Source organism: Lynx canadensis, chromosome C2, assembly GCF_007474595.2.
Source record: "Lynx canadensis isolate LIC74 chromosome C2, mLynCan4.pri.v2, whole genome shotgun sequence".
In the NCBI taxonomy this organism is placed as follows: Eukaryota; Metazoa; Chordata; class Mammalia; order Carnivora; family Felidae; genus Lynx; species Lynx canadensis.
In genome coordinates this window covers 25300974-25445152 of record NC_044311.2, presented here as the reverse complement: position 1 = coordinate 25445152, position 144179 = coordinate 25300974, and the positions used below count along the sequence as shown (strand labels likewise).

Sequence of the window (144179 nt, the reverse complement as noted above, 5' to 3'; positions counted from 1 at the left end):
GTAAAGATCATACATGGGAAAGAAAATAGATAAAGTCGTAGAAACTCCAAATGCATGAATATATAAGAATCCGATACATTGGGCCCAGAAGGAGCACCCAGGCCCAGCCTAACACCCTCAGAGCCTTCCACCATCAGCTATTTGTTGAATATCCACAGGAAAGAAAATGCAGAGATGAGTATAGTATGCAAGATCCTTGATTGAGTGTCTTGGAGAGACATTCGCAGAGTTCACCGGGTTTTACGGTGTCGTTAATCAGAGTGATCCCAGTGAGTGATTATGCCTGGTGCTCATGAGTATATATGCATGTGCTCACATGCACACACACACACACACACACACACACACACACTTGTCAAAACACTAGAGGCAAATCCTGCCAAATTTGTGACTCATTTAGCTTGAGCTCCTGGTCTAATCATAGCTTGGTTTTGTGATGACATTGCAAACAGGGAGCTAAAATAAGATCAAGCACAGGTCTGATCATCTATAATTTTAATAACAGCAAACTTTGAGTTTGCACACTTGGAGTTTACGTGCCTGTGGAAGGAGGAGAGAGAATATAAGAGGGAACTAGTTTTAGCAAATCTCTGACTAGCCTTTAGCACCTTACAGTTGACAGAAGTCTTCCATCCAGATTCTCCTTTTGATCCTCACCGCATCCCTACAAGGTAGATAAATCCCACGTCCTCTTTCTGGAGGAAGAAACTGAGGTGCTAAGAGTTTGAATCTCTGCAGATCCAGGGGAAGGTCTGATGTCTTCAAGTTCATTCACTTCCTCCCTCTTGACCCTCAATAATGAAAAAGTCAAGTACAATTAATTCTTTAAAGGCAGCGACCCAACCTTCTACCTTGGAAAATTTCCTTGAAAGGGTGTTGCACAAATCAATAAATTTTGCCTAACCTGTTTACACAAATGCCATTGCCAGCTGTTAGAGATTCTCATTTGTTGTTGGGAACATGCAGACGACAGGCTGTGGACCAGACCTGAATGCTCAGCGGACCCTACAAGATACTTTATTTTCTAGAACATGCTAAGAAGGGGTTAATTGCTAAACGTTCAAAGAAATTTAAGCCAGCTGAAACATCTACTAAATCAGCCGTAAAACGAAATGGCTGTTTTTGCCAACTGTGCCCTGACTTGATGAACTTGATGTGCCTTTCCCCAGAGCAGCCGGTCCATTTGGAATGATCCCCAATTCTTGGGGGGAGAATGTGGCATGTCGGTGCCTTGCTACAGCATGTGCATCACTAAGGGCATGTCTCCAGTGCTCTCGGCTGTCCATTTGGCTTCCTGAGACAGTTCAACCCTTCAGCTGCACAGACATTGCCATGGGCCATCCTGGGAACCGACCCATCTTGGATAAAGACAAGTCTTGCTGTGGGTTGGAAGTAATTTAAATTAAAAGCTGCCCTGTGGGGGAAACCCTGTGAGTCCTCCCCAGATAGAAAGGCATCTTTTAAATTTGTGACCTCTTTCTCAGTGACTGGCTCCCCCCGCCTTTTTTTTCTTGCTTGTCTTCGTTCCATCCTAGCCCTAGGGGTAGGCCACCACCACTTCTGCATTCCAGCCATAGAAAGGGGGAAGGGAGAAGAGTCACAGGGAAGGGCTAGACAGTTAAGGTGGGGCTTGGGGGAGCCGGGGTACAGAAGGGGACCTGAAGCCGTAGCCCATCACCTTGACGGAAGAAGCCCAGCAGAGGCGAGGGAAGGGGGGCTGGGTGACGCTCAGATGCATGGCTTACGCTGACAACGGGCAGCAGGCAGCCGGACTCTGCCGGAGCTCTCCCAGTGCTCCGTCAGGAAGCTGCAACACCCTGGCAGCCATAGACAAAATGAGCAAGACTGTGTTCCAATAAAACTTTAATTGCAAAAACAGACAGCTAGCCCACAGGCTGTAGTTTGTTGACTGACCCCTGTTCTAGAAGAACATGTACGATGAGAGATGTAGCAGCTGTTTTTGAAAAACAGAATCTGCTGCAGTCCATCCCCTGCCCAGAAGGAAACATAATTCCTTCATATCATATTAATGTCATGGGTCTTGGAAAATTCCTCTGGTAGGACAGAGATCAGGCTGGCTCACAGGACCTTGGGAAAGTTGAATGGCTTTTTGACACTTTAGCACACCAAGGAGACCTCCCAGTCCAGCTGAAGTCTTATCTAAGCCTATAAAACTGTTCTGTTCCCAGCTCCCTTCCCATAGCCATGGCAGCACACATCCTAGGCCATTATCAGGAGATACAGAAGGAGCCTGTGCTACCTTTGCTCCCAGTTTGGTGACCTTCATCTTTGGGGTCTCCGGAGTCCGCTCTTCCTCCCTGGGGCCCCAGGCATCCTGTCCCCTCCACCTGCCAGCCAAGAGCCCTGGATCTGGAGCTGGCCACCAATATCTTGCCACCAACAGGATCGCTTGCATCCTCCCCCAAGTGCAGGACCAGACAAATACCAAAGCTGCAGGAAGGTCAAGGTGAAATATTTGAAGACTAAACAGAAATGTGGACCTTCACCAGCTTGTTGGGGAACGCCAGGCTCCAGTCTCTCGTCAGTCTTGTCTAACCTAGACACAAAAGGGGTCAGAGAGTGGCCAACACAGCAGCCCCCAGGACTCTGGGGGCAGTCCTGGCTGCGTTGCTCTGGCTCCTGGTTGCCACCCCGTGCTCCCCCTTAGGGCTTCTCACACAGCCATCTTCTGGAGCCGAACACTCCGCTCCGATCCACTGCCTCAGTTAAGCCAAGAAAGGAAATGTCGTAGTTTCCTCCCTCGCCATCTGTCTCAAATGCTGCTTTCGTTCTGTTTTCTATATTCTCCTTCTCCCACCCTTCCTCCCTCTTTTGCCCCAGCACTTACACACGCACACATTCCCTCTTTTCACACATCTCTCACCCAGAACGAGTAGAATCAGAGGCCCGAAGCCCGCAGCTAAACCCGCATTAACACACAGGAACTGATGATTTTTTTTTTTTTTTTAATCTCCGATGTTGAGTTGTGTTACTGCTGAGCACAGACAACAAACAGCAATTGCCACTCCCTATAAACTTGGGGGTTTGTCTACTTTCCTGTGGTTTTTCTGAGCCTTTTCCCCTCCTACAGAAGTTTCTGTGACAAACCGACTTCTTTATTTGACTAAATATGTTTTTCTCCTACATCCGATTATCCTGGAAAATATATGCAGAGTGGAAAAGACCATGCAGTTCCCTCCCATCTAGGTCTGTGTGTGAATGGGTCCAGGAAGAATGAAGACAAAACTGTGATTTCCTTTTATGTGGGCTCTTGGCACAGGGACTTACAGGTATGGGACCTGGATCTTGGACACAGATCTATTACAAGTCAGACACCTATGGATGTCTGGTAACAACCACCATGCCTCTTGGGGGACCCCCACTTCCCCTCAGTCGATTCCACCCCCAGATGGCAAAGACTTATTGAAGCATTTTGGCTCAGGCCTGGCGAGCAGGCACTGATGATGGACTGGCAGGACGAGACGCCTCTCTTCCAGCAGATGGATGGGACCTGGCGTGATACAGAAGTTCAGACTGGTGACTCCTCCACTCTGTGCTCTCCGGGGACGCTGTTGCCTGGGGCAGTCGGAGGCGCGCACCTGTTGGGGGAACCAAAATGTTTAATTACTGGGGCGTCTCTGGCAGCAGCTAATCACGGTGATACTCTGCCACGCTGGCTTGAGGAAGGTCCCAAAGGCTGTTGGCCAGGCATCAACCCTTTAGATAATGTGTTAATCTGGGTTCTCCTGAGAAACAGATATATACCAGATCTCTCTCTGTCTCTCTCTCTATCATCCCTGTCTGTCTCTGTCTCTATTATCTATCATTAATCTATCTATCTACCTCTATCTATCTTCTTCCAATATAGAAGGAATTGACTTATATGATTACAGAGACCGAGAGGTCCAAAGAGCAGCAGTCAACAGGCTAGAGACCCAGGAGACCCAGTGGTGTTAGTTCCAGCCTGAGTCTGAATCCAAAGGCAGGAGAAGACCAATGTCCCAGCTTGAAACAGTCAGAGAGAAGTCCCTCTTGCCCAGACTTTTTGTTTTATTCAGGTCTTCAGTTGTTTGGGTGAGGGCCACCCACATTAAGGAGGGCAATCTGCTATCCTCGACCCACTGATTCAAATGTTAAGCTCATATAGAAATACCCTCACAGACAGACACACCCACGATAATGTTTACCCAAATATCCGGGCACCCCATGGCCCAGTAAAGGTGACATAAAGGTAACCATCCCAGTCGCTGAACTGAGGGAGTATCTTAGGGGAAAGCTGGGATTTCCTGGATGGTGGTGGGCACTTGGGAGCTGGAGATAGTGATGACTTACCAGCTGGTTCGGAAGGATTTTGATATTTTAACAGATGCTTTGACCGTATTGTGTTTCAACTAATAACAGGGCTGCCTGAACATGCTTGTGTGCATCAGGCCAGGTCAGTGGTTATGAATTTTCCTGCCCACTACGTAGCAATTCCCAGAACATCTTGGAAGCTCCAATACATGACTTAGGCTTAGTTAATTTAAGCCATCCATAGCTGAAAGGAGACATGTAAAAAGCAAATATGGCAGAGGATTGATTTGGGCAGCAGTGGTTGGAATTGCCCATTTCCCTGGGCTCAGTGATGGCATCTAGTGGCAGAGGTGACAGCTGTGCTGAGTATCTACCACGGGGCAGGTGTGGTTCTAACTATTCTCACACCTGTCATGTCCTTGGGCCCTGCAGTCAAACTGAAGCCTGAATCCTCACTATGGTTTGGTCTTGGGCAAGTTCCTTAATGTCTATAAGCCTCAGCTCTGTGCTGTGAAAAACTGCCGTAGTGATTGATGATGCCTACTTCATGGAGAGTCATAGGCAGAAATGAGAATTCGGGCCAGAAAAAAAGTTCAGTCTGGGCCCTTCTGGGAGGTCATCAGAATATCCCACCAGACTTGCCAGAGCTCCAGTCTGACACTAATTATGTCGTCTGAGTCCAGGAACAGGGAACTCAGGAGAGTGGACACCAATCTGTGAATATTGGGAAGGTGTTATCTTTGATAATGAAGGGTTATTCTGGAACTTATTTCGACCTCCTTTGAGTTTGGCTCGTATGAAACTCCATTCCTAGCCTATGGTCATCTCTGGGTGTTCTAACAAAATTGAACTTCTGATGCTTCGAAGTTTAGAAACAATGGAGCAAGATGCCCTCCAGAACATGTGGCTCATTTCCTGAAACCAGCTTGAGGGGTCGGCTCCCGCTGGAAGGTGTCTGCCTCCCTTTACCTCCTCTTCCTCTTCCTCCTCTCTTCTCTCTTGCTACATCTCACCCCTTCTTTCTTCTTCATCTTCTTTATCCTCCCTTTTTCCTTTCAGTTCTATCTTATCACTGTAAGCATTTATTGTCTCTTGTTCCTCTTCTTCTATTCACCTTCTCTTTCCTCCTACTTTTTCTCTCTCCCCCTCCTTTTCTGTCTCTTGCTGTTTCTGTCTCCCCACACATATGCACACAAACACCAGTTGCTAATTGTCACCTGCACCTGCTGCTTTCAACAAACCAGAAGATGCAGGCAAAGACAAACTGCAGAAAAATTGTGTATAGATGCCATTCACTTTACAAATACTGAAGATTACTTCATACTTTTTTTCCAAGAGGACTTTGAGAAATGAAAGGCACGAGATATGATTATCTTTAAAAAAATTTGTTTTAATGTTTATTTATTTTAGAGAAAGAGAGACAGAGTGTGAGCAGGGGAGGGGCAGAGAGAGATGGAGACACAGAATCCGAAGCAGGATCCAGGCTCTGAGCTGTCAGCACAGAGCCCGATGTGGGGCTCGAACCCATGAACCATGAAATCATGACCTGAGCTGAAGTTGGATGCTTATTCAACTGAGCCACCCAGGCACCCTGCGATATGATTATCTTGATGATTGTTAGCATTTGTAATCATGGCTCACCTCACTTTGGCACACCCTGACATTTCACTAGAATCTCCATACATCACCAACACCACCCTGGACCCCCAAATTAAAACCATTCCTTAATGAGAGTTCAAGAAGGGAGACAATGGATGGAATTTCAGGTCACTAAGCCATGGAGATGTGTGTAGAAGGTACACAGCTATTTATAGCCCCTGTTTTACCCCCTGAGGGACTTTTCGGGGGGGGGGCTCTTTGGAGTATAATAGTCATTGGCGCATTCTACCATGGCAAACTTTGCAAGGAGTTCGGTGAGCCTGGAGAATTCTGTGTGATGGAGGGGAGCCCCAAGCAGCCGTAGAAACAACAACTGCCATTTTTACAACACTGTTAGATCTCAAAACATGTTCATCTAATGACCTTGGAAAGTCTGCCTCTGCAGGGGCAGATGGGGAAACTGAGGCTCAGAGGGGTTAAGTTTTTCAGCCAAGGCCATTTAGGACACTGATAAGGGATGAAACGCAAACCTACTTCTTCAAATTCCAAATATTCTTTTTTTTTTTTAACATTTTATTTTTAAGCAAACCCAACGTGGGGTTCAAACCCATAGCCCTGAGATCAAGAGATGCATGCTCTACCAACCAAGCCAGCCAGGTGCCCCACCCCCACCCCAGGTGCTAAATATCCTTTTAATACTTCTTCAAGTATGTTACTTGAGATTAGCCCAAATGTATATCCCAAGCAGTGGAAGTCACATTTCTTCAGCTATACAAGCGCAATTTGATGACAGTTATTCACCCCATCTCCGGCAGCTGAGGCCCTCTGATTCCTCTGTAGAGAACATAGAAACACCAAGGTGTCAGAGAGTAAGGACTCAGTGACTGTCTCATATAGGCCTGAGGAAAGAGACCTGAGTCTCAAGCACAGTGCTGTGTGGCCACTCATCAGACCTCCCTCCCAGGCTGAGTGAAATAACCCTCATTCTCCTCTTGCTCTGATTGTAAATTTGCCAATCTTGGGACAAACTTAGCTCCTCAGGCAGGAGTATTGAGAAAGTGGAAACCCTCATTATGAGCTAGAAACTATCCAATCCCTGACCTGGGGAGCTTCTCCTTGCTGGAAATGCATGGGTTTGGTTTATATCACTGTCTTTCCGCATCCGGTTAATTCGAGAGCACTGACACAGTTGGGCTTCTAAAATTCAGCGAGGCTGAAGACCACTCACTGACCAGTGGCAAGATGGAATAGACTGGTACATCCTGGGGGCCTGCCAGCGGTCAGCAGGCAGGCCTGCAGGCAGCCTGGCTTTATCACACCCTTTTGCGACAGCGTTTATAACTGCAACAATCTGGAAGCATTAGAAATGCTAGGGACGAAGCAAACTGTGGTAGAGATGGGCTGAGTTGTTCACGGGAGACCCCCAGAGAGGAGAAGATAAAGGAGGTGCTATGTAGACAGGACCTTTGACTGTTATGACAACTGTGAAGCAGCATGAAAGGTGTCTGACATGGTGCTAAATAGAAAACAAAATCAGAGCCTGAAATGATAATGGCACATAATTAAACACCACTAAAAATGTATGAAGGCATCAGGATCAAGACTGGAAGAATGGAGGTGAGCAAACAAAAATGGTTGATTGTTATATTCTGAGTGAAAATGTTTGAAATATTTTAAATGTTTCATTAGCCAGTTTTTACTGTGCTAATGCTGCCTGACAAATAGCCCCAGAACTTCTGATGGCTTATAACAACATATTTATGTCTTGCCAATTGGTTTGCTGAGTGATTGTGGGCCAGATGTAGATCAGCTTGGCTAGGCTGGACTCCAGACTTCAGCTTTGGTTCGGCTTAGTTTCATTTTGAAACTCTGACTAAAGTCACCTTGGTGACCTAGGGCATGACATTCTCATTGCAGAGATCACATGATCAAGAGGAACATGTGAAAACATGTGATGCCTCTTAAGATATTGTCTCGGGACGGGCAAGTGTCACTCCTGCCCACATTCTATTTGCCAAAGCAAGTCATATATGACCAAGCCCAAAATAAGTGGGATGAAGAGGTGGATTCCATTTGGTGAAGCTCTTGAATTGTGTCCACTAAAGTCCCTATGGAAACCTCTTAACCGCTAGCACCTCATAATGTGACCTCATTTGGAAACAGGGTCTTTACAGAGATATTCGAGTTCAAATAAAGTCATTAAGGTGGGGCTTCATCCCATAAGGAAAGGGAAGCAAAAATAATATAAAAACAGGGAGGGGGACAAAACAGAAGAGACTCATAAATATGGAGAACAAACTGAGGGTTACTGGAGGGGTTGTGGGAGGAGAGACGGGCTATGTGGGTAAGGGGCACTAAGGAATCTACTCGTGAAATCATTGTGCACTATATGCTAACTCATTTGGATGTGAATTTAAAAAATAAATAAGGTGGTCCTTCATCTAAAGTGACTGGTGTCCTTATAAAAAGGGGAAATTTGGATAGTGAGACACAGGCCGAGAGAGGACAATGTGAAGACACGGATAGAAGATATTTGCAAGTCAAGAAGATCTTCCTTTCACGGCCCTCAGGAAGAACCAACCCTGTTAACACCTTGATCATGGACTTCTAGCTTCTAGAAATGTGAGAAAATAAATTTCTGTTGTTTAAGATTTTTATTTTAAATTTAAAAAATTCTGTTGTTTGCTCTGGCAGATTAATACAGAAGCCATGGCAAGAGAAGGAAGGGAAGGAGAATTAAGGACACATAATGCAATTTGTGGCAATGTTATTACAATAACCATTTAAAAATTTTAAATGTAACGTAGTGAAGAGCACACTTAAAGTCCTTTCCTTGGGCGCCTGGGCGGCTCAGTTGGTTAAGTGTCTGAGTCTTGATTTTGGCTCAGGTCATGATCTCTCAGTTTGTGGGAGCGAGCCCTGCATTGGGCTCTGCACTGACAGCATTGAGCCTGCTTGAGGTTCTCTCTCTCCCTCTCTCTCTGCCCCTTCCCTGCTTGTGCTCACTCTCTCTTTCTCTCTCAACGAATAAATAAACTTAAAAAAAAAAGTCTTTTGGGGCTCCTGGGTGGCTCAGTCGGTTAGGCGTCTGACTTCTGCTCAGGTCATGATCTTGCGGCTTGTGGGTTCAAGCCCTACATCGGGCTCTGTGCTGACAGCTCAGAGCCTGAAGCCTACATCAGATTCTGTGTCTCCCTCTCTCTGTCCCTCCCCCACTTGTGCTCTCTCTCTCTCTGTCAAAAATAAATAAACATTAAAGAAAAAAGAAAGTCCTCTTCTCATTATCAATAAGTCTATAACAATAGCACAACAACAATGAAACACTTAAAATCTAAGCATTACCACATGCCGCGAATTATCCTAGGCTCCATAAATATGTAAACTTATTTGATCCTGAAAACAAATTAATATCTCTAAGTAGAAACTACTATTACCTTCAACTTAAAAATAAGGGAACTGTGGCCCAGAGAGGTTAGGCCACTTCCTCACACATCATAGTGGTAGAGTCGGAATATAGCCCAAGAGAGTTCTGTTTCCAGAGCCTGAGCCCCTAACCACTTCGCTATATAGCAAAACTACATTTTTCCCTTTGGTGCTATTCAGTATATTTGAATGATCTGTCCATATCAGGCAGGCAAATTTTATTTCTTATCACGGCCCACAGTCTTACATGATCTAGCCCCTATGCAGTTCGTTGGCCTTCCTTCCTTTACCCCAGCCATACCGACATTCTTTTAGTTCTGAACATGCCAAGTTGGTCCCTGCCTTCAAGCCTTTAAGCTCTGTTCTTTCTGCCTGGAATACCTCCCCCAGATCTTTGCCTGGAGGCGCCTCCTTGTTATTTAAATCTGAGCTTAGAAGTGACATTCCCCAGGGAGCTCTCTGCCACCTTAGCCCCTCTTCCTCTCACCACATTGTTTCCTTTGTGTTCACAGTCCCTATCAATAGCTGGAATTATCGTTAAAAATCTTACCAAAAATCTTGTTCATTATCTATCTCCTTCTCTCTAGAATATAAACCCTGTGAAAGAAGGGGTTTCATCTATCTTACTCATGACATATTCTTAGTAGTTAGAGTGGTTCATGGAACAGAATATGTGCTCATTAAATATTTGTTGTAAATGAATAAAGCTCCCACTTGGCCATGACGTTGAGTGGAAGCACTCACCCTCAGAACTCTTGTCTTCTGAACGGCACAAGGAGATCTGGAGATGCATAATCCACATGAGACAGAATGATTCCACTGAAGCCAAATTGTACTTCCAAGCAAACACAGTCTTTAAGTCTTAGTCATTGCGGTTGGAGGCAAGTGAAGTCATCCATTCCACCCCACAAAAGGTCAGAGATGCATATGAAAACGGTCATATTAGATGCATGAAGACTGGATATCGAGAGTCGAGTTTCCATAGATTTGGCTTCACAATAATTACTGTATTGGATGAAGCTGGGTCGATCTGAGTCTGTCTAGAGAAGGTGCTGCTTCAGTTGTCTGGGCCTGGGTTAGCTTTGGACAGTTGAGCCATCTGGAGAGGGTTAGGGCTCAGCGCCCAGGGTCTGATCTCCTCTTGGCTGCGACACCTCATTGCTCAGCCGCTTCTTCACGGGCTGGATGTCTGTTCTCTTGAAGGTGTGTGGGAGGACCAGGACTCTGAGTTGTTTCTAGTTTCTCATGAAGCCATCCAGAGGACTGAGGTGGGGGTATAAATCACCAAGCTTCTGAGAGTGTAGCTCTAACCACAGTCCTAAGGGCCTGGGCTGACTACAAGACATCTCAGCCTGAATCCTGAAACTGTTGGCTGATGATCCAGCCGTCAGCAACCCCATCTCACCCCCCAGCCTGATGTGAGACGCTGCTTCTCTTCTGCACAGGCGTTCGATGGGCGAGTGGAGACTAGAATGGCCACAAAATTAGTTAGACCCGGCCTCTGTTTTGGAGTGACTTTGCAGTGACTTGTTAGATGAGAAAGTCACTAGTGAGTTAGTCACTAGTGGTTCACATTATCTTTTCTTAAAGAACTCAAGACTCTTAGCAGAATTGGATAAATGTTGATCTTGATGAGATGTTAGAGATTAATAATTTGAAGACTACTTAACTTTCTGAAGAGAATAGAGCCATCTACTTTTGAAGATGGCCAGGATGAGGGGAAGGGAAGGGAAGGGAAGAGTTCTGGGCCCCACATCTCTGTCATTATGGAGGGCTGCCTCCCAGGAGAAGAGGCTTGGGGATCAGCAACTCATCCCCCAGGCTGAAGAAACCCACTCAAGATAGCTTCGGTTCAAAAAAGGAAAATTTAAATAAGGAGCAAGTTTATCATTCTCCAAGGAAGTCTACTGACATTAGTAGACATTCATCTCGTGGTTTCTATGCTCATTAAAATTTTTTAAATTTAATTTTTAATTTTTTATAATTTACATCCAAATTAGTAGGCATATGGTGCAACAATGATTTCAGGCGGAGATTCCTTAGTGCCCCTTACACATTTAGCACATCCCCCCTCCCACAGCCCCTCCAGTAACCCTCTATTTGTTCTCCATATTTCAGAGTCTCTTCTGTTTTGTCCCCCTCCCTGTTTTTATATTACTTTTGTTTCACTTCCCTTATGTTCATCTGTTTTGTCTCTTAAAGTCCTCATGTGAGTGAAGTTATATGATTTTTGTCTTTCTCTGACTGACTGATTTCACTTAGCGTAATACCCTCCAGTTCCATTCATGTGGTTGCAAACGGCAAGATTTCATTCTTTCTGATTGCTGAGTAATACTCCATTGTATATATATACCACATTTTCCTTATCCATTCATCCATCGATGGACATTTAGGCTCTTTCCATACTTTGGCTATTGTTGATTGTGCTGCTATAAACATTGGGGTGCATGTGTCCCTTCGAAACAGCACACCTGTATCCCTCGGATAAATACCTAGTGGTGCAATTGCTGGGTCGTAGGGTAGTTCTATTTTTAGTTTTTTGAGGAACCTCCATACTATTTTCCAGAGTGGCTGCACCAGTTTGCATTCCCAATGTTAAAAATTTTGATTGAGGTATATGTATATACAGAAAAGTACACATATCTCAAATGTACAGCTTGATCTTTTTGTTTTCAAACTAATCACACCTATGGAACCAGCACCAGATGAAGAAACAGAATTATTGCTTGTATCTCTGCACACCTTCTCACTCGCCTTTCCACTCACCTCCCACAGGCAACAGCTCTCCTGACCTCTAACATCTAGATAAATTAAGGGCCACCATGAGGTTGATGCTGAGTGCTTCAAAGTCGTCTCAAGATAAATGCGTTTTGCCTCCTCCTAGTTTTATTGCTTTTTCTTGTATTTACTATTAGACCTCCCTGTGATAAATAATATAACTGAATTAGAATCTCACTCACTGCTCAAGTTCCGCTGACTTAACAAATCTATGCCTTTCTGCTGCTACTAATAACAGTTAAGACTTCCAAAGTGTTACCACATGCCAAGCATGTTCTGATTACTTTACATAAGTTGACTCATTTAATCTTCATGACAGCCTGTCATGAAGTGTTTTTATTATCATCCGCATTTTAAAGGCATGAACTTCAAATGTGTCCTTATTGTTGCTGCCCATCACATGGTTATTAAATCACACAGTGATTCCACATCTTTTCCTTCCTTCTCAAACCTCCAATTCTGCCCCCTCCATCCTCACTCTTAGCTGAGGACTCTGTTCATCACAATTAAAGAAGAGCTTCTGTGAACTCCCACCACTATACTTACCTACCCACCAGCCACCATCTGATTTCCCACCCAATACTATAGATGGATTATCTGTGCTCCTCTAGAAAGAACGATCTTGTTTGTATAGGAATTCCCAACCATTTTCCTATACTCAAAGACCTTACCCCAACCATTTGTCTCTTCTCTATATCATAATTTTTCACTATCTTGCAGATCATTCCTATTTATACAAATATGCTGTTATTTTCCCATCAAAAAATACCTGCTTTTGATTACATTTTATTTGCTTTCCTGTGCAGAAAAATCGGAAAGATTTTTCTAAACTCACAGTATCTAATTCCTTTCTAACCACTCTCTCTTAAACCACTCCAGGCAGGATTTTGCCCCTACCACTAAATTAAAACTGTGCTTATCAAGGACAGAAATGAATGTGTTGCTAGATATAATTCCTGATTCTCAGTCTTTTTTCTTGACCCATCAGTAGCTCTGGGCACAGCTGATAATTCCCTCTTCCTTGGTGCCCTTCCTACGCTTGGATTCCAGGCCGCCACACTCTTCTGGTTTTCTTCCTGTCTCTTTGTTTGCTTCTTTTCACGCTCCTTTGCTGGCTTTGTCACTTCTTTCTAACCTTTTAACACGAGAGTCCTTAGGGATCCATCTTTGACCCTTTCCTCTGTCTGCATTCACTCTCTTGATGACCTCATCCAGTCTCATGGCTTTAAACATCAACTCTATGCCAGTGACTCACAAATTTATATACCCAGCCCAGATGTCTCTCCTAAACTTCAGAGACATACACACAGATGCCTTCTCCACATCCACACCTGGGCGAGTAATAGACATCTTAGACTTAACATGTATGAAACTGACTGTCCAAGGCTGTGGCAGCAATATATGGTCACAGTTGTCCTCTGACCAAGAGGAGGTAGCATGGAAGCAGTGCTGCTGACACATTGAGAATGACAGAGTAGAAGATGAAAGAGTCAGTGTCTTTGAAAACACTGTTGGACCATTCTGTGTGAGGTCATAACTTAATTTTTGAGTTGGCTTTTCTGTTGCTTGTGGTCAAAATCAGTCTAATTAATTACATATCCCAAGCTGGAGGGCAATTTAATGGAGATCTCAATATTTCTTTTTCTCAATATTTCTTTTTCCTGATTGTCTTCCTCAGTCTGTTCCCCAACAAGAGACCAGAGACAATGCAAATACTTTAATGAGAGGAACATTTAAACAATTACATAGGAGGCAACCTGAGATTTCCCAGCGACACTTCTTTCTTCTTGAGAGAAGATAGCCTTTGCTTATTTCCTTCACTAACAAAATGCTGCCAGTTAATGTGATGAGTTCATTTCAAAAGTATGGCTAGTGTATTGGGTGTGTAATGAGGCTGGTGTAATCCTGGAGTGGGAGCTCCACATATGAATAAGAATTTATTCTAAACTCAATTTTCAAATATTCCCAGCTCTAGTGAGTGGGGCAAGTGAGTGGGGCAAATTCTAAGTATCAAAGTTAGGACTTAGGTTCTAAGGATGGGGGCTTGTGATAAAATTCAGGAAGATAGTATAGCCACTAGCTTTAGAAAAAGGACATTGCTAAGGGACTAAATATGAAAAATACAAGACCGCAGCAACGGTATAACTTTTCTGGAAGCAGTTTGGTGATGTGTATCAAAGTCCTTAACAATGTTCATATCTTTTAACTCAGTAATTTCACCTTATTGGAATCTAGAACAAGGAAATAATCCTAATGAAGAGTAATGACATCATATCCATCCCCAATCTTCTTTGGGTCCATTTCTTTTGGATGCTCAGCTGGAACTGTTCTCAAGCAATTTGATAGCACTTGCCATAAGAGAAGCTGAAGACAGAAGATGAGAGGTCCTTAGAAAATCAAGAGGAAAAAAAAAAGAAAGTCAACAGAAAGAATATGCATCTCTCATTTGAGTCTACATTCTGTTGCTTTGGGAAAAAATTATTGCTTGCTGTGGTGAAATATGCTTTCCATTAGGTAAATCACTGGCGGCTGGCTGGAGCTTCTATTGCTGGAAAGGCTGAATGGGATTATGCTCACAATTCTATTCCACACGGTCGCAAGACAAGAACCTTCCCGATCACACTTTAGAGTCTGTGACTCTTGAGCATAGCCAATCTCTATTAACATCTGACAAAATATGAGGCTCTAGGGTTTCAAAGACTGGGGAAAGAGACTGGGGGCTGGGAGGTGAAGTATGGGTGTGTATGAGAGAGAGGACACCCTTGTTCTCTAAGCAGTCTTCTCAGGCATGCTACTTCATGGCTCCTGGGGCTTTGAATTGTCTTCTGTGCACTTTCCTCACAGCTTAACTGGAATATTTATGTGTCCAGAGAGGTTCCTACCTCACCCTCTCAGCTGTCTCTCAATTTCCTGGGGATGCGTGTGAAGTTCTTACCACTTACTGCTGGTGTGTACAAAATATTAAAGCTTCTCAAACTTCTCAGGAGATTTGGAGTGTTAGGGTGTCTTCCTCAAGGTCACTTTCTATCTCCTGGCTGGGCTCCCCACTGGTAAAATAACATAGCATTAGAGGTTCTGTATTGACTTGGGTGACTGTTGAATTAAAGAGAGACAAGGGGATACATCTGGGAGATCCAGGAACTTTGGTTCTGGTGATACAAGGAATAAGAAAAGGACTCTTAACTCTAGTGAGGAAAGAGGAACTCCTAACTTATCAGAAAAGGCATCTTTTCCCACTGGTTGCCAGAGGAGGTCTATAGAAGACACTGGACATCTGTGCATTGGACGGAGCTTCCAAACCAGCCCACTCACCCTCCTTGGCAGCATTCTCCAGACTCCCCCATGCGGTAATGCAGTAGACATGAGGGTCACCACAAAGCTATGCTAGCCCAGACTATAACCTCCCGCTCAAAGATCTCGGGTTTCTGCTGGGAATCGGAAAATTACTAAGTGATAGGATTCCTCTTTCCCTGCCATGGCCAGCTTCTTCATCCACCGCAGAACCCACAACTTGGTATACATACAACAGGATCTTCTCCCTAGGAAGTTCCGCCCCACAAATTTAACTCACATATGTTCTCTGCAAGATTGTCAGTGAGTCAAAAAAAAAAAAAAATGGATTTAAAGAAAAGTATGGAGAGTTGCAGTAAATTGCCTCCAGAATTTGGAGACAAAGTCAGGAAAAGAGAAAACTCTCAGATAGGAACTAGTATGATTTAATATAAGTGGAGGAATGTGGCCTCTTCAGAAGACTTCAGAAAGTTGTAGGGTGCAGCCTCATCATTTATAGACTTTCAGAGTTTGGAAGGAGTAGTATGTGAGAGTGCCTGAGCCATACTGAGCACATTGTAGGTCATCGACAAGTGCTAGCATTTTTTCAGTCGCTTCTAGTCCAAGATGCATCTGAGGTGTAAATCATTTTGGACCTCTGTGCTAAATCATCTTTTCTTATATGAACATACATATATTTCTCTGTAATTTCCTTTTTAAAAACATGTTTATTTATTTATTTTTGAGAGAGAGAGAGAGCATGTGCATGAGCTGGGAAGTCGCAAGAGAGAGGGAACGAGAGGATTCCAGGCAGGCTCCATGCTCAGCACAGAGCCCGATAAGGGGCTCGATCTCAGGACCATGATGAGGTCATGACTTGAGCTGAAATCAAGAGTCAGACACTTATCCAACTCAGCCACCCGAGTGCCCCTCTCTGTAGTTTCCTTTTATTATCTTATATCTATTCCTGGGGGCTTTACAGAATAAATTTTATCTCTTTTCACCATGACATACTTTAATTTTTTTTTTTTTTTTTGAGAGAGAGAGAGAGAGAGAGAGAGAGCACAAGCAGGGGAGGGGCAGAGAGAGAGGGAGACAGAATCCAAAGCAGGCTCCAGGCTCTGAGCCATCAGCACAGAGCCTGACATGGGGCTCAAATTCACATACCGTGAGATTGTGACCTGAGCCAATGTCAGACACTCAACCAACCGAGCAACCCAGGCGCCCCCACCATGACATACTTTAAAACATCTGAAGGCAGCCATTTTGTTTCCCAAATATTCTCTTCAATGTAAAAGTCCCCAAGTCCTTACCTATTCTGCTTATGACCTACTTCTGAGGCCTTCATCACCAGTTCACTCCCTCTGAATATACTTGTGTTTGTCTTTGTTCTTCCTAAAAGGGTGACCATGAACTGGATGCTATACTGTAAGAGGAATGTTAAATAGCACAGAACAAAACAGGACTATCACATTTCTCATTGTTATTTGTACAGGCTGTATCAAATTTGTTTCATTTTCTGGCTTGTTTCAGAAACTGTCACTATGATACCTCATACTATCTTACTATCCATGAAAATCTTCAAAGATTTTTAGCTATTTCCCCCATCTATTGGTAGAGATTACTAATTGTTCACCAAAAGCTATTTTCCTCTTCTTCCATTGTAGTTGGATACCTGGCTACTCAGCTAGAGATTACATTTCCCAACCTCCTTTGCAGTTAGGGGTGGTCATGTAACTATATTCTTGCCAGTTGAATATAAATGACAAAGATGCACTCAACTTCCAAGTTTTGGCCTTTAAGCATTGCCTTTGTGCTTCTCCATGCATTTTTCCCCTTCCCAAAGATGATACCTGACCAGGCCCGTACCCAGGCTCCAAACATGCAGATCAGGATCATACACTAAGGGTTGGTAGAATTGCAAGATTAGGGAGACTGAGGCCCTCAATGATCAGTGGAGCAGAAAACTGACCAATCAGGACCTTTAACGTTGGGATTTGTATTAGTCAGCTGCTGGCATAACAATGTTGCCTAACAAACAACCTTAAGAGATCAGTGGCTTACAATAAAATAAAGGAGACAGGATCTTAAAAGCATGACAACCAAAACTCATTTCTTTGGCAGGGTCTGTGGATAAGAGGCATTTTCAGAGAAAAGAGTGAGGCTAGATGCACCCTAATCATCTTGAATTTCTGGAGCTGCAAAGTCATAGACCAGATTGGATTATGCATCCTTACCTAAGTACTGACAATGGGGGAGACTCCACCTGCACAGAAACCCCGCTCTTTTGGGGGTAGATTGCTACATTGGTGGCCTCCAATGAACCATGCCTCTTGGTGTTTATACCCTTGTGTACTCCCCTCCCACACTGACTCTGCACTTAACCAGAGACTTGGTTTGGTCATTGAGACATTAGCAAAGTGATGCAACAGAGGCATGATAAATGAATTCACATTGGAGTTTGTCCTCTTGAAATTCTCCTTCTTGAAAGTCAACTGCCATGCTATAAAGACATTTGGGCTGAATTACCCAATGGTGAGAGGTCCTGGAGGATGAGAGTCCATTTTGGATGTCTCAGATCCAGCCAAGCTCCCAGCTGAATATAGCCCATGAGTGACCTCAGCTATACCATGTGGAACAGAAGAGCAACTTAGCTGATACCAGTCGTCCACAGAGTCATGAAAAATTATGAATCACTATTGTTTTTAAGTCAGTTTTGGGAGCAGCTTATAAAGCTACAAAGGATAACTGAAAATGTCTCCTCTTTAAAATTTTCTTGGCTACAAAACTCATTGGGAAATGCAGATGTCTGGTCTGAGACCTTTGGAGAACATTTTCTGGCACTGAAGGGTAGCCAAAGGGCCCTGGAAGTGGAATCTGGAAATGTCTCTGTTCTCCTGAAAATTAAAAATATTTTACTCACAAATCCTGAAAAGAAAAAGAAATCTTTAAACCATGAGATATAAGAATGTTCTGCTAACTAGCCAGATAAGACCAAGTTCTCACTCAGTGCCCCTCATTCCTCTCTCACATATCTATTTTCTTCCTCAATAAATACATAATTTAAGGGAAGGCTATAGATTTTTTTTTGGTCCTCCTGAGACACCAAGAGAGGCAACTGCCTTCAAATGCCTCCTGTTCTATTGCCCAGTCTCTTGTGAGGTGGCTCAGTGCGTGATGGGCTGTATGTCCCTAAAGACCGAAGAGGAAGTCTTCCTGGTTAATGCTAGAGAAAGTTACCCAGAGAGATAAAAATCACCATCTTCTGAGCTCCTTAGAAGTAGGACTGGATATGACATCTCAGGAATATTTTGGGTTTGTCCTTGGCTGAAGGTATATGACTCCCTACTATCCCCAATTGCTTATAGATTCTATGACACTAAATGAGGATGTGTGGTTCCAAGTATTGTTAAATGTACCAAGAGGTTTACATTCCAAAGCACCAAGACCGGCATTTACAATCTCTTCTTTTTAAGCATGTGTACTGAGCAAGCTCTGAACTTTGCCCAGAAGCAAGTTTTCATTTATTCATTAAACAAATATTTTTATTGGGTAGCTACCCTGCCTGGATAGTCAGCAGGGATCAATTCAGTGGCCTAGTAGATACTTGTTTGAGGCTGTTTCACACATTCTCCCCTTTGGAAGAGCCAACCAAACACACTTTTTTTTCCCTTTTTCTTTTTCTTTCTTTTCTCTCTCTCTTTCTTTCTTTCTTTCTTCCTTCCTTTTTTAGACTTTCTTTTGGAACCAGTCCAATGAGGCTTCTCTCCTTCCTCAAGCCAAGGGTGAGCCCATGATCTAAGCCAGGCCAGTTAAGTGTTTTCACTCTGGATTTTATTTTATTTTTTATATTTTTTTAATTTTTTTAACGTTTATTTATTTTTGAGACAGAGAGAGACAGAGCATGAACAGGGGAGGAGCAGAGAGAGAGGGAGACACAGAATGTGAAACAGGCTCCAGGCTCTGAGCTGTCAGCACAGAGCCCAACGCGGGGCTCGAACTCACGGACCGTGAGATCATGACCGGGGCCAAAGTCGGATGCCTAACCGACCAAGCCACCCAGGCACCCCGGATTTTAAATCAAAACAGATTATTAAAGAAACTGAAAATAAGTTGGCATTTAGGGATCTCACACCCCAATCAGGCCATTTTTACCAGAATATTTCCTGCCATTTTAGCTTCCTGCTTTTTAGAGCTGCCTTGTTCCTGCTTGTTTCCAAGACCTGTTCTCTGGTCTGACTACTAACTCCAGACGTCCTTCCAACAAATTCCCTTTTTCTTAGATTAGCCAGATTGATTTCTGTTACTTTCATCCAAGACACCCTGATGGATACAAAAATGAGTGAAACAGACATAATCTCAGCTTTCGGAGCCTAACAATTGGGTCAGAAGACATGCGCTAAACAAACGAAAAATACATATTACAAAGAGCTGTGAAATAAATGGAAGAGAACAGAATAGAAGAATGACCTGATTGAGATTGTGGGCTGCTGAAGGCCACAGTGAGATCTTAAGTGTGAGCAGGCTGAGAGAGAGAGCAGAGAGAAAGGGCTTTTCCAGCAGAGGACAGGAGACAAACAAAGGCCCTGAGGCAGAGAGAAGTTTCTTGCATTCGGAGAAGGATTGGCTGGCATCCTCAAGAAGGGTCCAAGCTGAGGCTGGAACGATGGGCTCAGGCTGAGCATACACAGTCTTAGAGTTCTAGAGAGAACTTAAACTTTGTTTCAAGACAATGGGAAGAGACTCTCAGAACATTTTAAGTGTGAGTGAGATGATGTGGTTAGATTTTTTAAACAATCCCCCTGGCTGCTGTATAGTTGGCTTACAGGACAAGACCCAGGGAATTGCTGAATGGTCTGGGAGGGCGATGAGGCCACTTCGGCTAGATGGTAACGAGGGAGATGAAGGGAAGCAAAGTCCTAGTAGGATTTACAGGTGCTTTGTGTGCAGAACCTCCTGCTCCAGGGCGTGACGGCCTGTGGACAAGGACATAGTCCTGCTCATTTCTAACATCCCCTGCAGTACCTAAACGCTTTGTGCTTCTGCAGAATTTCACAATTTACAAAGTGCTTCTTTGTCCAACTCTCCTTTCATCCTTGCGGCAACCCTGAAGGGGTTACGGAGAATAAAGTAACAAAGGCCTGGAAGGAGAGGTTAAGTGATCCAGGCACACAGTTGAGGGCAACCAAGCCACTCAGAACCTACCCCTCCCCACGACACCCCATTGCACCAGCTCAGTGTCTAACCTATAAACTGTAGAATCCGCAGGAATGTTTGCAGATCTGGAAATAAACTGAGATGTTCTCACTGCCCTTTGGTGGTCCACCTGAACCTGGGTGCTGTGAGATGGTCTTAGAACTTTGTCAGCATCTGTCTCCACTGTCAGGCTTGGCCCAGCCCACGCTGAGCACTTTTTGGCCAAGTCATACATTCCTATCCCCTTTTATCTCATTCTGCCTGGATTCGTGGAATCTTTTCTATCATCCTTCCCTAGAATGCCTACTTCCCTTTGCCTAGATTAGTGTCTAAACTGGCAGGCGGCATTGGCATCACTTGGAAACTTGTTAGAAATGTAAACTCTCAGGCCCCACCTCAGACCTATTGAATTAGAAACTATGGGGGTGGCCCAGCCATCTGTGCTCTAATAGGCCTGCCAGCTGATTTTGATGCATGCCAAAGTTTGAGAACCACTGGTTCTCTTTCCAGGAGCAGCCCCTGAAGCTGCAGACAGCTGAGATCAGCGAAGGATGTGTTTTCTATAAACCCTAGTCAGGGGCTGAAGTCACCGATGGATCTTACCCAAGCTGTGGGCCTATGTGGCTGAAAGGTGGTGACAGCTCCAAGCTGAAGAAGCTAGTGAAACTCTGAGGGGTCTCTTGCTTCCGTGGGCGGCACCAGATCCCAAGGAGGAGGGCTGGAGGAGGGTGAAAGGGAACCATTGTCTATCCTTCCTGCCTTTGTCCTTAGCACTCATGCCTCCTTTGCCCACCAAACACTTGCGGAGCCTCCATAAGGTGCCTGGGACTGTGATGGATTCGGGGAGTACAGATGAGAGCTTTCTTGGGAACAGGGATCAGTCAGGCAGATAAATGACTACAGGTGACACCGTGAAGTACTCTAGCGGGGGGGGTGTGCATTAGTCACCTCAGGCTGTCATACCTGAGACACAGACAGGGGGCTTAAACTTAAAAGAAATTTCTTTTCTTTTAAATTCTTTAAAATGTTTATTTATTTTTGAGAGAGAGAGAGAGAGAGAGAGAGAGAGAGCAAGTAGGGGGCGGGCAGAGAGAGAGGGAGACACAGGATCTGAAGCAGGCTCCAGGCTCCGAGCTGTCAGCACAGAGCCTGACGCGGGGCTTTTGAACCCACGAACCACAAGATGATCGTGACCTGAGCCAAAGTCGGACGCTTAACCGACTGAGCCACCCAGGCGCCCGGACATTTATTTTCTCACAGTTCTGGAGGCTGGAAGTCTGAGATGGAGGTGTCAGCAGTCGGGCTCGGTTTCTCCCGAGGCCTCTCCCCTCGGCTTGCAGAGGGCTGCTCACTGCCCGTGTCCTCTTCACAGAGTTTGTCCGGGCATGAGCATCCCTGGTGCCTCTTTGTGTTCTGATCTCTCTTATGAGGACACCTGTCAGATTGGGTCGGGGCCTTGACTGTCTGACTCACTGCTTCAAAGTCCCCATCTCCAAATCCAGTCACATTCTGAGGTACTAGGGGTTGGGGCTTCAACATATGAATTCACAGGGGACAGCCGTTGGCAGGGTGTGACCAGTATTGTCCTCAGTGGAGTAGGACACAACTGCATGAGGGGGTCAGAGAAGGTTTCCCAGAGAAGGTGATATTTAGGCTTCGTTCTGAAATATGTTCCCAAGTGAACAGGGAGCTGGAAGCGAATTCTGGACAGAGCAAAGATACTCTGCAAAGACAGGGAAGTGGGGCCAACCTGGTGAGCTTGGAGGAAGGAAGAATTTCAATGTAGCTACAGCGTGTGGCCCATGAGGCTGCACCTTGCTGCTCAGGTCAGGGGAGGCGCAGTCTGGAGTCCTCAGTAGCTTTGACCATTGCCTCAGCTGTGTTCCTTGGTGACAGGTGGCAGAGACGGACTCGGCAAAAATGGTCTTTGGGCAAAATGGTCTTTAAAGGAGGACATCAGGGAGCTCAGAAAATTGCTGGGAAGGCTGAAGAGCTTCGCACAGAAATGGCGCTCCCGGGGACCGTGTACCAGGGTTGTGGGACTACCCTGGCGGGATGATCTCATTGGAACAAACAAGCTCTGGCCGTTTTCCCTGCCCCTGAGACTCTCCACTCAAGATTCAAGATCCGGTTAAAGAGACTGATACCACCGAGTGTTGATGACCGTGTGGAGCGACTAGAATTCTCTTACACGGCCGACGGGCACGTGACCCGGTACCAAAACTTCGGACAGCAGGCAGTGTCTACTAAAGATGAACGTACTTATGTGCCCCATGACTCAGCAGTTCTGTACTTTCAGATGGAGGCGCTGGTGGTGACGCTTGGAGGAATCAGACTGTATCGAGTCCTCGCACGATTTACTTGCCTTTCCTTCAGCCTCGTCTCCTCTCGGAGCTCTTTCATGTAATCGGGAGGCATGCCACGAAATACAGTGCGTTTGTTTGTTTGTGTTTCTCTGTTGTTATGAGCCACCTCTTGTCTCGTGGTCTGTTGTCCCCGGGGCATATCACACCAGTCACTAGACTCCACATGGTGACAGTTTTCACTGGCACAGTGGGTAGGCTCATTGTAGAAACAGAATAATTATAAATGGTTCACATGAACCAAAACCTGGCAGCAGCATCTGAGGGGTTCTCTGTATACTGCTGTGCCTCTGGCAGGAGCTGAAGACCGCAGAGCTGGTCCTTGTATCTGGCGGGAGCTGAGCACATGTAATAAAATGGTAGTTTTGAGTGGAACGGACCCCCCTTTGATTTGCTTGGGGCAGACTCCGTGTGACTCCTCTTCCTGGTCTGATTCCAGGCTGGATAGCTCAACCACGGCTTCGCTCAGCTGAAAAATAACGTAGACTTGCCTCTGCTGACATCTTGGCCAATTTTTCCAGTCTTTGAACTACCATCCTGGACAGTTTTCCTGTACGCGTTGTTCACGGGACTTCTCCCTTATGGTCATTGTTGGAGTGGCTGGACAGAGCAACATGCCCACCATTGGCTTAGACCAAAGACAGTTGTCTTTTGTTACTTGTGGTAGTTATGGTCTATATAGTCATCGGGACCACTGAATCAGTGAATACTGAAACGTTGTTCTTAGGGGAAAACACATACACATACACACACACGCACACACACACACACACATCTCACATAGATTGTAATTCCTAAATCCTAAACACAATTTTTCTTGGTAGATTCTATTTTCTTAATTTACAAAAGAGAGAACGAGGTTCAGAAGTGTGAAGTGACTTGCCCTAGGCTGCCTCGCTAACAGGTGCCAGAGTTGGGATTCAAACCCTATTCATCCAGCCCCAGAGACAGCTTCTTGAACTACATTGTGCTGCCCTCACCCCCTCCGTCCTCTGCACACCTCTGTGTGAGAGCCAGAACAGGAGGGCAGAGTGCTGCCTCAACCCACCTCAGTCAGATCTGTGCGTATTGGGTCACTCAAAATTTCTGGTTCTCTGCACATGTCAGCAAATGACAATGAAAACACTGCAAGTGTTTGGTTTGGGGGTTACAAATAAATTTTAGCGAGTAAGTGCTATTTGCAAATGTGGAATCCGTGACTAACAAGGATTGACTGTATACATTGTTCATATTCTTCATGAGAACTTAAATCTTCCACCCCTCTTTCTCTCCCTGTCCCCTCTCCCCCACAGTAAGCTATGTCCTCAAGACTCCAAACATTTCAATAGTCATTGATGTTTATTAATGATTTTCCAAAAATGTCTATCTATGGAAGCTAAAGCTAGCCTTAAAGAGACAGATGGACATATGCGGTTATATTTGACCTCGATGGGCCCAGCCAGCACCATCCCTCCTGGCTTTGTGAAGGTATGGCAGACCATGGGAATGTCTGTGGGCCGTATTTATTTGGTCTTCAGAATAAATGGGGAAAATGAGGTACCAATTTCAGGCAGGGGAATTAGACTGCTTAGAAACATGTAGAACTGAATGAGGGTGATCTGCCTGAAATGGACAGACTATTCTGCTAAGGCAGAATAAATATTGTGGGATGTGAAGAAACAAAAGAATATCTAAGTACTTGTATCTTGATAAATTGTGCAATAATTCTTATACCGTTATCCCCAGCCCTGCTGTTCTATTTCAATATCTCTTTACAATGGAATAGTAATTTTTCCATTTTATAAGGATGAAAAAATGTCTTTTTTCACCAGAGTGTATTTTTTGAGCTAGTCAGAAGTCACGCACCATCATATCCTCAATACTATTGGCTAATAGGTTGGCCCCATCCAGCGTGGGAGGGGACTACACAAAACCATGAAAAGTGGAAAGTCGGAATTGTGGAGGGGCTCTGGAGACTGGCCACCACAACTGTTACACTAAGTCACCCTGTGCTCAACGACTGCCATGGGTTCCTTACTGCCTGGCTGTGTGGCACCAAATCAGATCCTGACTGAACCCCTTTTCATCAACCCCAGTTCTCTAGACCCCACTTCAGAAGCTCTGGGTCATGTAAGGTTTTCAGCCTGCTCCTCCCCCCATGTGACATCCCACCTCTGCCTATTTGTTCCCACCAGCTTGAAGCATCCTTTCTACCCATCTTCCCTAAGCCAAGACTGTCTTCCTGTGGCTAGAGCTCTAAACAGAGTAGGGACATGTGCAAGGCTTCTGGGAGAGAACTGATCCTACAGGAGGAGGGGGCCGGGCTTCTAGACAATATGAACCTTAGAGATCTAAGGGCAGAGACCACTCAGAGCCAATGGGGGGGGGGGATGGGGGGAAGGAGGCTGCTGTCATTCAGACTTGCCCTCAGCCAAGTCCCTTGGGAGTTTCTATCTGAGTGCTGAAGGAGACTGAGAAGCTGGGAGCAAGGAAACACTCCAAGACTTCTCTCACCACTCATGCTATGAGCCACAAGGGTAAAAGCCACAGGGAGTTGGTCCTCATGTAGCAAAGTGTGAGGCATCAGAGTCATCAGAAAGGAATGCCCAGGGGCACCTGGGTGGCTTCATTGGCTGAGCATCTGACTCTTGATTTTGGCTCAGCTCATGATCTTGCAGTTCATGAGTTGGGGCCCCACGTCAGGCTCTGTGCTGACCAGCATGGAACATGCTTGGGATTCTCTCTCTCCCTCTCTCTCTCTCTCTGCCCCTCCCCTGCTCATTCTCTCTCTTTCAAAATAAATAAATAAACTGAATGAGAGAAAGAAAGAAAGAAAGAAAGAAAGAAAAAAAAAAAAAAGAAAGAAAGAAAGAGGAAGAAAAAAAAAAAGAAAAAGAAAGAAAGAAGAAAAAAAGAAAAAAAGAAAGAAAGAAAGAAAGAAAGAAAGAAAGAAATGCCCAACCTAGTGTGCATACCCTGGAAGGATCTTCTCAGGCACTGTGGGCACTACCAAACAGAGTCAGAGCAGGACCAGGGAACATGGCGGCTGTCACAGGGGGGTCAAGAGCACTTTTCTGAGAGCACATCCAAGACATCCTCTGTGGGTTCCCAGAAGTGATTGCCCTACCGGAGGCCAGATGTCCTGAGAGAGAGAGAGACTTGGACAAACGTGGGGTTTCGTCGTTAATGTGACTCTGCTGGTACTCCCCAGAGGAGCCCAGGCTCTGACTTTTCCTGCTGAGGCTGAGTACAAGCTCCTCCCTTTGTAGTGCTTTGGGAGGTTTGAGAAGAACAAGTGAATTGTGAATGCAGGAATCCCCTGTCCAGTCGATTTCAGTAAACAAAGAAACTCATCTCCTGCAACCTCCCAGGACAAAACCCTTTGGGGGGGGGGGGGGGCGGTCCCTGTGCTGATGACTGGGAGGAAGCAATGTTTGCAACCCCAAAACAGTTTTTTCTGAAAGGTGGGGGTAAAAACAAAGTTGGGAGACCAACTATTCCTTAACCACTGCAAGCAAAGGAGAAAAACAGGAGGTGTGGCATTTCCTTCTATCACTGAGGATGGAATCGGCATCTTCGTTTATCATCCGTGGTAATAACTAGAAGTAACCACAACTGAGCTGGGTCACAAAGAGTCCTTGACTGCCAAGAGATTTCGATCTAGTAGGGAAGACTCTCAAAGCAGTGTTTGCTGAGTGAGGCCCAAAGTCGGGGTGCTAGGGGTGATGGGGAAGGAGGTGCTGGGGCCTCAGACAGGTGCACAGATATCGGTGGCAGAGGTCCCAAGAGGGAGACATCTCGGCAGGCTGGATCCACGGGCCCTCGAGGGAGGAGGTCTGGGGGCACGTCTGGCAAGTGGGATTTAAAAGGGGCGGAGGGGTTGACTGGGTGGCTCAGTCCGTTAAGCCTCCAACTTCGGCTCAGGTCATGATCTTGCAGTTCGTGAGTTCGAGCCCTGCATCAGGCTCTGTGCTGACAGCTCAGAGCCTGCTTCAGATCCTCAGTCTCCCTCTCTGTCACTCCCCCACCTGTGCTCTGTCTCTCTGTGTCTCTCTCAAAAATAAATAAACACTGTTTTTTAAAAGGGCTGGAGGGGTGTGGAAAGGAGGAAGGGGAAAGGCATTGACCTCATGGGCAAGGGCCCAGAAGTGTCCCTTTCAGCCCAAACCCAGTTGGTAAAACCTCTGCCGGTACCTGAGAGATATTCAGTCAATGCCTTTCTTTTGCTGTGAAGGTGCAATTACGGGGCCCAGCTCAGAGTGAAAGCTGCGTCTCACACATCGCCCCTCCTCCTTGTTTCCGTGAACTCATCTGCACACCAATCAATGACAATTATGGCCACTCACGAACTTTAACTGTCAGACTAGAATGGCAAATACAATAAATCTCCACTGTGGCAACTAAATACCGATTTTCTTCGTCAGATGTCTCATCACTTAGAGTCAGGAAGCTGCAGATGTGAAGTTTGCTCCGGCAGACCTACCAGTACATGCCAGGAATGGGTCGGAAACTCTCCTGGAGACAATTGTTCTTCATATGTCGTGGAACAAAGTGGCGGCCATGCAGCAACTGCAGACTTACTTGGTGGGAGGCAGATGCAGACGGACTGGACGGCGGGGGGCCGGGTGGGGGGGTTGGGATGGCAGCAAGGCCCAGGCATTGGGACATGACGTCCACGTTTACCAGGCCCTGATTTTCTAACGGGAGCAAGACCAGGTTGCTACGATCTTACGTGTAGGACTTATTTGGTGTCATATCGTGTCTCGTCCTTACTGTTCCTCACCAGGCCCAGGTGTGCTGGGTCTTCTCGAAACACAGCAAGGTTTAGGGCAAGCCACCTGTGTATACCCATTAAGGACAAAGCGGTCCCACCCATCTTTGCCGAGGGGACGGTGGAGAAGAAATGTGGTTATAGGTACATGGAGTGCATGTGAGGGTTTCCCCACCATTGGTGCCTGGGGACTTCATTTTCCTTTACTTCAGTGTTTCCCTGAGTGAATACGGAGTCACGGTGACTGAGGCCAGGGTGCCCACATCAATCCACTGAGTCTGGGTTTCCGGTGTCCCCACCGGAGAGTTTTCTCATTGAGGGTTCTGAGATCCAAAGGATAAACATCGTTGGTCTGAAATGTCTCTGTGTACTATCAACATTAGGGTGGGGGTGGCAGGAGGGCTCAGCACATGAGTTAAAACAAACGTGGGAGTGAGAAGAAGGAACTACCCACCAGCCCACCTCCCACCTGGCTTGGCCTCATTCCATCTCCCAGAGGCCAAAGACACCTGGCTGGGATGCTTCTGATGCTAGATAGTTCTGCCTCTTTCCAGCAGCCTGGAGTTCTAAGTGGAGATGATTTGTCCTGAATGAAATAATTCTGAGGGACACAATTTAGACACTTAAAAAATTATAACAAATAGTTATAAACAAACAGTGTTGTTTCTCTAGCTGCAATAGGAATTTTCTTTCCTACATTGTTTTTCTGTTACATTAAACCTACATTCCCTTTTCTAGTCATTTAAAAGTCAGTGGTGGGGGGCGCCTGGGTGGCTCAGTCGGTTAAGCGTCCGACTTCAGCTCAGGTCATGATCTCGGGGTCCGTTGAGTTCGAGCCCCGCGTCAGGCTCTGTGCTGACAGCTCAGAGCCTGGAGCCTGTTTCGGATTCTGTGTCTCCCTCTGTCTGACCCTCCCCCGTTCATGCTCTGTCTCTCTCTGTCTCAAAAATAAATAAACGTTAAAAAAAAATTATAAAAGAAAAAAAAGTCAGTGGGATCTCTCATGCTCCTGGCTTCTGGTCAGGTTTTGCTAACGAGGACTGCTGGGAGGAGATTGGAGTGAGTGGGAGGGCCAGGGGGGTGTTTATTCTTTTGGCTCCCTCCTTGCAGAGTCTCTATGGGCTGACTGTCCCTCGACAGGAGTTCACAGCTTCTGCAGGAAGCCCTCATCACTCAGCATGTTCTTCCTCTGGACTCTGCTATGTCCATCTTTACCAGTCCCTGAGCAACATTCTCCCTCCTGGAACCTTCAGCCCTAGAGGTGGTGCCAGTGTCCTGGGGTTACTAGCCTCAACATCCTGCATGATGCCTTGGAGTCTCCTTACGCACTCTAAAAACAGGATCTTTATCAACTCTCCTCATATCAAGAAAAAAAAAGTTAGCGAGGTTCCTGAAAGACTTAACTATGAACAGTAGAAATCTGCCTTCCATTATCACTCAAAGTAAAAATGGTTGAATTCATATTTCAAGGGCAAAGATGACTATTTTTCTCTTTATATGATCAATAGCCAGCACCGAAGCAAACCGGCCAGGAACCAAACCACCAAATATTTTATCCCGTTTTCTGACACTGGCTACAGATTCACAACTAATCAGGTTAAGGGAAAAATACAGGGAAATGTTTGTCCAGGCTTAGCAAGAGTCAGGAGCACATGCTGTGTACTCTGGAGAGCACATGGCTTGCGTTGGTGACAGGCGACTCGAAGTCTGCTTCATTTCAACAACTTTTCAGTTGTTGAAAATCATGTCAAGTGTAGATTATAAAAAAAAAAAAAAAAAAAAAAAAGACCACATCCTACATGGCCTGGCCTGATCTGGCCATGCTTTGCTCTCTTAACTTCAGACCGTCAGCCCTTCTTTTAGTTTTTCACACAAGCCAATCTTCCTGCCGAGGCTGTTGACACATGCTGCCCCTCTTCCTGCCACACTTCTGTCTCACTGTCCGCTTGGATAGCAGGTGTTCATCCCTCAGGTCTCAGCAAATGTTATTTCCTTCGAGAGTTCTATTGGACTCATCAGTTGGGAAGTGTTGGACTACAAGGGAGGGCAAACTCAGCTTCTCCAGCTAAAACAAACAGGTTTTTTTTTCTTACTTAAGAAGAGGTCGGACATACATAGTTCAGGGCTGACACAGCAGCTTGTTAATGTTGCTAGAATCAGGCTCTTCCTGTCCTTCCATTCCTCTACTCTTAGAATACTTGGCTTGCTGCCTCATGGTCACAAGATGACTGCCATACCTCCAGGCATCACTCAAATAGTTTAGTCTGAAAGAAGGAAGAACAAAAAGCAAAGGCCATTTAATCTAAGTCTGTCCATCTTTTATCCAAAAAGCAAAAATTTTCTAATAAGGCCTAGCCAACAGACTTTGACTTTCCTATCATTGGCCAGAAATGACTTTCATTTCATTGGTAAATGACCTCCCTACAATCTGTCACTGGTCAAAGGAGATGACAGGTCACTGACTGCTTAGAACCATTTCAATCACCAACTGGGCTTGGGGAAGGGCCTATACATCTGAGACAAAAGGGTTTCCAAACACTTAATCAGTCACATTAGTGACAAATGGTACCTATCCAACCTGACCACCTAACGTAAAGCAGTTTGTTACACTCGTAAGGCGCTTCCTGCATTATATGTTCACTTATGTGTTGCATGTACGATACCTAATTTCACCACCAGACTTAAAAACCGCAGGAAAGGAGATACTATGCTTGCTTTGTCCATCACTCAGCACCTTGCATAACACCTGGCATGTGGCCGGCTCTACAGACATATTTATTGAATGAATTTCAACTTTTTTATGTTTTATTTATTTATTTTTTTTGAGAGAGACAGAACAAGCAGGGGAGGGGCAGAGAGGGGGACAGAGGATCTAAAGCGGGCTCGGTGCTGACAGCAGCGAGCCCGAAGGAGAGCTCCAACCCACAAACCGCGAGATCATGACCTGAGCCGAAGTCAGACGCCCCACGGATGGAGCCACCCAGGCGCCCCTATTGAATTTCATTATTGAACGAAGGCGGTCATTCATTCAACACACAAATACCTCCCGTGGTGGAAAACAGGATCCTTCTCTCCCTTGGCAGTACATGATGTCTCTTTTCAGAGAATTCCTCTGAATGTTCTGACTCCTGTGTCTTCCACCCCACATAGAAAACTAGTGTAATCCCTCTTCCCCATGGCAACCCTTCACATACTCCAAGGTGCCTATCTTATGAGGTCTGCAAAATCTTTTTCTTCTAAGCACAGCCTGTAGCAGGGTACCGAGTGAGCTCTCCCATAGTCTCAGACTTACATCCTCCTGACATCAAAGCAGCCAAACGAGAGAGAAGCGAGGAGTTCAATTTGCTTGTATACAAGTTTCTTTCCCTGAGACAATCATAACACTTTGTCTCTTTCGCCTTCATTTGGACTGGTTATAGTGGACCAGCTCTCACTTGGGGGTTTTCTTCAGAGCATCCATGTTTTAGCATCATTTCCCCCACCTCTTGTGAACAAAGTAATAGCCAAATTCTATCGTGCTTAAAAATGTTGATGCCAAGGATGGGTTTATGGAAGTGTATCTGAATAAAAAGAACTTTTCTTTTTTTTTTTTTTTTTTTTTTTTTAAATTTTTTTTTCAATGTTTATTCACCTTTGGGACAGAGAGAGACAGAGCATGAACGGGGGAGGGGCAGAGAGAGAGGGAGACACAGAATCGGAAACAGGCTCCAGGCTCCGAGCCATCAGCCCAGAGCCCGACGCGGGGCTCGAACTCACGGACCGCGAGATCGTGACCTGGCTGAAGTCGGACGCTTAACCGACTGCGCCACCCAGGCGCCCCAAAAGAACTTTTCTTAATTGATGATTTGGGGTAGCTAATGTCATAATGGTGATCCCACTTCAGTAAGATGGTGGCTCTCCTTCTTCATGAGTGGTGTATTAGTCATCAACCATTGTAATGTGCTACATAACAAGCTGCCCCCAAATTGGTTTTAATGCCCGTGAGTTGACCAAGATAGCTCTATTTCAAGCTGAAGATCAAATTCACGTCTGCCCCTCATGTCTCATTCTGGACCTGATATGAAGGGACAGCAGTGACCTGGGGCATGATCTCTTGTGATGGAGATCAGAATCTCCTGGAGAAGCAGGCAGAAACACTATGTCCCTTAAACGTAAGCTTGTAATGAGCAAATTTTTACTTGCACTCACATTTCATTGGCCAAAATCAAGTCACATGGCCAAGCTCCACATCAACGTGTGTGTAAGTAACTCCCTTCAAGGAGTTGGAGTAAAGGCAGTGAATATTTGTTATAAAGTGATCTGATCTACCACAGGTAGTCGGGGGAGTCCTAGGCTGGAGGGCATCAGCCTGGGCAGGGTCCTGGAGACTAGGGCTCCATCAAGTAGTGGTGGGACACCAGGGAGCCTGGGAGTGGATGGATCCAGAGAATGAAGCAAACCTTGTTTAAGGGAGGGTACAGAGAGCCGGAGCCAGAGAATTCAAAACCGGTAAAGTCCAAAAGGTCAATGGTATATCCCATAAGAGTAGGAGCCTGGGAAGCCTGCAGCATCTTGGAAGGCACATGCTGCCTGGTGTAAGAGTACATAAACCTGTTGGGAGGTTGTAAAACATACTCCCAAGATTTTTCCCCACCCCTCCCTCCATTTGTCTTTTTCTTCACGTTTATTCTTCTTTCTCCTCTTTTTGCACTTCTCCCTGGGACCCACTCTTTCTCCCTCTTACCCTGCTTTCAGACCACCCTTCTCCTTTCGGCCATGTTACTTCTCCCAGGCCTTGGTGATCTTGGGCATGTTTTGGAGACGCTGATCACTTGTGTTGCGTGAATGAAGCTACGTGGCTGCAGGCTTTGTGACTCTATCCTGACTTGGAAGTTGGGGATGGATAGTCCCTCGAACTAACCTGCTTGCAGAGGCCTCTTGAGGCCCTGATATCAGTTAGAGCACGACTGACACCTCAGTTGTTTGGAGGCTTATCGATTCTACCGCTGCATGACAGATGCATCACTCCAAAGCTCAGCGCCTTAAAACAATAAGTATATATTTCTCATGAGCCTGTAGGTCAGCTTGGTGTCAGGGATGGGTAGTTCAGCCTGGTGGTTCTGCTGTTCTCAACGTGTCTCGCTCATGTGCAGCCAGCTGGTGGTAAACTGATCTAGGATGAAACTGTTGGACGTGGCCCTGCTCCACATGTCTCTCTTTCCCCTCCTGGACTAGTGGGAAGACTCAAGCATACCCTTCTTTTTTTTTTTTTTTTTAATGTTTATCTATTTTTGAGAGACAGAGACAGAGCGGAGAGGGAGGGGGCAGAGAGAGAGGGAGACACAGAATCCGAAGCAGGCTCCAGGCTCTGAGCTGTCAGCACAGAGCCCGATGTGGGGCTTGAACTCACAGGACTGCAAGATCATGACCTGAGCTGAAGGGGGACACTTAACCGACTGAGCCACCCAGGTGCCCCCACCCAGGTGGTACTTCTTAAGACAGTTGACTGAATGCAAGAGAACAAGAAGAAACACTTTTTTTTTTTAATTTTTATTTTTTGCTAGTTTATTTTTTCGAGCTAGAGAGCACGAGTTGGAGACGGGCAGAGAGAGGGAAAGAGAAAATCCCAAGCAGGCTCCACACTGTTAGCACAGAGCCTGGTGCGGGGCTCGAACTCACAAACTGTGAGATCACGACCTGAGCTCAAATCAAGAGTCGGTTGCTTAACCAAAGGAGTCACCCAGGAGCCCCCAAGAAGAAGCACTTTTAAGGCCTCTTCAGGACTAGGCCCAGGATTGGTATAGTGCCTACAGTTTGGAGGTCACCAAGACTACCCTCAGGTTCACCAGAAGGGGTCACAGAACCGAGCAATGCTGTTACACTCATGGTTACAATTTGCTAAAGCAAAAGGATACAGATTAACTCAGCCCTGGCTCAAAGGTCAGAGTCTAAGAGACTCCCGGCTGCAAGCTGCCAGCTGACCTCTCCAGTGGAGTTCTACACACAGACAGTACGTATTTCTCCCAGCAACAATGGGTGACAACATACGTGGCATATTGCCGAGCTCACCCAAGCCTTGGTGCCCAGGGTTCTTACTGGAGGTTGGTCACTTGGCTTGGCTGACTGCAGTGTGACTGACCTTAGTTTCCAGTCCTTCCAGAGATCAAGCTAATACCATGTAGCCCCCATCATTAATAACACTGTTAGCATGACTATCTGGCCTGGCCCAAGGCCTCTCTCCTATGAGGCAGGCTATTCGGAGGACTTAGAGGTTACCTCCTGGGAACCAGGTGCCGCCCAGGGCCAAAATTTCCTTTGGAATGTTCAGGATTTGGACCATCGCACTTGCTGAGTTAATCCTTTATTGCATGCGACCTCTTCTGTCTCATGCTATTGGTCAAAGCAAGCACATGACTGGCCCAGAGTCCCAGTGGGAGGGCACCCCAGTTTCACAGCAAAGGGCAGGGATGCAGGGAGAAGTGGAAAAGCAGGGCCAGCACAGGGCCAGCCATGGAAGCCCATCATGGTCTCATCATTCCCAGGACGCAGCACATGTGCTCATGTGCTTCCTATGTGCTGTTCTCTACTTTCCCGCAACTCCCCAACTACACGGAAAGTTTCAGCTCAAGTTGTAAGATTTCCCTCTGCCCTGAAATCATCCCTGACCATCCTCAGCAGGGGCCTCCTTTTGAACTGATGATCAAGCTAAGGAATTATGGTTCTGGTGCCCAGTGCTCTGAGATGGGGAAGTGGCCTCTTTGCTGCTCTCTTTCTGATTCTTCTTCTGTCCCCTTCTCCTGATCATCCCTGAACTCAGTTTCACCCAGGACAATAGTTTACCCAGCCCTAGACTTGCTTCTGAGCCTCCCTGGACCAGCCATCTGCTTATGTTCCTGACAGACCTGCTCTCTGCCAGGAGTGGAAAGTGCAGATCAGTTCTTCTGATGGCTGTTTCTAATCCCCAGTCGTCACATTACCCACTTGGTTCTTCTCCTCCCACATGTTGAAGCTATTTCCACCACAGCACTGAATTAGTTAGAGCCCTTTACGTTCCATGCCCCATTGCTCAGGCTTGTAAAATGCTTTATGAGCAAATATATTGCCTTCTCCTTGACGCCGAAGGTGCAGAAGTGGGTTTGCCGTAAACAGGGTCTGACTCTGAGCAACTCCCGAGCCAGTCTCAAAGCCAAGCCAAGCCACCTGGTTATTTTATCCAACCCTGAAGATGTCGAATGGCTCTTTGCAAATATCACCTCCCCTTCCCTGAAGCCTGCTTTAATTTCATGACGGGAATGATTTCTCTCCAGTCTGAGATCTCATGAACGTCTTCAAACACATTCTTCCTGGTATTATTTCCTTTTCCACAAATGCCTCATCTCCTCTTCCATGTTGTGGGTAATCAAAGGCCAGGAACCACCTCTCCATGGAATCCAAGGTCTAGTTCACAGCTGGTTCCCTGTAGATGTTTGATGAATGACTATTTGTTGATAGCTGGTAGATGGCCCTAAATAGCCCCTGTCCCAAAACTGGCAGGAAGAAGAGGTCAGGTGAGCTCTGTGTCCAACCCAACCCTGCAGGTCCGGAGCCAACGAGTGAGTGGGGACAACAGGCCACTGAAAAGGCTGAGGTAGGGACCTGACAATGCCATGCAGGTGGCCAGTTGGGAAACAGGGAAACCAGGCTGCAGGCTCCCTAAGGGTGGGAGTTTGTTTTAGTCACCTTTATATCCCCGGGGCTTAGCAAAACACCGTGCACTCAGAAATCCCGAGACTAAACAAAGCCACCCTTGAGGAGGAAACCCAAGCCAGAGGAGCAGGAAATACAAGGCACCAAAATTAGAGATGGAACTGAAGCGAGGGGGTTCTTCAAAATGACTTAAGAACCCTGACGTGGGGGTGAGAGAGTGGGTGCAGAGTGAAGCTGGTAGGTTGTATTTTCTTCCACTTCCTCCAGGGCTGGGGGACCCATCAGCGCAGGCTCCATCTGGCCCCCAGAGCCACCTGGAGCCACCTCACCCACCCTGGTGCCATGGTTGCAGAGCCACCTCCAGGGGCCAGGTGAGGTGTGGGAGAAGCTTCTAGAAGCTTCTAGAGAAGCTCCAAAGCAGCACTGCACAAACTTTAACATGTGCATGGGTCACTGTGGATTTTGTGAAAGTGCAGGTTCTGGTCTGGTAGGTCTGGGGGGGGGGGTGGCCTGAGAGCCCACACTTCTCACAGGCTCCCTGGTGATGCCGCTCTTGTAGCTCCAAGGTCTGTATCTGAGCATCAAGGGGCCAGACTAGCACTGGTTCCCCATGCTGGCTGTGTGTTGTCATCGCCTCCTGGAACTTTAAAAACATCAACACTGGGTCACCTGGGTGGCTCAGTCAGTTAAGCGTCCGACTCTTGATTTCAGCTCAGGTCATGATCTCACAGTTTCGTGAGTTGGAGCCTCTCATTGGGCTTTGTGCTGGCAGTGTGGAGCCTGCCTGGGATTCTCTCTCCCTTTCTCTCTGCCCCTCTCCCACTCCTGCCGCCTCTCTCTCTCTCTCTCTCTCTCCTCTGAAAATAAAGAAATAAACTTAAAAAAATATCAGTACTTATTGCAATGGTGGGAAGACCTGCCATGAGGTCGGTTGTTCTCCAAACTGAGAAGCTGGTATGGCAGCATCAGGAGCGCCTGGGAACTTATGAAAAACGCGAAGGCTCGGGCCCCATCCCAGACCTCTGGAATCAGACACTCCAAGGGTAGGGCCCAGCAATCTGGGTTTTAACAAGCCCTCGAGGTGTATGCTGAAGTTTGTGAACCACTGCGTGCATTGCCTCCTGATGTGATGTGGAAGGTACAGAACATCCCCAAGAACCACCTATGTGAGGTTCTTGCTGGATGTATTGGAGCTGAATCTTAGCACAAGGAAACCGCGATTCTTCTCAGGCTTGACCATGCTATGTGCTTGTGTGGAAGAATACACTTTTTTCTAAAGGGAGGCATGCTGCAACATTTAGGGGCAAAGTAGCAAAGTCAGGAGCTTTCTTTTGAATGGTTTGGCTACACGAAGTGTGTGTGTGATGGCGTGGGGACGGCAAGATGTTAATAGCTGGTGAATCTAGTTAAGAAGTTTAAAGGAGTCAAACAAATTCTTCTTCCGCATTTTGTGTATTTGGGGAATTAAAAAATACAAATGAGGAAGTATTAACCGTTTTGGGCTGTCGCTCTAGTGTTTTCTGATTCATTTAGTTTGGGGTAAAAGCTGAATATGTTGTAAAATCTCCCTGTGGTGATTCAAATGTGTACCCAGCATTGAGAACCTTGACTTTATAGTAGCTTTTCTTAGACTATGCCATGAAACCACCTGGGCCGCTGGTTTAAAATGCAAATCCTGAGCCTAATAAATCTACCAGGTCTCTTGGGCACAGCCTCAGGCAAGCACCAAGAGGATTCTGACGCTAACATTTGAGAACGTTTGTCTGAAACATTCTGTCAGAATATTAGGTCACCCCAATCCAGATTGCTAAGGACCCAGGAGGTAAACTGAACAAGTGAAGCAGGCTGGGTGTGAGGCAATAGGGAACGGTGGGGACTAACGCAAACAGAAGAATGCATTAAAGCTTCCAGATGGCTGAGAAGAGTGTGTTGTCAGTGGTGTTCAGAGTTACCAGATCTTTCTTTCTTCTTTCTTTTTCTTTCTTTCTTTCTTTCTTTCTTTCTTTCTTTCTTTCTTTCTTTCTTTCTTTCTTTCTTTCTTTCTTTCTTTCAAGAGGCACCAGAAATGTAGGTTTTAATCTCTCAATTTACATTGGTGAATGACCCCCAAAATATATTCAAACACCTTGCAATCTAAACAAAACATGTCTGAGGGTAGTGCTCAGTCTCCCGACCACGCATTTGCAACCACTGACACGGACTTAGCTCATAGCACGTACTCTGAGGGCCGTGAGTCAAGGATTCTCCAGCTCAGCAGAGAAAACCACAGCTTGCATTCTCCATCATGTTGCCATGTGTCCGATCCATGGCTTCCTCTGCAGGAATCCTCCCAAATATCCAGTCCAGAGTTCCTCTATTGTTCCCTAAGGGTATGATGTGTCCACACTCTCCTTTCTGGGGGATTAGCTGAGTCCGAGAGGAACATTTAGCAAAGGTGAGCTTCTGTTTGAGAGTTCAGGGGCTCAGCCTACCATGTCCCTCAACCAGCAGCACAGGGGTGTTCTAGGACACCACTTTTCTTTTTAAAAAATTTTTTGAGTATAGTTGACACAGAAGGTTACATTAGTTTCAGGGGTATGACAGTGATTTGACAAGTTTATACATTCTGCTATGCTCACCACAATTGTAGCTATCATCCATCACTACACAACACTGTCCCAATACCATCGAGTGTGTTCCTTATGCTGTGCCTTTTATTCTCATAACTTATTCATTCCATAACTGGAAGCCTGTATCTCCCTCTCGCCTTCACCCATATTGTTTATCTCCCCATCCCCTCCCCTCCAGCAACCATCCGTTTATTCTCTGCATTTATAGGTCCGATTCTGCTTCTTGTTTGTTTGTTTAGTCATTTGTTTTCTTGAACCACCGTGACTCTTCCTCACTGGAACCATTACAGAACAAACCATTGGAAAGTTGCTGAGCCTGACCCTGGAGTTGGAAGGAGAACTTGAGTGGATAGCACTTTCATTCCAAAGGTTTTTCCCTTTTTCTGTGGCTCCCAATCCAACGACCACATCAACTGTCCATAGATCTCAGGATACCAGGCTCTGGTCCCAGCACTGCACTACCCTGTCGTGTGAGCTCGGGCAAGTCCCATGTCTCTCTCCATACCACCAGCTCCTCCTCCGTGAAAGATTATCATCATTGGTTTTTAAATTTTTTTTTTCAAATTTATTTGTTTATTTTGAGAAAGGAGAGTGTGAGTGGGGGAGGGGCAGAGAGGGAAGGAGAGAGAGAATCCCAAGCAGGCTCTGTGCTTTCAGCATGGAGCCTGACATGGGGCTCGTTCTCACGAGAACTGTGAGATCATGACCTGAGCCAAAACCAACAGTCAGATGCTTCGCCCACTGAGCCACCCACGTGCTCCATCACTGTTTTTTCCAGTAGCAGAACTCATTTATGAAATTCTGATGAAAGTGTACAACAAAACCCAAATATAAAACAAAAGCAATAGAGAGTTCAGTTCTTCCAAGGTTGATCGGGACATGTCAATGCTTGCCAATCGCCTCATGGAGCCATAAGGTTCCAGGGAACAGAGTTTTGAAACTACAAGTTTTGCTTATTTTCAAGCAATTTTTCCAATCTGGAGCTTGCTTACTTTTCAGATTTGGAAATGCTATGTGAAAGATGTTCAGAAGTCATTTCCTCTAAATCTCCCACTGGTTCATATATTAACAGCGACTTTAGGAAAAGCCACTTCTCCCAGGCGTTCAGTGAAGCCCACAGTTACACAGAACTATGCTAGATGCTATAAACGAGACTAGCTATGGCCTCCAATTCCCAGGTGTTAGCACTCTAAATCCTGGCAGGCAAAAGAGGAGAGGGATTTTGGACAGATTCTAATTCTGTATTTTATGACCTATTCTAACCCCTGACCTCTTTCTGATAAACATAAAAACCTCACAGACTGAGACGTTAGGTGTCATCCCCACCCTGATTCGTGAAAACTTTTGTCTTGCTTTGCTTTCTGTAAATTATATTATGACAACAATAGGTATTGTTTTTTCACGTTCCAGGTAATAATTACATAATATAATAACTGTATTATTAAGTGTATTATCAATCTTGCTTTTTCCAAAACAGACAAGCCCTACCAAAGAATGTAATATATGCCCTCTACCCTTCACCTCTCCCCACTCATTGAGAATAACTGACCCAATTTATTCTTCCTCATTTATGCTTATAGCCTTGGTTCCCTTCTAAAACGTGAAGACATTATATGGGGAGTGAAGTGGGAGTGAGGAGATTGGTGGGGATTTGGGTGAAATGAGATTAGCCTTGAGTTGTTAATTATTGAAACCAGGCTATTGGTATATGGAAATCCTTTAAATGTTCTCTCCACTTCCATATGTTTTGAAATTTTCCATAATAAAAAGGTTATATAAAGAAAATGTTACTTACCTGTGCGTTGAAATGGAGTATTTTACCCCATTGCAACCCTAGAAACACTTTGAACAGCACCCTCACTTGTGCAGCCGTGTCTGACATTGGTTCCAACGCTGTCTCCACTCCCTGACTCTACCCATTTTGTCATAGCAGAATCTCACAATACGCCCCGTGAGGACAGACGAGGAATTGCAACAGTCCAAATCCCAGATTGGAAGAAGCCTCAGACTCTGGGTATTTACTCCTTCACCCACCTCTTGCCAGCTGCAGGTGAAGCTGGTCTTAGCCACTGAAAGCCCTCTGTAGCCCTGACTGCAAAGGGTTAAATTTCTGCCCCTGAAATGACTGGGTTTCCCTTTGGTCGGTGTTGCCTTTCAGGCTCATGCCTTCAGGATGACTCAGTAGACCAATGCGACCATGAGTTTTTGGTTCCTGAATATATGTAACCAACTCAGATTACCAAAAGTTGAGAACTGACTACATTAGGCTTCTCCATCCAGGTTGAAACAGCTCACCTGTATCCCGAATGGTGGGGAAAAGGCTTCCGTGGCACTGGATGCCTCAGAGGTTAGGCAGTGCAGTCTTGGGGTGGGGGTGGGGGGCGGAAATTGGAGGCTGCTACTAACTAAAGAATCTGTGGGACTCAAATACAGAGGGGAGGGGGCAGGGCACCAAAAGGACTGACACCTGAATAATCCATCTGTAGCAAAATGGCTTCCAACTAATTAAACATAGAAAAACCTCTTTTAGAGAAGATAATCCTATTGGATCAACTTGCAAGATTTTTCCAGCCAGCTTCTGCCTCTTGGAGCTTCAATTAAAAGCTGTTTAGCAGATGGCAGTTTCTGAGTCACAAAGTTAGACTCTCTGGCAACCATGTGTGCTTTTGGTTTCCCAGGGGATCCTGGCCACATATGGCCCTAGAAGAGGTGCGACAGCTCTTTCTTGGCACACAACAGAGAGCTCCTCCCCCACCTCAACACACAGCTGACAGGGATTTCAATATAACCATCAAGGGTGATTAGCAGGAGGGATTTTCCAGATAATTCAGGAATTCAGGGAACAGAGCTTGAACATCATTTGTACAACCCTTTCTTTTTATAGAACGGAGAAACTGAGGCTCAGGGGAGTCCTGCAATCTAGCTAAAGTCACCCAGGAATGGATAAACAGGGTCAGGACCGGCCTCGTTCTTGATTATTAGAGAGACAACTTTTCTGTTTCCTTTGGGGACCTAATTCATTGCCGATCCTTTCCTTAAACCCACAGGCTCCTAAAGGATATTTTACCAGCCATCTGACAAATTGGCTGGGAGAGGGGCTTGAAAAGTTTACTTTGTCCACCTCTTACTTCCCTACGGGACAAAACCTCTGAAGTGGAACCCCATTGCCCTCCTTTTCAGAGCTTTCCATTCATGTTGAAGTCACAGCTTCCTTGGGTTCTGTCAAAGAGAAACAGCCAAACCACTAGCTAAAGGCAGTAAGACATACTTTATTCAGTACTACTGCAGTAGGGGAGAGGCCTCTGCCCGGCTTCGCTGAGATGAAGGGCAGGCGGCTTTTTAAGCGCTGGGTGTGCCAAAGGAAAAGCACTTTGAAGAGTTGGCGTCAGGGCAGGATAACTGATGTGCCGAAAACTGGGTGACAGGGCCCTACCTTTCTTGATGATTACATTTCAACGCGATGGCTCTCGGGTCCTTGAGAAAAACGTTCCTAGCTTGTGGAAGATGCAGCACAAAAAGAGAAAAGATTTACAACTGCAAGTTTTTGAAAGGAAATGCTTCTAAGAAAAGGGAGGCCAGGAGCCTATAGTCAGGTTTTAGAACAAACAGTAAATTCTTTTGGCAGCATTGAGCTTTCTCAAGCAGGAATTTAAGTAGACTAGGGCCATCATTCTAGGAATGTGCCCTTGAGCTGTTAGAAACGATGCTAGTGTTGTGCGAGCCTCTTAGTGTAGAGGGCAGACAAATAATTTGTGTTGGGTGTTTGCGGTTTTCACGGGCCAAGGTTGAGGCCCAGTCAAGAAGAGGGCTCAGAGGAACAGACTCAAGTCTGGTCAAAGACAGAGACTGTCAGCGCTGACGAGACTTGCAGTGCTCTGCCAGTCAGAAAGTTGATTCAGAGAGTTCCCCGTATTTGTGACCATAGTTTAAACCTATTTCTTCCTGTTCTTTACCAGAGCTACAAGTTGGTTCATGATCTGTTTTGGAATGGTTCTTCATATATTTACAATCAATCTTTTCCAAACTGGATTTTAAGTTGTTTGAAGACACGGCCTATGTATTACTTTTTAAAAATATTTATTTATTTATTTTGGTGGAGGGGAACGGGGCAGAGAGAGAGGGAGAGAGAATCCCAAGCAGGCCCCGCAGTGTCAGCAAAGAGCCAAATGCAGGGCTCAAACTCACAAACTGTGAGATCATGACCTGAGCCGAAATCAAGAGTCAGATGCTTAACTGACTGAGCCACCCAGGTGCCCCAACATTTTTAAAAAACCTTCCATTGCACCCTGTAAGTGATTGAACTGATAATCATTCATTGACCCACCTGGAAGATTACAGTCCGTTTTCAACAATGTTAACCAACATTCCAGGGTCCAGATCCTGTTTCTATAGCCATCTCTGTGACTTTTTTTTTTTTTTTCTGAACCCTCTTCCAACATGGGAGGCCAAAGTGAGGCTCATCCATTCTCTTTCAAAAAGTCCCCAACAATTTAACTCCTCAAACTCTTCCAGAGCACCAGCTAAAGGCCAAACACTGTCCTGGAAGCTGGGGAGGAAGAGATCAGTGGGTCAGGGTTTCTGTCAGTGGACTAGTGGGGAGACTGATAAGTAAATCAACCAATGATCCCAATACTTGGTGAGAAGCTCAGTGTAGAGGTGTGTGCACAAAAGAAGGTCCCTTCAGGGGACGCCTGGGTGGCTCAGTCGGTTGAGCGTCTGACTTCGGCTCAGGTCATGATCTCGCGGTTCGTGAGTTCGAGCCCCGCGTCGGGCTCTGTGCTGACAGCTCAGAGCCTGGAGCTTGCTCCGGATTCTGTGTCCCCCTCTCTCTCTGCCCCACCCCGCTTGTGCTCTGTCTCTGTCTTTCAAAAATGAATAAACATATAAAAAAAATTAAAAAAAAAAAAAAAAGAAGTTCCCTTCAGTTTGTATGGGAAATGGTTAGAGAAAGTCTCCCAGAAGAAACATGATCTGCTTGGGTTAGGCCCCCTCCAAGGAGAGCCTGAAAGGAGAAATCTTGGACAAGTGATTTATTTATTTATTATTTTTTTAATTTTATGTTTAGAGTGTGGGATTTTTAAAAAAATTTTTAATGTTTATTTTTGAGAGAGAGAGAGAGATAGAGACAGAGCACGAGTGGGAGAGGGGCAGAGAGAAAAGGAGACAGAGAGTCCAAAGCAGGCTGCAGGCTCTGAGCTGTCAGCACGGCCAGTGCCTGATGCTGGACTCAAACCCACGAACCACAAGATCATGACCTGAGCTGAAGTCGGACACCGAACTGACTGAGCCGCCCAGGAGCCCCATTGGACAAGTGATTTATTGAAGGAGATCAGAAAAATTCTGTGAAGAAATAAGGGAAGCATGACAGAGCAGGGGGAGCAGGTAGGCAGAGATGTGATTTCAGCGGTGGAGTCTAGCCTTAGTTTGATCCCAAGGGTGTATCTGGAAGGTAGTGTCAGTTGCACCAGAGTTGCCCTTCATGGAGTCGAAGAGGCCAGACTTCTGTACTCCTTATCCGTCAGTCGTGGGCTATAGGCTGCTCCCCGGGAGGAGGGTGCCTAACATCCTGCATAATTCTGGGAGAAGGAGCTCTTGCTGGCTGCGGGTGAATCTGTGGGAAGGGATGTAGCTTTCATCAGCTGGGATGAGTGTACCTGCCCGACTAACAGGGATCTTGGTGGGGTGCGGGCAGCCTCCACTACAACACCTGAACTGACCCCTGAAAGAGGAGAGTACTCAAAGTTAACTATAGGGAATATACGGGACGGGCAATGATAGGGCATTTCAGGGCAAACTTACAGAGGGAAGAGAGAACACAATGAGTCTAGAAAGGACAGAGGTTTGGTGGCTGTCTTAGCTCAGGCTGCTATAACAAAATAGCCACAAACTGAGGGGCTTGTAAACAACAGACATCTATTTCTCACAGTTCTGGAGGTCAGAAGTCAGAGATCAGTCCAGTATGGTCAGGTTCTTGTGAGACCCCTCTTCCGGGATTGTAGACTGTTGTTTTCTTGTTGTAGCCCCACATGGAAGAAAGAGGGCAAGAGAGCCCTCTTGCCTACTACTTGTAGTAGTAATTACACTACTATTCACATTCCAACCCCCCCCGCCCCCGCTTCTGCCATCACACTGGGGGTTAGGATTTCAACATACAAATTGGGGCAGGGGCACAAACATTCAGCCCATTGAACCATAAATGGAACACTGGATTTAAAAAGCAGGGAGTGTACGGGAGCCTGGGTGGCTTCGTCGTTTAAGCCTTCGACTTTGGCTCAGGTCATGATCTTCTGGTTCGTGAGTTCAAGCTCCGCATCAGGCTCTGCACTGATAGTGCAGAACATGCTTGGGGTTCTCTCTTCCTCTCTCTCTGCCCCTCGTGCAGTTTCTCTCTCTCTAAAAGTAAATAGATTAGAACTTAAAAAAATAGGAGTGCCTGGGTGGCTCCATCGGCTAAGTGGACAACTTCGGCTCAGGTCATGATCTCATGGTTCATGAGTTCGAGTCCCACGTCAGGCTCTATGCTAACAGCTCAGAGCCTGGAACCTGCATCAGATTCTGTCTCCCTCTCTCTTTGCTCCTCCCCTCCTTGTGCTCTGTCTGTCTCCCTCTCAAAAATAAATAAACATTAAAAAAAAACTTAAAAAAAATGAAAATGAGTAAAAAATAAAAAGAAGGGCGTGTGTGCAAACACCAGCCAATAAGAGTGGGCAAGAACCCCTTCCCCATCTTCAGTATTTAATGTCTACTTTTCTCCCGCCTCCAAGGAGACTGGAGATACAGACACTGGGGAAACTGAGCGGAGGATGGAAGAGGTGTAGACAGAAGGATTACCAGTGTTAAGTTATGTGACATTTGAGTGGCTCCAGTTCACAAGGTTGTCTGTTCCTCCCCCAGTAGTAGGAGATACTCATCAACTCTTCTGAGGCCCAGTTCTTTGAAGAGGCATTTAATTTGTTCACCTGCAGTCAACACCCGAGAAGCCCAAAGACAGTCATTCATACTCTGTGATTGTTTGCACGGCCCGTCACTCTCATCTGAGGCAGTTAGCTGGTTCTGGCCCTAAATCCATCTTCCTCTAGCCAAGCTCATTCATCAGGACCTTGAGTTCTGCCTGGTGTTCACAAATTGATAAATTGGTGTTTTGTTCTGTTTTGCTCCTTTCTTGAGAAGTTATTTCCCTTTGAAAAGTTTCCACCCATGAGAGACGATACTTGTTTTGGTATGTGATTACAGCTAAATCTTGTATAAATGCATTGATGAAATTGCTTGAACCAAGAATCTACCCTGAACCTAACTCTTAAAGGTGTCAAAAGATTATAAAAGGCTTTTGTTGAGATAGTGTACACCCAGACATGATTGGATGGTTGGCAAATGCAAACCTACAAAATGGCAGCCAGCTCCACAGATGTCTTATGTGAGCAATATTCCTTCCTCGCTTTTCTAATAACCAAAATAATTTTTTGGATCCTCAGGAACTGGTCTGATTTTCATTTCCACTTCACTGGCACTCCCGTGTACTTTCCGGGTTTTTGTATTCATCTATTCATGCCATAAATCCATAAAGCAGATCGTTTAAAAAATACTTATATATCACAATTGGGACAGTTTTAAGAAATAAAAACACAGTGATGTTCTGATTGTCTATTGCGGCATAACAAACCATCCCAAAGCTTAGCCTTAAAACAATGACGACGGACTGCATCATCTCGGCCCTAGTTCGCATTGGCTGGGGTGGCTCCAAAGCTGGGAACTGGAATCATCTGAAGGAAAATGCACTCAACTGTCTGAAAGTTCATGACGGCTATCTGCTGGGACCTCAGCAGGGGCTATCAGATGGAACGCATACGCATGGCCTCTCCATGTGGCCTGGGCTTTCCTGAAATATGGTGGCTGAGTTTCTAGGGTGTGTGAGAGAGAGCAGAATAGAAGCCATATCATATCACGCACCACTTACCCAAGCGGTTACAAAAGCTCATCCATTTTCAAGAGGAATGGATATAGACTTCTTGACGGGAAGAGTGTCAAAGAATCTTCAGGCATATTTTAGAATCAATATAGCTAAGATGACCATATAATTCACTGTCCAATGCAAGACGTTTTGAGAGCAAAAGCGGGTGCTTTTCAAGCATGAATAAAACTGTCCTTGGTAAACCAAGACAGGTCACCTCTACTACAATGCTCTCACCAGGCTCTCATAAATCCCTTTGCTTCTAACATTCACTGTGTCATTTTAAAACATACTCTTTACTAATTGAAATTTGTGTTTTAAAATCTATTTTTTGATAATTTCTTGTTTCTAAATCACAACTATTACCTTCAGGTTGCTTGTTCATGATGAATCTGGAGCTTGATGGTTACAAATCTTGTCCCACTATATCCTTCCTGCTAATTGGGACAGCTTCTGGCACTGTGGATAGAAGTGCTTGGAATGCCTTCTCTCTCAGATGAGAGAAACCCAAGCAGTGGAAGAATTTGCTTCAAGAAATGCTTTTTTAAAAACCTCATTTTTTGGCTAAGTGGTAAAAAAACACAGTGATGACTCATCAGTTGAAATCAGATCCTTCATCCCAAAAAAGTGTTTTTATAAGAAGTGGGTGTTTTTTTTTTTTTTCTTTCCCCAAAGGCAGTCTGCATAATATTTGGTGCTTCTCTTTTCTGAGTCATACATTCCATCTCAGTGGAAAGTGACAGTTTCAGACTTGAGCCAATAACATTTTATTTTCAGAGCTGTGCACGACGCCCCCTTATCCAGGGATCTGCTTTTGCCTTCATCCCTGAGAGGAGTTCAGGCACGGACCATTCCACACCGACAGTTTCCCTTTCCCCCCTTCCCTTGGCCAGTTATTAACCTGTTTTTCTAAAGACCCTGGAGCAGAATAAATGCCTAGAGAGAGCATTCAGAAACAGCACCTAGTTGTAAATAAGCATGGCAAGTTTATTGTCCTTCTAGAGGCAACCACAGTCAAACACCGTCAATCTCTCTCTCACAATCCTGGGTCTCCACGCAGGAGTCTTTATTCACAACCTCCCCCCCCCACCCCGAAAACATTTTCTTTCTGTTGTTTCTTTCTTGTGACTCTGCAACTCTGTGTCGTTACTGAAAGAAAGTGATGTGATTCATTTCTGATCCATGAAAGCAAACATCCCATCCTGTTCAGTTTGTCTTCTTGGAAGCCTCCACAAATACCTCCTTGCTAGAAAACAAAAATGTAAAACTTGTATCCATTTCTGTTCCAGAATGAAAGACACAGGAAACTTATGAGTCTGGAGCTAAGGCCTGAGCTTCACAAATTAAGAAGGTATTTAAGAGAGCTTCAATGAGAACATTAAGACTAGGAAACCCGAGGGGAAAGAGTTAAAAGAGCCAGCAGGGATTGGGAACAGCAGCATCCAACAGCTGCCTGGATGGCAAGTGGGACTGGACTTAGGGTGACCGACTGTCCCAGTTTACCTGGACTGAGGGGGTTCCTGGGATGTGGGACTTTCAGTTTTTTAATCCAGGAAGTTCTGGGAATACCGGGACAAGTTTGCCACCCTGACTGGAGCTCTCTTTCCTAGTCAGGAGCTACCCCCACTGTTGTGCCGCAAAGAGCCAGGTTCTGCTCTGGAAAGGTAGGAAGGGGCAACGATGATCCCAGGCCAGGAACTGGAAGGGAAAGAACAAAGCCAGAGGCAGAGACTGACATTTAGACTTCCAGGTTCAGTGTGCTAAGTAAGGGATGTTTGGGATAAGAAAGGGGCAGTGGTGGGGCGCCTGGGTGGCTCAGTCAGTTGAGCATCCGACTCTTGATTTTGACTCGGATCATGGTCTCACGGTTTGTGAGTCTGAGCCCTGCATTGGGCTCCATACTGCCAGTGGGATTCTCTCTCTCTCTTCCTCCCTCTGCCCCTCCCCAGTGCTCTCTCTCTCTCTCTCTGTGTCTCTCTGTCTCAAAGTAAATAAACAAACTTAAAAAATTAAACAACACAAAAAAGGTGCAGTGATGAGAGTGAACAATCCTGTTAATGGCTCAAAAGCACCGGGCAGAACTCCACCCTGTAAGGAAAGGACCACTCAATTAGGTGAAATGAACAGATTCCACCCGAGCTTTTTTTTAATTTTTTTTTAAAATTTTTTTTCAACGTTTTTTTTATTTATTTTTGGGACAGAGAGAGACAGAGCATGAACGGGGGAGGGGCAGAGAGAGAGGGAGACACAGAATCGGAAACAGGCTCCAGGCTCTGAGCCATCAGCCCAGAGCCCGACGCGGGGCTCGAACCCACGGACCGCGAGATCGTGACCTGGCTGAAGTCCGACGCTTAACCGACTGCACCACCCAGGCGCCCCGCACCCGAGCTTTTAAACTCCCTTCCACGCAGCCTTCCAAGAGTCCTTGTGAGTTAGGGGTAGGCTGGGGCTCTAGCCAAATCCCAGGGCTCCGCTCCTGTTCCTCCCACACGCTGTGGGCCCTCCCTCTCCATCCATCCCCAGAGGTTGTGCATTCGTTATTCAAAGCTCCCTTTCTTGTGCTCACAGGCCCTCTGCACCCCACACGGCTGGAAGCCAGGAGCACAACCCAGCTGGGCCCCCCTGCACTGAAGGAACTGGAGAGGCAGTTAAGATCATCAATAATACGGAGTCTCCTCCTTGGTCACTTCTCTCTTCAAGAAAAACAATATCAAAAAGTCAGAAATAAAGCAAAGTAGATACATGACCCCTATTGTCAAGCCTACCTTGGGGTCCTCCGACTTTCTGGTCAAACTTCGTTTGACTTGCTATTTAGTCTTGAGTCAATATTTTATGACTCTCCAAGGTTAGCTATTAATTTGTTGAAAATCATTAAGGTACAAATGGTTTTTATCCAATAGTGATACAAACGATTGTTTTCCTGTAGAGAGAAAAGTGACATCTGTTTGATAGAAACTATAATTCTAAAGGTTATGGTTTTATTGCCTTGAAAAAAATAACTAGTTTGTTTCTAACTTAGTGAACTTCTTCCATATTTTTCTTGTACTTCCATATATACGTTATCTTGTACATCTTATACACCTGGTTCCTTATTAATGAGTTAAGATAAAACTGTGAAGGGCACCTGGGTGGCTCAGTCAGTTGGGCATCTGACTTCAGCTCAGGTCATGATCTCGTGGTTCATGGGTTTGGGCCATGCGTTGGGCTCTGTGCTCGCAGCTCAGAGCCTGGAGCCTGATTTGGATTCTCTGTCTCCTTCTCTCTCTGCCCCTCCCCCACTTGTGCTCTGTCTCTCTCTCTCTCTCAAAAATAGATAAACATTTTAAAAAAACATTATGTAGGTATTTATCCAAGGGACACAGGTATGCTGTTTTGAAGGGACACATGCACCCCCATGTTTATAGCAGCACTATCAACAGTAGCCAAAGTATGGAAAGAGCCCAAACGTCCATCGATGGATGAATGGATAAAGAAGATGTGGTATATATATATATATACACACACACAATGGTGTATTACTCGGCAATGAAAAAAGAATGAAATCTTGCCATTTGCAACTACGTGGATGGAACTGGAGGGTATTATGCTAAGTGAAATTAGTCAGAGAAAGACAAATATCATATGACTTCACTCACATGAGGACTTTAGGAGACAAAACAGATGAACATAAGGGAAGGGGAGCAAAAATAATATAAAAATAGGGAGGGGGACAAAACGTAAGAGACTCTTGAATATGAAGAACAAACAAAGGGTTGCTGGAGGGATGGTGGGAGGGGGGGATGGGCTAAATGGGTAAGAGGCACTAAGGAATCTACTGAAATCATTGTTGCACTATATGCTAACTAATTTGGATGTAAATTAAAAAAAATAAAATTAAAAAAAAGAACATGCATAGCAATGACTTTCTTTGAGAAAGTGCTACCAAAATTACAAGCTGACAGGCTAATCAGGGTGGCTTAAAGCACAAGTTCTATTTTCTGTTTTCATCTTTTTTTTTTTTTTTAGCATGTCTTGTTTTAAGCAATATGGTTCTTAGGTAATTTGACTGAAAGGCTTTCCTTTCCAACATAAAACTAGAAGAGGAAATTCAAATTAAAAATTATTTCCTTTCTTTGAAAAAGAAAAAAAAAGCATCACCATATCACTTGGACACAGCAATTCCACTTCTAGAAGTTTATCCTAATAAAATATGTGCCAAAACGTAAAATAAATAAATAAATAAATAAAAACACATAAAAAAACATTATGTACTCATAATGTATTTTTATGGGAATTATGGTTTTTTTTAAGCATTTTAATAATTATGCCCTGGGAAGTTCTCCCCACAGCACCTCTATTTTTGGTTCTCCTTGGACCCACAAAAATACAGTCTTAAGTCATGAGTCCTCTTCATCTTTCTGTTCTTCAATCACTGATGACACCCTGGGCCTCCCTCAGGGTTGCGGTAAGGGGCACCTTCAGGTTAAAAAAAAATTTTTTTTAAAGGAATTATTCAGTTGCAGAGTTATAGATAATAGGAAAATCAGGATGCTAAGATGTCCAGCAATGGAAAATAAAAAATTGTGGTACATCAACATTAAATATTATGCAGCTATTAAGTATAATCATTGTCAAGACTATTGCAGCAACATGGAAAATGCTGAGGTGAGCTTGTGAGAAGACAGTATTTAAGATAGGAACTGGAAGTTAAGACAAACATGAAAATATCTGTGAGGAGGTGCTCGTAGGAAGATTTCTCATCCCCCCCCCCCCAAATTTTATGTAAGATGCTTTTTGTCCTTTCAATGAAAAAAAAATTCTTTTTTAAGAAAATTTAAAACCCAAGCAACCAGGACATCATTATTATGTGATATTATTGATGTCATTAACACCAACGTGGTCATAAAACTATCATTAGGAGATTTCACTGAATAACTCTCCTGAAATCTCCCCAAACTTGCCCATTCTACCACTCTTTCACCTCTGAATGCTTAGGAGCTCTAAGGTCACTTTCAACTCAATCATGCTGTGTGACCAGAACTGGTCACACAGCATGATTGAGTTGAAAGTGACTTTAGAGGCAAAGCTCTAAGGAAAGGCAAAGCTCTAAGAATTAGAGCTTGGTGGGTAGGAATTGGAGAGGTGAGCTTCCAAAGGTTTATGAAAACAAATGAGACCTCAACTCTCAGCCTCACGGACAGGGATGTTAGCAGCTCTGCCCACAGACTCTCAGGTCCCCTTTGGGGGCAGTCATGTTCCAGCCCCATATCTACGCTTATGGCACTGTTCTTGGTGCCCAAAACTCTACCCAGCCCACCCAAATTCAATTTTGGGTCAGAGCTGCTGAACATGCACCCTCTAGACCCCAAACTGGGACCCAGGACCAATATCCCTTTTGCCCACCCTGCCTTCCCACAGCTTGGAACATCTATGCCTGGCCACGGAGAGCCCTTCCTGACCATAGATGTGGCATCTGGTTGTCCTTCTGAGGACAGACCTTTCCCTCCCCACCCTCTTGGAGAAAACCACAAAAACAAGACAGGATCCAGCTGTGTTCCAAGGGGAATATTTTCACCCTACTCCCACTTCATTAAGCTCTTTGGCCCAGGACACAGGCAATGGGACATTTATGAGGCTTCCCAGAGGTACCCATGCAACAGGCCCAACTACCTGCCAGCTCCGACCTCACTTGAAGTTGCTTTTGGTTCTCCGGCAGCTGATGTTTTAAAGCTGGCTCATCTTCTAAGTGCATGTATTTACAAACAGACTGTATTCATGTTCCTTAAAAAACTCCCTCCTTCTGAGTCCTTGACTCAGTCTGTGTTCATTGAGTCAGAGTCATATTTTGTTTGATATGTTGGTGCAATCTTAGCTGTTTTTCAAGCACAGATCCCAAGCATCAGCTTCTGATGGGCAGGGACATAGTTTACATTTCTTGATAGCCCAGGAGTGAACACAGAGCCCTACAAAGAATAAATATCTCTTGGAAAATTGGAAACCACTCAAATGTTCATCAATAGGGAATGGATAAACCAATTATGGTTTCTTTATACAACAAAATGTTATTCAGCTATAGAAAGATGCACTGACACATGAAACAACATGGACAAATCTCAAAAGCATGATATTGAGCAAAAGAAACACACACAAAAGAGCATATATGGTATGATTCCATTTCCATGAAACTCTGGAACCAGCAATGCTACTCTGTGATAGAGGTCTATTACAGACTGAATGTTTGTGTGTCCCCCCACCCCCACCCCAAATTCCTGTGTTGAAGCCTTAATTCCCAGTGTGGCTATATTTGGAGATGGGGCCTCTAAGAAAGAAATCAAGGTTAAATGAGGCTATAATGGAGAGGCCCTGATCCAATTAGATTAGTGTCTTTCTTTCTTTTTGTTTTTAATGTTTATTTATTTTTGAGAGAGACAGAGTGTTAGCGGGGAAAGAGCAGAGAGAGAGGGAGACACAGAATCTGAAACAGGCTCCAGGCTCTGAGCTGTCAGCACAGAGCCTGACATGGAGCCAGAATCCACAGACCACGAGATCATGACCTGAGCTGAAGTCGGATGCCCAACCGACTGAGCCACCCAGGCGCCCCAAGATTAGTGTCTTTTTAGGAAGGGAGACCACAGTGCTCACATACATACAAAGAACAGGTCATGTGAGGACACAGTGGGAAGGTGGCAATCTACAAACCAGGAAGAGGGCTCCACCAGGAACTGAATTGGCCAGAACCTTGATCTTGGACTTTGAGGCTTCAGAACTGTGAGAAAATTAATTTCTGTTGTTTAAGCCACCCAGTCTATTGTATTTTATTACGGCAGCCCTATGACAAGATGAAAATAGTGGTTACCTCTGGGGAAGTTGGTATTGACTGGAAAAGGACACAAGGGAATTTTCTAGGGTGAAGGAAATGTACATCTTGATAGGGTGGTGGTCACATGGATACTTACATATGTATATGCAAAAAAGCATCGAGCTATACACTTAAGATATGTGTATTTTACTACATGTAGATTGTAACTCAATAAAGAAATGAAAAAAAATTGATAAGAAAGGTTATCCCTTCACTATAACTCACACCCTCTAACTGATCAACTTGGGATATTGGTTTATCAAACACCCACTATGGGCAGATTCTTGCAGTAACCACAGATATAATGACAGAGAGGGGGAAAGGGAGCTTGGGCCCTAGATGTCAGGGAGTTTTTTCAACTCCAAAAGCAATATCTGGAAGTCCTCAAGTCACAGCCACTGTGGCAAGTTGTACCAAATGCTAACAGCTCATTAAGAGACTTTTGACACTCTGGAAGTCACATTAATTCCTTCATGCTTCTACTGAGGCAGCTGTTGCCTGCTCCCTTCAAGAACCAGGCAGACCCCTGATCTGTTCATCTGCTGGAAAATACCACCAGGAAAAACAAAAGAGAAATGGGAAAGCTGGTGTAGAAAGTCTTGGTGAGATATTAAACTGTGAAATTCAGACCTTAAACACTCCCTCTACTCAAGCAAAAGAATCTGCAAAAGTATTTACGCCCACATTTCAGCAGTTGACTTTTCTGTAGAGTACAGTATTAATGGAGTTGTTAGCAACTTGGGGCAAAAATGAGAAATTCTTCCCCAGGTTGTTCCCACTCCTTTCTTTCCAGAACTTTGGCCATGCCAGTGAAACGCAGTGAGATACCACTGAAGAAGCATTGTAAACGAGGGGCAAGATTGACATATTGCCTCCCAGGGAGAAATGTGCCATTTCCTTTCCAGGCTCTCTGCAATTACAAAAAAAAAAAAAAGTTGTTTTCGTAAAGTCACTGACATTCTAGAAAATGTGTTCCACCGCGTGTCCCTTCTATGTTCTTAAGAGAACATCGTTGGTTGATCACAGCACTGTTAATCATGGAGTCCAGTTTCAGAGGTAGAGACGTGCTTGAGCCAAATGGTGCTGGCTCATGACAGCCAGTTGTTAAATGTTAGGAATCTTGCTGGCTGGTTGCTAAACATGCTCATTATTAAAAATTAAATTATATAAATTTATACTTAGATGAACATTAAAAAAAAGGTAATGGGGTGCTCAAAATTCATCATTTCCTAATTATTTGACTACATTTTATTATTATTATTATCTATGTACCTAAGGTTACTTACATATATGGTGTCTGGAAACACTATACAATGATGTGCTGTAAAACAGTCTCAGGAACCGTCCCTGAGGTAAAATCTCTGCCATTTTATTGTCTTGTCCATAATGGCGCCCCTGGCGAAAGCCGCAGAAGGCAATTTGTTGGGGTAGAATGAAAGTGGAAGGGTTGCCTTTGGGCTGGGGTGGCAGGCAGGGTGGGCTAAATAATTTGCAGGACCCAGTGTAAAATGAAAATATGGGGTGGTTTGCTCAAAAATTATTAAAGATTTCAAAACGGCAACAGCAGAACATTAAACTAAGCATGGGCCCTTGTGATCACAGCGCCCCTTATGAATGCCCACAAAACCAACTCTGGTAGCAGGTCACCGTTTGCCTGTGGGAATCTTGTGTTATCTGAGTGTTTGTAACGCAGGGGCTGCCCACTTGATTTTCAAGGACAAAGTTTCCAGGCAAAAGTCTTGAAAGCCCATGCCCTAACTTTGGAGGAGAGCCATGGTCCTGGAGAGGCCAATAGAATAGATCTCAGGGTTTGAGGAGGTTCCACTTCCCTGAAGCCCCAAAGGTTCCAGAGCCCTGGGCCCCTACTGGAATCTGGAGTGGACACAGAGATGTCCCGGGGAGATAGGGACAGAGGTGAAGGCAGAGAAACTTGCCCTTGGCAGTCCCTCTAGAAAGGAGGTCACAGCTGAGCAGATAAACACCCACAGGAAGCCCCAGCCCTGCTCTGCCTCAGAACAAGTCCCAAGTGTCTCAGGTCTGACTCTTCCTCTTTGGCCAAGTCACCCCTTTCTACTCTCTGATGCTGCCTTGAGAAGAAGCCAAACCAACAGAATGACCAACTTATCCCTGGGATTTCCTAGTTTTAGCAATGAAAGCCCCATGGCTTGGGAAACTTAGAACTGAGATGGTTGGTCACTCTACAAACCAATGTCACAGCAGGAGGCCCCATTCTGAAAAGGCTTAAGTCCTTCCTGTGGGCAGACGTCTTCCAAGACTAACTGGCTAAGTTCCAATAATTCGATGCAACAGATCAACTCCTGGTTTACTATCTCCAGGTACATTTTCCCTCATTGTTCACCAGGATCTTCCATCATTCACAGCCAGATATAGCAAGGGCATCCTACTAACTATGGCTATGATCGATGATTGGTAGCAGCTACCCTGGGTTTTTCCTACCTGAAACAACCCCACCCACGCCCTGGGCAGTGGTCCTCATCTCTGGATACACGTGAGAATCGCTTGGGGGACTGGGTTTCAATGTTGTTCAAAGCTCCCAGTCATTCTGATGCACAGCCAGAGTTAAGATTCACTGCCCTAAGGACCTGAAACACTGGGCGCTCGAATGTCTCTATGTCCAAAATACAGTTTTCCGAGGAAAACCTTGCTTCTATCCATGGTCCGCTCCAGCCCACCTCCCTGTGAGTGTGGAGTGGATCTCCACAGGCATAAGTCCCAGTGTGAACCATAACAATTTTTTTCAAACCAAAGAGAATATAACACTTATATTACATTTTCTTGATTGTCAAAACATTTGATACTACTCGTAACTGACCAACATGCACATTTTTTTCTCTAGGTACGTGCTGTTTAAAGATTAAAACACTGAAAAAAAAATAATAAAGATTAAAATCCTGGATCCCAGGTTTCATAGACAATGACGGGGAATCTATTGATTATACGGTTGGAATGTTCTTATTCTATGAATATTGTGATTCTGATGAGTAATCATATTTCCTTCTTTACATTGACTGCTAGGAAGATCAGAGTGGCTCACTTTTAGCAATTGCATAGACTTCATGATCTACGCTTCATACGCTAATTTTACTTCTGGTGTCATGTTACTCCCTAAGCTGACTTCCCCTTTGACCCAGCGTCCTTAGCTATTTATTCTGTTCAATAAAATTGAATGTACACACAAGCTGCCACAAACCCTTTCAGAAGAAAGTCCTAAAATACAAACAAATAAAATGCAGATGGTAATTACTATTTTTAGGAAGAAGCAGAGCATAAAAATGTTGTTACAGACTCTACAAAGCAGTTCATGCTGATTCTTGTGATGCAAAGCTTCCAATTTTTAATCCAAAGCTACCTTTTCAGGATGCATGCTTTCCCCCACAACTCATGCAGAAAAAGGACTGATGCCCAAATACCCAATCCAAGAAACGTCCTTTGGCCTTTCTCTGACATTGTCTTCTGGTCTCTCCAAGAGGCCCAGTAAGGAGCAGAGGATTGCCTTCAAAGCACACTTATCTTCCCCAATCAAGGACACAATTGTGTAGATTGGTTGCAAGCTCAACTATGCACTTTGTGAGAGTGGTTTCACTGCTGGGTTGGAGAGCTACCACAGTCAGTTCTTCTAATTAATTTATTTGATTTATTTACAGAGTTGTGAGAGAGTCTTAAAATCAATATGCAAATATAATTTAAAATGCAGACCAATATTTTGAGCCAAGAGCATGGGCATTTTTAATGGGAATGCAGGGTAGTTTTATGCCTGAAGCTATGGCTCTTTGTGGCTGGTGACTTGGTTCTCCATGGGGTTGTATTTGCAGATGCTAGGAATTTGGTTTCCAAGAACTCTCTTGTTCGGAAAGCAGGGACGCTGTGTGGGTTGTTTAAGATTTATTCACTTTCCTCCAGCTGCATGACAATTCAGAGGTTCTATATAAATGGCTCAAGTAAAATCTCCATTTTATAATGCATGTCCAGTTTCCATCAGAGAACGTTAGCAGTGAGAATTCTCTGGGAACATCTCATCCTTTCCTTCTGTGAATATATGGAAGCATTTCCAGGACTACATAGACAATGAGTTGCAGAATTTGGACTGGGATCCAATGTCCACCACACTTGTGAGCAACCCCAGATGAGGTGCATAAACTTCAATTCTAGCCTCTAAGACAATCTCTCAGAAATTTCCTCCAGACTTACCTCCAACTTACTCAGTATACTCACAATGTCCTTATTTAAGAATTGCAGGGGAGCCTGGGTGGCTCAGTCGGTTAAGTGTTCGACTTCAACTCAGGTCACGATCTCGCGGTCCGTGAGTTCGAGCCCTGCGTCGGGCTCTGGGCTGATGGCTCAGAGCCTGGAGCCTGCTTCCGATTCTGTGTCTCCCTCTCTCTCTGCCCCTCCCCCGTTCATGCTCTGTCTCTCTCTGTCCCAAAAATAAATAAACGTTAAAAAATTAAAAAAAATAAAAAAAGAATTGCAGAATTACCTGGGGGGGGGGGGGTCTATGCCCCAAACTGTCTAGATACATTGCCTTCTGAACATGAGGCCTACTGGAAGGCTCCAGCAGGCCATGAGAGTTCTCTGTTCAGGGAACCAGCCCTGCCTCCTCTCTAAAGTCAGGGAGGGCCTACATTTCTGCTTGCTCCACTCTTGCTGATTGGCAAACCGCTGTTGTCAAGAGTCATCTCCAGCCTATACACTTTCTCTCAAGGATCATCTCATGTTTGTAAAGAGATCACAAAAGATTTTCAAAAGCCTCCTTTAGAGACAGTCCCACTCTTGTGAATTGGGACACTGTGCAAAGGACATCCAAGGAGCAAATCCCAGTCCCCCATCTTGGGGACCATTGACCTCTTTATCTTTCTATACCTGAATGTCCTATAGCACCTGCCCTTCCCCTTCCAGGTGCTGCACAGTGTAAGGAGAGTTGGATGCTGAACCAGAAGCATCCAGCATCTGGATCGTGTCAGACCTTTGCATATCAGACTATATGTATTTTCTAGTCTTTCCCTAGGGACTAAGATTGGGTTGCTCACAAATTCATCTCCTCTCTAACCTTTTGGATTTTACACTGTCAATGTTCACAGATTAGCTATTTCCAATGCCTTCCCATCTCAAATGGCAGATAAAAGTGGAAGAACTCAGGTTCAGCCAAACTGTGGAGAAATCACGAGCTGTGGACATGTGACCCATTGTTTGGGTGTCCAAGATTGTAGTAACGCTGGCTAGGGTTTATTTCACACATCTACCCTGCTGTGTCCAGCTCTGATCCGGTCTACGGAAGGGAGGCAGAAGCTTTAAAAAATGAAGATAAACAATGAGGTCACAGGCCAGAACAGCCAAGTCCTCCTGGACTCAGCCACAAAACAAAACAAAACAAAACAAAAAACAGAAAAAAACAAAACCACAACAGTCTTTAGATCACTATGAGTCAAAGAGTCATGTCTGGTAGGGTCAACTAGGCTGGGACTCACCAATTGGGAGAGTAATGGCTAAGAGCAATGGCTTAGAATTGAAGAATATATATGTATTTCCTGGTGATTCTGCCCTTCTGGTTGACCACTGACCCCTGACTGAATAGGTACTCTGCCATTCCCCACAACCAGTGACCTCTCCCTCCCTCTGTGTTGCAGAAAATGCCAGATGGTGGCTAATTCCCTAGTCTCTGCTTCCACAAATACTGCCATGGCAAGCTCCTTCTGACAATCTCTGTTCTGTGTGCAGGTGGAAGGTTGGGCAGGCAGCCCTGTCTCAGCTATGGAGTGGGTTGACTGGCTGTGCAGACTAGCAGATGCCAGACAAATAGCCCAGTAGGCTCAGCTATTTTTTCACGAGAAGAAAAATGCCAGCACAGTGACAAGAAATCATGGAGAACTCCACCAGCCATGACAAATGGCTATCCTTGGACATCTGATAAACCTCGAGGCAGGAGAGAGGTGAGCTCACTAGACAGACACAGAGGTGCTTTGCCACGCGCACGTCAGGGCAGACTTCTCAGCATCTCTTGACTGTCCCGGGATGCCTGAGATTGTACATGAGATAAAGATACATTTTCCTGGGCTCATACCCAACAGGTGGAGTTTTGCACATCTTCCATCAGAGAGGTTGCAAATTGGCAGTCTGTGGGCTGAAGTTGGCCTGCCAACATGTTTTCTTTGGCCTTAACGGTGTATTTTAAAATGTTTGAATTCGTTGCCAACTTTTACTAATTGGGGATTTCACATTTTTAAAAATATGAATTTCCCACTTTTCTTGAAAGATCAGGAGATTTGAAAAGGATAGGCCTATTTTTCCTGCATGGCAAAAATTGGCTGTACTGAGCGACAGCTGTTCTTGTCCAACCGGGATAGGAACTTGCCAGCTCCTGCAGTCCCACCTGGCCTATTTCTCTTGCTTTTGTGACCTGCCTGACTTCTGGAGGCATCTGAGTTTACAGCCCCGGCCGTCCTGTCTGTTACAGATCCCCCTCTCCCACTATAGTAGAAACCCAGGCTGAATGTCAATTGCCAGGCTCTGTACCCCTTTGCCTGAGGTTTTTCTTTGGTAGCTACTCCCTCTATTCCCTAGAAGGTCATAAATTGCCCCTTCCCAACAGTCTCCAACTGATGGGAGTTGGTGCATGCAAACCCCAGCTTCCTCCCCCTGTTTGGGATTGTTCTGAGACACATGTTGTACCCTGGGTCCCAGAGGTCCCCAAGGATATTAAGCTCTAGTTACGCACCGTGGTAACTGCCTGGATGACATACCCTTTAAAGGCTACCTGACTTTTCCTGTCTCTCTTATCTCCCCACCAGTGTTTTTCCTTTCCTTTCCTTTCCTTTCCTTTCCTTTCCTTTCCTTTCCTTTCCTTTCCTTTCCTTTCCTTTCCTTTCCTTTCCTTTTCTTATCTCACCTGAATAAATTAAGTGTACAGTTTATCATACAATAATGAGAATTTGTAGTAGCTACGCTTTATGCAGTTGTCATGAACACAGAAGTAGCGAATACTGAATTGTTGCTTCTGGGGTTTGGGTTCCTAGGCTTTTGGTCACAATGTTTTCATCAATCAATCAATATATAACCTTGTTTTTTGTGTTTATGTTCAAAGATATGTTATTCAATATATACTACTGATTCATAAACATTGGACTCGTCACTAACAGCACTATAACTCATGACTGAACGAAGCTTATTTAATACATATTTTCTCCATGAAGCACATCACAGCCTTCTTGGGCTTAGGAACACTTGACAGCGCTTAAGTAATAGGCTTGGGGGCACCAACGAAAAGCACAAAAATGGGGAAAATGTGGCACAAAATAGAACATGAAAAAGGATACTTGGTTACAATATAGGAGCTGAAACAAGAAGGCAGAGTGTTACCATGTTTGACTTCAGCTGGCAGTGGACATATCAGGTGACCCCATCTTTTTTGTCACACTCTGCATGTCCACAAGTGAATGTGAAAGTGCCACGGATGTTGATTTTGAGGTTACAAATATTATAATAAGGAGGCAAATTCACAAATATCTGTGAATAATGAATAATCAGCTATACCCCAGAGTCAGCTTCTGGGGGACCCCAAATAAAGACAGCACCACAGAAACGCTTTCTTCCTCAAATAACTCAGTAGCAACTAAAAACACTGGGAGAAATATTACACTATGGTTTTCAGGGATTGGCCAACAGGCAGCACAGGATCCCCAAGAGAGGGGACCAAACAAGGTGAGTCCTAAGATTTCCCCACAGTATTGCCTAGAGACTGTTTCCAGGTTGCACTGCAGGAAAGAGGAACCCAGGCGGAACCTGGGGGTAGCCGTGAGTTGAAGAGACAGAGCTGGGGGACCAAGGAGGCCAAGCTGGTTGGAATTTACAAGGTGAAGTACTGGAGAGTCAAGAGCTGTGTGCAAAGAGAGCTTCAGAGGTTTGCAAGGATCTGTGAGTCTTCATATGAGCTCTGATCAGGACATGTGTGAGAGGAAACATGAGGAAGAAGGGAACAGAGGGAAGAATCCTTAGAGCTTACAGAGGGTGGGGAATATTAGTGTTCCCACCAGCCAGAGTGGAAAACCTTGTAATTCTGGGGGCATCAGGCAGAGAACTCAAAAGGGTCTTGCTTCGGTAGTGGGGAGAAATTGGCCCTCATCTAAAGACTGCTCGGAGGCCAAGCTGTTTCTGAGTAAGTGTACTACCTTCCAGAGCAATGCTCAATAATACAGAAATACAAAAATATCCAACAACCAAGAAGATAAAATTCACAGCATCTGGCATTAAAGAAAAAATTACTAGGCATGCAAAGAACCAGTAAATTATGACCTGTAGTGAGGAGAAATATTAATAGAAACAGACCAAGAAATGACACAGATAGTATTAGTAGACAAGAACATGGAAACCATTGTCATAAATACATATTCCCAACATTTGAAAGTGGAGGACAGATTGAGCATCTTAGGTAGAGACATGGAAGATATAAAAAAAGATCCAAAGAGAACTGCTAGTGATAAAATTAGAATGTTTGAGATGAAAAATGAAAAAATACACCGGATGGGGTTCATAGAAAATTAGATGCTACAGAAGGAAAGATTATTTCACTTGAAGACAGAGCGACAGAAACTAGAAATAGGAAATCAGATTCAGAGAGTAAAAAAAGAGTAAGAGAAGTCAGAGGCTTTGTTAGAGGGTGGCTTCAAATTGCAGGTCATTTAGGCCCATCCCTGGAACCCGGTGGTATGCGGGCACTTGTGGTCCTTGGGAGGAGACACAATGGAGAAGCTGGACCAGGGGCCAACTTTCCCAAATACCCTGTCAAGGAGAAGGCACAGACAAGCCTCCTGCCACGCTTGGCTTAAGGTGGCTTCCAACGCTCCCTAGATTCCTTCCTTCAGGCCTTAGAGATTCAGTGGGGAGCTGCCTACTATATAATTTTAAGGGATGTTCTTCCCAGGAAATGGAAGGAATGGCTGTGGAATTTTCTGTCTCTCCAGTTCCTTTCCTTATTTTTGCCCTCCCAAAAACATAGGAACCTTTCGTTTTAAGTCTGTCCACTCATTAATCAGAAAGGATAGGTGACAAGAACAACAAAATGAAGATGAAAGAAATGTCCTAAATACCACCCTAAGTTTTCACAGATCTTGTTTATACTGGATGGTAAAATATAAAAATGGCAGTGGGTTTGCTCTTTTCAATGGACATCTCTGATGCTAATAATATACACTGAGTAAAGGCTGAGGCCATGCAGAAATGGATATTCAAACACTAGTAAGACACCAGCTAACTTTCTTTTGATTATGAAATATCTCAAACATATTGAAAATCATGTAATAGACACTCACGTATTTACATTCCGAGTTTTTAAAAAGTTGATTTGTGCTCATATGGGCCTCAGATCTTTGGTTTTAATCAATATTTGACGTTACGGAACAGCTACATCCTCCTCCCCTACTCTATTCCTTTTTTTCCTCCATTTCCAGTAGTGCTCATCTCCTAGAAGTGTTTTACTTTTTAGTAATTTTTATGTTTACCACATGTGCTTAATATGTGGTATTATTTTGGTTATTTCAAAAATGCACACAGGTATTACACTGTCCCATTACAACGTAAGTTTTCACGCGATATTATGTTTTACAGATTTGTGTGTGTTGATGTAATTCATGTAGTTTTTGTTCACTCATTCTAACTGCTTGTATGGAACTTCATTATGTGACATTATGTGGACATTTGGGTTATTTCCTATCTTCTGTCATTACAGTGCTTCAGTGAATATCCTTGTACGTGTGTGTGTGTGTGTGTGTGTGTGTGTGTGTGAACATGTACAAAAGATCTTCCCAGAAGTGCGAATGCTGGGCTGTCCAGTGCGTGCATCCTTGACATTACTGGATATTGACAAAATGCTCCTCAAAGACACCAGCTTACACAGCCGCCAGTAATGTGAACCGTCCCTTTCCTCCCCATCCTTGACTGAATTAGTATCACCAGGCTTTAAAAATTTTACCAGTCTGTATCTGGACTCGCTGTTCTGTTCCATTGATCTGTTTCTCATTCATTTGCCAATACCACACTATTTAATTATTATAGCTTTATAAATTTAGATATCTAGGGAGAGACATCTTATTCTTCAAACTTACCCATTCTTGGTTCTTTACCCTTCTGTAGGAATTGTAGGACGGCTTGTGAAGATCTATGGAAGCTCAATTAGGACTGTGAATAAAACGAGAGTGAATTTATAGATGAATTTGAGAAGAATTCACATCTTTATGATATTGAGTCTTGTCACCCAGGATCATGCTGTTTCTCTGCAGGTTTGCTTTTATTCCTTTGATAAAATTTATATCTTGCCCACAAATTTTGTGAGACTTGTTACTAGGTACCTTAGAGTTTTCGTTGCTCAGATACCATTTCTCACTTACCAGGTAGGCTAAGATTAAAAAGGTTAATAACATTCTATACAGGTAATACCATGGGGAAACAGACATTTTTATCTTTTATTGTTGCAAGTGTAAATTAATTCAACCTCTTTGGAGTACAATTTTTAATAGCTTTAAAGTTTTTAATGCACATTTTATTTGACCCAGAAATTCCACTTGCAAGAATCCACAAATAATATGCACACATATGTGAGATGTTGTGTGTGTAAGGATACGGAAGGCAGGATTATTATAAAAGCAAAAATTGGTAACAACCTATATGTGTATTGGTACAAGACCGGTTAAATTAACCACTGAATTGTTTATCCAGTCATTGAAATACTATGTGGCTATTAAATAAAATGAGGCAGCTTTATAATGTCCAAGATTTTTATTTTTTTTCCTTCTTCCTGCTTGCTTTAGGTTTAGTTGGCTGTTCGTTTTGCAGAATCCTAAAGTAGTAGGTTAGGTTATTGATTTGAAGTTTTTCTTCTCTTTTTCTTTTAATTTTTTTAATGTTTATTTATTTTTGAGAGACAGAGTGCAAGTGGGAAAGGGACAGAGAGAGAGGGAAACAGAATCCAAAGCAGACTCCAGGCTCCTAGCTGTCAGCACAGAGCCCGATGCGGGGCTCGAACTCACGGACCGTGAGATCACGATCTGAGCTGAAGTCGGACGCTTAACCGACTGAGCCACCAAGGTGCCCCTCTTCTCTTTTAATATAGGCCATTACAGCTATAAATTCCCCTCTATGTAGCTTTAGCTACATCCCATAAGTGTTGGTATGTTTTATCTTCATTTTCATTTATTTTAAATTATTTTCTAAGTTCTCATACGATTTCCTGTTTGACCCATTGGGTGTTAAGCAGTACATTGTTCAATTTCCCATATTTGTAAATTTCTAAATTTCTTTCTGCTATTGATTGTAATTGGTTGGAGAATATATTTTGTACGATTTCAATACTTTTAAATTTATTGAGGCTCATTTTATGGTTTACCATGTGTTCTATTGTGGAGAATGTTCCATGTGCACTTGAGAAGAGTGTGGGCTTTGTGACTGATGAGTAAAGAACAGAGCCACCTCTTAAAATTCCTTTCATCTCTTCTCCTACTGTTGTTTTCTGTAGTTATTTTTGGGCATCTCATCCTCCAAACTTGACATCTGTCACTCTCATGCCCCATCCGTTGGGCTTTCTTCATGTTTTCCCTTTTCTCCTGTCTCACCTCTTTGTTAGACGGATCGACTGAGCCTCTTTCATGGTGGATCCCCCTCCTCCACCCCTTTCTCCTCTTTATTCTCCACTTTTCCCATCATTCAGATTCTCCCAGACCAAACTAGAACCTGAGAACTGACCAACACGAGAATCCATTTCTCTTCCCCATGCCTCTCTAGTTCAGTGTCTCTCTATCCATTTTCCTAAAACTGCAGCACAAAAAGTCCAGGAACTGGGTTGATAAGGGAGAAAGCTCTCCATATGATCAGAATTCTCCATGTGGTTAAAATGAGCTGATGAAGACAAAAATTTTCCTTCTAAACCCACCTTCCATGGATCAAGACCCAGTGGGAGGGTCATGGCAGGATCAGCTTCCTCCCTCAAGGTCACCTGCTGAAGCTCCTTCTTAGTTCTGCCTATATGTCACAGAACCGAAGGCAGGGCTTTGAGAGTGACAGCCTCAAAGTTGGAACCAGTTTGGCTTTAATTCATTATTGACACACTACTAAAAAGCCCTTTGGAAATTACAGCACCAGCAGGTGCCAAGCATGCAAGATCCCACGCAGCTTTCTAAGATCTTACAGCCTGTGGATGGGTGGAGAGATAATTGCACTTTCGTTGTTCGTCAGCAGGCCTGGAGAAACGTCAGGCCTTTACATTTTATTTTGTTTTCTTCATATTTACCCAAATATTTGTACACATCTCTATGATTACTCCCAGCAAAGTATGCGGCTGTAATTGCTTGTGGACCTCTCTACTGACCATATCTTATTCATTTTTTTATCCTTCATGCCAAGCACCTTGCCTGGCACATAATGAATATTCAGTAATGTTTTCAGAATGAATGGAGGCAACATAATAATAAATACACCCAGTAGGGTTTCACAGTGCTTTTCCAAAAGAGTAATTATAAGTACTGCAAACCTCATTATTTTTTTTTTCAACGTTTATTTATTTTTGGGACAGAGAGAGACAGAGCATGAACGGGGGAGGGGCAGAGAGAGAGGGAGACACAGAATCGGAAACAGGCTCCAGGCTCTGAGCCATCAGCCCAGAGCCTGATGTGGGGCTCGAACTCACGGACCGCGAGATCATGACCTGGCTGAAGCCGGACGCCCAACTGACTGCGCCACCTCCAGGCGCCCCAAACCTCATTATTGGTCACTTGACTCATCTCTCTCTGAAATCCACATCGAGCCCGGTGCAATTATTCTTCCAAGTACTCTCAAAAGTTTAGCAGCATCTTTAATCCCTTCAGCCCCAGTTCAATTCAGTGTAATTATCTGCAAAGTCTATCCCACATGTATTCTACAAATGCATAGGCACGCCCGCAGACGCATGCACACACACACACACACACACACACACACACAAGCTACACATTTTCAAATTTGAGTATTGAGGGTGGTGCATTCACCCTGCTTTTTACACCAGGACAGAAAGTAGACCTTTGCTTTCAGAATTAGAGGAATAACGAAAGACAGAGACACGTTGTTCTCCTAGATCTCAGGCCTTCAAAGCACCTGGAGCTCAAATGGCGGGATAACTGGTGCGTTTGCTCTCCATCATTTCTTCTGTGCCCTAGGCCTTTCCCCATTCTGGCAAGTGGCACCTTGGGGAAAAGAGGATGGCACTGAAGAATGTTGCTTGCAAAGAATTAAATGCTTGGCCTTGGAGGTCTAATAGACTAAATAGGGACAGAAACCCAGAAAATGGAAGAACACCTGAAGAGTATCAACAGTGCCTCCCTGTTCTGTACAAGAGCCAAAGGTCCCCAAAGTACAGTCTGCTGAGAGTAGATTGTGGCATCAGTAGCGACTGATTTCACCCAGAGAGGGCTCACGTGGCGGGTCTGAGGGTGGTTACGAGAATCTTGGTCCCCATTCAGAAGGACAAGAGAGTCATTGGCAGCTGAAAAGATGGAAAAAATAAGAAGAGACTCTTCTGGAGTGTTCTCACAACATGAAGCCAAAATGCACACCAACTGAATTTGTATGGAGTCACTTGCCTGGTACATTGCTGCTGGGAGCTGGCAGGAGCTGTCTGAAGTCTTGTTTCTGGGCTCAGCATGATCTTGATTTGGGTCATGGCCATTGCCCAAGTCTAGGCTTCCCCAGGCAGGCAGAGTCAGTGCTGCCACTCCCCCACCTATCCGGATGGATCCACAGGGGATAAGCTTAGTGTTTGTGATCTCCCTCCCTGTCTGCCCCTGGCTGGTATCACTCAGCAGCCTGCCGAGCAGCAGGGGGAATTTTCTGAATACTTAGGAGAACAGTTGTTGCCTTAAAAGAAATACATAATCATGACTTGAAAACAAAATAACGGGATCTTTTTTAAAAACTTTTTTTAGTGGAATTGGGTGATTAGAATGAATTCCAAAGTACTGTTAGGGTCACTGGGATTAGTTAATCTAATTAGTATATCTAAACTAAAAAATTAGTTATTGTTTTTTTTTTTTTAAGACAGTCTGACTTTACAATATCAGGCATGGCCTTTACCCTTCAACATATTTTTCCAGGCATAATATAGAATATGCTGAAGAATGTTTCACTCTTTTAAGGACTTCAGATCTAATAAAGTGCTGATTACATAGGTATCCATTTTATTGCACAGACTTCAGATCAGGAAATGTGTCATAGTTAGACTCACATAAAATGAACAGAAATAATCTTGCAGAATACTATAGGAAGTTGTTTCTTTCAGCAATTACTTTCCTCTACAACCAGAAAGAAAAGAAATAAAGTCTTTATGCTGGTTGGCATCTCTTTCTTAGTTTGGATTCCGCTAAAAGAACTTGGATGTAGGTAGTTTATGTGGGGAGAGAAACAGGAAGTCCAAGCAAGGGGATGGCGAGAATGAGACAAAGAAGGGAGAACATGGGCAAAGGGCATATTGATAACCAGACTGCCATTGGGGACAACTGGGACCTCAATCCTGCTAGGAATTCTCTAATGAATTGTGGAAGTCGTATCTCAGAATAGTTTCTCTGAGCTTATTCAGTATTATCCACCAATTTCCTTTCCTTAATGACGGAAATTGCTCCGGTAGTTAAATCCCTCACTTTCCTGCCTCACTCTGCATGAAGGGTGAGCAAGCTCCCTGATGTTGGAGAGACTCTCAGATGGGCAGGGAGATGTGGGCACTGTGGTAAGCTCTCTGCACGAACAGCTAGTGTCCATCTGCAGCTGTGGTTGAACTCAGAGCAAGGCCAAGTGGGTCTAGTGTAGTCAATCAGTCAATCAACCATGGCTGCTAAAATCTCTTGGGGAATTAAAAATAAAAATATATATATATATATATATATATATATATATATATATATATAGTTTGTTTTAATCCACTAGGCCAGGAGAGGAAATATTGAAGGGAAAGCAAAGAGACCTTGGATCCTGATGGGTTCCTGAAAAGTGCCCTAGGCCCCTCCTCTAAGCCAATTCTCAAGGCAGAAAGTACATGTGGAGGTAAATGACAGAAGCCCCAGATAGAGAGGACCAATGTCCCCATGCTCAGGTACCGTCCGGGGTGATGGTAATTTCCCAGAATCCTCTTCAACCAGCACAGAGCAGGAGCAGGAGAGCAGGAGAAAATTCTTACATAGGTTTAGGCTGGTGGGTGTGAGGCAGTCTCAGAGAGTTCCCTGGGCCCCCCAAAAAGAGTGGTGTGGCTGGGCCTTGGGAAGACTGTGACCCAAGGAAGCCTTGTGTTTGGAGAACAAGTGGATTCAGCAGAACCTCTGTAGGGAAGTTTCTAGAAGCCAGATGGGAACGGGGCCCTTTCAGGGGACTCTGGCATAGATAAATGACAATGACGAGGACAGGCGTGCTCCCTCTCAATGCCTGGGCCCTGTGTAGCACCCACAACCTAGACCCTGCCCTGGGGAGAGGAAGGGGATGAAAAAAGTGTGAACTTTCTGAGACTGGTTTATGTGTAAAGGCTGGATGGGTGTTTTTATTTTTGTTGTAAATAAACTCATGAACCCACACCGAGGAGAATGTGTCCTTGCACATCTGAGTCTGTGACCTGGGATTTGTACACACAAAACTGAGCTCCCTTACTTCCCCTTCATGCCCAAGAAGCATATGTCCCAGGCCAGGGAGAAAGAGAGAAGCAACCTGAGTTTGGATTTCTTCTTTGTCATGTTAAGGGAGATGTATTCTTTATTTTTAAAAATTTTTTATTTGAATTGAAGTAGAATGACACAATATTATATTCGTTTTAGGTAAACAGCATAGTGCTTTGACAATTATATACATTGAGGAAGAAACTTTTTTTTTTGAGAGAGAGCAAGCAAGCGGGGGTGAGGGGGCAGCGAGGGAGGGAGACAGAATCCCAAGCTGAGAGCGCAGAGCCTGACATGGGGCTCGAACTCACACCGTGAGATCATGACCTGAGCCGAAGTCAAGAGTTAGATGCTTAACTGACCAAGCTTCCCAGGTGCCCTGAGGGAGATACATTCTTTGTGAGAGAACTCTCCATCCTTAGCTGACATCAGAAGCATCTGGAAGGCTTGTTAAAACACAGATGCCTGGGCCCACCCACATCAACTCTAGCTCAGTGTGTCTGAGAAGGGCCTAAGAGGGGTCTATATTCTTGGTCACTCTTGCGTTTGAAGATGACCCTGCTGGTGGTGGTTGGGCACAGAGGGGTGGCTTACAGGCATCAAGGATGCCACTCCTCCCTTGAGGTAGCCCTGTGTAAACCTGCTCTCTGTCAGTGCTTGTCATGGTGGCATCGACACACAACCTAACCACTGGTGATGTTCTTTTCCAGTACAATCCATGCACAAGGAAAGCCAAGCCAAATGGGTTACAGCAGAGAACCAGGAGTGCGGTGGGGTTGGCCACCTCGAGCCCGGTTCTGTCAGGTGGTCTGAGGGAAGGGGGGAGGTGGGGCTGGCATGGCCTCCCACTTCTTTTCTCCCCTCTCTTAGGCTGAACATTGGGACCCGTCCCAGGCTGTCACCTTATTCTCAATGAGGCGTTCAGTGTACATCAGGTCTCATCTTCAAGAGCCATGAACTTGACACGTGTTGCTGAGTGGGCACCGTGCTGCTTGTGGGAGAGACGAAGATGGAGGGACCGGTAACAGGGGGGCCAAAAAAGCAAACAGCCATCACCATGTGTCATAACGAAGTAAAGCAGAGGACGCACCTTGGGGAACTATCTTCTCATCCTGTTTCTTGCTCTTCTCTTCACCTCAGGTTCAGATGGGAACCCGAATGGTGACCAGACATACCCCTGGTGATGACATCTTGAATCACCTGGGCCAGGTCCCCTGTTACAAGGCACAGTGTTTATTTACTAGCAGATGCCCACTGTGAATCTCTCAGTCTCTGACTTGTTCAGGCACTTTAACCTGCTACGAAACTGAACTGAAAGCTCAACTTTTTTCTAGGCAAATAGCAGTCTTTTCTACAGTAAAGGCGCTGTGTCCTATGAGAAAAGCCAGGGAGAGGGAGAGCTAAGGGAAGGAAAAGGTGGGCGGGCAAAAGGAACTATATTAGTTTCCGGGGCTGGTATAGCAAAGCATCGCAGACCGGGTGGTGCTTAAACGACAGACATCCATTTTCTCACAGTCTGGAGGCTGAAGTCGGAAATCAAGGTGTCAGAGACTTGGTTCTCTATGGGGCTGTGAGGGGGACCCTGTCCCATGCCCCTCCCCCAGCTGCTGGTGGCTCGCCGGCAATCTTTGGCGTCCCTTGGTGCATCACTCTGATCTCTGCCTTCCTCTTCACATCTTCACCCTGTGTGCGCCTCTGTCCAAACCTCTCCTTGCATAAGGACATCAGTAATGGTGAATTGGGGTTCACCTTCATGACCTCATCGTACTTGATCATCTGCAAAGACTCTGTTTCCAAATAAGGTCGTATTCCCAGGAACCCATGTATAGGACTTCAACCCCTTTTGAGGGGACACAGTTCAACCCGTAATAGGAATACAGGTGAGAAAGAGAAGAGAGAGATAATGGGGGACAGGGGCTATGGGACTGTGTCCAGTCCTTCCTCCTCTAATTAGACCTGGACAGGGGCAGGGTAGCCCCTGACGCTCTGGGAAGTGACAGAAGGGATGTCCCTAAGGGAAGTCCCATTTCTTTCTCTTTTTTTTAAGTTTATTTATTTATTATTTCAATTTTTAATGTTTTATTTTACTTATTTTTGAGAGACAGAGCATAAGTGGGGGAAGGGCAGAGAGAGAGAGGGAGACACAGAATCCGAAGCAGGCTCCAGGCTCTGAGCTGTCAGCACAGAGCCTGACATAGGGCTTGAACCTGTGAACCGTGAGATCATGAGCTGAGCCGAAGTCGGACACTCAACCAACAGAACCACCCAGGCATCCCTATTTATTATTTTAGCAATCACCACACCCAGTGGGGGCTTGAACACATGACCCCCAGATCAAGAGTTACATGCTTTTCCGACCAAGCCAACCAGGCTGAGAGGAATAAGGTGGAGACTAAAAGGACTTTGGTTGTGTTTGGAGGTCCATGGCTTGCTTGCTTTTGTTTTGAGTGGAAGACACAGAGAAGAAAATTCCAGCTGCATGAAGACAGAAGCTAAGTGCCAGGGTTGTAGACTGAAGACGCATGGCTGATATCTGGGTGCTAAAGGGGGCTCCAGCTGGTACAAGCAGCAAAGTAACACCCCCGTGAGCCAGGGGCTGGGATGGGCCAGGAAGGCCTGCTGCTCCCTCTACTTGGGGTGGCTCTGTCCACGGGGGGATGTACATGGGAATTTTATTTCCTTCTGGGCAGACTGAAAGTATCACCCCATGATTATGGGCTGTGTGGAACCCTTTTAGGGCTGATCCATATCCCGGAGTCTCAGAGGACACACAGACCTCACTTGAGTTGAATCAGAATAGCTATAGCATCGTCCCTATATTCATTCGACAAATATTTATTAAGTGCTTACGCTCTGCCAGATACAGGTGCAGTCTCTGGGGAAACAGCGGTGAACAAACTGATAGAACAGCTCTCCTTGTGGAGCCCACCTCTTATGGAGGTGGGATGGGGGCACAGACAACAAAGAGCCAAGTGTCTTACTTACCGATTGTTGGGAAGAGCTCCAGAGACTCTCAAAGAAAGCAAGGCAAGAGGACAGAGAACACCATGGGTAAGATGGAGGGCTTCCGCTGTGAAACGGTGGGGAAAAAACACAAAAGCGAGTAAATGAGCCTTGTGGCTGGTTTCTGGGGAAAAGGCAGTCAAGCAAAGGATGGGCCAGGTAAAGGCCCTGAGGAGGCATGATGTGGCTGACGAGTTTGAAACCAATGTTGCCGGAGAGGGTAGGGGAGGGTGTTCTGCCCTGAGGCTGGAGACCTGCGCATACCTTGTTCTCTGAAAGTCCCCTGGAATCATCCTTGTGAGTCTCAAAATGTACCAGAAATTCTAAATTACATCTTCCAGAGTGCCTGTGTCTTGAACCCGAAAGCCATACAACTCTCACCCCAGCCTACCCTGATGTGGGATTCGGAAAGCACGGTCCAATCCAGCAATTCCTAACTGCTGTCCATCGGGACACTATGCTAGCCTATTAGGAACAATCACATATAACCCACCATGTCACCTCTGACTCTGAAAGGCTTCAGGGGAAACACACACTGACACACACTCACACACGCTCTAGAAGAAGCAACAGAATCAAAAGGAAAAGCATTTTTTTTCCATGAGATGTTTAAGCTCACATTCCAAGATCAAAATCAAAACAGAAACAACGAGCAATTCATTTCAGGAATTCCCCAGTGGCGTTCCTCCCCCCACTCCACTCCTGATTACTGGGAAGGCTGGGCCGTTCTGCAGTCATCAGAAGAAATGCGGAGTTAGTCACCCTTGATCAGCTATTCGGGCCAGAAGCTCAGGAACTCTGAGCATGCTGGCGTCCATTCTGTCTCCCATCTACGTCTCGCGCTCCGTGACCTTGGATCTCATGGCTTCAGACATCATCCCTGTGAAGTTTTACCACCTGCAAGCCAGACCCCTCCCTTCACCTCCAGCTATTGCATGTCCCACTGCCTACTCTCCATGTCCCCTTGACTGTCTAGAAGACATCTCAAACTTCACATGGCCCAAGGAGCCACTGCCATTCATCCCCTTCTACCAACTCCTGGTCTCTCACATCTCGGCCGATGGCAACTCTACTCTTCCAACTACCAGACTTGAAAGCTTGAAAATCATCCTTGACTCCTTTCTTTCTCTGACACTGGATATCAGTTCATCAGCAACTGCTGTAGGTTCTTCCTGAAAATATACCCAGAAGCCTGGGCGCCTGGGTGGCCCAGTTGGTTGAGCATCTGACTCGATTTCAAATCACGTCATGATCTCTTGATTTGCAGGATCAAGCCCCGGGTCAGGCTCTGTGCTGACGGTTCAGAGCCTGCTTGGGATTCTCTCTCTCTCTCTCTGCCCCTCTCCCTCTCCCTCTCTCTGTCTCTCTGCCCCTCCCCCTCTCTCCCCCTCTCTCTGCCCCTCTCCCACTCTCCCTCCCTCTCTCTCTCTCAAAATAAACAAATAAATAAACATTAAAAAAATATGTCTAGTAGTTGCCTACTCCACACCTCCTCCACTGATGCCACTTTGGTCCACACCCTCATCGTTTCTCGCTGCAATAATGTTAGCCTGACTTGACTCCCTTTGCTCCCCCAGTCTGATTCCAACACAGCAGCCAGAGTGATCCCATTTAAATCTGAGTCAATTGTGTCTGTCCTCCGCTCACAACCCTCCAAGGGCTCACATCTTACTCAGAGGAAAGAAGAGAAGCCAAAATTCCTACGATGCACTCCGATGTCCCGTAGGATCCCCCCTCACCTCCTGCCCCCACCTTACCTCTTCCGTCCTGTTTTCCATCCCACTCTGCCCTCCTCATTCTGCTCCTGCCACACTGGTTCTCTCTGCTCCTCCAAAGGCCTGGCACGTGCTTGCTGCAGGACCTTCACATTTGCTATGCCCCCTGCCCCAAATGCTCATCCTCACATCACTGCCTGCCCCTCCTTCTCACACAGATGCTAACTCTTCTGTGAAACCTCCCCTCACTACTCAGTGTCCCCTGTCAGTCCCCAGCTCATGCTCTCCAGCCCCTTTCCCTGCTTTACTTTTCTCCTTCACCCGTATCACCCCTGACCCACTGCCTTTCTAAATTAATTCTCTGTCTGCCTTTCCCACTAGAAGGTAAACTCCGTGAGGCACAAATTTTGGTGCTTTATTCATTGCTGGACTCCCAGTCCCGGAATAGTTTTGGCACATAGTAGGTGCGTGTCAACATCTGTTGGTTGGATGAAGGAGGTTTTACAACTGAAGGAACATTCCTCACCGGATGCCCCTGCTTAGTGGCCAGTGCCTTCAGATGCTTTGGTGGCAGGAGGGGCATACAGGAGCGTCTCCCCCCCCTCCCACCCGCCCCCAGCTTCCATCATTTTCAGAGGGACAAGGACAGTGGTCCTCAGCAAGGAGGGAGAGTCCAGCCTAACTTCACACATTGCCTGTGGGAGGCTGAGGGTACAAACAGTTAGCTGTTTGCATCTATGCCACAGGCACAGGCTTTCTGAAAACCAGGAGGGACTACTATTTCCTTCCCTGTGGGTGGGGGAAAGAAGCCTTCCTATGAACTGTGAACGAGATTCAGATCTGAACTTCTGGGATGTTCCTGTTTGGGTTTGGTCCCTAGCAGTGACAGTTTATATTTGCCCCGGAGCTGTGCGCTGCGGGATTGTGCAAAGCCCGGGAACAGTGAGGGCATTAGGACCAGGAGCGAGGCTTGGCTTGGCCGGGGCTGCGTCTGGCAGAGGGCTCTCAGCTGAGCGCAGAGCTATGTGTGAAAGGAAATCAGGCGCTGCCTGCCGGCTTCACATCTGTTGATCTGACCTGACTTGAAGCGTCCAAAGGAGGCCACTGTCAGCGCTGCTGGACTGAGGACCCCACCAGCTGCCTCTCCAGACATCGCCTAGCAACCTGACCATTCATGCAAGGGGGGAGACGAAACACGTGGGACTAAACACCTGAGCAGAATGGAATAATCGGTTTTTTTTTCCTTAGGAGAAAAAGGGGGTAAAAGGGGCCAAACAATTCCATTTGAGGTCCCTGTGAATGGGCTCTCAGAAGGCAATACAGAAATCCACTCAGAGAGGTCCCGTGGCTTTCTGATTATAAGTGGAAGTCAGTCTTACACATGCTGTTGGCAAATGTCAGATGGGAAAAAAAGGAGCAGGCTAAGTGACCAGCAAAAAACTTCCAGGTGGAACTAGGAAGCCAGGTTCTCCTGCAAGCCCGAAGGAACCTGGAGCAGGAGGAGGACGCGAACTTGAATATGACCTGTTGCATATGGCAAGTTCCAGCAACATGCTCCTAAGGAAGCGATGCAGGCATGGGCCGTGCAGACTGCAATTCCTGCTGCTCTTGCTGATGCTGGGATGCGTGCTACTGATGGTGGCCATGCTGCACCCTCCCCCGCACGCCCCGCACCACGCGGTCACAGTCCTGGCCACCCAACACGGCCCAGGTGCTGGGTATCGCCTGGACTTCGGGGAATCCCAGGAATGGGTGCTGGAGGCCGAGGATGAGGGCCAAGAGTACAGCCCCCTGGAGGGCCTGCCCCCCTTTATCTCACTGCGGGAGGATCAGCTCCTGGTGGCCGTGGCCTCACCCAGGGCCAGAAGGAACAAGACCCAGGGCAGGAAAGGTGGCAGCTACCGGCTCATCAGACAGCCGAGCAGAAGGCAGGATGAGGAGGCCCCAGAGAGGGACTGGGGGGCCGAGGAGGAAAATGGGGAGGTATCTGAAGATGAGCTGACCCCACTCGGCCTGGAGGAGGCGCTCAGTGCCCGCATCCCCCTGCAGAGGGCGCTGCCCGAGGTACGGCATCCACTGTAAGTAAGGCCCTGGCTTCCCCTTCCCCCAGGTACTGAGGCGTCATCAACAGACCCAGGAATGCCAACTTTCTGCCACCGGCTGTCCTTAGGGCAGCAGTTCCCAAGGTGTGGTCCCTGGACCAGCCGCAGCAGCATAACCTGGGGACTTGTTAGAAACGCAGAGTCTCAGACCGCATCCCAGACCCACTGAGTGAGAAACTCTGATTTAACCAGCCCTGCAGGTGAGGAGAAGGGGAGCTCTTACTGGTTCTTCCCTTCCCCATCCTGGTTCTAGTCCTTCTGTCTCAGGACTATCAGGTCAAACAGCTTTATCCATATACCACACAGGAGCTTGGGGCAGATGTTCTCCAACCCACCTTCCAGTTCTAACACCCCGCCTCCAGGACGTTTTGATATTATGATTGTTGTTAGGGTTTGCTTTCGTTTCGGGTCAAAGTAACAATCGCAGCTAACATTTACGTGACTCCTTCCATGTGCCTGATTTTAATCTAAGAGCTGTTCGTCTATCAGTCCTTACAAGATGAGTGCTATTATTACCATCAGGCTTATTTCACAGGTATGAAAACAAGGCACAGAGAGGCTGAGTAACTTGCCCACTGTCACACAGCTAGCAGGTGCCAAGGCAGGGATTTGAATCCAGGAAGGAAGAAGCTCCAGTGTGCCTGAACTGCCACCCCATTAGACTTAAGGGGACAGTCCCAGTGCGCAGGAGCTAGAATGCGGTGCTGCTGCAGCCTGACATGTTGGGGTAGCCCCAACCCCAGAAGCCAAGCTGGAGAGTGCATCCAGGCTATACCCAGGGAGATGCTGAGCTCCCCTTGTGCATCCCCTGTCCTCCCCCTCCCTTACTGTGGCTGGCTGCAGAGGAGGGCCCCAGTCGGGCATCCGAGGCCGGTGCGACTGGTTAGCTCTGGGAAAACCCTTCCCTGTAAGCCACTGCTCTTCCTAGAGCCCAGAGTGCTTCTCACGAAGCAAACACACGTTCAGACCTTCCGAGTGAGTGGATCCATCTAGAGCCACAGTCAAGAGCAAGACAGTGTACTCCTCTGATCCCTGGTGGGGTTCCTGTCGGTCTGGCCGCTTGGCAGTCACCCTCGGGGTCACGCAGATGCAGGTCAGCACCCGAGACCGGCTTCTCAGATGGTGTGCGTGGGCGCCTCTCTCATACCCACCCCAACCTTGCTGCTTCAACTTCAGGTCTTGGCTTCAACAGCTCTTTTCAGGAAACTTGCAGACCCAGCCAGGCCCACCCCATTGCAATTTGGTGCTCTCAGCAGTTTTAATTCATAACCCTCACTACAACCAAAGCTAAACGGTCGCTGATGTATTGGTTTGATCGATGCCGGGGTCCCTGCCACGCACACAGGAAGCGAGTGATTGCCGAATGAGTGAACGTACTTTGGATACATCTTTCTCTTTGGCCTAAGACAAAAATGAGTATCTTCATTTTGCTAATAAGAAGCATTGCCTCAAACAAGAGGGTCTCTGGCCACCCAGAGGCGTGTATGTGTGTCTCTGCGTTATGCAAGTGCGTTGTGACTATGAAGTTCTGTGGGTACGTTGCAGATAGTTGTGCGTGAGTGTGTCGAACACGCACAGTATCGTGTGTGGCGAATGGATGCTACGTACGTGTGCTGCGTGTAGTATCGTGCGCGTAGTGGATTACGTTGTGCCCGCGTGCCTAGTGCCCGCGTTCGTTGCGGTGTGAGTTGGCACGTGTAATCACACGTGCACGTTGTGTGTGGATGTGTCCGTGTCCTTATGCGCGTGTGCACATTGATAGGTGCGGTGGCGTGGTGTGGTACACGCGTGATTGCGTATGTTTCGCCCTGGTGTGACGCGCGCACGTGTACTTGTGATTTGGCTTTTGTTGTGTATGCGTTTTTGCGGGACGTGTGTGCATGTATGTTGTGTTGTGCCCGGGCTATGAGTGTTTGATGTGCCTGTGTGAGTGTGCGACTCGCATGTGTGGTATAAACGCCTTGTTAGAGTTGTACACGGGTAGGTGGTGCTGTGTGTGCTATTCGTGCAGTGCGAGCGCTACGGGCGTTGTGCGTGGCTTGTGGTGCACGATTAGGTTAGAAAGGCGTTGTGGCGAGTTGTACGTGGGTATGTGTGCAAGTGTGTTTATGTGTGTTAGGCTCTGGTGTGAAGTGCCTGGTAGGTGTTGCGCGCCTGCGCTGTGAGTGTGGGACACATTTTGGCGGCACGTGTGCGACGTGCACTGACATCGCGTGCGCACCACTTCAGTGGTCACTGCTTCAAACCTCGGTTCAGTTTGTCTCGGTCTCCCCGGACTGGGATGCCTCCCGGTCCCTGGCAAACCTGGATGGTTTGTCTCCCCGCACCCATAATTCACTCCCTTGCACCGGTTCTAACGACAGCCATCGGCTCTGTCTAGAGGTGTGTGGCGCCCTCTGCTGGTCCAGCTGCTCGCTACAGCCTGTGCGGTCTGGGCCTTGGCCCCCAGCCTCTCCTCTCTACCCTCTGCAGTTCAGTGCTGGGTGTCTCTTCGGCCCCCTCTCAGGACATACAAGGATCCTCTGCAAACTGAGGCAACAAGCCCCTACTGTCCCTCCAGGGTGACAGGACTCTCCTACTGTCACGCTTTAAACCAGGCCAAAATCACTTATAAAAGAAGGGCCGTATATTAAGCACCTACTCTGTGCGAGTCTGCTCTGCTTTCCCACCAGGGTTGGGAGAACTCTGGAGACCCCAGTCCCTCTGCCTTCTGCTGGAGTGTGTCAAGCACCACCCACCCCAGGGCTTTGCACAAGCCGTCCAACTTGGCTAGTCCCGCGCGCCCTTCTGTGTGCCGAAACCTCTAGACCAGCCTGGCCTTTGCTCATCACCCCCATCCAGGCCACAGGCTTTTTCTGAGTACCTCCGGGGTCACTGCTGGAGGTCATTTGAAAAGGGGCATGCCAGGAAGTTAGTAATAATGCAGACCAAGACAGAGAAAAAAGTGTAAAAGGTCAAAAGGCAGACTCTGGAAAGAAAGGTAAAATTACAGTGAACTTTTATCTGAGCACTTACTATGTGCTAGGAACCCTGCATAAGTGGTTTTCATTCACTTAATCTTCCTAATGAACCCATAAGCTGGATACCATTAATATTTCCATTTACAGATGTGTAAACTGAGAAACAGAAAGGCGAAGGGACTGGGGCCAGGTTATCTGACCAGGTGTGTCTGACACCAAAGTCATGTTCTTTCTGTTTGTTTTGTTTTGTTATTCTCGAGTTAGATAACATACAGTGTGATACAGTGTGGCCTTGGCTTCAGGAGTAGAATCCCACGATTCGTCATTTACACACAACACCCAGTGCTCATCACAAGTGCCCTCCTTAATGCCCATCACCCATTTTCCCCACCCTCCCACCCTGTCAACCCTCTGTTCTTTGTATTAAAATTTTTTTAATGTTTACTTATACTTGAGGGAGGGAGACAAAGTGTGAGTGGGGGCGGGTGGTCAGAGAGAGAGGGAGACAGAATCTGAAACAGGCTCCGGGCTCCGAGCTGTCAGCACAGAGCCCTATGCAGGGCTCAAACTCACAAGCCATGAGATCATGACCTGAGCCAAAGTCGGACGCTTAACTGACTGAGCCACACAGGTGCCCTGTTCTCTGTATTTCGGAGTCTCTTATGGTTTGCCTCCTTCTCTGTTTTTATCTTATTTTTCTTTTCCTTCCTCTATGATCATCTGCTAAGTTTCTCAAATTCCACATCTGAGTGAAATCATATGATGTCTGTCTTTCTCTGGCTGCAAAGCCATGTTCTTAACCACCACGTTGTACTTTCTGGGCAAGTCACGTAGGCTAGAAGAATTTCAAGTTTTTCCATCTATAAATTAGGGAGAGCTCACACTGGTCCTCAGGGAGACACGGAGGAGGATGTCTGTCACAGCATTCTTGGTGGCACTGAAGAGTTGGAAACCACCTGGACACGTCATGGGTGGGGCACCAGGAAGCTGGGCACAGCCCAGAGACACCGCGGGACGTAGAAGCAACAGACTCGGTGCACAATACCCGGTGGAGGGAGACCTTCAAGTACCATGCTGAGTGACACAAGTAAGGCGCAGAAAAGGGGTCCATAGCAGGACATCACTGGGGAAATGTGAGCTCCGTGCGTGCTGACCAATGCATTCTTCATAAGAACAAAGGAAGCTCCGGGGAGTGGCTGTGTTGTGTGGAAGGCTGGGTCCTGGGGCAGGCGCGGGAATAGCGAATGAATATATAGAGGAAGTAAAGAGAGGGGCCCACATGGGAGCCCCAGACTGAAGACTAGGCCTGACTTGGCGCCTCAAAGCTGCTCTCACAGAGGGGGTCGGGGAGGAGCAGGCCTTGCCCTTCAGCCTCCTGTGGCACGACAGCTTTCAAGGCTCTTCCGAGCCCAGCTCTCCTTGATCATCCTGGGGCCCAGCATAGGGCAACGATTGCCCGCATCAAAGAGGCTCCCGACTGAGAAAGGGCTCTGTAATCTGGTCTAGGCAGTGGCTCTCAAACCTGAGTTCACATGGGACCACCGAGAGGGCTTGCTAAAATGCAGCTTCCTGGCCTCTTCTCCTACAGTACCTGACTCAAGGGTCAAGGGTGGGGCCCGAGAATTTGGTTTCGACAAGTTTCCTGGGAGACGCTCATGCTGCTGATGTGTGGGCACTCTTTGTATCTAACAGGTTGGACAGAGCCACGCTTCTCAGACTTTCAAGTGTATGCAAACCCCTCGCCCCGGGCATCTTATTAAAATGCACAGTCTAGGGGCGCCTGGGTGGCGCAGTCGGTTAAGCGTCCGACTTCAGCCAGGTCACGATCTTGCGGTCCGTGAGTTCGAGCCCCGCGTCAGGCTCTGGGCTGATGGCTCAGAGCCTGGAGCCTGTTTCCCATTCTGTGTCTCCCTCTCTCTCTGGCCCTCCCCCGTTCATGCTCTGTCTCTCTCTCTGTCCCAAAAATAAATAAACGTTGAAAAAAAAAATTTTTTTTAAAATGCACAGTCTAATGTAGTAGGCTAGGGGTTCCACCCAAGATGCTACACTTCTGTCAAGCTCCCAGTTGGTACCGGTGTTGTTGGTCCACAGGCCACGTTTTTGAGCAGCAAGGGGCTTTATCGCTGGTTTGCCAAATATGTACTTGTGGATTCCCCACAGGCTTGTTAAAATGTAGATTTTCAGACCACTTTTCTAGAGACTCCCCATAGTTCTGATTTGGAATGCAGTGATCTGAATTTTAAAAAGCTGATGTTAGTTTGGGGAACCACTGATACAGACAATGAGCAGAGAGGTAGTAGAGCTCTGGAAGATTCCACAGAGAAGGGAGTCGCGGGATTGGAAAATAGAAAAGAGAAGTAGTGAGTAACACAGTCCCCTTCATGACCTGGAGTTTTGTACTTAAATATAAATGTCAGCTCGGCTATTGCTGGCTGGGTGCTACCTACCTACTCACATCAGTTTATAACTTGGGTTCATATTTTGGCCCGTGTTAGCCTGGTTTATATACCCGCAACTGTGACTAACTCACATGCCCAAAGAACAGGAAACCTGGGCCCGAAACCCGGCCCCATCTCTTACTGTGTGACCTTGTATAATCACTCAGCCTCTCTAAGCCTCAGTTTCCTCAACTGTAAAATGTAGATAAAATAACACCCTTGCGTGGGGTTGTAGGTTAAATGAGATAGAATGTTGATGATCTTCCCTTCCCCCCACTCCCCCCCCCCACCCCAGGATTCAAGTCCAAACGGAAGTTGTCCTTATCATATTCTGGAGTATAGGGTCTAGGAGTGAATTGAGAGATGGAGAAAAGCCAGAGCAGGCAGCTGTGGACATCACGTCATTGTCCTTTCTCTGATCAAAGAGTTATTTTCTACCCCGTGGGCTGCTAAATCATCACTCACTTGGTGGCACACTGGAAGCACCTGGTAAGTGTTACGAACGACCCATACTGGGGTCCCACTACTAGGGATTCTTATTTAGTTGGTCTGGGGAGGGGCCTGGGCCTCCCCAGGTAGTTCTGATGCGCAGCCGGGGCTGAGAAGCAACGCTGTGGGGCACCAGGTGGGCAATGGCATTTCACAGGCAGTGGGAAGACATAGGAAGGGGTATCCTCCGCTTCGTTCCTTCCCTCCCGCCCAGAGGCCGCTTTGGCAGCAGCTCTATATTGTCAAGGAGAAGGTGGTGGTGCAGTCTACCTTCCGGTCAGGTCAGTCGAGTTCCAGGCAGGCAGGGAGCCACTCCAGCATGTCTCCCCACCCCTATGTTGGCCCTGACACCTGGGCTACAAAAGTGAGAGAAGACGGCTGGCAGGGCACCAATAAATCGGAGTGAGTAGGTGCGGCCCTACGGTGGGGACGGAGGGGAGAGCAGGAAGGAGCAGGCTGGGGCAAACACCTGGTGCTGGAACTCAGCTTATCTACCCTCCCACTCAGGAAAGGAGGGAAAACAACTCAGAAAGGAGTGCTTGTTCTGGTGCCTGGCCAGCCAGGTCACAAGGGGAACTCACAAGTACCAAGCTTTCAGCCCTCAAGCCCAGTGTAGCCAGGGCTGGGAGCCGTGCGTCCCCAGATCTCCACCCATCCTCAGTGCCTGTGGTGTAGACAAGGCTGAGTATAACCCTTGAGATCACGGGGCGCCTGGGTGGCTCAGTCAGTTGAGCGTCCGACTTCGGCATAGGTCATGGTCTCGCGGTTTGAGATTCATGAGTTCAAGCCCCGGTCGGGCTCTGTGCTGACAGCTCGGATCCTGGAGCCTGCTTCGAATTCTGTGTCTCCCTCTCTCCCTGCCCCTCCCATGCTCACACTCTGTCTCCCTCTCTCTCAAAAATAAACATTAAAAAAAAAATGTAGCCCCTTGAGATCAAATGTGCCCGTGGTAGCCAATGCAGTAGAGTCTTGCTTTGTGCTTCGGGTTAGGCTTGGGGATTAGATCAGAGGTGGTCAACCTGCATCTTATCTTGTTTAATTCTTCAGGAAACTGCTATTTCCGCTGAAAGTATGGTCCTCAGACCTGCAGCATCAAAAATGCAGACTTTCAAGCCCCAGTCAGACCTACTAGATGAAAATCTCTATTTTTAACAAGATCTCTAGCTGATTTATATTCATGTCAGAGTTTGAGAAATCCTGATGAGGCCAACGGTTCACAGCCCTGCCTGCACATTGGAATCAGCTGCAGAATTTTATAAATCATCACACCCAGGCTCCACCGCAGACCAACCAATTAGATACGATTCGCGGGGACTCTCCTAAGTGATTCTAATGTGCAGCCAGGCTGAGAACTCCTGCCAAGGCCCTTTTAGGTGAAGAGGAGCAGAAACACTGGTGTTACTGCAGGTGGTGGGGTGCCTTCAGTTTGCACAGGAAGCGAGGAAGAGGGACAGTCCAGGGAGGACTGCAGGGGGTATGGGAGGAGGACAGGAAAGACACTCACGAGCCATGGTACTTCTAGGGCTCAGCCTTCCTGATGTCCTCCAGCAGCTGGCGTCCCTGGAGCCTGCTCATATCGCCCTCGTGGCCACTTACTTGCTGGTGTCTTGTCACTAACAACCATTGTCCTCTACTCAAGCTCTGGTCTGGAGGCCCAGCAGCATCGGGCTCACCTGAGATGCAGAACCTCAGGCCCCACCCAGACCTCCTAGGTCCAAATCTGCATTTATGGAGATGCCCCGGTGGTGCAGGTGCAGGCTAACGTGTGAGAGGCACTGGGCTACCTCTTGGCTTCTGCTGCCTCACCTTTGACTTACTGCCTGTCCTATGACCTGCTACCAACTGCTGATCCCGTCTGTATGTCTGAATATCAAACTCCTTGAGACAGAGGATCTGGAAGTTTCACTTGGCCATTATTTGGGGGAGGCCATGCCTGTTAGGGGAATCTATTGTGCCAGGATGCTTCATAGGCTCTGGTCAGTGTTCAGACCAGCGACTACCTGTCAGTGCCCACTTTTAGTCCAGGGCTGAGGAGCCAGAATCAGAGCAAAGCGAAGGATGCCTGGAGCCCCTAGAAGGAGGCTGTGAGGCTTCTGAGGACCCTACAAAGAGACTGTGTGCCCCTTGTGTGACTTCTCTCTAACTCTGCGGAATGACAGGCTGGCAGCATTAGCCTTACCCACAGGCTCCAGCCTGAACATACTTCCCTCTCATTCATAGGAACACCGTCCATCCCTCACAGGATCATCCCCAGGCCGTGTCCCAGCCCTTGCGTCTCCAGGCACGGCCTGGAAATTGGTGTTCCCAAGATGAGCCCCACTAACTACAGACAAAATGTACTAAACATTGGGATTGTCACAGATTGTGGAGAACCGAGTCTGTGGTTATTACCCTCCCATTTATATAGACAACCAGTCTATATACTCCTTGTGAGCAAGAACAGTGGCTACCTTCATTCGCTGACCAAATGATTATTTAGCAACTATCAAAGGTGGGAAGGTGAGCAGGACCCCGCCCCAAACCCAAGGAGCTTGGGGTGAGTTGAGGGATACAGATAAGCAACCAGGTTGTTACATCGCCGGGCTCAGGGCAGCGATATGGAAACTCGTCTGCGTGGGGGACTTCTGCTGATTTGGTAGAAGCTGGAGGTCAGTAACCCCAAGACAGAAAACCCAGCAGAAACCTTTCTACCCTGGCCAGGTGAGGAAAGGGTGGGGGCGGTGTTTGCGCCACAGCCAGGCCATCTGGCGCAAAGCTGTGACTCATCCTCTCCAGAATCATCATCCAAATGCATTTTCTGAGTTCATGGGGGACCCTGGAGCTGCATGCAGAGAGGGCGTGCATCTGTGTAGAAAGCCAGACCCGGACTCCCCCGATCTTGGAGTGTGAAGATATGAAACTAACTTGTATTCGGCAGCTCTCTAGAGCCAGGACGATCCCTTTAATCCAAGAAGTTCCCCTGGGCTATCGAAAAGTAACAGCATCCTTGTGTTGACTAATTACGGGATGTAAATAGCAGAGCCAGGATTCAAAGCCGAGTTGATTCGATTCCAAAGCCCTTGGTCTTTCCTTCCCCACTGCTGCCACTCAGGAGATGGACACATGAGGTCAGGTGAGCTTTTCATGTATACGAACTGAGATAGTAAAACATCCACCAGATATACGGTTGAAGAACAAAGAATGTAACCCTGTTAGCTAATAAGAATGTGCATTTCTTCATGGGTCGTTTTCACAACTACCTGTCACATTTGGACACTGCTCTGCAATGTCCGAAAGCTGTTTCTATGCACCGCCCCACTGATTCCCCCCAACAGAGCCATGGCACAGATAGAGCAGGAAGAATGTGCATCCCCACTCGACAGAAAGGATGTGAGACGTGGGCAGGTGAAGTGACTTGCCCGGGGCACTTGCATGGACCATTTACCTTTTGCTCACTTGTTGTTTACCTACCTACCTTCATCCCTCAAAGGATTTAAAAATACATCATAAAATAGAAAATCGCTATTAATATGATGTTAATCAAGATAAGGGGAAACATACTTTGCAACACCTTCCTTCAGTTACTGGTATACACCAAGCTCCTTTTTACCTCTAGGCCTTAGCAGATGCTGTGACACCTGTCAGGAACACTGTTCCCCACCCACACACCTTCCTTCAACTGCCTCCTACCCACCCTTCAGGTCTTGCCTGTCATATCACTGCTGCCCCACTCCCTGAGGATCTCCTTGGAGCACCTGCTACAGTGGTTAAATAATTATTTGGTCATCCGCTTAATAGGATGTAAGCTCCATGACACCAGAGACTATCTTAGCTTGGGTTCCGCCAAAGCAAACCCTGAGACAAGCATTTGTTTTGCAGATGACGTCAGGGAGCACCGGTAGGGGACTGGCAACGTGGAGCAGAAAATAGGACAGCGACGAAAGGTGTGTTTTCAAGGCAGTTACCTCAGAGGTAACTAGAGCTAGAGCTCGGCCTGCGGGGGAATCTGGGAGAGGCTGAGGCACACGCAGCTCCACTGTTAGACTCCTTAGGGTCAGGGGTTGCTGGGCATTAATATGCCAACTCTTTCTCATCGCTGGCTGAGGACAGCTGTCAGGGGTGGGTGGGAGGTTAATTCTCCAGCTCTTCAGGCCTGCTTGAGGAGAGCATCTCAGCAGTCAGAGAAAGCCCTCACACGATTGGAAGGCAGGCTGTTCTGTACTATATTGATAGGGCCGAAGGGATATGGCTGGGCCATCACGATTCTGCTTCAACGATCTTATCTATTTTAGTCCTCATACATATAAGCTTGTCAGTAAATATCTGTTAAACGACCAGTTGGAGGATGGAAGGTCAGGATCAAAGAGAAAATTAAAATGAAGACAGACAATCCGTAGAACCGTCTCGGTGACTAAATATCCTATTTCCTTACTCTGAGCTTCCTGGCAGCCAAACTGAGAAAGGAAACCCCTTAGGTATATCATGATCCTTATTGGTCATGAGGAGAAAACATACCAAGTCCTCAGAGGAAGAAAAGTGTCTTTTCCCAACACTTCTGCCTGAAAGGAATTTGCCTTCAAAGCTGCGTAGAGGGAATAGTCAGTGATAGAGGACACGACAGCCTCAACAGTTTCCCTCTGTAATGCAGAGCAGGTTTCATAAACCTGATGAAAGCTGAGAGAGTGATGCCAAGCATGACTCCACATAAGCACATTTCTAAGGCAGCCAAGACAGTGCTTTCTGAGGACCTTAACGAATCAGTGTAGACAGCCCAGAACATGTGAAGGAATCAATGGATTGCGTATTCTTCAGATAACCCACCATCATTGTCACTTTGATCCGGACAGTGGGACCCAAGCCTCATGACTCTGAATCCAGAACATTCTGTCAGCACTTTTGTCAAAAATAGCAATATCTATACTGGTTAAGAGCATTAGGTGTAGAGTCAGACTGGCCATCTGCTATCTGCTGTGTAACTTAGGCTCTCCGGGCTCTAGTTTCCTCATCTTTAAAATGGGAATATGAATCCATTATCTAGTGCTGCACACACACCACCTCAAAATTCCGTGGCTTAAAAAAACAGATAAACTGAACTTCATTAAAATGAAAAGCGTTGTGCTTCAAGACAGCGAAAATACAACCCAAGAATGGGAGAAAATATTGACAAATCTAATAAGGGGTTTGTATCAGAATACGTAAAGAACCCTTACAACTCAGCAAAATGACACCTAATTTAGAAATAGGCAAAGATTTCTGGAAGCCTGGGTGGCTCAGTCAGTTAAGCATCTGACTTTGGCTCAGGTCATGATCTCACGACTTGTGAGTTTGAACCCACATCGGGCTCTGTGCTGACAGCTGGGAGCCTGGAGCCTGCTTCAGATTCTGTCTCCATCTATATCTGCCCCTTCCGCACTCACACACTGTCAATTATCTCTCTCTCTCTCAAATATAAATAAAAATTTATATTTAAAAAATAGGCAAAGATTTGAATAGGTATTACTCCAAGGAATACATGGAAATGGCCAAAAAACACATGAAAAGATGTTCAAGCCATTAGTTAGCAGGGAAACACAAATCAAAACCACAATAGATACCACTTCACCCCCCACTGGAATGGCTAAAATAAAAAAGACAGACAATGACAAGTGCTGACAAGGATGTGAAGAGGTTGAAATCCTCACACATTACTGGTGGGGTCGCAAAGTGGTGCAGCTGCTTTGGAAAATAGTCTGGCAGCTCCTCAAAATGCTTAACGGTTACCACATGACTCGGAAATGCCAATCCTGGGTTATACAACCAAGAGAACTGAAAACATAGTTCATATGTTCCCAAAAACTTGTTTGATGAGTTCACAACTACTTGTGCATGAATTTTCATAGCCGCGTTATTCAAAACAACCAAAAATGGAAACAAATGCCCATCAGCTGACAAACAGATAAATAAAACGTGGTGTATTCAAACAACGAATATTATTTGGCAGTAAAAAAGAGTGACGTACTAATACACGCTACAACATGACGAACCTTGAGAACATTATGCTAAGTGAAAGAAGCCAGTCACAAAAGGCCACGTACTGTGTGATTCCATTCATACGTATAAAGTGTCCAGAGTAGGGAAGTCTATAGAGACAGAAAGTACATTAGTGTTTGCCTGGGGCTGGCGTGGATGACAGAGGGATGGGGAGGAACTGCTAATGGGTCATGGGTTTCTTTTGGGGTGATGAAAATATTCTGGGGGGGCGCCTGGGTGGATCGGTTGGTTAAACGTCCAACTTCGGTTCGGGCCATGATGTCGCGGTTCATGAGTTTGAGCCCTGCATCTGGCTCTCTGCTGTCAACACTGAGCCTGTTTCAGACCCTGTGCACCCCCCTGTCCTTCTGCCCCTCCCCGCTCATGTTTTTTTCCTCTCTCTCTCTCTCTCAAAAATAAGAAAGAAATATTTTTAAAAATCTAAAAAGAAAATATTCTGAAATTAGATAGCAGTAGTAGATGAACAGGTTTGTGAAGATACTAGAAACCACTGAATTGTATACTTTTTTATAAGGGTGGATTTTATGAGGTGTGAATTATGTCTCAATGCAATCATTACTTCAAAACACTAGTAGCTTAAAACGATAACCATTTACCGATGATTCTATAATTAGGCTGGACTGAGCTGGGCATTTCTTCTGCCAGCCTCACCTGGGGTCCTTCCTGTGGTTGCTGTCCTCTGGAGGCTAACTGGGACTGAGCGATCCAAGATGGCTTCACTCACGTACCTGGCAGCCGATGCTGGTTGTCTTCTGGGGAACCTCAGCTTTTCTCCGAGTGGCCTTTCACCCTCCGTTAGAGTAGATAGGCTTCCTGGCATTGCAGTTTATGGCAGCCAGCGGAAGCGGCAAAGCCCCTGGGAACCTAATCTTGAGAGAACATCACTTCTCTCCATCACAGTACATTCTATCCATCAGAAAAAATCACAAGACCAGCTAGGTTTGGAGGGTGGAGAAATAGGTTGCGCTTCTCAGTGAGAAAAGCGGCACAGTCACGTCGCAAAGGAACATGCATGTGAGGGTGGACAGAATTATGGTGACCATCTCTGCACACGTGAAAAGACCTATTTCAAAATGCACTTGGGAGGATTAGATGTGACAACGCATGTATTTAGCACAGCACCTGGTACACAGGAAGAGAAGACTCATTAAGTGGTGGCTTTAAGGAATATTAATAAGACTCTACAATATCACACGGTCCACCCTAATTTCCCCAGTCCCCCATTGTAGACAATGAGAGAACAGAGTGTAGACGACAAAGCTGGAAATGTCTTTAGACACTGCAGTGAGTGAACTCCTCCCTCATCAAATATGGAAACTGGGCCCCAGAGAAGAGACAGACCTGCTCAAAGTCCCTTATTTCCCTTCCTCACAGGGGATTCGGAAGTCTGAGCACGACGTAGGTCTTCTTCAGTGCACACGGCCCATGCTCTCTGACACCTCATCTCACACTCTTCCCTCCAGACCAGTACCCCGGCTCGGGCTCTAATCATAGCGCTTGCTGGCTCCAAGCGCGAGGGTCTTAGAGGGAAAAGAAGCACAGAAGGCAAACTGTTGCCTGGGATGAAAGACAGGAGTCACAGGAGTCAGGGGTAACTCAGATGTCACCAAATGACAGTTCACAAGTTGTATCCTGTCACAGACATGTGGTTTGGCCACAGTTGTTTAAGATTTTATTTGTAAGTAGTCTCTATACCCACCATGGGGCTTGAACCCACAGCTCTGAGATCAAGAGTCATATACTCTACTGACTGAGCCAGCTAGGCCATAGTCTTTTTTTTAATATTGGAAGAGTGACCAATATTTAAAAATTGACAGATTTGGGGCACCTGGGTGGCTCAGTCGGTTGAGTGTCTAACTCTTGATTTCAGCTCGGGTCATGATCCCAGTCGGGCTCCACGCTGATCATGGAGCCTGCTTGGGATTCTTTCTCTCTCCCTCTTCCCCTCTCCTCCTCTTGCTCTCTCTCTCCTTCTCTCAACAATTTAAAAAAAAATTTTTAACGTTTATTTACTTGAGAGAGAGACAGAGCACAAGCAGGGGAGGGACAGAGAGAGAGAGACACAGAATGCAAAACAGGCTCCAGTCTCTGAACTGTCAGCACAGAGCCAGACGCGGGGCTCAAACTCATGACTGCAAGATCATGACCTGAGCCGAAGTCGGACACTCAACCGACTGAGCCACGCAGGTACCCCTCAAAAAAAAAATTTTTTTTAATCAAACCAAGGGATTTCCTATAAATAATTCAGGTTTATGGCTCTTCCTGAAAATCAGAAAGATCCGGCAACACTGGACTGAATTTCCCCCTAGTAACATTGGCTGTTCTTGGGGAGGGCGGCGGGGAGGGGGGGGTGGCGGGTGAGGCATGTGATCTTCAGCTCACTGCAGCTCCCACGGGGCCAGGTTGCTGTCCTCTGGATGTATGCCACTGTCTGCGGACATTTGAGTGTGTGCTTACTCTGTACCCGACCAAGGAGCACTTGCAAGGAGGAGGTGGCCTAGATAAACTTTAAGGCCCCCCTTTAACAATCTTTGTTGGCTGGATTTTGGAGGGTTTGTTTTGTTTGCTTGCTTGCTTTTTAGAGGCTTCCAGCAACTTCTCTGAATCACTGCTCAAGCTCTCTCCCTAGTTCTGGCCTACCACACCCCTCGCTCTCCACCCTCCAAAGCTCTGTAATATTGGTGGGAGGTGGGGAGGAAGCATGGGTATATTGCGAAGCAGATGGCAGGCTTTTAGTGCCACCTGCCTTCCTTTCCCCATTTCCCACCTCCTTCCTTGTGCCCTCTCTCTCCTTAGGGACCTAGTATCCCCGTGGTGACATCAGGGGCCCAGGGTTCCCAGACACAGGTGATCAGGGCCCCATGATCCGGACCATTCCTTACTGTTCCATCAGAATCTCCCAAGCCTCACACACTCACGTCAGTTAAGGAGTGAGTGGATGCTTGCTATCACAAGCCTTACTCTCTTGAGGAGAGTTCATCCTGTATTTTAACAAAACAAAATGGAAGCCACCTAAGCCACTTGGATGAACAAAGGGGATGGGAGGCCCTTGTTCCCAATGGCTGCCTGGGCGATTGTAGGCTGGTGTTCTACAGAGAGTGGGTCCGGCAGGGGATCTGGATGAACTCCAATCACTCATATGGCTTTCTTTGCCTGGAATCCTCTGTGGTGGATGCTACTGTCATGCTGTACAACTCCGAGGGGCACCGTCACGTGGCATTCTATGAGCGTGGCACCCACTGGAGTTGGGCAATGCAAAAGCCCCGCGATGGGAGTGAGCATTAAATGACACAGCACGTGGGAAAATCCTACAAGTACCAGCAGTCCTTATTTTTAGAACACCTGACCAGTCTTCTACCACGGTAGAAAGCAACACCGGAAACCAGCCCACACACAACACTAACCTGAGTAATGGCAACAGCTTCCATTTATTGAAAGCTTGTATGGACAAAGCACACAACACACATCTTTGTTTATATAATCTTTACATAGGCCCGTAAAGTAAATCTACATGTTATCCTCATTTTATAGACAAACAAATTCAGGTAGTGAGGTATCCTGGCACACAGGAGGCTTGTAAGAAATAATAAAAATGAACATTTATTGAACTCTTACTATGAGTACTTTATATGTATTAACTCATTTGACCCTTCCAACAACCCCATTTTACAGATGAGAAAACTGAGGTTAAGCCTATGACACGCTCAAAAAAAGGCTTACGTTCTCACAACAGGCCCAAGGGGTAAATATCATCCAGTGTTCAGATGAGGAAATGAAGGCTTATAAATATCGGGTATATTACCCAGGGAGTTAGGAAGCAGCAAGGTGAAGATTCAAATCTAAATATGATCCTAAAGTATAAGCTCTTTAAGCACCTTTCTTCAAGGACACACACGCACCACACACTGCTGTTTCCAGTGCTCACATTCTATGGACTGGGGAGAGAAAAGACAAGGCCGTGTTCTGCACCAAGGTGACAGACTTCAGTCCCGGTAAAACTGCAGCCCCCGGGGCACCTGGGTGGCTCAGTCCTGTTAAGTGTCTGACTTCAGCTCAGATCATGATCCTATGGTTTGTGAGTTCGAGCCCCGCGTCGGGCTCGGTGCTGACAGCTCGGAGCCTGGAGCCTGCTTCGGATTCTGGGTCTCCCTCTCTCTCTGCCCCTCCTCTGCTCTCGCTCTGTCTGCCTCTCTCTCAAAAATAAATAAACATTAAAAACAAACAAACAAAAAAACTGCAGCCTCAAGAATGCCATATGCAGGCCTCTCTGTCCCCAAGCATGACCCCAAGCCATTGCCCTAGTGATGTTTTCAGTACCCACTGGATTCACGAAGGAGGCATGATTTCTTTTCACAGCCACCAGATGCCCCCGTCCTAGGACTCCGGGATTTGCCTACACTCTCAACCACAAAGGAAATAGAGAGGACACAAAGGAAATTTTGAATTTTTGTGAACAGGTCTAGAGCAATTCTGAGGGCAGAGTGGAAATTCTCAAAGTCAGTGGGGTGGGGGAGAAAAGTTCCACCGGGGTTTGGGGAGAAAGGAGGAGGGAGTGGGGGGAGGAGATGAAGGGGTAAAATACCTCCGCATAGCCCACAATATGCGCTGGGGACCCCTTTATCTTCCAAAAACCTTACGGGAATGGGTTCCCCTTTGGACCTGTTATCTGAACAGCCCTGAAAGCAGACTGTAAAAGTGCGTATAAAATTCATTATTTCATTTGTCACAGGCATGCTGCTAAGGACACTGTCACCCATTTAGGGACTCCTCTCTAAAGTCCATAGGAATTTCTCTTAAAAACTAGTGCTGGATGTAACAACTGGTGAAGTTCAGATAAGGTCTGTACTTGAGCTAATAGTATCTGAACCGTGTGAAATTCCTGATTTTGCTCGTGGTGGATGGTTATGTAACATATCATCACTGGGGGAAGCTGGGTGATGATAACACAGGAACTCTCTGTACTATTTTTGCAACTTCTTGAGTCTTAAACTATTTCAAAATAAAAGTTATTTTTAAAAAAAGTATTAGAAAGAACATCACTTTCCCTTAAAAAATCTGGGATGTAACCTCTCCGATGGTGTCAATTCCGTTGCAGAATAAACCTCCTGTTTTCCTTTGGCTACTAGGAAGCTCACATTTAAAATTCTTTCTGGAAACACCAAAGCCCTTATGGCCTATATATTTATGTTCTTTCTCCAAACGTTGACTTTCTACTCTTGCTTGTATTTCCCTACTCCTGATTTTCATCCTTACTTTTTTATATTACCATTATTTTATTGTACATATTCCTTTTGAGTGACTTCAAATCCTTTATGGAAAGAAATAGTGCATACATACGGAAACTAATAAAGTAACTGGCACAGCTAGTTTATGAGATGTTCATTTTTTTTTTTTAAATCTAGGATTTCTGTTTTACTGTTACCTTAAAGCTCTTCCTGACTATCAATTCCCTTCACCCCCTGTGATAGGATTTTTCCCGAGTCACATGCAGGTGTCCTGCTCACGGAGGGTTTCAGCCTTGGTTAGCACGGTGCCAGGCACAGGGAGGGTGAGCCAATGGGGCAGCCTGGTATTTCTCTCAGGCGGGGCCAGCCTTCGTCCGGCTGTCAGACTGAGAACCGCACGCACTTTGACCATCACAATTGCCTTTAGGTGTCGGAAGTTTGAGGTCCCTGAGATAACCCCTACTCAAAAGCAAATACTCCTCCAGGGAGGGACATTTAGAAGCTACCTAGGAAAACAAGTGCCTCTGTGAACAGTCGTGAGTCACGCACTGCTCTACGCATCCCGTTGTTGTTATAATTCATTCCACTGTGGTCTCAGTCGGAACCCTCAGCAGAGGCAGGGCAAAACAAATCCAAAGCATCAGGCTCATCTGCAAAGGAAGGAGGGAACCGGACAGGCCTGCGAATGGCCTCGAGGAGGTAGCTCCTCACACTCCCATCTGTCCAGCCACGAACCAGCAGAGGGGAAAGGGCACGACAGCCTTGAAGCTCTCTGCCACTTATTGGTACTGTGACATTTGATAAGTCTTGCCCATTCTCTGAGCCTCGGTTTCCTTATCCCCCAAATGGGGGTAAAAGCCCAAACCAAAGACGTATTTTAGTGTAAACAAGCAGTAATATGTGTAAAGGGTCTGGCATTTTGTTGGCCCTCGCACATGTTCAATCCTTGTCCTTCCACAAGAATAAGAATAATACTTAACATTTATTATGTGCCAGGTGCTATGCTAGACTGTATGGAAGCAGACATAAAGAGAATAGTGTTTCTGCCCTTCAATGAATGATATTTTGTGTTCATAAGACACGCACTGTGTACCTCGTCCTATTCAAGCCTAACAACAGCTCCGTGAGGTGGGTGATGTCCTTCATTCCCATTTTACAGATTAGGACAGCCGTCTCCTGGGAGTGGTGGAAACACCTCTCAACTGCTATGAGAGAGATGTGGATTAAACACTGTCAAGATGCTCCTGGGATATGAGGACTGGGAGATCATAGCACCACTGCGAGGGTGTGATGGGTTCTCTTTACACGGAAGTTTCAAGTAAACCCAGAGAGACCGCTACAAAGTTGGGGGAGGGGGTGAGCCGTCTGGTTAAAGCAGCTCCAGTCAGGCCCTAGGGAGGGAGTTAGAGGCCGTCCAATGTTTATTTTGTTCTTCTGGTTCTCTGCCCTTCAGGTGTCTGCAACAGCACCCCGAGGAGAGCCTGCCCACAGCCAGCATCATCCTCTGTTTCCACGACGAGGCCTGGTCCACCCTCCTGAGAACCGTACACAGTATCCTTGACACGGTGCCCAGGGCCTTCCTGAAGGAGATCATCCTGGTGGACGACCTCAGCCAGCAAGGTGGCTATGGGCTCCTCCCAGCTCTTCGGGTGGGCCTGGACCCTGGGGGGGTTCCCATGCAAAGACTGGGGTTTGGAACCTCTGGAGGCCAGGTTCCCAGAAGCATACCTCCAGATGAGGATTCAGGTGCAGGTAACTCATGAGTGAAGAGCCCCAGGGGCAACCAGTAAGGAAATAGGGGGAGAAGGCATAGAGAGCACAGCCACCAAGCAAGGCAAAGAGGCCTGAGCCAGAGTCCCGGGAAGTAACTCCAGCCTGATCCCAGGGAGGTATCTCCCAGTCCCAACCTCCACACATCCTAATATGCTTCTTCCCAAGACACTCTAGAATCACAGCAGGGTGGCCATTCATACATGCTCACTGCCTCCTAGACACTGGGTGATGCATTTGAGCGGATTAGTCATTAAATCACTCTTGGTTAGCCTAACCCATTCATTTTTCAGATGAGGAAGCTGAGGCCTAGAGATGAGACTTGACCAGGACTGAGTCAGGCCAAGCGCAGCAGAGTCGGGCCCAGAGCCTAGACTCGCAGAATCTGCTCAGATGTTTACACTGACGGGAAACTCACTACTAGGGACCAGCCCGTTGCATGACTGAGTCACTAAAAGATGATGGAGACAGAAGAAGGTTCAGCGGTTCTCAAGCTTGAATGTATATCAGAATCACCGGGCTTGCTAAACACTGATTTAGCAAGCACTGGCTTGCTAAAACACTGATTGCTAGCTTTTCCCCCAGAGAGCCCCCAATTCTGGTATTGGGCCCAAGAATCTGCATTTCTAATGATATTTCAGGTGATGGGGATGCTGCTGGTTTATGTACTGCACTTTGAGGAACACTGCTCTTCTTTGGGGGGCTTCAGGCCCATATTTCTGTATATTTCTACCAGTGTTGGATCAAAAGTCTATTACTAGTAGCAAGGGAGTCTTGGGGTAAGTGAGTGCTTTTAGCTGCACTGAACAAAGTCAAGCTTCTTCTAGTAGGGTGGAGGGGGGGGAATGAATGTTGGATAAGACAACCAGCAGTGTTCAATACAGTGGAGTCACCATAGGGCTGTTTTTCACATATCCAAGTTCAGAAATTTTAATAGCTTTGCTAATAGATGTCCTTCTCTAGGGAATGGACCTGGGGCTAATAAGCTTACCAGAAAAATAATTATAAAGTAATAAATAGGCAAAAAATTTTACCACCAAGAAATTCAACAGCCAAGTGACTAGAAATCCATCTACTGCTCGACAGTTTCCTCTGCAGAAAAGTCTCCTTGGGGAGCCACATGCTGTTTAAAAGGTGGAGCTTTAAAAAGACTGCCTGAGCCTCCCCTTGCTGGAGACCCAGTCACCAAAGCAGCAGGGCTGTGTGTATCCCTGTCAAGACTGTCTCTGGGCTGAGGAACTGAGGAAATCCTTGCTCTTTGGCTTAGTTCTGTTCAACACACACGCACTGAATGCCTACCATAGGCCAGCCCTGTGCTAGGGCTCAGAGCAGTGGAAATGGGTGAGGTATGATCCTTGCCCTTGAGAACGTCTTAGTTCAGTGATTAGGGGCGCCCCATTTCCATGACTTCATGAAGGATGCTACTTCTTTCTGAATACATTATTCCTTTGGTCTCCACTGGCTTGTTCATCTTGGCGTATGTGTGCGTGCGCGCACACACACACACACACACACACACACACAGCTTTTCTTATCTTAAATGAAAAACCTAAGAAGCCTCTCTCATTCTTTATCCCCTATGGAATCATTGTTCCTAAAGAAAGTCTAGATTCCTGGCTCATTCTCTTCGACCCACTGTGCTGCCCACCCACCCCTACCACTACAAGGAGACCACTTTGGCCAGCACCACCAATGGCCTACCAGCAGCCACACTTCACGGACCCTCTGTCTTGAACCACTGTCTTAGGTCAGATTTCTTAGAAGTGGGGCCTGAGATGAGATTCATGTGCTCGTGATTTGGGGGGCAATGCACTCTCAGGGGAACCCCGTAGGAGAGTGGGGGAAGTAGGAGAAGCAGAGGAAGGAGCTAAACCAAGATGAGGTTTCAGATGAAGTCCAGCCACAGCCCGATCCCACAGACAGCTCTGCAGTGCAAGCTGCACCTCAGGATCTGTCCTGCCTCGGGGCAAGAAAGCGGGTTTTGGTAACCCTGCACTGTTTGGTCATTGGCCCTGGGCACGTGGGGCCAAGGGTGGTGTTCTGCATGACTCTCTGGCACTCACAGGAGAGGCAGGTCCATATCCAAGGTCCTGTCTCCAGAGAAGGATGCAGACTACAATTAGTAGCAAACCTACAGCTGTTGGGTACATGAAAACCAAAACCAAACCAGTAAAAGGGACCCTAGGGCATCTGCGTAGGGCACCAACAGTATCTGCATACCCTCACTGCTGCAGTTAGAGAAGGTTAGCCATTTCTCTCCTCTCCTGGTTTTATGACACCATCTCTGCTGGTTTTTACCAGAGAGAATACTGACCCACCCCAAACTAACTAAGCAACTTACTTCCTAGCAACAGCCACAGTGGAATGTATCTGAGTCTCAGGACGTCATGCTCACCCCAGCTCCCAAGAGAATTGCTGATAGTGATCCTAGTGACAGTTGTCACAATTTCACTGGCTGTGGTGTCTGTGACCCCACTAACCATGACTCTGTCGATTCCAGGACAACTCAAGTCTTCTCTCAGCGAATACGTGGCCAGGCTGGAGGGGGTGAAGTTGCTCAGGAGCAACAAGAGGCTGGGGGCCATCGGGGCTCGGATGCTGGGGGCCACCAGGGCCACCGGGGATGTGCTGGTCTTCATGGATTCCCACTGTGAGTGCCACCCAGGCTGGCTGGAGCCCCTCCTCAGCAGAATAGCTGGTGACAGGTAACTTCGCCCCTGAGGTCTGGGGAGCAAGAGGTGGGATTGGGAGAAATTATCGGCAGCCTCAGCCACTCACAGAACATCTATCCACCACTGAAAAAGTCCCCAAGTCTCCTCCACCATTAGAGAGCAGCATGTGTCATTGATTTTTTTGTGATGTTTGAGTTTGAGCCTTTTCAAAAGCACAGGGAGGTAACGTTGGAAGGGAAGTTAGAGGTTCTCCAGTCCATCTGCCTTGTTTTCTGCCTTCTAGACACAAAGACTGGGGCCTGGAGAACAGCGACCATTTTTCCATTCTTCTTTCCCCATCTTACTGTCATTTACTCCCCTACTTCCTGCTCTCCTTATACAGTTTCTAAACATGTCTTGTCGACCATTTTCTTCAACCTGAATATCCCACTAAGGAAAAGCAAAACCTGGTGGCTAGCCCACCTTGGACCAGCCCGTGGGGTTTGCAGAGGCCTATTACACAGTAGGGGTTCAACAAATGATTGCTTCTGATGATGCCCCGCCAGACAGGGCTGATGCTAGAACCAAGCCTTATGACTTCTATTCTTGCATTCCTTCCCCTGGTAAATGTTCGCTGTCTCCTTTGAAGTTGGGGATGACCACATATAAAAAAAAGTCATTACTGGAGGAGGAGGTAGAGGAATTAGCATATCCCACCAGGTGGAGGAGCTTTCAAGCAGCACAATGCAAATTGTTAATAGTTCAGCAATTCCTTTTTAATAAAGAACCATCAGACCTCAAGTGAAATCAAGAAGGATTAATTATGCAGGACCATGATGCAGATTACTGCCCATCCCTGGCTATTATCTCAGAAGAAAAGGAAACGTGCATAAATCCAGCACCAAGACCAAGGCAAGCCAACACGCGAACCCTGCAACTCTGCCATCTTGGATTCTCCTCTCAAAATCACAAGGACCGTGTATCTTTGGAGCAGGACCTAAAGTTGGTCCTGCCTATTCCCTGTCTAATTCCCATCCCTATATCATAGACAGATGGCTTTCAGAGGGACCTGTAAGACCATCTAGTCCTACCTCAGGATTGCACTGCTGAAAAAAACTGAGTTCCTAGGAGGGCAAGGAGACCCCTCAGGGTCATACAGGCACTCAATAGCTGGGCTGTTTTCTTTTATGCAGACATTTAGGAGCCTGGTCATATATTATTAAGCCATATGTATGCATAACCCTAACAGATCGCTTTCGTATAATTCTTCATTGACCTGCCCTCCTCGTGAGATGTCTCAGGCGGGTAATTCTGCTCCTGTTTCACAGAGAGGGATGTTGGGGCTCCCTGGGGTGAAATGATCTGCAAGGGCACACAGAGACTCTGCAGGTGAGCCAGGTGTTCCAACTCTGGGTCCACTGCTCTTTTTGTTGTCTAGGAATTATTTTAAGAATTGGAGAGCGGTACCTGCATGACTCAGTCAGTTAAGCGTCTGACTCTGGTTTGTGATCTCATGGTGTGTGAGTTTGAGCCCCATATCGGGCTCTGTGCTGACAGTGCAGAGTCTGCTTGGGATTCTCTCTCTCTCCCTCTCTCTCTCCCCCTCCTTTTCTTGCTCTCTCTCTCAAAATAAATAAATAAATAAACTCTATTTAAAAAAAAAAAAGAATCGGAGAAGCTGATCAGGGAGTAACATTTGGTCATACCCACCCCCACCCTGGTTGTGAGACACGTGTTAAAACATTGATTAGAACAAGCCCCTCATGTCTGCTTCTCACATTGGTGCCATTTTCACAGATCTGGAGATTTCTCACTCTAGGCTGAGTGAGGAAGACTTGGCAATACCTCAGTGTCCTCAGCTAGAAATAAAATGGGGCTCCCTGAGAAACCTTCCACAGTGAAGAGGTGGGTCCATGAAATTTTAATTTCCTGGGCTCTTCCCTTCTTCTCTTTATCAAACTTCTCCCCCTCTCCTTCTCTCTCATTCTCCCTCCTTCTCTCTGTCTGTTTCTCTCTCTCTCTCTCTCTCTTGCACACGTGAGTATGCACACACACACACACACACACACACACAGCCTCTGGTCCCGGACCCACTCTGGCTTGGCTTCCTCATCATGTCCCCTCCCTTCTGTGGTTTGACCATCTTTTTGTGACCCCACACCTCATTCACAGCTTCCTGTGCACCCTATTTGCTCTGGGACCTAGTGTTCACCTTGAAGGCCTTTGCAGGTGAGGGTCTGAAAGAAAAGCTACCTCTCTCGGGTCTGATTTCTCATCTCTCTCCACTGCACACCGTGATACTCTGAAACCTGCAGCTGGGTCCCCTTTTAAGGTTTGTTTTATTCCCATGGCAACTTTGCTCAAGTGTTCCTCTGGCCTCCTGTGGCCACTCACCTCGTGTAAAGCAAAGCCATAGAAGCCAGTGGGCACAGTTCCTAATAGCTGCTGCTCTTTGAGAGAGGAAAGGGTCCCCAGCTGAGGTTCATGGCAAGAGGCATTCTGTCACCAGGTGAGGACCCACTGTGCAGAAGGTGAGAAAAGGTCTTTAAGATCTTTCATTAAAAAGGTGGAGTGGGATGATGAGTAGCAGTGTAACAAGCCATAAATCAACTATTTCAAAGAGCCATAACTTCCTCATCAACCTGGTCAGAGGGTTCAAGGCCTGGTTCCTAGCCCTGGTTCTCTGTCCTTGCCCACAGAACAGGTCTATGGAGAGCCATATGGCAACTTTGTATGAACTGGTAAAAGGATTCCTTTCTTCATTACCCTTTACTCCCATTTCTCAGAACATGTGTCATAATACATTCATTTTGTAGAACAACATACCTTAATGATAACTGCCAGAAATTTTAGAAATAGGTATGCAAATTTCCAACGTCAGTATTTGAGGCATTCTCTAAGTTTGGGCAGTGCACAGCCCACATAACTGTACATAGCAGCCCCAGACGGAGTTACTCAAAGAGCAGTTTTTGTAGAGCAGAATTAAAGGTGCTGACTGGTGGTTGGTTTCCATGTAAAGTAACAAAGGTGAAGATCAAGGGTAGCGGTCAACTGCCATGTGCTAACTGCCAGCCAGCTCTAGTACCCAAGCCATGGAGTGAGAGTCATGGCCCTAGACAAATGAAGGTTTCCAGTGGGAAGGGGGTAGTCCTTAGTGAAGTGCTCAAAGACAACACCCCCTGAGGGGCGATGCTGGCTCCAGAGGTCGTTTAAGTTGTTTTCCACTTAAATTGGGTCTGGTCCACTATCTTAGAGACACCTAGTTCTTTTTTTTTTTATTATTTAAAAAAAAATTTTTTTTTTATATTTTTTCATTTTCGAGACAGACACAGAACACGAATGGAGGAGGGTCAGAGAGAGGGAGACAGAGAATCTGAAGCAGACACCAGGCTCCGAGCTGTCAGCACAGAGCCCGATGCGGGGCTCGAACTCATGGACTGTGAGATCATGACCTGAGCTGAAGTCGGACGCTTAACCGACTGAGCCACCCAGGTGCCCCAAGATACCTAGTTCTTAAGGTCACCTAGTGCTTAGCCAGGGCTGGGCCTGCTCAGTGGGGAGAAGCAAGAACCGCTCTGCCCTGCAAGAGGTTAAATGATGGAAAGCAGTCTGAGGAATCCTGTGTAAAAGTGGTGTGTGTGTGTGTGTGTGTGTGTGTGCGTGCTGAGGAGCAGCAGGGGCCCAAGATGCCTCCAGCCCACAAAGGGAGCAGCCTCCTTTTGGTCTCACGTCCCTGGGAAATTCTCCAGCCCTCATCCTACTCCACACCCCTCAGCATGACAGAGTCTGAAAGAGCCAGCCGCAGCAGTCCTGGGGTCACCCTTGAGAAGCAAGAGCTCTGGGGCGAGAGAATTTAGAGCCTTCATAATTTCCCCAACACCGAGAATCTGGGTGAACTTCCAAAATGACTGTAGTCATCATAGACCCAGAGGGACACTGAAGCACAGGAATAATGCAGAAGGATGAGATAAACTAGGGCTTACAAATAAACTAGGTTTGGTTGGTAAGGTTGAAACCCCAGTTAAGCTGACCTCATGTATTACAGTCAACAGTCAACCAGTGTTGGCTGATAGCTCTCCTACCTCTGTGTGTCTTGTGAAACCCAATCGCCTGACCTGGAACTTAGAGAGGCTTACGAGAGAATCAGCCTTGTACTTGCCTGAGAGTTAAAGCTCAATTTGAAAGAGAGAATGATGGCATAAGCAGACACTTTGAGCTCCTTCCAAGTCAAACAAGGCAGCTTTGCCATGTTGCGTTAAGCGTAGTCCAAGAACACCAGACACATCTGTAGGTGCAAAACCCAAAGCTAAATATAAGACTGTTTGGGTTTTTTAAAATCACCATTTTTGAGTCACTAGACTACAGTCACTCCCTAATTCAGCCGTGGTCAAGCAGCTGCTATCCTCTTAATCTCTATCCAAAAGGCACTTAGAGAGGTTCGTGAATAATCACCTAAGTGTCTGGTCAAGATAGAAGCAAAAGGAGATTTCAGACAGGAAAAGGTAGTGTTGGATATGAGGGGTGATACAGTTATTAACAGCGAGCTTTGCATAGACTCTGAGGTTCCAGCAAGACAGAGCAAAAAGAGAAATTCAATAAATTCCAGAGTTCCCATTTTCTGGTCAAAAGTAATGTACACCTTTGTCAGGAAGGACACAGCTCGAAGATCTAGGACCAGCAAGTTGTATGGACGCTCAGATGCAATTTCCTTTCTTGTCCTGTTATGATTACTAAGATGGCACAAATTTGAGGGGATTCTTCAGGATTCAGCCACACGGCTTCCCTGGCTCTCGCTTCTGAAATTCCACAAAATGCTTTGCCCGGAGCCAAATCCATTCCATCTGCTCAGTTCACTCCGCCGTAAGTGGGGACTTGGGGGGGGGTTGGGTGTCCTCCTTTCTTCCTTGATCTTGCCTCTCAGTTTTCTTTGGTCAATTCAGGATGCCAGAAATAGTGGAGACCCAGAGGGATTAAGTTTCCCTTCCCTTCCAGAGGCAACAATGTGAAAAGGGCAGGAAAACCATATCAGAGTCCTTGCTCTAAATATAAACCCCATGACTTGTTATGCCAACGTCAGTCACTTGAGGACAGATAATTGAGTCCCAAGACCAGCCTGGCCCTCTCCATGTAGCCTGGGCTACCCTAGTCCTGGCCGTCTCCAAGATGGAAGGAACAGAGATGGACATCAATAGAAGTGTAAAACACAGAGTGGCTGGCATCTCTCCTGCCAGGAATCTCTCTTCTCTTAGAGTGGCACGTCCCAGCCACCCCCGAGTTCAGGACTGATCTATTTCCTGGCATAGATTTTAGAACTGATAGTCATTGGGGGCACCTGGGTGACTTAGTCAGTTGAACGCGACTCTTGATTTTGTATGATCCCAAGGTTATGAGATCAAGCCCCACATCAGGTTCCACGCTGAACGTGGAGCCTGCTTAAGGTTTTCTCTTTCTCCCTCTGGCCCTCTCCCCACTCATGCTCTCTCTCTCTGTCTCAAATTAAAAAGAAAAAAAAAGTAACAGCCATGAGAGAAAACCTGTGACAAAACAGAAAACAATGCGACTGAGATATTGGCTAGGTGGAGATCAGCTCCTGGCACGCCACCTGAGTGATCACCTGTCTAGTTACAATGTGAAGTTGTATGTAAGTGATGAACCACAGAACCTACCCCCAAAAGCAACAGCACTCTGTATACACTGTATGTTAGCCAACTTGGCAATAAATTATATTTGAGATAAAAAAGCTTCTGACCTGTACCAGTTTCCCACATTACCCTCCCTGAGGTCATATCCCAGGCTGTTGCAAGCAGAACAAAACAAACAACAATCACACAAAAGGATAAAATACCGTCACCAACAGCCATCAGTAAATGAACAAGCAAATAAGTCTAGACGCAGGACCGCCATTTGTTTGTAGACACCATGTGCCCACATACACTTGCATTAACATCAGGGACACGTCTGGGGCTTGGCAAACCTGATTCCTCAAGCCAATCAAGTTGTATAATACAGGAACAAGAAACAGACCCTAGAGCAGGGGCCCATGAATCTTCTGAAATTATGCATAATACTTTGGATATGTGCCTATGATTATTTTTCTGAAGAGGAGTCTACACTTTTCAAAGGGGAAAAGGCCCCAAAAGAAGTCAATAGCCATAGTCCTAGAGTGTTACTGCTGAGAAAGGTATTTGTGGGACGTGGTTCAACCTCCCGCTTTACAAAGGAGGAAACCAAGGCCCAGAGAGGTACGGCAGCTGTCTCAAGATCACACAGCCCATTAGTGGCAGAGCTGAGCCTAGAACCCCATTCTCCTGTCTTTCAGTGTTATCAACAGAGGTTTGTGAAAAAAGAAAGAGGCAGGGGGGCGCCTGGGTGGCTTTGTCGGTTGAGTGTCCAACTTCGGCTCAGGTCACGATCTCGCGGTTTGTGAATTCGAGCCCCGCGTCAGGCTCTGTGCTGACAGCTCAGGGCCTGGAGCCTGCTTTAGATTCTGTCTCTCTCTCTCTCTCTCTGCCCCTCCCCTACTCACACTCTGTCTCTCTCTCCTTCAAAAATAAACATTAAAAAAAATGTTTTTAAATAAAAAAAAGAGGCAGGCATGCTATTTAATGAAATGAGCTCCCAGCTCCTCATGCAAAAACATATTTTCTAGAACAGTACTAACAGAAATATAATGAGCCATGTATATAATTTAAACATTTCTAATAGTCACATTACAAAACAGAAACAGATGAAGTTAATTTTAATAATACATTTTAGCAAACCCAATATATCCAAAATGTTATTTCAACATGCGATGAATGGAAAAATTACTGAGATTTTTACATCTTTTTTTCATACTAAGTCTTCTAAATCCAGTGTGTATTTGACCCTTACACCACACCTCAACCCAGACCATATTGTGGCCACTGGCTCCCATACTGGGCAGTGCAAGTGTAGATCATCTTTCTAACCTCCAGCAAGTGAATGGTTTGCATCCCTTATTTGATTCCACAATGCTTTCCAGGAGCCGGGTGGTGTCTCCAGTCATAGACGTGATTGACTGGAAGACTTTGCAGTATTACCCTTCCAAGGACCTGCAGCGTGGGGTGTTGGACTGGAAGCTGGATTTCCACTGGGAGCCTTTGCCAGAGCGAGACAGGAAGGCCCTCCGGTCCCCCATCAGCCCCATCAGGTGAGGTTCTGTCACATAGCCTGCTTTATACCTCTGCTTCCTCAGGGTGGACTCAGCAGCCAAACTGCCTGGGATCTAATCCCGGCCCCACCAGTTTCCTAGCAAGTTACTTACTCTGTGCCTCAGTTTCCTTATCAGTGAATTGAGGGCAAAAGGGTTGTTGGGAAGGCTAAATAAAAGAGTTCCTGCGTGGGGGCGCCTGGGTGGCGCAGTCGGTTAAGCGTCCGACTTCAGCCAGGTCACGATCTCGCGGCCCGTGAGTTCGAGCCCCGCGTCGGGCTCTGGGCTGATGGCTCAGAGCCTGGAGCCTGTTTCCGATTCTGTGTCTCCCTCTCTCTCTGCCCCTCCCCCGTTCATGCTCTGTCTCTCTCTGTCCCAAAAATAAATAAATAAACGTTGAAAAAAAAAATTAAAAAAAAAAAAGAGTTCCTGCGTGAAAACCATGGGGAGAGTGCCGAGCGCAACACTTGGTGTTATTAGTGTTATATTCTTATGGGAATGGGGTCCAGCTTAAGTTCCTCCAGGAAGCATCAGTGGATGCCTCTGTGTGGGGCAGTGAGAGAACCCGAGCTGGGATCTTGAGCTAACTCTACCTCTCCAGGTAACACTGGAATTTCCCTGACCTCAAGTACTTTCTTGCTAAAAAGGAAGAGTTCAGCCAGGTGAATGCTAAGACACCGTAACTCTCAAAATATATCAAATTTTGTGGTTGCTTGCTTGCTTTGGTTTTTGGGTGTGTTTGGGGTTTGGGACAATTATTCTATTTAAGAAGATGTTCTAGATGTCTTCTGTTCTGTAACAAACCACCCAAACTTCGCTGTAAAACAACAACAGTTTTTTTAAGCGCACAGATTCTGTGTGTCATGAATTATGAAAGGAAGCATCAGGGTTGGGTGTCTCTGCTCCGTGGTATCTAGGGCCTCAGCAGGACCATGCACTAGACTAGAATGGCAGGAAATGGCTCAAGGGGCCGTGGGGGTGGGGTTGGAATCCCCCTGAGGCTCCTTGAATGTCTGAAGGTTCATGCTGGCTATCAGGGGGACCTCAGTGGGAACCTCACCTGCTCTCTCCCTGAGGTCACTGCTCGTGGGGCCGGCCACACCATGGCACTGGGTTCTAAGACTAAGTATCCCACTCAAGAGGCCCAGGTGAAACAAGCTGTATCCCTCTCCCCCTTTAAAAGAACAATTTATTGCCGTGAATTTCACGTAACACAAATGAGCCGTTAAAAATGAATAATTCAGCAGCAGGTAGCACATTCGCAATGTTGTGCAACCACCACCTCTATCTAGTTCCAAAACATCTCCATCACTTTACAGTAAAATCCCATACCTATTAAGTGGTGTTTCCCACCCTCTCCTCCCCCCAGTGCCTGGCAACCATCAAGCCACCGTCTGTCTCTATGGATTGATCTGTTCTGGATGTTTCATATAAATGGAATCATAGGATATGTGACCTTTTGTGTCTGGCTTCTTTCAGTCAGTATAATGTTTCAGAGTATGTATCCCGTTCTATAACCAAACCTCAGAAGTCACCCAGGGTCACTTCCAACACAATCGCAGGCCCATCCAGGTTCACGGGAAGGACGAAGACTAGACCCCACCTCTCAGGGGGAAGCAATATCAATGTCACATTGTAAGAAGGGCCCGTGGGACAAGGGATCATGTGGTGTTTACTCCCGGGCAGTCGCCCTCCATCTGCCATGGTCGACTTTCGTCATGTATTGCCCAACACCAACCAATTATCCAGGTGGCTTCTGAATGTCTAGTACAGAGACATGGAATGAAGGCCTTCCAAGAGTCTGCCCAAAGGAATATGACTCTAACAGAAGTTTGATAAGCCACAAGCTTAGATATGCAAAAAATTCTGTCTTTATTTTCTAATAACTGGACTTAGGTAATTTCTATCTTAACCTCTCTTGCCACTAACGGCAGAAAACTTCCATGCAAATTAGTCAAATTCAGTAACAGCTTAGTGATATCATATTGAAGTCTAACATCCAGGCATGTACCCCTCTCTCTGTCCCCCTGAAGTTGATTTTGAGCTCCAGGCTACTGCGGGGGCAGCAGCGGTGGGGAAGGAGTGCCCCACCTGGGGCTCAAGCCGTCCTGCATCACTGTTCACCAAGAGGCACTTTGCTGGCCATGGCTTCTGGCAGGGGGTTGGCACGCCTGGCCCCCAGCGGCCTCCACCCTCCCTGTGGTATCTGCCCAAGTCCCAAATCAGGATGTGGGAAGAAAAAGCCTGACTGTTTCCCTTTGTCCAGGCCTGGTGCTGCCTGTCTTAGGGTGTATTATGTTAACCAAGGCGTTCCCAGCGGTCTGTCCAGACGCGCTCAAACCAGAGGGTAGGGGAACCTCAGGGGCAGCCCGGTGCCCCTCCCTTTAGGACCAGCACCTGAGGATGGGGTAAAAAGGACCCAGGCAGCCATAGCTCTCTTCTCATAGAATACCGGGAATTTTGAGGGGCACCTGGGTGGCTAAGGCGGTTGAGCGTCCAATTTCAGCTCAGGTCATGATCTCACGGCTCGTGAGTTTGAGCCCCGCATTGGGCTTGCTGCTGTCAGCACAGAACCTGCTTCAGATCTTCTCTCCCAGCCTCTCTCTCTGCACCTCCCCTGCTCACACACTCTCTCTCAAGAACAAATGAATCTTAAAAAAAAAAAAAAAAAAAAGAATACTGGGATTTTTGACCTGGTTGCTTGGCTCCAGTCTTGCAATTAAAAGCACTGAGGTCTATCTGGGCCCAGAGTCCACTCTCTCGGCCACTGGAGCTCCCACATGGTAAGACTTCCCGATATACTTGAGGTTCTGAACTGCAGTCTGTTCCTGTCTTCTCTCTGCCTAGGAGCCCTGTGGTGCCCAGTGGTGTTGTGGCCATGGACAGACATTACTTCCAAAACACTGGTGCATATGACCCTCTCATGTCACTGCGGGGTGGTGAAAACCTCGAACTGTCTCTCAAGGTATGTCCTGGACCAAGGGAGGAGCCAGATGGGTTCTGTGGAGTAGTATGTGAGGTCCCAGCTGAGATGCAGCCATTAGAAATGCCCCTGGTCAGGGATAAGGCTGCAGGCAATGTATCGAGTCATGAAATGTAGTGTGTTTCTTTCCCTTCCCATGTCTCTCATGCCCTATTCTGATTGTGCCCCCAGCCTCCCTCTTGAAACCAGCTATCCAACCTGTGCATAGGAAAGGGCATCATATCAGCCATCTACACTTTAGCACAGGGGTTCCCGTACATTCTGTGTTCACAGCACCCTTGGCATCTCAGGCATTATTCATGGCACCCATAGGCCAAAACAAATACCAAACAGTTCTGTGCATTGAGCTCACTGGTCCTGCCTTGTCCACGGTTTCAGTTGCCCATGGTCCACCTTGGTCCAGAAGCAGATGATCCTCCTTCTGAGGTATCATCAGATGGGTAGTAGCCTAACCCTAGGTCACAATGCCTTGTCATTCCCTTACTCCATCTCATCACGTGGGCATTTTATTATCTCCCATCAGCACATGAAGAAGAGTGGGTACAATATAAGATGATATTTTGAGAGAGAGAGAAACCACATTCACATAACTTTTATTACAGTGTATCATGATATTGTTCTATTGTATTATTAGTTATTGTTAATCTCTTACTGTGCTTAATTTATAAATTAAACTTTATCACGGGTATGTATGTATGGTATAAGAAAAAACATAGTGTATATAGGGTCCAGAACTATCCGTGATTTCAGGCATCTGCCGGGGGTCTTGAAACATGTCCCCCATGGATAAGGGGGAACTACTATAGTTCCAAAAAATAAGTATTTGCGCTAAAAATTTAGTGCCTAAATTTAGTGTTGGGCACTGCACAACTTCTCAAGCCTTGGAATCAGACCAGACACCCTCACCTTCATTTCCCGTTCCATGTCGATTTGAACACGAGACTGGCTTTTTCATCACAGCAACCACTGAAAACCCAACCCCGTAAAGGTGTACATTATCGAAAATGCAGCCATCTAATGTGGAAATCATGAATTATCTCAAGCTTGTAGTTTGCAGAACACCCAATAGATGTCACCGTGTTTTTCTCAAACATTTAAAATATCCCGCATGGCCCTTTGAGGTTGATGGGGCACCCCCAGGGGTACCATGGCCCACAGTTTGGGAACTCTGTTTCTGGTGTGTTTCAGTCCACATGCTGCCTTTTGCTAGAAATGTTTTCGCTTTCCTCTTGATCCCCAGGATGAAACGAAAGGCTTCCTTTCAAATGAATTTTACTGGAGAACTCTCTGACCACCAGGGACCCCTTTGGAAGTCCCTGAGGAAGCAGCTTTGGGGAACAGGGGTGCTAATCCACACAGCTATATCTCTAAAGGTGCCAAACATGTCCATGTGCTTTTGGGAAAGGGCCCGTTCCGGTATTGCATGGATGCGGCTCCCTTACTCCACTGGTTCTGTCCCGGGACAACCGCACCCATTCTTCCCGCACTGTCACTCGCCTGCCCGGAACGCCCAGATCTGCAAACTCTGAGGCACCCCGAGGACTATCGTTCTCTTCACCATTTTGTGTTCGTGATTTCCTGTGCATTTTCCCAGCCCCTGTCAGGATCCCTAACTCCATGTCCTTGGAGTTGTGTTCAGATGTTTATTTTCTCCTTTTATGGCAGGCCTGGCTCTGTGGCGGCTCTGTTGAAATCCTTCCCTGTTCTCGGGTGGGGCACATCTATCAAAATCAGGAAGCCCAGTCCCCCCGTGATCAGGAGGCCACTCTGCGGAACAAGGTTCGCATCGCCGAGACCTGGCTGGGCTCATTCAAAGAAACCTTCTACAGGCACAGCCCAGAGGCCTTCTCCTTGAGCCAGGTAAGGAGAGATCCTGGCAGGGGCCTCTGGGCCCGGCCAGGGCCGCCAGCAGGAGGCCGGGCCAAGGAGTGCCTCTCTGTCCAACCCGGAGGGGAAAACAAAAGCTTCTGGCTTGTGCTTCCCTTAAGTTGCCCCTCTCAAGTGGCTCCCTGGCAGAGCTGCCTGTCTGTCCCAAGCATCTCCACACAGCGTCACGGCTGGTCTTGGCCTGGAGCCCCCTGAGGTCTGTGGGACATCTATGGGCTGCGATCCTTTATCGTGGGGCCAGAGTGCAGACTGGGCAGGGAATAAGCAGTGACGGGTCTCAGAGCGCCCTTTCCTCCTGAGCAAAGCACTCAAACTGTGGAATCATCCAAGACACGAAACAAATAGAAGTATAAATATAAACATAAAAGATCCAAAACAAGCCACAAAAAATTTGAAATTTTAAACGTTTCATTAATGTCCACAAACAGCACATCTTCAACTGCCACGTAGCCCAATTCTCTTGGAACTGGCACATAAATACTATTCAGCCTGAGACGTGGGTTCCCGTTACTGTTTGCTAGGCTGGGAGTGGGGGCTCCGAAGATAAGATTTCTGTGACCCACAAAGGTCTTGGGACAACTCCCAGAAGCCCCTCACCAGCCTGCCCACACTGCTGGGTGTGCTCCATTCTCTGATCCACAAATCTCCCCGTCATCTGGTCATCTGATGACTTTCACAAGGACAATGGCACCTCCTACTGGTAAATGAGAAGACATTTGTTTTTCTGGCTTTTTTTTTTTTTTTTTTGAAATATTCCTCTTAATTCATGTTTTGGAAATGTCCTATGGTTGACATCGATGTTAAGATTTTAATAATATCACTGCCTCCCTGAAGGTGGAGACGTTAACTTTGTGCTCTTAGTTTAAATTTAAGTAGCTAAAAATTAATTTTGTTCTACAATTTCTATCCTTCTATCCAAACCCTCACGTGGATTTTGAGATACAGAAATTATAGGCACCCAAAAGACAAGGTCAGGGTTTCACTGTTGGAGGAGTTAACATTCTCTTGTTTTTCCCCTGTCAAGTTTGGTTGTACAGAAGGGAAAGTTCATTGTCAGCATATGCCCCTCATTTGAGATCAAACAAAAGGCTGGAGAGATTTGCCACTTTGACCACTGAGAAAGGTGAAGGTGATGGAATATTCATGAAGGAATGTTCCTGCTTTGGTAGCAGAGTCCAGCCCTGCAGAATGACTGGTGAGGTCTCAAACGAACACGAAGAAAGCCAAGAAACCATAAAAAACTTACACTAATTTCCTTAAAGAGTAATAGATCTCTTTGGTTTAATGGTAGGCAGGTGTGCTGAATAAACAAGACATCCCTGCCTTAGAGAAGTTGTTCCCAAACTTTCTGTGGATAAAACTCAGCAGGAGAAACGGTCAAAATGCAGATTCCAGGGTTGCTGGCCCAACCTACTGAATCATAGTCTCTGGTATAGGGCCTAGGAACCTGCATTTTTAACAAGTTCCGTGGGCATTTCTGAGCCAGGTGCTCAGGGGATCATAGTCTGGGAAGCATACCGAGAGCATGTCAGTATGGCAGATCCAGACCATTTATATCTGAGGAGTAAAAGATGGAAAAAGTGGAATCACTTCATTCAGCCTGTTAGCCCAGTGTTTAACTGCCAGACTAAAGGCCATCAAACTGGAACTCTGACATGGACTTCTTGTTCCAGCCCCCTCTCCTTTCCTCTCCTTACCCCAGGAAATATGATCTCTCTTTTTTGTTTTTATTTTTGGTCCTTCCTACCCCTCCTTAGCACCTCTGTCTTCCCTCAAGATATCCAGGATTTAATACTAAATGTATAGGTAGGTTTCCTTGTATCTTATCAATATAGCCAAATGTATAAATTTATACTCGGGTGTTAAGGATTTACCTGATACCCATCCCAGGACAATTGTATTATAAAGGAGAATCTCAAGGAAAGGGGATAGAGTAGCCCAAAGGAATGATTTATTAATGGTAATGGAGGAAATTGGGCACTTAGAGGGGAAGAAAAGTAAACCTGTCTTGCCCCCATCCCACCCCACAATTTCCTAGCTTATTTCATCTCAGTTGCCTTTGGGTCAGTTCCTGCCTCCATATGGCTCATTATGGTGCTGCAGCACACCAGCCTAGGTGCAAAGCCCCACCATTTTGCCAGCTTTCACAAAAAGTCTTTAAAGCACAGGTATAATCGTCTTTGTAGACTGAAGATGTGAAGGATTGGGGAGGGAGTGCTCTCACAACCACACTGCTGGTTCCACAGCTCTTTGTAGGGAGGACCATCCTACTCTGTCCCTTCTAAACCTCTTCCCCTAACACATGACTTTCCCCGCCTGGCTACGGCCCTAGGGAACCGTGGCCTTGGTCCCCTCACTCTGTCCCAATCCTTCAGCTTCTTCCCAGCTACCTCTGTCCCTCCCCCACGTGTGAATTGTGGTGACCAGTCGGCCTTCCCCCACCTCAGTGCCCGTGTCTTTCTCCTCCATCAGGCTGAGAAGCCAGACTGCACAGAACGCCTGCAGCTGCAAAGAAGACTGGGTTGTCGGACGTTCCACTGGTTTCTGGCCAACATATACCCTGAGCTTTACCCATCTGAGTGCAGGCCCAGGTTCTCTGGAAAGGCAAGGCATGCCCCCGGGAAGATGAGGAGGAAGGGGAGGGGATGGGCAGCCTCTCAATACAGAAACTGGATACTCAGATGTTTGTCCATGACCCTGGCCACACAGTCCCAAGGTCAGGGGAGCCTCGGAGGCTTCCATGCCTGCCCTGAGGGAGGTGACTGGGTTGCCCCAAAACCTGTTTCAGGTCCTTTCATCATGACAGATGTGGCCTGCCTCCTGTCCATTGGGATTAGAGGCTTTAGCTTGACCTTGCTTATTTCTGTGGCCTGAACCTGGAACCGTGAGCTACAGGAGGAGAGGAGGACTAGCGCCTGATGGAGGGTGTCTTAACAGTGGAGGGCGGGGTTCACTTCTGTATGGATGTCCACTTTCAGCTCCACAACACCGGACTTGGCTTCTGTGTTGACTGCCAGGAAGAAGGGGACATCCTGGGCTGCACCATGATGCTAGCTCCTTGCAGTGACAGCCGGCAGCAACAGGTGGGTAACATCCGGGCAAGACCTAAGAATGGTTTTTCCTGGGATGCTCCTCACTTCCCTTTGGGGCACCTCCTTTCAGTGGTGCCACGTCTCCCACCACAATGACCCATCCCAGCTCTGCCCACGCCGCCCCCAGGCACAATCACAGACATGGGCCATCATCAGAGAATACAAGCATCTGAGCCTGAAGCAAATACAGACTATCTAGCCAATGCTTTCATCAGAGAGTGACTGACCCAGGGGTTGCAAACTCAGATATCCCCAGGGTCAGGCAGGGATGAGCACAGTGAGCTGGGTGGAGGCTGCTATGCCTGAGGAGCACGTGCCCATCAGAAAGGACAGCTATGCCCATCCCCCAGCCTCAACACATGTTTTCTCTTTTGTAAGTGGGTCCAGTATTATGAGATTAGCCCCCAAATTTAAAAGACATTGGAAATCTGGAGTTTGTGGAAAACCTCCCTATTTAAATTAAAAATCTCTAATCAGAGGTCAAAGAAACTGACACACATTTCTATCAGGGCACCACTAGAAACATCTGGACCAGCCAGAGATCCTCAGCCAGCTAGAACCAGAGATGGGGTGATATGGGTCATCCAAGTGGGTGCTGTAGGCACAGAAGCACTGAGGAGGAAAGGGGACCCCAGAGTGTGTTCCCCACTTACAGTGGTGCCTCCAACCCACAACTTGTGGTTACAGTCTTGTCTCAGTCCTCTGATTCCGAGTCCTCCCACGCAGATGTGTTGTGGCTTTCCAGGATTTAACGGGGCTCTATGGGAGCCAGAGTTCACAGAGGGGGATCTTTACTGCACAACAGAGGCCTGGTGTGTGCATGTCTGTCTGTCTGTCTGTGTCTCTGTGCATGTATCTGTCTGTCTGTGTAGGTGTCTCTGCATATGCACGCGTGTGTGTGTGTGTGTGTGTGTGTGTGTGAAGCAGAGAAGGAGGGCTGGATTTGGAGCAGATAGGCCTTGTGGCCTCGGCCAACCATCTGCAGCACTTGCTAGGGGAGGGCTTCCACACAGATGGGGTCCCTGGCTCCAAGCTGCAGAGCACTGGCGTCATTCAGAAGATTTCCCAGGCACAGAGCAATTTGGTCCGTGGGATTCCTTCCACAAGGAGAAAGTCTTTCATTCCTCAGTCAGATGGAAAGCAGAGAGTACAAATACCCCTGGGGAACAGCACATAAGCTGTACTGGCATGCCAGGGCTGATGGGGCCTCTCCCCAGGAGAAAGGGCTCTGATGACTGCTGTGGAAGGACAGAGATGCAGCAATGAAGACAAACTGCACGACTTTCCCCGAGGCCCCACTCTGCAGTGTGGCCAGACCTGTCAGTACCCAAGATGGATGGGGCTGCCCTGGTGACAGAAAAAGCTAATGGCCCAAAGGGCAGCCGAAGAGAGATGCTGAACATGCCTGACAGGCACCCTGCCCACAGGGGGAGGCCCTTCCTTGAGCCAAGGTTCCTGTTCTTGGATATTGATGGTTCACCACAGGACAGACTATTTGAAATTGACATCAAGAAATCCAGGTGGCTCCTGGTTAAAGTGTAGGCCTAGGAAGGCCTAGTAGGGCCCTCCATCCCTCCCTGTGCTTCCTAATCTTTTTAGGTTGTATCTAGTGGTTGCCCTGTGGGGGCAAGATCAACCCCTGACCCCAAATTTGGTTCAGATATTGAAACTGATGACTCCCCACATGCAACAAGAGAGAATGGAAAGCATCATTATTCACCTAATGAGACTTCCTGGTGGAGCAGGACAGGCTCCCAAGCAAGCAAGACAAGCAAGACAGCAAGACAGCAAGAAGGGGCGGCTGACTTTGGCTCTTATGTGGTTGGGGGGGGTTGGGCAGGTGAGGGTTCCCAAGCTCTGGCTGGGCTTACCTGGACTGAACTTCCCACCAGCACCAAAGAAGAAAGCACGGGGCTTTCTTTTGAGCTTGCCCAGAAGTAGAGCGAGGATATAAGGTGAAGGAGTGGAGCTTGAATGCTAAGAGACCAGACATTAGACAAGGAGTTAGACTCTTCATTACAGGTCACATGGTTCATTTAAGAAGGTAATAAATTCTAAGGACCCTTTCCCAGAAAACAAACAAACAAACACATATAAGCACAGCTGCACAAAATTTTAACAATTTCCAGGGTTCATAGATTCCCATGAAGCCCCCTATGGTCCCTGGCACTCTAAAATCCCTAGTTCATAATTCCCAGAAGCTAAAGGAATGAGTGAAAGGATAGAACCATATTTCCTCCTGCAGCACCCCAGGGGTTGGTAAATTTTCCGCCAAGTGTCTGAGAAGAGAAGAAGGTAATTGAGTCAGAGAAAGGCTCTCGATGCAGCAGGGTCATTCCAGCATCCATGAAGACCCCTTGTTTATCAGGAAGATCTCTTTGTATCTTAGGCTAAGCTTCTCTTCAAAGTTGCCATCACAGAATAACTCCCCGAGGTGGTGGGAAGGCTCAGAGATGCTGGCTGAGGGTCGGGTCGGTGGGTCCACTTCTTTTCACAACTTGGGTGAACCTAGAAAGGCCTAGCCCGCCCCCAAATCTCTTTTAGCCTGTGACAGGAGCCTTTGCATTAAGGTGTCCTATCCCAAAGGCCTGTGTTAAAAATAAGCAACAAAGTACGAGTTGCTAGAGATATTGATCAAATGAGTCAGATGAGGCCCCGAGAGCCTGGGGGCAAATGCCAGAACATGTCTTGGAGGGAGGACAGGTGAGGCCAGGCTTGGCAAAGCAGGTTCTGGGATCCTGGAGGTGGGGGGTGGGGAGGGGGCTGGGCTGGGGGCAGGGAGGCCTGCATCTGGAGGGCACATGGGGAAGCAGGTTCTTAGGACCCACGTGGCCTCTTTCCATTTTGCCCTTTACCAGTGTTCCGGAACACAGCAAAAGGCATTCACACCTGGCACAGGGGAGAAGGATACAGATATAAAGTGCTAAGTGAGGAAGCAGTGTAATATGGTGGCAAGAGCTCACCACTTTCTAGCTGTATGACATCAGAGGCTTCTTAAACCCTCCAAGTCTTGGTTTCCTCCTCTGCAGCTGGGAATAATGCAGTCTCAGGCATGCAAACACAATGTTCGCTTTTGTGGGTTTTCTGATTCTTGGTGGGGAGGAGGGGACTAGCAAGGACCTCTATATCTAGCAAAATTGTGAGCTGGATAAGGTGAAAGCCCTTTTCCTAAAAGCACCTAGATATGCCAGATAAAAAATTAAGAAGAAACACATAAGTAAGTGAATTTGTAACAAAGGGAAATCTCCAGGGGCCACAAATCAAGAGGCATCTGAAAATAGAGCCACAGGGCATTGGCCAAGCTATCCTGCCTCAGGATACATGAGCCATTAGCTACATGCAGTAGTCAGTGGGAGCCTACTTGCAGCCTTTGACAGATGAGAAGTTGGAAATGAGATGCCATAGAAAGCCAGTTTTGACCTTCAAAGAGTAACTTACCTGTGAAAAGTTTGACTAGAAAAATCCACCCACTGCCCACAGGAAGATGACAAGGAAGGTTGTCTGTCTCCACAGGGTCTTTGTATAGGAAAAAAATCACTCTTAAAATTTTTTTTAACCACAAGTCTGCATCTAATATGGGTTTAGGATTCAAATTTATATGAATTGTGTGGTGTGAGAATCCTCAAGCGGGAATGGCTATCTAATTTTGGGGCCCAGCGCAAAGTGTAAATGTGGAGCCCACAGTTCAACAATTATTAAGAATTTCAAAACTGTGTAACATCTTGGGGCACCTGGGTGGCTCAGTCGGTTAAGCATCTGACTTTGGCTCAGGTCATGATCTCACAGTTCATGAGTCGGAGGCCCACGTAGGGCTCTGTGCTGACAGCTCAGAGCCTGGAGCCTGCCTCGGATTCTGTGTCGTCTCTCTCTCTGCCCCTCCCTTGCTCACACTCTCTCTCAAATATAATAAAAGTTAAAAAAAAAAAAAGAATTTCAAGATAGGGCGCCTGGGTGGCTCAATTGGTTAAGCATCTAACTTTGGCTCAGGTTATGATTTCACAGTTCGTGGGTTTGAGCCCCACATCAGGTGAGCCCTGCCTTTCTCTCTCTCTCTTTTTCCTCTCTCTCTGCCCTTCTTTCACTTGTGCCTTATCTCAAAAAACAAAACAAAACAAAACCAAAACCAAAAACAAAAAGGATTTCAAGACAGTAACAGGAGAGCATTAAACCAAATACATTAAACCAAGAACACTAACCCCTTCTAAGCACGAGGCCCCACGTGAATGCGCAGATCACTGAGGCCAACACTGCCTCCCAACCGCAGAATTAATATAAGATCCACTCAGGCTGCACTTGAGAGGAATAAACAGAAATTGGTTTTGTCAGAGCGTGCTCTCCGGCCAGGGCACACAGGCTTCCTACAGTGAGAGCCCCTCTGCAAAGATATGCACAATCCAATCGTATAAAACACTGGAGGAAAAAAATGACCATGAGTGAGAGTCATCAGATGCAACAGACAATTCGTTTTGGGCTAGGTGACAGGCCAGGTCAGCTCTCTCCAGAAAGAGATCCCTTGGGCCTCAGAAGTGTTCCTCATCCGCTCTTGCGGTAGTGCACTCACACAACACACGGCACTCTTTTATGGCCTCACCATGATGCAGTAAGAGAGACTAATGGAGAAACATGCCACAGTGTAGAAATATGAATGCGGCAGCAGCTGGCATGTGCAGATTTCAGAGGCTTGGTCCAGTCTGGCATTGCACGTGTGGATTCGGCTATGAGATACGGTGTTGGCTGACCCTAAGAGAATCTAAAGATTGCCACTTGACGTCAGCTCCGTTGTGAGCTCCCCTTCCTTCATCTCCAGCTTTGGAGAAGGTCTCCTAGCTGTGCTAACAAACATCTCCTCTGTCCCAGCACCTGAAGCACACCGGCAGGAAGGAGATACACTTTGGCAGCCCACAGCACCTGTGTCTTGACATCAGGCAAGAGCAGGTGACTCTTCAGAACTGCACCGAGGAAGGGCCTGCTATCCATCAACAGCACTGGGACTTCCAAGAGGTAAGTAATCTGTCCAGGAAGGGTTCAGCAGTGCCTCTAGCTGGGACTGTGGCCCAGGGTCTTCTAAGGGGTCAGATAGTACCATACAGGTCAGAGCCCCTATTGTTGAACTTAGTGGCCTGGCATTAAGGCCTCAGGAGGAAGTAAAGCCAACATTGTGGCAAAGTTGGACCGCAAGCATCTTAAAGTGTACTCATTTGCCATGTCTCTGTAAAGCTCTGACCATGATCGTGGCAGAGAGAAGAGACGGTCCCTTTTTGAAGTTTATTAGCTCAGGTCACCAGTAAGACCAGGGAGCATGTTACAGAAGCAGTCGACTACCTCAGTGGTGTGGTTTAGGAGCAACAGAAAGGCCCTTCCTTCTCTACTTGGTGACAAGTGAACCTAAGACTAGGGGCCCATACATGCTCAAAGACGTCTTGGATCATTCTAACCAAGTCCTGTGGATAAGATACATCTTAGAAACAGCATGTTAAAATAATAAGTACAAGATTAGTGAGTAAGATATACCTAGTATATTTCAGGCATTAAAACCTAAGACTTTAAAAAAGTATTATGGGGCACATGGGTGGCTCAGTCGGTTAAGCATCTGATTTCTGCTCAGGTCATGATCTCATGGCTCATGAGTTAAAGCCCCACATCAGGGTCTGTGCTGTCAGTGCAGAGTCTGCTTTGGGTCCTCAGTCTCCTTCTCTCTCTGCCCCTACCCCGCTCGTGCTCTCTCTCTCTCTCTCTCTCTCAAGAATAAATAAACATTAAAAAAGTATTATCATCAGCTACTAGTAGCTAATGATCAGCTAATAGTAGCACTATTTACAATAGCCAAGAGGTAGAAGCAACCCAAGCATTCAGCGATGGGTGAATAGATAAACAAAATGTGGTATGTATGTATGTATATGTATGGGTATGTATGTGTGTGTGTGTGTGTGTGTGTATATAATGGAATACTATTCAGCCTTAAAAGGATCACATGCTACAACATGGATGAACCTTGAGGACATCACACTAAGTGAAGTAAATGTGTCACAGAAGGACAAATTCTGTAAGATTCCACCTAAATAAGGTATCTAAAATAGTCAAATTCATAGAAACAGAAAGTAAATAGTGTTTACCAGGGGATGGGGGGAGAGGAGAGTTGGTTAATAAATAATAGACTTTCAGGGGCGCCTGGGTGGCGCAGTCGGTTAAGCGTCCGACTTCAGCCAGGTCACGATCTCACGGTCTGTGAGTTTGAGCCCCGCGTCAGGCTCTGGGCTGATGGCTCAGAGCCTGGAGCCTGTTTCCGATTCTGTGTCTCCCTCTCTCTCTGCCCCTCCCCCGTTCATGCTCTGTCTCTGTCCCAAAAATAAATAAAAACGTTGAAAAAAAAAATTAAAAAAAAAAAAAATAATAGACTTTCAGTTTTGAAAGATGAAAAAGTCCTGAATATATGTTTCACAACAATGTGAATATACTTAATACTACTGAACTTTACCCTTTAAAATGGTTACAATGGTAAGTTTTCTCTTACCTATTTTTACTACAATACAAAGAAAAAAAATCAGGTAACATGTATGCTACAACTTGGATGACCCTTGAAGATATCATACAAAGTGAAAGAAGTCAATCACAAAAGGCTATCTATTATATGATCACAAAAGGCTATCTATTATATGACTACCTTTCTAGGAAAGGTCCTACCATTTCTAGGAAATGTCCAGAATAAACAAATTCATAAATATAGAAAGCAAATTAGTGATTTCCAGTGGCTGGAAGGGAGGGACAGGAAGTGATTGTTAATGATAGTGGGTTTCTTTTTACAGTGATGGTTGCATATACTCTGTGAATATACTAAAACCCATCAAGTTGTATACTTTAAAGGAGTAAATATTATGGTATGTGAATTCTATCTCAAAAGTACATAAACAAATGGACATTATCGGCATTGTTGGTTAAAATGTTTAACTTTTCATAAAGAAATCAATTTTTTGTCGAAGAAGGGATGGCTAGATTCAGTATTAAGTCCGGTGGACTTTGAGCAGGAGGCAGCTATAGTCTTTGAAACAAGGCTGCCTTGGGCCCTCAGTGTATCCTTGAGCTTTTACTCTCTACTGCGACGTGGTGGCAACAGTACTAAATTGCAGGAGTCACAGCGGGCAGAGATCAAACTAAATCATTTTGAAAGCAGAAATGTACAAGCATAGGGGCGCCTGGGTGGCGCAGTCGGTTAAGCGTCCGACTTCAGCCAGGTCACGATCTCGCGGGCCGTGAGTTCGAGCCCCGCGTCGGGCTCTGGGCTGATGGCTCAGAGCCTGGAGCCTGTTTCCGATTCTGTGTCTCCCTCTCTCTCTGCCCCTCCCCCGTTCATGCTCTGTCTCTCTCTGTCCCAAAAATAAATAAACGTTGAGGGGCGCCTGGGTGGCGCAGTCGGTTAAAGCGTCCGACTTCAGCCAGGTCACGATCTCGCGGTCCGTGAGTTCGAGCCCCGCGTCAGGCTCTGGGCTGATGGCTCGGAGCCTGGAGCCTGTTTCCGATTCTGTGTCTCCCTCTCTCTCTGCCCCTCCCCTGTTCATGCTCTGTCTCTCTCTGTCCCAAAAATAAATAAACGTTGAAAAAAAAAAATTAAAAAAATAAATAAATAAATAAATAAATAAACGTTGAAAAAAAAAATGAAAAAAAAAAAAAAAAAGAAATGTACAAGCACAGTGATAACAATGAATTTCACCAATATGGTATAAAGACTGAACATGCTCTATACACTGGCCTGTTACTAAACAGAACTCTCTAAGAAATGGCACAATTATACAATCTCAATAAAGTAATTGAATTAATGATCTCAAGGTTTCAAATGATATTTATATTCATAATATATTTATATTATATATATTTACCTAAATTATTTTTACACTAACCAACATAATGCAGTTCCTTACTAGGCGAGTTCACACCACCTCTGTAATTCTCATAATGATTAACACAAATCTTAGAAATATCCTTCTTTGCCCACTGATTACAGGGAAATGACTTTTTTCCCTCGTCTTTTCTGTTTTTTCAGAATGGAATGATTGTTCACATTCTTTCTGGGAAATGCATGGAAGCTGTGGTGCAGGAAAACAGCAAAGATTTGTACCTGCGCCAGTGTGATGGAAAAGCCAGCCAGCTGTGGCGATTTGACAACGTCTACGCTGTGGATGAACGATGAATGCCTGTGTCAAAGGGAAAAGAGAAGTTTAGCCATTACAGTTCATCCCCAAGGGAACTAAAAGAGCATATATATTTCATGAAGCTGACCCTTTTGTGTTTGCGCTCCTGGTGATAGTAGAGAAGAAAACTCCATGAATGAGTATAGGAAGTCTTTCCTTCTCGCCCCTTATTGCATTGACTGTTGGCTGTTTTAGAAAAAAAAAAAAAAGGATTCATTGTCTCATTGTCTTTATCACTGGATGATGGTCATTATGTAGTACAGAAGATTGTTGTTTGTTTTATTTTGTTTTCCATCGTGCACTTGAGAATTGCTTTATCTCTGACAAAGGAGAGGCATGGACCGTCTTGGGCAACACCTCCAGGATACATACATCCGGTTGATAATTTTTTTGCAAATGGCCTTACCTTGAACTATCTGTGTAGCCAACCATGAAAGTTAAAGTGTGAGAAGGGTGTAAAGGCCTGACATCCCCAAAACTTTGGATTAAGTTCATTAGGACAAATTCCATGTTCACTGGTTGAGCCATAGCTCAGAAGAAGGAAGGGAAGCCACTGAGCAAAGAATGGGGTTGAAGAGAAGATGGAAAAGCTTTGACCCAATTCTCCAGCTCAGCCTGGCAGCTGCAAAGAGTCAGCACGCCTGGAATAGGATGTTTTCATGTAAATGAGAATTTCCTCCTGACTTTCTACCTCCATTCACCCTGTCCTAGCCCTTCTCTAGCTTGGTTAACCCCAACCAGAATCTCATGCAGTGTATTTCTCATTAGTCATTGGCGTTGGGTCAGCTCAGACTAAGCATTCCCAATAACAAGGTGTATACAGTGGAGAAGCTCTCCTGATGCCCTGTTACAGGGTTTGCATGGACTGGATCAGAAATAGCAACCTCTGCAAAGAGGCAAACCTCCACAGTAGGGGAATGCCAGCATCTGAGCCCAAATTCACACGAGAGGAACCAGAGTTGGGAGTTAATGTTCGTTAGGGCTGATGTGGCCATCTCTGAGCCTCAGTCCCCCAAATGTGCCTGCAGGTTGAATGTCCACAACTGTGGGAAGACCGTGCCTCTGCTAGAGCAGAGCCAGTGCTAGCAAGAGCTGAAAGGCTCTCCTGGCTGTGACCTGGCCTACCTAGTTTGTCCATAAAGAGCTGTGGAGTGGGGTTGGTTCTGCTGTTAAGAAGACACCATTTATGCCCATTTCTCCTCCAGGTGGAGTTTACTCTTCACATGGTCAGCTAGGAAACCTCTCTTTGAAGATACTGATCTCCTCTGGGCTGTCTCAGAACTCAGTGCATTTCAAATAAGAAAAAGTAGGTAGGAAGTGAGGGTTTCTAAACAAGGCCTATCATAATTAACATATTTTTTTCTACCAGCTTAAGTCAATGGCCTGCTGCACTTCTCCCTCCTTAGAATACGCTCCAGACCTGTGCTGTCTACGGTAGCCATTAGCTGCACGTGGCTGTTTAAATGTAAGTTCATTAGAATTAAAAAAAAAAATTAAACTCAGTTCCTCAGTTGTATTGGTCACATCTCTAGTGCTCAATAGCTTCCTGTGCCTAGTGGCTACTGTATGGGAGAGCACAGATATAGAACATTCTATCACTGCAAACAGTTTTATTTGGATAGTGCTGATCTGGATAGATTCATCATCCCATTGAGAGAAGAGATTTTGGACACTGTCTTCTTCTTCAGACATGATTATATTTAAAGCAAATTCCCCTAACATCCTGAGACTGAGATGGAGCTAAACATTCTCAGATGTCAACCTTGTAAATGGTATTAATAGTTGCAAAATAAAAATTAAACAAGACCTCTATTTTTTTAAATGAACTTAATTATTGGCATTGTGTTTGAAGTTGCTGGAATAAATTAATATAATTAAATAAAAGGCAGAATTCAATTGTGTGAGTTGTGTTTGACAGTAATTAACAAAAGGACCCAGATGGCTTATTGCTTAATTGGTTGAACAAAGTGAGAATGTGGGGTTCCTTGCTTCCTTAACCATCCCCATGATTTATTGCTTTATTATAGAAATGGCTGTCAGCTTGGTCCCTGGCTGATACTTACAGATCCTTAATTTAAACAAAACAGATGTCTCCATTTAGTTCTAATAGAAATTCAACCTTCTCCTCACAGTGTAACCAAGTGTTCAAATTCTGTTCTCTGTGGATTCTGCTTTGATTTTATCCACAATGATCATTTTAAAAGTAGAGAAAACTGACAATTGGAAGATTTGATTCCCAAGAGTTTGATCTTCACTTTTATGATTGGACTTTATTGTTCAGAAGGAGAAGCAAGAGATAGATGGAATATCTTGATAGTATTCAAGTTGCTGGTTCAGTTTGTTCTCAAGGTCTTGCTAGATCCTTGTCCTCAGAGTCCATGAGACATCTCTTAATATTTTGATTTAATCCAGCAGGCCTCAAATTTCACTGTGCTCACAAATCAGCTAGGGATTGTATGCAGATTCTGATTTGGTAGGTCTAGGGTGGGGCCTGAGATTCTATATTCCTAATGAGCTCCCAGGGGATGCTGATGCTGATCTGTGGACCACTCTCTTGAGTAGCAACATTTAAACATTTCCAGTAGTCTTCTGTTGTTACTTGGAACTAGGAGAGTCCTCATTGGACCAGTTCTTGAACTATTCTTTGCTTCTCACAGATCTTTTTTTGAATCCACATGGCAGGATGGTTTGATCCTATATGATGTAGGATAATACACCTTGTTCAATGTAATTCCTTTTCCTTTCTCCCCTCGATACTTTTCCTCCTTCTCATTCTGTCTACTAGTTCTGCTCTTTTGACCAGGGGAGTTCTTTACTTTTTTTGTTGTTCTTGCTGTTTGGTCCATGGTTATGTTGTGATTTCCTTGCTTTCCTTATCTTGCCTTCAGCTTCTCTTTTTCTCATCTCTGATCAAAGCTGTTTTTACAGCATCCATGCTCCTGTGGCAGCTTTTCTCTGACTCTCCCTTTCCTCCATTTGGCCCTCTATGCCCTTCCATTACCAAGTACAACTGACTAATCTTGATGGAATGAACACTATCGGTTTCTCCAAAGGATTTTTGGAGCACTGATCACATCAATTAGTTGCTCCGTTTTTCAGCTCTTCTCAGCCCTCGCTTCTCTCCTGGAAGACTCCAGGATAGGAAGGAGTAGAAATGTCATTTCACAGGGACATAGGATGATTGGTGCTGCTGGAAGTGTGGCTGCTAGTCATGGGAATACAGCCCTTGTCTTGAGGAGACAGCTGGGGTCTGGCAGGCAGGTAGCCCTATCTACAGAGGACCTACAGAAAGGCAGCTGTAGGGGACCCTTGGGAGATGGGCCGGGACCTGTGACCTCTGAAAACGAGCCACATCTAATAGTCATAAGATTAGATGATTAGTAAACAAATTCTGCCAAAGCCCGAAATTTGATTCCCTCAATCCTTAAGTTGCACAATAAAGACAAAGCACAACTAAGGAGATGAGATGCCAAATCCACCCTTCAACATCAGAGTCTCTGGTAGTGACATAGAGTATTCTGGTCCCTCCCACCTCCCTCTGGCCTTACAGCTTCAGGGAGCCCCTGAAGAACTTCCAACTGTCAGTATCTGCATTTCTTTGCCTGAGGGTTTTTCCTAAAAGCTGAAGAAGGCTGCTTTATGATGTGGGGCAGGCCAGAAAGTCATCCCCAGGGAGCGGTCCTCAATCAATGATTGCTGGGAGTATAGATGCCTCAGCTCCCTCATCCTCTACAATAGGATAACTCTGAGGTATAAATTCCATACCATTTCCTAGAGCTTACTGTGGGATTACTCTAATCACCCACAGTGGTAGCTGGCTTTATAATACATCTTTAATGGCCACATCTCCTTCCCACTCCCTACTGGTGCAGGTAAACTGCTTACACTCAAATCCTTATTTCAGTGTCTCTTAAAGGGAAAACCCACCTTAAGATACACGGCCTGACCCTCCAAAAGCTTCCATCTGCAGGAGTTACTCTGCTTATCAATTCTACTCTTTTTTAAAAAGTTAATTAATTAATTTATTTTGAGAGACAGAGAGAGAGAGAGAGAGAGCACAAGTGGGGAGGGGCCCAGAGAGGGAGAGAGAATGCCAAGCAGGCTCTGCATTGCCAGCACAGGGCCCGACATGGGGCTCAATCTCAAGAACTGTGAGATCATGACCTGAGCTAAAACCAAGAGTCGGATGCTTAACCAGCTAAGCAACCCAGGTGCCCTTCATCAATTCCACTCTTTTTCAGTAATCCTACCCCATGTACCAGATGCCCCACTCCCTTGAGCTGAGCTTATCCCACTGAGTTGCAAGACTGGGGTATGGACCTCCAGGCAGCTGTGTCTCAGGAGGGAGGGACTGAGGAAGGGGCAACATCCTCAGTCCTTATCCCAAACATATCAATAATGGTAGACATCCTTCATCCCTAGGGAAAAATGACTGAGGCATAGAGAGAGGCCACAAGTATTCTACTAACTGGTATTCCTCCTTGTAGGAGCCTAAAGCCTAGGGAGGCCCAGGTTCCTCCTGAATCTCACACATACACACAAAATGCTCTCTTTCATATTCTAGTTATTTTCCAATAACTGGTGCATACCAGCGTTAGAGGATGTGCAGGCATACTAGTAAGATAGGAGTGGAGAGTGTGATTGTTCTCCATGATAAAATGAGGGGGAGCCGGATACGAAGGGGGGTATTGAGGAAGAGATGGGCCAAATGATATGGTAAAGTCCTGAAGAACAAGATGATCCAGGAGGGATTTCCAGTGGGGGCAGGAGGGGTTGCCAGAGGGATTTTTGGAGTTAGGTGATTAGTCCTCAATATAAACATGTTCCTTATTTTCACCTGAAACTTTTAGCCAAGACTTACATACTGACATGTGTGCCGTGTTGGAGGATGGGAAGGAACAGGGCTGAGAAACCCATCTGGGACAGAGAGGAAAGAGAGTGGCCCTTTGCAGGTTGGATAGATACCAGTGAGACTGGACGCTCAGGGGAAGTGGGGAAACATCAGTATAGAGAAGAACCAATGTAAGTCTGGCCACCACACCGTGTCAATAAGGATAAATTCAATGAGACAAGATAACGTGTTAAATTATATTAGATTGTGAACTAGAGTAGGGGTCAGCAAACTTTGCCTCTACAGGGCTAGACAGTATATTTTTGGCGTTGCGGGGCCTACGGTCTATCACAACTACTCACATCTGCCACTGTAGCACAAAAGCAGGCCACGGACAACAATAAACACGTGAGTTATGGCTGTGTCCCAATCAAATTTTACTTACAAACACAGACTTGGCTCAGGGCACCTGGGTGGTTCAGTTGGTTGAGCGTCTGACTTCAGCTCGGGTCATGAATCTCGAGGTTCATGAGTTTGAGCTCAGCGTCGGGCTCTGTGCTGACAGCTCAGAGCCTGGAGCCTGCTTTCGGATTCTGTGTCCTCCCTCTCTTTCTGCCCCTCCCCCACTCACTCTCTCCCTCTCTCTCTCTCAAAAATAATAAATACATAAAAAAAAGAAAACCAGACTTGGTGCATAACCATACTCTGCCCTCCCCCCTGGAATAGAGTTTTGACCCAGCTGCAGAAGGAGATAAATTATAGATTTCAAAAACAGAAAAATATTACCAAAGAAATTGTGAGTATGCTTGAAAAATGTAAAAGTAAAATATTTCTGTACTATAAATAACAAAAGAGCAAAGAAAACAAAAGGGGAAAACAATATACAGCATATGTTCCCACTGTAAGCAGACCCTCAATCCTTTTTAGAAAGAAATAGGAACAAATAAATCTTTTTTTTTTTCTTAATAAAAACATAAAACATTGACATTCAGCCCATAGCCTTCTTTCTTCTGGGGATCTACAGATTCCAGAGGCCTTCGTTGTCCCAGAGGTTAGGCAGAACAAGCTTCTTAACGAGCACACAGGCTGCAAGAACAGCAATGTGGGAGGCTGCTAAGAAGCAAGAGCAACTCTCCGCATTTTAGCTGAGCAAACAGGATTAATTGTGCTAACAGATGAAATTTGTTACTGTAGTTTTCATTATTGTGATGAAGACACTCACAAAGGGCAATGCACACACTCCCTCCCTTCCCTGACACAATTCTCTTGCAGCTGGGATTTGGAGACAATCAGATACAAGCTCTTACACGGGCAAGAGCAATAACCCTTGGGTATTTCTATAACTCTCTTCCCTGACAACCCAAGTTCACCAGACTTCAAAACACAAACAGCAAAAGGCAAGCAGAGTAAAGTGATTTCCAAAAGCTTGGCCTGAGCCCCGGGGGTGCACCAGGCCAGCAAACCTCACTCCTGTGCTCCGAGGCCAGCACAGGTCCATAATGCAGGTTTAAAGGCCAGGCCCAGTGATGCCTCCTGCCTGTTATAACCTATGTTTGGGGCTGCCAGCCCATCATGCCCCTTCAAGTGTCAGTGTTGGCATATCCAAGGCTGACTCCAGATAAAACAAAGATCCTGGGGTGCCTCCTCCTCCCCACCCTCAAGGACAGGGCTAGAGCTGTCCAACCCCATCTCTACCTTATAACCTAGTGTTCTGCTCTCCACACTGCTGAGCCTACGTGTCATTGTCCAGTGAGCCTTCACCAACGGACAAGGGACACATAGCTCCATAGAGCTGGGTACCCAGATGGAAGCCACAGTTGAGGCCTGTTTGACTTCTATTTTGGAGAGATCCTGTTTCCTTCTTCCCCCCTGTTGCTCAGATGCTTAAAGTAATAGAAGGATGAGAAGCCCCCGTTCTTACTATTCATTGGGAATGTCATTATTTCTTTAGTCAACTCTTGGAGAATACCTTTTTTTTTTTTCTTTTGAGAGAGAGCACAAGAGCACAAGAAGGGGAGAGGGGTAGACAGAGAGAGACAGAGACAGAGACAGAGAGACAGAGAGAGAGAGGGAATCTTAAGCAGGTTCCACACTCAGCACAGAGCCCATGTGGAGCTCAATCCCACAACCCTGGGATCATGACCTGTGCTGAAATCAAGAGTTGGACGCTCAACCGACTGAACCACCCAGGCACCCCTGAGAATATCCTTGACCACTCTCCATGGGAGGGCCTTGCACATAGCTCTAGGTGGTGGGCTGGTTTGCACAGAGCCACTACTGTCTCCTTGAGGTTCCAGCTCTTTGCCCAGCAACAACATCCCTTCACATATTTGTTTGAGCAACGGCCCTCCCAGCTGGTCAGGTCTCTTTGCTCCCTGTCCAAAGTGGTAGTCTTTAATTGCCCCAGACCCAGCTCCGTTTACTCATTTTTGGCTAAAAGGAAGGCATAAGGGTACCTGCCATCTGGATCTTACCCTCTACTACCACAATTGGTCAGATATTCTATGAAGCAAAAGTGTTCTGATCTCTTATTACACACATTTAGGGGAAAAATGTGGCCCCAAAGTACCATCCAATAAAGCTCTTTTCCTTTATTTCTGTCTCTGAGAGGCAGGTTTCTATTTGCTTTTTAAAAAGAGACATAAAAAGCAAGTAAGCGTGGCTTATAAAAATGAGAGGGGGCATCTTCCCATGGGATTCATAATGATTTCCTTCCTTTGTTGTAGATCATATGGGAGTATATGATACAGGAGGATGCTTGGGAATTTTGCTGAAAACAAGTTACAGCCTATTAACCCCATCTGCTTCCCATGAGCAGGAAAGCTATTATGTGATCATGTCAAGGGGGCTCTGGATTTTCTCAAGGCTTTTCCATAAGGCGGGGGGCTTACGACAAAATCCTCCAACCCCTTGGTTCTAATCTGCTCCCTCTTAGGCCAGTCAGTAACCACAGAAGGTAAGAGCATCTGGCCGATACCCATGAGTGCTGAGTTGGAAAAGTTTAAATCTTTCTGTGCTCTGAAAGCAATGCAATGCAATGAAAAATCCAGAAATTTCAATGGCTGGGCTTTAGATTTGCACCCAGACAAAGTTAAGTGTCTGGGTGATATGTTTACTGTTATAAACCCAAATTATAATGCTCTTTCCAGAGTGAATTCTAGACTCTTAGGGTCGCTTTCCAAATTAAAAAACTATACATATTTCTCGAATACCTACTATGTGCCAAGAACGTTTCCACGTCCTTGACCCATGTGTTTTCTGAACTGTTAGCTCTGATGATCTTGATGAATCACCCGTGAATCAGAAAATTGCAAAATATCATCTTCACTGCATATTATGTCAGCACAGGCTCAGGCAGAGTTGGATATGTACTCTTCAGTTTCTGGGAAGGCAGAGAGATTTCAAAACAATTCCAGGAAAGGAAGCAAATGTGTCCTTTGATACGTTAGCCAAGTGGGACACAAAACAGACCTAAATTTGTAAATAACAATTATTTTCCCAAAATCGCTGTAGGGACATCCTAGCATTCAGTGACCCTTAAAACATAATCCACCTGTGTTCAGATAATTTCCAGGTATTTCTCCAGCCTTGACTCATCCTGGAACCTCAGATCCACTCATTCAGGCAACTTCAATTGACACTAGAACCCAAGTGATGAACCTTAAGTTCTCCCCTGCTGGAAATCCTCCCACGGCTCCCCACCACCTTCAAAACAATGCTCTGCCTCCCCAATGCAACCTGGCTACAAGGTCATTCCTAGCCTGGCCTTGACTTTCTGGACTTACCACACCATCTCTTAACATGGAGTCTCCAGTACAACACTTTCTCTTCTCTGCCTCTGCCACACTGTTCTCTCTGCCCAGAGCGCCCTTCTGTCCTTTCACCAGCTTGTTCTTGTCCATCATGCAGGATCTGTTCATGCACCATCTCTCCATGCTCCCAGGCTGGGCTAAGTGCCCGTCTTCAGGGGCACTATATATGTAGCTCTGTCTGAACACGACCACTCAGTATTACAATGAGCACACACATTCCTCCACTAGACCAATCAAATTTTGCACATATTTTTGCCCCAAGTTCTTCACACACTTTCTGACTTTCGTTAGACACATAATACATGCCTGTTGAACTTGAACTCAAGTGGTAACAGCACCTTTTGTGCGTGTATGTGTACCCTGAGTCAGGTAGAGTGAAAGCAAGAGACGAAAAGCTATAGAACCTAAATTCAGACTCCCAAGAACTCTTATGTGCTATTAAGAGAATTTTGTCCTGATCACTTTTCAGTCTTCCAGAGTCTATGGACTAGGAGACAAAGATCCTCAATAAGCTAAAAAAAAAAAAATTTTTTTTAAAGAATGCATAAATCTAGTTCATTGAGATCAAAAGGAACCTTTTTGAAAAAGCAGAAGCATCTTTTTTTTTTTTTTTTTTTTTTTTTTTTTTTCAAATAGTGCACCCAGGGACACAAATCAGAAAAGCCAAGTGTGCTGACTGGAAATGGACTGAGCACAACTCATTGTTCTAACTAAGGAGACTAAGGAGAACAACTTGAAAGGGGCTGGAAGTGGTAGACATGAAAGAGCTGGAAGTGGTAGACATGAAAGATAGCCATGCTGAGGGCAGGAAGTGAGCACCCACCTCCCCTACAGAAGGCTTGGCATTCTACCTGGAGCCTGTGGGTCCCAGAGCAAGCCAGGGAGGTGGGGTCCTCCTGTGGAGTCATAGGTTTGCCCTGCACTTGACAGCCCCTGATGGCAGTCTGGAGTGGGGACTAGCCCAGCACCCTTCCCAAGGCACATATCAGCAGCTAACCCCCTACTCTTCTCCCAAGTCGGCCGGGGCACCATCCGGGCATATCCAATATCCCAGACAACGGAGTGGGGGCTTGTATGGAAGTTCCACTTTGGTTCCTCAGGAGAGCTTCAGGCTATGTGGATATACCCCACTTCCCCTCAGAACCTAGACTTTCACACTCACACATCTTTTCTCTGAATTTTAATATTTCCCCCGAGGCAGTAAATGCTACACACCTGGTGAGGCCTGAACATCCATATTTCTAAACGATGTCTAGATGATTCTGACATGTCGCTAGGTTCAGGGGTTTCTGATGTCCTTGAAATGTACCCTTAGCAGGTAACTGCTCTTCAACAATTGCAGAGGCCAGAACAAAACTAAACTTTATATTCTTTACAACATAAAGGAAAACTCAGGGTTGGCTCATTTGGGATATTTTGGTTTATAAGCAAAAGAAAACCTGACCCGAACTGATTTAAGCAAAAAGGGGAAATAATAAACTCATGTAATTGGCAAATCTGGAATGGTGTGCCTTCAGATCTGGCTTGATCCAGGACTCGAAAGAGATCACAGGGATCCATCATTTCCTCTGGTTTAGCTCTATTACCTGGCTGCCCAAAATGGCCACCTGAGGGATTTAGACTTCTCTTCGGGCCACAATAATTCCAGACCACATGTCCTCCCACTACACCGTTCTAGTGCTCAATTGCTGCATAACAAATTATCCCTAAACTTAATGGCTTAAACCAACTAGTCTATTATAGCTCACAATTTTGTAGGTTAGGTGTTTAGGAATAGCTCGGCTAGGCAGTTCCTCTCTTCATGGGACTCCAACGGGTGTCACTTGGTGGCATTCAATTAGTGGCTCGTCTACTCTAGAATTGCGCTCACATGCTGGACCCTTGAGCAGGAGCATGTGGCAGGCTGGGCTCACCTGGGCCCTCCCCTCTCCGGTAGTCTCAGGGCCCCTTTCACGGTCTCTCCAGCAGGACTGTCAGATGTCTCATAAAGTGGCCCTGCACACCCAGAGAGCAACACAGAAGCTGGTAGTCCTCTTCAAGGCCAGACCTGGAATGAAAATAGCACCCCTTGCACTGTTCTCCATTGCAAAACAATCACACGTCATCTCAGATTCAAGAAGAGGGGAAACAGGGGCGCCTGGGTGGCGCAGTCGGTTAAGCGTCCGACTTCAGCCAGGTCACAATCTCGCGGTCCGTGAGTTTGAGCCCCGCGTCAGGCTCTGGGCTGATGGCTCAGAGCCTGGAGCCTGTTTCCGATTCTGTGTCTCCCTCTCTCTGCCCCTCCCCATTCATGCTCTGTCTCTCTCTGTCCCAAAAATAAATAAACGTTGAAGAAGAGGGAAACAAATCCTACCTAACAAAGGAAGGAATAACAAAAAAATGTATGGGGTGTCTTTAACCCACTACCCCTCCAGGCCCAGTGGCAAAGACTGAATCTACCCAGAACCCCTAGAAAAAGCCCTGAGATTAATCTGTGGTCAAACTGGCTTGGGGAATGCACCCGTGCCTGAACCAATCTCTCTGAAAAGGAGCGTGGGAAATTTTGATTGGAGCTGGGTGCAGAAATAATTTTAGCCAATATTATGGCTAAGAAATCCTATAGGGGGGGAATGGTGGTGCATGGGTCCTGGGCAGGGATGTTAGTTTGGAGTAACCTAAGGAGCAGACCTGAACAAGGTCTTGGATGCAGGTGCCTTATTTGGGAAGTAACCCCAGGGAGCAAGAGTGAGGGAGTAGTGGGAAGGAGACAAGAGGGAGGAAAAGCCAATGTAAGAGCATTGTGAGCAATGAGGCTTGATTCTTCCTACTCTGAGATGCCCACAGAACATGTTCCAAACCTGACCACCTGAAGGACAGCAGCTGGGACATTGTTCCACCAGTTCCCTTTCTTTACTGGTTAAAGGGCTGCTCCTGGGGGCATCTCCAAATGCACCTTGCAGACTGAACTTGCAGGAGCAGAGCAGGCTCCCAAGGCTTCAGAGAAGGCCCCAAGGCAGAAAAGGATGTGAGCTTGACCTTCTCATGTGCAAGATGAGTCTAGCCTGTATGGAAACGTGTTCCCAGAGCTGATGCTGAAATCCAGAGGGCCAGGGAATGTGACTCTAGGTACCAAAAATATCTGTCACAGGAGCCAACCAACCAAATGGCTCCCACAGGGTCAGAGCCAAAGTCACTTTGCAAATGGCTCCCAAGGAGCACTTCTGCAGCTGATGTGCTGGGCATCCAGGGAGCCCCTCCTGTGTAGCAGATCAGTGCAGGACATCTTCCCTTTAGGCCTGTCAGTGCACCAGCCACACCACCAGAACACACCTGTGGCCAATCGAAGTGGGTTCCCTGGCACTCGTTGCAACAAGGGAGACCACCCACCATAAGGACACCGTGTAGGAGGTTGTCCAAAGAGGCTTATGAGATCAGATCTTGGATTAGGTGGTTCGAGGAAGTTCCAGGATGTATGGTCTTTCTCTAGACTGGATGCTGTCAGCAAATGGGCAATTTATGGTTGAGCATCTTTTATATAGAAGGAGATGGGAGGACAGAGTGGGGCTAAAGCTGTAGTTGATCAACAACCATTCATGCTTTCCAGGGAGAGGAAGCTATTTGGTCATTTTGTAGTTTGCCCAGTGTTTTGCTTTTGTCTTTTCACATGATGACAGCGTGGCTTTGTTCTGTCTCACTCCAGTGTGGTCACAAGTAACTTTGTCTAATGCTGGCATTTCTGTGAAATGCTGTGTTAAGTAGGGCGGGAACTCTGCAGCCCAGGTATGGGTACCAGGCCAAGTGGCTGGTGCCTTTTTCTTTCTTGGGTCTCATATGATACAGGCTGTGTTGCCCTCATGAGAGGGACAGGTGCCCTCGTTAGCCCCAGTGCATGGCTGTAAGCAGAATCAGCTCATGAAAGTACAATGTCTCAGAAGAGTAGGCACAGATCAGGAGGGCTCTTCTGTCTCTTGAAAAGCTCTAAGGGTGCCTGGAGATGTATGAGTAGATTTTCTCTACCTCTTCAGTGACTCACAACCGTGATGTCCATGGTTGAACCTCAGAAGTAGGGAGGGCCCACCGATCCATTTCCTGCCATTTGTTTGCAGGTGACAAAACATGATGGTGACAGCTCAGATAACCTTCCCGGCCACAAAATACTTAATCTAAATGGAGCCAGGCTGTCACGGAGGAGAGTGACAGGCATTGCATGTTGCAGACTGCTGTTGGCTGAAACCATCACAGGAGTGCTTTAAATGGGACTTGGAGCCTGTAGGGCAGTTTCTGAAGCAAGGTTTGTGCATGACCACTATTTTGACCAATGACAATAGTGGCCCAGGCTGGAGGACAGCCAGGCATTTTAATGCCCTTGGGCAAATCCAAGGTTTAAGGAAGTCAGCACAGTTGGGGTACCCGGTAGGGAAAATTACATGTTCCAAAGGAGGATCAGACTCCTTGATACCCAAATCAGCCTCACCATTGCCACTTAAACTATGCAAAGTCAAAGAAGGACCTCATCAGAATTTCTGGAAGCTCAACATTTTTCTTCCCATGCTTAAAACTGGGGTTCTGCACAGAGGCTAGCATGAGCCAGAGACAACCTCATCTGGCCAGCAGCACCCTCACCCAAGCTTGGGGTGTTATACAACTCTGACTACAAAGTTCAGTAAGGTGCTGTTGGAGACACCTCTGGTGCCAGCTTCACATGCCGTCCAGACCACTTCTGCTTTCAGCCACGGCTGCTGGACAGCTTCTATGCAGCTCTGATTCCCCTTAAACCCCATGCTAAGAGTCTTCTGCACCCCCCCCCCCGCCCCCACCGGATCTTCTATGAAAACAGAGTTGTTCACAGAGCCAGGGAGCAAAGCCCTTGACTTGCTGGGAAAAGTTAACACTCCCAAGGCAATGCTTAGTCATTGCAGGGATAGAACCAGTGGGTAGAAGCTCCAGTCTCTACTTCTTCGAGAACATGCCCATATATTGGCTTTTCCTTCTTCCCCGTCTCACTCCTCATTTCCCCAGTCCTTCCCAGTTTCGTCTCCCGCATCAACCAACTGCACCCAATCCTTGTCCAGGCTCTGCTTTCAGAAGAATCCTCACGAAACCATGCATGAACACAGTCTTCCTTTATTACAGGGGTTTTCCAGACAAACACAGCTGGTGCCAGTACATTTGTTCTCCAACTCAGGGCTGCAGAATTAGAACAGAGCCCAGACATCCAGATGCCTCTGAGAATCCTACCTCAGGGCCCTAGGCCCCACTATAGGGCTGGTCCTACATCCTAACGTAATCAAGAAATTCTTTCCTTTTTTTTGGATGGGTCAGGCCTTTCTAGCAGGAACCTTTAATGGCAAATGACATAAATTGCACCTAAATGAGCTTAGTCCTACAGAGGCAGGGAGATTAGTAGGAGAATATTGAAGTATCTCATTAATTAAAGGAAGGGCTGGATAACACAGGGGAGCATGACACTGGCTTCTTTTTTTTGTTGTTTGTTTGTTTATTATTTTGAGAGAGAGGAGAGAGAGGGAGGGAGAGAGAGAGCATGCCCAGACGGGGAGCAAGGTGGAGGGGTAGCACAGGAGAGTGGCAGAATGCCAAAGCAGCCTCCGCACTGTCAGCACAGAGCCCGGCACGGGGCCCAAACTCACAAACTGTGAGATCATGACCTGAGCCAAATCAGGAGTCGAATGCTTAACTGACTGAGGCCCTCAGGCTCCCCATGACCCTGGCTTTTTTTACCTGGCTGGAGAAGATGGCCCCCCAAAACTCAGAAGGCCCATATTAAAGAAGACAATGCATATACAAATATCATAATGTGAATGGGTTCCTGTAAGCTTCAGGAAAAAGTTGTTCACTGATTAATTCAAGTACCAAAACATATCTTCAATATGGTATGTGGTTACTAGGTATTTATTGAATGGATGAGTGAGTGAATGAATGAATGAATGATTGAAGAGAAGGTGGGAAAGAGAGGAGGTAGATGAAGGAAGGAGGTTTGGGAGGAAATGAGGATGAAATTACCTAGTTCCCAGCTTTGGACAGTCCCTGCTCTTTCCAGGGGTCATGACTGGTGATATTGTCCCAGCGGAACTCCGCTCAGAAGGCTGCTCTGGCTCCCCATTGCCTATGACAAAAAACTGACCTGCTTAATATTCCATGCTATTCGCCCACAGCCCAGCCCTAACCACCTCTCTCTCACACACCCTCCACTCAGGGCACACTGGCCTACAAACCCCATCCTGAGGGAGTTGTCCTGAGCCAGCATCACTGGCTGGTGATTTTCATCATTCCAAGTTTACAGAGGGAGAAACTGGCTTGCCCAAGATCACAAAACTAACAAAGGATTCAAATCCAGAAACACCAGATCTCAATGCCCTCGCTTTCTTCTGGGTTGCTCTGTGGCAGTCCTGACAAGGGAACTTGCGCCATCTGGTGGCAGGATTAGAATAGGCACCAGGTCACAGGACATCAAGCTATTGAAGCTGCAAGCTACCTGTCCCTAAAACGGTTTGTGAAACCTGGTGAAGCAAACAGGTTCATCTGTGTCCCACCCTCACCCCAACCTCATGGCCAAAAAAAAAAAAGTCAGCAAAATCCAATGCCACCTTAATACCAAAAAAGAACAAATAGTGCCAGGAGATTTCAGGAAAGTTAAAAACCCCTGGGCTGCTGAGTGTGCCCTGATGGGGTGAAGTGATTCAGAGAGAGGCAACTCCTATTTCCTTTTAAGCATCATCACACTTTTGAGTAGCTCAAAAGTCGTTCACCCACTGAAGATTCCAGCTACCATTTTATTTATTTTTCTTTTCTTTTTTTGGGATACTCTTATTCTTCATCATCTATTTCACCCATTTCCCCACCCACCTCCCCTCTAGTAACCATGTTTGTTCTCTTTAGTTCAGAGTCTGTTTCTTGATTTGTCTCTCTTTTTCTTTGTTCATTTGTTTCTTAAATTCCACATATGAGTGGAATCATACGGTATTTGTCTTTCTCTGACCAATTTCACTTACCATTATACCCTTTAGATCTATCCATGTTGTTGCAAATGGTAAGATTTCATTCTCTTTAAAAAAAAAAAAGTTTAATTATTTTGAGAGAGAGAACATGAGCAGGGGAGAGGCAGAGAGAGAGAGGGAGAGAGAGAATCCCAAGCAGGTTCCACGCTGTCAACACAGAGCCCAACGCAGTGCTTGAACCCATGAACTGTGAGATCATGACGTGGGTCGAAATCAAGAGTTGGACGCTTAACCGACGGAGCCACCCGGGTGCTCCATAGATTTCATTCTTCTTTTACATCCAGCTACCATTTTAAACATCCATTTTTAAGTGTCCGTTATGTGAAAGATGACATGAACACAAGCATCAGCCAAGGGTTGCTGTAAGTATCTAATCTTTAATTTGGGAAACCTCTATATGGGACTTAGCACATTTCATTGTAATTGCAGATTTGAGAAACAAATAACAACTTTTCTTTGGCCACAAGTGTGAAATTCTATCCCCACCCCTGTCCACTCCCAAGCTCCCCCCCCTCTCCCATCACAACCAACTTCAGCGCCTAGCATGTTGAATAATGAGAAAGTGCAGATCACACTATTCTGTGAGGAGACCTTGGGGCAGGATGGTGCAGACTCTACCACAGGCTGGCAACCATACTGTCAATGTGTAAGTTTCAAAAAGTTAAAAAAAAAAATATGACCCTCATTCAAATTAGAGTAAGCATGTGCCAAAGGTTTATTCAACTCATTAATGAGGGAATCAGCAGAATGATAAACTTGGGTCAAAGAATAGCAGAGGCTGGCATAATCAGAGGAAGAAAGGATATTGAAACGAAATGCTAAATTAGATTATGTCTTACAGGACAATGAAACCTTTGGGAGTTCTATTTTCTGGTGGATAGAATTTATTTGGCATCTGTACGAGGAAAAAAAACCATTTAGAAGTGACCACTCTTTCACAAATTAACATCCAATCTCATGGACTCTGAGCCCTAATCAATAATAAATAGTAAGCCAGAGGCATGTTTCTATAGACATTTAGATTATTCTTGAGTAGGTCTTGTTGGATAATGCCCCAGGGTAATACTGGAAGGACATACAGCCATTCTTTTGCCTTATTTACAGGTTTTAGATGATCTCTCAGCAGAACTGTTGGACTAGTCCTGAGATGTTTCCAGAACAATGTGGACTCCTCATGCTGCAGGGATTCTCAGAAAGCACCTAACACCTTCAATTTTGTAGATGAGGAATTTGAGGATAAGAAGATCTGTCACCAGAGAACTGGTGCCGTGCTAGGGGAGACCAGTCTAGAGCCCCTCTTCCTCACACAGGGCTGTGGGTTCCCTGGGGCTCCCAGATATCCAGCCCTTGCAGACTTCCAGAAATGCCCCCTCAATGCCATTTGACAACCCCAACCTGCCCTCCCTCATTCTCTTCCCCTCCACACACACCAGGGGCCATAAGGCAAGCTGAGGGTCAAGCACAAGTGAGGACACCCCTCCCTCCACCAGGGGGGGGATCTGTGTGATATTCCTCAGGCACTCCTGGCTGCCCAAAACAAGGAAAGGACAGAAAACAAATGGGTTAAACGATAGTCTCATCAGTTACAAATATCTCCTCAATAGACTCATCTCTCCAGAACTCTTTACTCTCTTAAGGATTAATGCTTTGCTAGAGGGCAAAACAACCTCAGCTTGGACAACAGCTATGCCTCCAGTAAGCTGTAAATTCTCTTTAGCATATGGAAATCCCTTTAAGAAACTTCCTCTTGACTTACTCCCCCCCCCCCCCCCAAAACTCCACGAATATAAGCATTCACTTGAACAACCCCAGTGCAGCTCTTTCTGCCCACGGGTTCTGTCCCCATGCTTTAATAAAATCACTTTTTGCACCAAAGAACGTCTTCAAGCATTGTTTTGGCCGTCTAGCTCCGAATCCCACATCACTCCAAAACTGCATCACTCTGGTCCCATCACCGACTTCCCCTATACCCCCAGGGGTGTCCAGGTAGCTCATAGCCTCTTTCACCTTCCAGCTGCCCTCTCCTCAGTCCTGCCGAAACTGTCAAAAGACAAAAGGGTAAAACCATGACCCTCATACAGATGTAAAAAATGAATATGTCAAAGATTTTATTTAACTAATGAGGGAACTATTTTATTTAACTAATGGGAGACTAGGAGACGTTATAGCCAGTTCAAAAGAGAATCCAAGGAAAAGGCATGTTTATAGATGAGGAGTATTTCAATGAGTATGTAAATGAGGGGAAAACCTGTTTTTTTATATGGTGGGAGGGCAGACAACTGAACCTTTACTGGGCAGCACAGAACCTGCATGCCTGCAGGCAAGAGCGATCTGGTGGCTGTAGGTTGCCTACGAGTTCGAGTTCAGAGTTGCAAAATAGCTCAAAGACAATGAGAGGCTAGACTCAGGAGACCTGTAAGGGTGGCCTCTAGACAAAGCAGTTTTCTATTGAAATAAAATGTTTTCTCTACCAGGAATATAGAAGCCCCTTACCATGTCCCTGGCCCCTCCAAATTTCCAAGGCTTCCCTTGACCCGAATCTGCTGCCCCCGTCCCCATCCTGAAACAAGCACTGTTTAATACTGAAGATGTACCTTGTGCCCGCAAGACCCAGCTCGAGGGGGGAACACCTCCCCACAGTACGGGGGTGCTCCTGGGAACCACGTGGCCTGTGTGTGTAGCAGTGAGGCCTCCAGCTCATCTGTGAGCAGCGGGAGGGGGGGGGGGTTATTTGGGTAATTATAACTCTCCAACCCAGTCATTAACTATCTGCCCACCCACTGCTCCATTCCCCACCCTGCTGTAGTCCTATTGATGAGGAGAACAAAGGCAAAAGAAATGTAGATAAAATTAAACGTCCTTATTTTGCAGCCCATTGAGAAATACCCGACTAGTGTGAGGTTCGTCAAGGAACACACTACTATCTTCAGGTTAATGTTTCGCTAGAGGCAAAAAACAACCTTAGTTTGACGATAGCCAGACCTCCAGGATCCTGTACGTCTTCTTTAACATATGCAAATCCTTTTGGAAACTTCCTTTATTTCTACCCAGCCCCTCACCCTAAAGAAAAGTATACAGTCAATCACTCCCCACAATCCATTGCCCACAGGTCCTGTCTTCCTGCTTCAATAAAAACACTTTTTTGCACCAAAAATGTCTCAAGTATTCTTTCTTGGACTGTTTACTCCTGGCCCATGTCACATCACTATCTTCCCTGTTTTTCATGACAATAGACCCCCTTACCCATGGGGGATACATTGCGACACCCCCCAGTGGATGCCTGACCCCTGCGAATAGTACTGACACCCTACATATATCATTTTTCTCCCATGCATACACAGCTATTGATGAGGTTTGGAATGGAGGGGTCCGGAGCTGACCGCCAAGAAAGAATTCGTGGGATGCTTTTGGTTAAAAAAAAAAAAAAAGGTGATTTTTATTACAGAATGCCAAGGGACAGGGACCATGGCAGAAAGAGCTGCACTGGGGTCGTGATGATGTGAAAGGGTATATATACTGTGGAGCTGGGGAAGGTAAAGGCAAAAGGGAGGTTCCAAAGGACTTTCATATTCTAAACAGGACTCAGAAGAGGGGCGCCTGGGTGGCTTAGTCAGTTAGGCAACGACTCTTTGTTTCAGCCCAGGTCTTGAGCTCATCGTTTGTGAGTTCAAGACCTGCATCAGGCTCTCTACTGGCAGCTCAGAGCCTGGAGCGTGCTTCGGTTCTGTGTCTCCCTCTCTCCTCTCTCTCTGCTCTCCCTTGCTTGTGCTCTGTCTCTCTCTCCCTCTCAAAAAAAATTTTTTTTTTAATTTACCTACCATATCCTTCTTGCCTTTGTTCCCCAGGTCACTATGGAGGGGAGAGTGACGTTAGGGCTCCAGGAAACTGAGTCTATAGGTTTCTGGAGATTAGGCTATTGATAAGATTGCCTTTTTCTTGTATTTACTAAAACATTTGTAAACTGATGGAGACTCACGTCCTGCAGGACTGTGATCTTTATCACAGTTTTTCCCCTTCATTTGTTCCTGGGCAGCCAGGAGTGCCTGAGGGATGTCATACATATCCCACTTAGAAAAGGGGCCGGTTTGTGGGATGTCAGCTTGCCTTAAGCTCCCTCATCACCTGTGATCAACTTTCATTTATAAATTATGCGCAGTAAGAGATTCACAACAATAACTAGTAATAAAATAGGGGCAATTACAACAATACACTGTAATAAAGGTTATGTGAAATGTGGTCTGTCTCATTCAAATATCTTACTGTATTGTACTCACTCTCCTTTTGTGGTAACGTGAGATGACAAAATGCTTATGTGACCAGACAGAGTGAGGGGAAAGTTCTCCAAAAGTGTGTACATGTGCAAAGCAGTTGTCAAATATCCCATACTGTCACAAAGTTAGGAATCCTTGAAAAGAATTTGACTGAATGTATGTATATAATGGTTTTGACCAAATTCTTCTTTGAAATTTCCAGCTGCCTTCCTTTTGGACCCCAGCGTAAGTTCTAGTATGATAGGGAAATATAGGATCAATAGGCAGAGAGGTCCCTGCGTGGGGAAAAAAACACGTATTTTGGAACAATGCCAGAGCCTCTGACCCACTCTGGTGTAAGGTCCCTCAGGTGTAAGGTCCCTCTTAAGAATGTAAGACAGCACCTACTCCCCTTGGCTTCCCCTCAGGAATTTGACAATCAAAATACCTGACTAAAATAACTAAACCATAATCTTATGTTAACGGAGGGACAGTACGATCAGTCTGACTCCTCACACAATGGAGTTGGGCCAATGAGGAGTGGACAACGCAGCGCCTAGAGTTGGCCCGGCCAGTAAGGGCCAGAACCTGAGAAGGAACGAGGGGGAAGGGAGGAGGGCTGACCAAAAGCCAGTAAAACAAAGTTCCTTGCCGACAGTCACGGGTATTCACCTTCCAATGGCCCCTCTCTGTAAAGAGAGCTTTCCTACCATTCTTCCTTTCTGAGCTTATACTCTGATAAACTTCTGCCTGCTGCTCGTTCCGTGTCCACCTCTTCATTCTTCGAAGCGGCGAGACAACGAACTCGCCGGGTATTGAGGGTAAAAAAAAATCCTGCAACTTTTCTTTAGGGGCTCATCCCGGGATATCAATGTCCTCTAACTGTAAGTAAAGAGCAGCCGGCACCCAGCCCTTTCCTTTCTATCCTAAATAAAACTCTCAAACCCAAATAATGGGCACCCGTTAGCCAGTAAGAATAATAGCAGAGCTGGGTCTCCTCCCATCTGATCCCCCAACATAGTGGGCACTGTCGGTGTGATGGAGCCCCAACTGCCTTTCGAGAAGAACCCCCAGATGCGCTGGATTCAGGGGAGGCCGAACAGCAATTGTGAAGGGTCCTGACAAAGGCTACTCTTTGGTGGATGCCTGGAGGCTGTCGCAGAAACCTGATCGCTGACTGCCTGTTTGGGTGTCTGGCGAATTCTCCTCTTTCTGTCTCTAATCTGTGTTTTAACTTCAACTGCAGGATGCTAGATTTACTATATGTCTGAGAGATATATACAGGAGAGAACATACAGTACTCCTTGTACTTAATGGTGTTTGGAAAGAAGATGGAAAGAACTGTGATTTTACCCAAAGATCAGGACAGCATGACCTTTTGAGTTGTTTTGCTCGAGGCCTGGTTAAAATTGCCCCTCCTTTGATCCAAAGGCTGAGGAAACGATGGCGATGACCTTGCTAGTAGCCTCCAAATGTTCCACACTTGTGTTGTTTCTCTTTAGGAATAGATGCCTGTACCATGTAAAGGATGGATAATATAGGAAGGGCTTTTACATGGGAGCCATTTTGCTACACTTAGCCCAGTGTATGCTGATTTGGAACAAACTAGATACTCTAAAATGGACGTCCACATGGCTGGAAGATATTTATGTGGGCATTGCTGAACAAGGCAGGGGAATAGACCTTGACTTTGGCCCTTTTAGCACCCCCCCTCAATGGCCAAACGATCGATATATAAATTACTGTTGGGCCAAAATAAAATTAGTGCATCTTTCTACAACCAGGGCAGTCTTGCTTGGTCACAGTCCATCCCCCAAAATCCCGCGGAGGGAAATGGAGGGGTAGGAGAAATCGGGGAAGACAAGATCAGCTCTCAGAGGCAGGGTCAAGCCTGAGTAAGAGAACTACTCCCAACACCTCATGAGACCGGCAGGGCTTTTTGGCTGCCAGTCGCATAGCCAGTCAAAACTCGGGGCCAGGAGATGAGGCTTCTCCTGGCCACAATCGGGATCAAGAGGTAAGGTATCTCCTGGCCAGCTATAGGAAATTGAGATAAGGGACGCCTTTTCCTCCTTTTTCCTATAGAGGGCAATTTCCCAACCAAGGCCAATACTCCTTTGGGATACATTCTGAAAAATTGGGATGATTTTGATCCACAAACCCTGAAGAAAAAGCAACTCATTTTCTTTTGCACCGAGGCTTGGCCTCAATACAAATTGGAGGAGGAAACCTGGCCGCCAGAGGGAAGTATCAATTATAATACTATCCTACAATAGGACTTGTTTTGTAAATGTGAGGGGAAATGGGGAGAAGTCCCCCTGTTCAATGTTTTTGGGCTTTAAGAGAAAATCAGGACGTGTATGCAACGCAACGTCGACCCTGGCTTATTGGCTTTCCAAGCTCCAGCAATCAGGAGGGGAGACAATCAAGGGCCCTTTGGCTGTGCCCAAAGCAGGACCTAGAGAAAGAGGAAGCAAAGTCTCCCACCTCCAGCTCCTCCTCGGGTCCTCCATCCATAGATCCAGACTTAAAAACGTGCACTTCTGCTCCCCACTGCCCACCTTAGCCAGGCCTTCCCCATAATGAAACAGGCATGTTTTCCCTAAGAGAAGCTGGAGTGCCAGGAGGAGGGCCGCACGGAGGGAGCACTATGATAAGATCACAAGTACCTTTTCATTATAAGACTTAAGACAGATAAAGAAGGGGCGCCTGGGTGGCTCAGTCGGTTGAGCATCTGACTTTGGCTCAGGTCATGACTCTCATGATTTCTGAGTTTCAGCCCCCACACTGGGCTCTGTGCTGGCAGTGCAGAGCCTGCTTGGGATTTTCTCTCTCTTTCTGCTCCTCCTTGCTTGCTCCTCTCTCCAATAAATAAATGAACTTAAAAAAAAAAGAACTAAGGTTAAGCCCTCAAATTATGCTAAACTGGCCACTATTTTACAGACACAGGAAGAAACCCCAGTGAGGCTCTCATTCTCACATTCTTTTTTTGATAATGCCAGAGAGCCCCACTCCCTTGCTAGGAAGGGACATTATGACTGAATTAGGGACTACAGTGCTCCTGGCTCTAGGCCAAATAAACAACTGCCTCCCTCTGATGGAAACTGATAATGATTCACCAGTATGGGTGATACAGGGAGAACTGGGCAGAGCCTTAACCTCAATACCTGTGCAAATACATCTTAAGGATCCCACTTCTCTTCCATGCCGGAAGCAGTATTCTCTAAAACCAGAGGTTAAAACAGAGCTAGTAAAAATTAAAGAAACTCTGAAGAACAGGGGCTTTTAAAGGAATGTAACAGCCCCTGTAACACTCGATATTGGGAGTACAGAACCCTAATGGGGGATGGAGGCTAGTGCAGGATCTACACATCATTAATGAAGTGGTTGTCCCCATCCACCCTGTGGTTCCAAACCCCTATACCTTGCTGGCCTAGATTACACCAGATATGAAATGGTTTAGTCTTAGATTTAAAAGACGATTTCTTCTGTTTTCCAGTACATCCAGATTCTCAATTCTTGTTTGCCTTTGAGGATCCCGTCCTTCCGGCTTCGGGCTTCACAATTAACTTGGACAGTGTTGCCCCAGGTCTTTCAAGATAGTCCACATCTATCTTAACACACGTGATCTTTTGGAATTTTCAGCCGATAACTGCGCTTTGCTGCAATATGTGGATGACCTCTTGCTGTGTGCCCCTTCTGAACCAACTATACAGGCTGGTACCAAGGCCCTCTTCAATTTTCTAGCAGAAAGAAGATATAAAGTCTTCCAACAGGCCCAATTGTCTGAGACTTCTGTTAAATATTAGGATTAATCCTTTTGGAAGGCACAAGAAGACTAGGAAAGACAGAATTCAGCCTATTGTCCTCGTACCCCCTTCCGGAAGAAACTTCTTAGACAACTGAGAGTTTTTAGGCAATACCGGCCATTGTCACTTACGGATATCAGGATATGGAGAGGTAGCTCGCTCCCTCTGATCACGGACACACAGGCCACAAATACTCACTTACCGGTATGGGACACTGAGTCAGAACAAGCTTTTAGAAACCTTAAGCTCACATTGTTGGGCACCCCAGCCTCGAGCCTTCCCATTGGAAGTTCTTTTAACTTATATGTTACAGAGAGAAAGGGGGTAGCGTTGGGCATTCTGACTCAGAAATGAGGCCCAATACAGCAACCAGTGGGGTATCTTAGCCAAGAACTTGATCTGGT

The 144179-nt window shown here is 46.2% G+C and overlaps 1 protein-coding gene and 1 long non-coding RNA gene across 2 annotated transcripts; one reads left to right on the top strand and one right to left on the bottom strand.

The window, feature by feature from the left end:
* Window positions 1-46892: 46892 nt before the first annotated feature.
* Window positions 46893-120063, bottom strand: LOC115523629. The gene is made up of 3 exons (XR_003971798.1): window positions 120006-120063; window positions 62848-62920; window positions 46893-47140 (listed from the first exon to the last, which is right to left on the bottom strand). It is a non-coding gene; the product is annotated as an uncharacterized LOC115523629 (long non-coding RNA).
* GALNT15 (polypeptide N-acetylgalactosaminyltransferase 15) lies at window positions 74017-121979 on the top strand. The gene is made up of 10 exons (XM_030329785.1): window positions 74017-75196; window positions 93795-93961; window positions 96612-96816; window positions 103766-103933; window positions 106781-106898; window positions 108582-108776; window positions 111276-111407; window positions 111782-111886; window positions 116753-116896; window positions 119931-121979. The coding sequence occupies exons 1-10, from the start codon at window positions 74652-74654 to the stop codon at window positions 120075-120077; spliced, it is 1926 nt and encodes a 641-aa protein (XP_030185645.1). The 5' UTR covers window positions 74017-74651; the 3' UTR covers window positions 120078-121979.
* Window positions 121980-144179: the final 22200 nt, after the last annotated feature.

What these genes read in the sequence shown, in the direction of transcription:
- GALNT15 (XM_030329785.1), top strand. Translation starts at nt 74,652, where the DNA reads ATGGCAAGTTCCAGCAACATGCTCCTAAGGAAGCGATGCAGGCATGGG. An exon ending in TCCCCCATCAGCCCCATCAG is followed by an intron (nt 103,934 to 106,780) that starts GTGAGGTTCTGT and finishes CTCTCTGCCTAG; the next exon opens with GAGCCCTGTGGTGCCCAGTG. An exon ending in AGCACTGGGACTTCCAAGAG is followed by an intron (nt 116,897 to 119,930) that starts GTAAGTAATCTG and finishes CTGTTTTTTCAG; the next exon opens with AATGGAATGATTGTTCACAT.